We start from the raw sequence: 144179 nt of genomic DNA on the forward strand, positions 1-144179 counted from the left end.
ATATTGCAATTTTATTGGTTATGTATTTTTGTTAATAAATGGCTGCTATGGCCAGAATTATCCAAAGATATTCGGTGTCTGTGTGGTCATTTTAGATAAGAATGGGAATGGAGGGAGGAGATATGAAGGAGACCGGAGTCAACAATTCCAGAGTCATGCATAATAGCCTGTTTCCTGTTCTTTTAGACTCCTGCAATTCTGAGACCTTTGATTACATGAGTGTGATATCATCAAAGGTCCTTAAGCAATCTTAACCTCTGAATACAAACCCTGAGGTCCTTATAAGCGTGAGGGCCCTGAGAAATTGTGCAGTTTGACTCCCCCTAATGCCATGCCAGCACAGATTGTAACTAGGGCTTAATTTTGGAGTAGAGTTTATATTTTAAGCATACTCCAAAAATACTGTAAAGTCATGCTAGGGCCTATTTTCGAGGAAACACGGTACCACCCAACAAGGAATGGCATATAGGAAGTGGGGACCTTTGTTGTAAATTTTGATTTGGTCTCCAAGAGCTTCAAGTTATTCCTCTGGATGGTAGAGTGTTGCTGGAACCCTAAAATAGGCAACATTGTCTAGTTCTTTTAACACGTAAACTTTTCATTAGAGTAGTAAAGTACAGTGACATATATAACATTTATGGATCTTCTTCAGGCAATCACCTATAAAGTGCCCTCTTGTTTGTTACCTCTTTTTCGGTTATGTGTCATATTAGAGCCTGATAGCCTATAGCTATTTTTTGTGCCCTAACATTACGTTGCGATGTTTACTGACATTCAAGACTGAGAATCACGGCTACTGAAGCGTTCACTTAAGTAACAGAGCGCTTGTATTCAGACATAATGGCATATGCTACTTTGTCTTTAGCATAGTTGTTCACCACGTTGGTACCCTGATTATGGTCAATTTAGCAATTATCCAGCTTGTTTTCTGCTTGCCATGCAATAGTGCAAGAACCTTATCAGCGCAGCGGTATAAACTAGGAAACATGTATCACTGGAGTCACATCTACATGTTCGGATGTGCCGATAGCTCGATTTGACTTTTAGTGAATTAACTCTAGCAATTGTGTGTGACTCCATGATGACAGGGATTGATTTAGGTAATTATTGTCATTGTACTGCTCAATGAAGTAAAATGGTATATATAGTTTCTTCTGTATAATTAACAGCGGATATGATTGAGGGTGAACGTAGGACCAATTTACACTAGGAGATAATTGGGAATTCTCAGAAGCGCTGATTACCCGATTATCAACCTGTCTGCACAGTTCACCAACCACCAGATGAACAAGCAAAGCTGATCATAAGGTGAAATGTGAGCTCAAAGCACCACGCCAGCGATTTTATTTCAGCGCTGGAGTGGTTCTTTAGACCTTGGTCCCTGCCCCTAGCATTATACTCACCCTCAGGTCTTTCCCTTTTTTTTTTTTATATATCTCCTGTCCTGCGGTGCCATCCTGTGATGCAATTTCTGACTGGCTGGATGTCAGAAGTTAGGTCAATAAAGTCTATGAGAGCAACAATGTGGCACTCATAGACTTGTATTGAATAATGACCTCTGGCGCCTCTCAGACTCGTATTGAAGAATAACTGCAGAAGGAAGACAGGAGAGGTGCTGATAACACATGAAGACGACACAAGATGAGTATAAGAAAGGCGGTAGGGGAGGTAGAGTTAAAACACCACTCCAACGTTGTTTTTTTTTCAGCGCTGGAGTAGTTCTTTCAACCTTGGTCCCTGCTCCCTGTATTATACTCACCCTCAGGTGTCTTAACCTTTTTTTCATATCGCTTATGTCCTGTAATGCCATCCTGTGACGCAACTTCTGACTGGCAGGAAGTCAAAAGTTATGTCAATAAAGTCTATGAGAGCAAGAACGAGGCACTCATAGACTTATTTTGAAGAATGACCTCCGGCGCCTCTATGGAGCAGCTGGAAGGTCACAAACTGCAGAAGACCAACAGGAGCGGTGCTGATAACATATGAAGACGCCTTAAGGTGAGTATAAAAAAGGTGATAGGGGACTTAGGGGCGCTTTGCACACTACGACATCGCAGGTGCGATGTCGGTGGGGTCAAATCGAAAGTGACGCACTTCCAGCGTCGCTCTCGACATCGTAGTGTGTAAATCGTTTTAACTACGATTACCGAGCGCAAAAGCGTCGGTATCGTATGATTGGTGTAGTGTCGGTCATTTTCCATATTTTGGCTGCTGCGACGGTACGATGTTGTTCCTCGTTCCTGCGGCAGCACACATCGCTGTGTATGAAGTTGCAGGAGTGAGGAACATCTCCTACCTGCGTCCCGTCTGCAATGCGGAAGGAAAGAGGTGGGCGGGATGTTTATGTCCCGCTCATCTCCGCCCCTCCGCTTCTATTAGCCACCTGCCGTGTGATGTCGCTGTGACGCCACACGACCCGCCCCCTTAGGAAGGAGGCGGGTCGCCGGCCAGAGCGACATCTCAGGGCAGCTACGTGCATGTGAAGCTGCCGTAGCGATGATATTCGCTCCAGCAGCTATCACAAAATATCGCAGCTGCGACGGGGGCGGGGACTATCGCGCTCGGCATCGCAGCATCGGCTTGCGATGTCGTAGTGTGCAAAGGGCCCTTTAGAGTTAAACCACCACTCCAATGGGGAAATTAAGAAAAAATGCTGGATCGGTGCTTTACAAATCTTCACTCTTGGCAGCACATCGTGTGCATCAAAGAGTGATCATCCTGCCTACACTGTCTACATAGACTATGGCTATGTAGTGTTTTTGGCTCCCCAAAAAACGCACCCGTGGCAAAATGCATAAAGAAATTGCATGCGTTTTTGCTGAGTTTTTACCGCATTTTGCCCAATGCGTTTTTTAAGTCAAATCTATTGACTGGAAGGGCTCAAACGCAGGAAAAGTGCAAAAAGAATTGACATGCTGCATTTTCAAAAACACAGCCAAGATGCAGACAACAAAAGATGCCCAGTGTGGACAACAAAATAGAAATCTCATAGACTTTGCTGGGGGAAGGAAATGCATGCATATACTGTAGGTGCATCTTTGTAACCTCAAAAACGCACCAGAAAACGCAGTAAAAGATGCCCTGTGTGAACATAGCCTATTAACGAATGTTATCAGCTTACATGTAGCTAATCGGCAGTCATTTAATGACCAAAATCGGGTTGTAAAAATGCTGAGTTAGCAGGGATTTCATTAGATTTATTATCAGATCTGTACATTTAAAGTGATCCTGCACTTCAATATGTTTAGATCATAAAAAAAGATTTTAATTGAATATTAAAGGAGAATGATTCCATAGATGTTTCCTTGAGACCACAGCGCGGCACTAACCCATTCTCTACCATGTTGCACTACATAGTGTTTCAGTTGTAAGAGCCGATTTGGCTGTGCCCTTCATACTCCTACTTCATTCATTTTCTTATACGATATGGTTATATTTGGGAAATGTCTGTGAAATGGGCTAGAAACCTGCTGACTAGTGATGAGCGAGCATGCTTGTTACTACTCGGTACTCGCACGAGTATCACTGTACTCGGGCTACTCGGCGGGTACCGAGTAATTTTGCAATACTCGTGCTTTACTCGTGGTCTTCATTTCTGCATGTTGGCGCTCTTTTGAGAGCCAGCCCTCATGCAGGGATTGGCTGGCAGACCACTGCAATGCCACAGCCCTCTTAGTTGTGGAATTGCAATGATTGGCTGGCCTGCACAGCGTGACCGAGCCTTTATACCGGCCGGCGCGCTGTGCTCTGTACACAGCCATCTCATATTCCCTGCTTTCCACGCCCACAGGCGCCTATGATTGGTTGCAGTGAGACACGCCCCCACGCTGAGTGACAGGTGTCACACTGCACCCAATCACAGCAGCCGGTGGGCGGGTCTATACTGTGCAGTAAAATAAATAAATAAATAATTAAAAAAAACGGCGTGCGGTCCCCCCAATTTTAATACCAGCCAGATAAAGCCATACAGCTGAAGGCTGGTATTCTCAGGATGGGGAGCTCCACGTTATGGGGAGCCCCCCACCCTAACAATATCAGTCAGCAGCTGCCCAGAATTGCCGCATACATTATATGCGACAGTTCTGGGGCTGTACCCGGCTCTTCCCGATTTACCCTAGTGCGTTGGCAAATCGGGGTAATAAGGAGTTAATGGCAGCCCATAGCTGCCACTAAATCCTAGATTAATCATGTCAGGCGTCTCCCCGAGATTCCTTCCATGATTAATCTGTAAATTACAGTTAAAAAACACACACACCCGAAAAATCCTTTATTAGAAATAAAAAACACTAACAAAGTCCCTCATTACCAATTTATTAACCCCGACAAACCCTCCATGTCCGGCGTACTCCACAGTCCTCCAGCGTCGCGTCCAGCTCTGCTGCATGGAAGTGACAGGAGCTGCAGAAGACACCGCCGCTCCGGTCACCTCCACGCAGCTAATGAAGGGAATAGCGCGATCAGCTGCTGTCAGTCAGGTAACTCCCGGCCACTGCTGGATCCAGCGGTGGCCGCGATTAACCTCAGTGACAGCAGCTGATCGCTATACTCACCTCAGTTGGTGCATGGAGCTGACTGGAGCGGTGGTGAGTAGCGCGATCAGCTGAGCTGTCACTGAGGTTACCCGCGGCCACCGCTGCATCCACCGCTGGATCCAGGTAACCTCAGTGACAGCTCAGCTGATTGCTATACTCATCTCATTAGCTGCGTGGAGGTGACCGGAGCGGTGGTGTCTTCTGCTGCTCCTGTCACCTGCATGCAGCAGAGCTGGACGCGACGCTGGAGGACTGTGGAGTACGCCGGACATGGAGGGTTTGTCGGGGTTAATAAATTGGTAATGAGGGACTTTGTTAGTGTTTTTTATTTCTAATAAAGGATTTTTCGGGTGTGTGTGTTTTTTAACTGTAATTTACAGATTAATCATGGAAGAAATCTCGGGGAGACACCTGACATGATTAATCTAGGATTTAGTGGCAGCTATGGGCTGCCATTAACTCCTTATTACCCCGATTTGCCAAAGCACCAGGGTAAATCGGGAAGAGCCGGGTACAGCCCCAGAACTGTCGCATCTAATGTATGCGGCAATTCTGGGCGGCTGCTGACTGATATTGTTAGGGTGGGGGGCTCCCCATAACGTGGAGCTCCCCATCCTGAGAATACCAGCCTTCAGCCGTATGGCTTTATCTGGCTGGTATTAAAATTGGGGGGACCGCACGCCGTTTTTTTTAATTATTTAATTATTTATTTCACTGCACAGTATACACACACCGGCTGCTGTGATTGGGTGCAGTGAGACAGCTGTCACTCAGTGTGGAGGCATGTCTCACTGCAACCAATCATAGGCGCCGAAAAGCAGGACAGCAGGGAATAGGAGATTGATTAATGAGCGGCCGGCTTTTTCAAAAGAGGAAAAGCCACCGGAGTTTGAACAGCTGTGCAGCGCCGCGGCAGTGATCGGGGAACGGTAAGTAAGAGTGAGAGGGGGAGAATGACCGACAGACTGTGAGAGGGGGACAGACAAGACAGAGAGAGACAGACCGACGGACTGAGGGAGATAGAATAAAAAAAAAAAAATGACCGACATCGCTAGTAAAAAGCACAAAACGTGCGTTTTGGACATCGGAGTGCCACACAAGGTTTTCATGTAAAATCTTTCATGTATTAATCTCAAAAAGTAACATACATTAGCTCTATCTCACTATTGGGTATGTGCCCTTAACATTTCCGCCATGAAAATTCATTTTGGTGTCATTTTGGAAGGTTTTCTGGTGAGTCCGTAAAAATGGCGTAAAACTTGGACAAAATTGTTCACAGCTGTGACTTTTGAGTGATAAATGCTTCAAGGGGTCTTCCCCATGCTGATGCCATGTCATTTGAGCACTCTTCTGAGACTTTTGTGACATTTTTAGGGTTTCTACATGCTGCCGGGGGGTCATTTCACAAAAATACTCGGGTCTCCCATAGGATAACATTGGGCTCGGTGCTCGGGCCGAGTACACGAGTATCTTGGGAGGCTCGGCCCGAGCTTCGAGCACCCGAGCTTTTTAGTACTCGCTCATCACTACTGCTGACTTATCAGTCATCAGATTAGCTGATGCTTTTGATGATAGATTGTTTAGAAATCTGCCTACATGATACATAAGCATGAAGGTGGCTGACATCAGAGGAAAAAGTCTGCTTCATTAATTAATAAGTAGCATCTGCACGTCTCCATTATAATGTTGTTGCTGTGATAAAGGGATCTGTGACCTTCTGCATGGCACTGATTTTAGAATACAGATTTTATAAGAAAAAAATACGATAATTATTGCATATTCCATTGGAGGTCTTGCAAAGCCTGGTTCAGATGTCCATATGTCATGGTCCTAACATAAGTTACAAGTAGAGATGAGCAAACCTGCTGTTCGGTTCTTGAACCGAACACCAAATTTAAAAAATTAAGGTTTGGGTTCGGGGCTCGGATGCTTTCTGCGCGAACAAAACTCGTGTGAGCAAGGCTGTGCTTGCGTACACTTGGTGCTCAGCCCAGTGCGAGCCGCTTGCAGTGTTTGAATGGCGCACACTGGGGTAACAACAGCATGATCAGATGTAGTATGTAGTGCACCAAAAAAAAGTTTGAAAAAGCCTGCCCACCTGCCCCGGGAAGTGATCTGCTTATAGTTGGCTGTATTTGGGTGGAGACTCAAACTGCCAATCAGTGACTTGATCTGGGTTTCGGGTCAAGCTCAAGCCTGCGGCGCTAGGCTAGTTTTCTGCCAGCTAACTGAACCTCAACAGAACCGCTCATTTCTAGTTACAAGGCCAAAATTACAGGCTTATAGAGTATATATGACGTGTACATTCTGGTCAGGAGACCCTGGTCAGCCCGGACTTTGTAGTCCGTATTGTGACGTAGCGACCACCAACGTGGTAAATGGTCGCTATATGTCACAGTGGAGAAGGTATCTGCGATATCTAGACGAAAAAGGTTGCTATGGGACTTGCAGTCCACAAAGGCTTCTTGCTACACATAAGGGTCAGGTTCCCTTTAATAATCCCAAGGTGCTCTGCAGGGCTGAGATTCACAGACCTCCACCTGTGGGTGTGGCTCGAGGGGTTAAAGCAATCCAGTCTCAGAACCTGGGTGGAGTGTGTCTAGGGCAGTCTAGATAGAGACTAGCTCCAGACGTCCAGCGTGTGTGCTGGGAGAGAGTGAGAGCAGAGCCGAGAGCTCTGCATGGAGCAGCCTGTGTGGAGGCTGAGCACAGGACTCCGTTATTAAGACTGAGGTGAGTGCAGCCAGACGAGGGCTGTAAGGTCGAGCCTCCCCTGGAGGAGACCCAGACCCAGTGGTCTGCAGAGGGCCCTGGGGCCGCGAGGGAACCTCAGCTAGAGGTGTCTGCTGGCAGGGGCCAGAGAGTAAGGAAAGTGGTTAACTTCCACTATGAACTTGTAATAGAGTCTGCTCTGTAAGCTGCAGAGCCGGAAGCCTGGAAAAGCTCCAAGCCGGCGTGGAGCACTTATAAGTTTGTGGACCCTCCTGGAACAGCCGAACGGGGCATCGTAAGACCGTCTCCTACGGCAAGGGGTGCCTGTGTGACGGGGACCCGTATGGACAGTGCATAACCCGGCTGTGTTCCGGATGAATTTATATGTACAGCAAGGACAATAAAGCTGTTTGGATCGGACTATTTGAGTCACGGCGTCTTTATAGTCTTGGGGGACCCCCACCCCGCTACATTATGGTGGAGAATGCGGGCATGCAGCCTGGTTGCTAGGGGCAACGGCATAGGACATATTCCTGTGGATACGGACTGCTTGCTGTGGATCGGCGGGTCCACGAAAATTTTTTCAAGCGGTTTGCGGTGGATCGGCGGGTCCACGAAAATTGTCTGCGCACTCAAGCAGCTGGCGGTGGATCGGCGGGTCCACGAACAGGGACAGCGTGCTCCAGCTGCTGGCGGTGAATTAGTGGGTCTGCAGTGGCGAGAGACCAGTGACTGGAGGTTCCAGGGCAGCCGGAATTGCGAGGTCCTGCTTGGTGAGCAGTGATACACCACAGGCTGAAGACCCTGGTTGTACGGGCGGTACAACCCGGAAAGGTTAGTGGTTCTCTAACCCCCCCTGTCTTTGACCACCGGGTATTACCCATTGGAGCGCCCCTCCTGTTCCTCTTCTCGTTGCAGCATGGAGGAGCTCCTGAACCAGCTGCTACAGAGTCAGCAGCACCAACAGCATGGGCCAGGAGGTCCAGCGACAGCAGTGGGGGCTGAAAGCCAAAAAGAGGGAATGGTCCCTGCGGACATTGAGGAACAGCAGGAGCTGTCAGAGTGTAGCGATGTCGCAGCCATGAACCAGTTTGAGCGTTCCCTTCGGGGGCCAGTATGGACACTGGGTGCCCAGGGAGATAAGGGCGAACAGTGTGAACTGGGGGCTAAGGACATTGCATGGAAACCCCAAAAGGGGGCGGAGTCCCAAAAAGCGGTGGTGATCCACAAGGGGGTGGAGCATTCAAAATCCGAACAGAGGGACTATAGCAAGGGGCAATGGGATTCGCCTTACCTATGTCCTACCTGCGGTATAGGATATCCATCCGATGTGAGTCCACAGAAGTGCTCCGTGGACTTGAATGGGCTAAGTGTGTCTGATCTGTTAGACCCGGGTAGCCAGTTGACCTTAGTGAGACCCATGTCCGATCTCCATTTTATGGTGGGTAGGACAATAGAAGGACGTTGTGTGCATGGGACCACTAAAGAATATCCTCTGGCCAGGGTGATGATTCAGACGGCCAAGCGTATGGGGCGCCCTGATGTGGGTGTAGCGCCGGATCTGCTATATCCGGTTGTCTTAGGACAGGACTTTGAGTTCTTTTGGGACTTATGGAAGACAGAGGCCGGGACCGATTGCACAGGAATAAGTCGGCTCCCGTCTACGGAAGCCTCTTTTCCGCAAGAGGTGATACAGGTTCCCGGTGGGACATTGAGGTACACTGAGGAGGAGGTACCTCCACGTAAGGATAGTCCTGAGTTAGGGGTGACCAAAGATAATGGGGGACATGCCCAACTTAGCGACATGACCGTTAAAGTAACCAATGGTAGTGTGACCGTTGAAAACGGGAGAGCTCCAGACAAGGGGTCCGACACCTGGTTAAGTGGGGACGTGGTAGTCCAGAACACCAGGGGGAGTGACGATGGCTCCAGAATAGACACTGACGTTACTAAAGTGACAAATGAGTACAGTGACAGACTGATGAGCAAAGAGGGGAAATCCTCCTCCAGTCATCGAAGGCGCAACAAGCGCAGAAGGGCGAAGCAAGCTACAACCTCAGAAAATAAGGACGAGGTAGAGACAGTGTCGTGTATGTCTGCCCACAGTGCGTATTCCCTTCTAGAATCTGAGTGTACAGAGAAGGTTAAGACAGGCACGTTGCCGATAGCAACCGCTAATGTAGAGTCGGACAGCAAAATCATGCAAAAGAAAGATGTGTCTGTGCTGGAACTGACACATTGTAACGACGGAATTCAGCAGGGTGAAATTGCAGGGAAAGAACCGACCAAAGGAGTAATGGCGGTATCTTCTATAATTTCCAAGCATGAATCTGGTGGTCTACCGGATGAAGGCGCTGTAGGAGATGACATACTACAGAGTAATCTAGGAGAAGTAAACCTAGACAGTGTTGACGGAGCACTAATCCATAAAGGTCCTGGTGAGCGGACCGGTAAGCTACCCAGTGGTGAGGTGTTGAATGTTGAAAATGGTGCCAAGATTCTGGGAAGAACAGAGTACCGTGCTGAAGGGCGTGACACCCTGGCAGAGGGTGACACTGCAGAGACCCAAGAGGAAGTTGTAGGGAATGCAGTGAAGTCCCAAGACACGGCTGGTGCTGAAAAAATGGAAAGAGCCTCTGAGGAAGAGGTGAAAATCGGACGTAAGGTCTCATCAGGAGCTGAGAACCTGACTGACTCAGTGGGTAGGACCAAGAATATGGAGGAAGACAAGAGACCTCAGGACCAGTCTAGTGTCCTTAACAGTGAAGGAAGCAAACCGGTCTTCAAGTGCTGGATAGACGTGCCGGAAGACTTAAGAGAAGCCTGTGCCAGTGAGAGGGTGCATGAGAGATTCCAGAAGGCAGTAGGGGCCTGTAAAGCGTACTTTGCCGCAGAGTCTAATCAGCTGGTGGTGTGCTCTTTTAGTGACGTCACAAAGAAGCGAGTGGCCATCCTAAGTGACTTGCACCTCCGGTGTCTTCGTACGAAGTGGCTCATCACTGCCAGGAAGGATGCAGACGCCAGACACTTGGCGCAGCTGACCACAGGGTTTCACGAGGTGGTGGTTGTGAAGACAACATTGATCGGGCTGGCATTGAGAGTGCTAAGAAATAACGTTAAGCAAGCCAGGGAGGTTCCAGGGGTTACAGCTGTACACTTCGAAAAAGACAGCGGAACCTTCCGTATCTATGGAAAAACTGCAGAAGCGGTGAAGACAGCTCGACGGTTATTGGAGTTTGTTGAAGAGAGCATTCAAGTGCCCAAAGAGATGGTTATGAGGCTTATTGGACGACATGGAAGAGCCATGCAGGAGATGGTTGATAAGACCGGCGTGACGAGAGTAAGAATTGATATTCATAATGAAGCCAGGATACCCTGTGAAGTCGGTATGGTTCCCGGTGCCATTGCGGGAACGACAGAGTGTGTTGCAGATATGCAAGTCCTCCTAGAATACCGCCTGGGGTACTTGGATGACTTACAACAGTTGAATTTAGAAAGACAGAGAATTGCGAACCAACTCCGCCAAGTTGGTGTGGGATGGCGACCATATAGGGGCTATGGCCCAGAAGAGAAAGGTAGCCCGCCCGATGAACGGGTTACCTCAGAGGGCGAAAGAAAGTCTGTTGATAAAATGAGCCGGGGTCACAGAGGACCCGGATATTTGTCAGGCTATAGTACGGACTCTCAAATATAACATTGAGATCCAAAGGTTATAGGCAACAACTCAAAAATGCATTTAAAACACAAGACACAAGAGTCTTTAAATTCACCAATAATTGAAAACACCCCATAGACATCATGATGCAAATGTATAAAACATTTTATTAGTAATAGTGCACAGGGTATTACAAAATTACAGAGCAATAATCAAAGAGAACCGGAATGGGTAGTGAAAGAAGAGGGGAGAGCCCCACGTGACCCAGGAAGTCAATTTAATAGAAGCAGGACCTGCCAAACAATCTAATATGAGTAGCAGCCAACTATCCATAGAAGGCCCATATAGGAACCAAATAATCCAAAGTGCCACTAGTCAATAACCCAAAAACATAGACAATAGCCTTATGTTAGGTCATACATCCGTATAACTAAGGCCTGTGTATGGGAACCTGACATGAAGGCCGGGGTATGCCATACAGCAGGGCTATAACCCCAAATGACAAAACAAACAGGGGTGCCCAGGCTGTGTAGCTCAACCGACTAACTATGAGGCAAGGAGGCTTACCCGTAAGGCAGACAGTCCCGGATCCTGAGGCACGTGGGGACCGACGTCCCAACACGTGTTTCGTCCAATACTTCGTCGGGGGACGGTAATTAAAAAGTGTGAGGAGTGGAGTTTAAAAAGGGGAGCCAAATTGTCACTGGCACGCCCCCATTCCCCATGTGTGCTGTGGTGGGTGGCCGCTACGGAGCGCGCCGCGGCACAGTCTCGGCGGCCGGAAACCGGCTAGACGGGAACTTCCGGTGACGTCACCAATAGTACATCCGGTTTCCCTCCGCAACGAGCGTTACCACGGACGCGATCAGGCGGAAGCCACCACAGCACTACATCAGATGGACCAACACCTTGTGGAACCACCGGTTTAGCCACCAAAATCCCATCATCCACCATATGGTATCTAATGCATAGATATGTATTAGGCAAAGAATGGAAAAATCCCCTAGTGACCACTCTAAAAGGATTATATTACAGGGTATATATGCATTATACATTATTCGTATATATACACCACAGGTGATTGCATACAGAAATGAAAATCCCCCAATAATACCTATAGAGGAGATCTATTACAAAACACATACACATATGCATTATTCATATACAAAACACCAGAGATGGTGCCAATGTGGAAGAGAAACAGAGGAAAAAAGGAGAAGAAAGAAGATAGGCAGACGTCTGCAAGGAAGAATAAGTATAGGAACATGGACCAAAAATATACATGCTGGTTTCAACATAAAGACAATTCCAGACAATCCATTTCCATATTGTCTGCCACAATTTCGTGACCTCTCAATCCTCTGTTGTTCTATAGACACATATAGACTTCCATTTCTTCTGGATCGAAATGGATGGCAGGCTCTTGGGGATGGTGGAGGCGGAGGAACAAGTGGGATAGGAGGCGAAGGGAGGGGGGAGGAAGGAGATGCGGGTGGGAGGGGAGGGAAGGGGGGGGGGGGAAGGAGGGTTGATGGGGGGGGGGGGGGGGGGAAGGGGAGGGGAAGGAGGGGACACAAGAGGGGGCCAGAAGGTGGAGGTTCATGACAAAAACAGGTCCCTTAAAATTAAACGAAAGAAAAAGACACACTGTTAAAAGAGTCATAGGACCACCAATAAATACAACAAGAAAGACACATCTAAAAGTATATCTAAAGATGCGCAAGAGGTTTACGCAATTGTTCACACCTCTATTGCGCAGTCATGGAGGACACAGTCACCCAGAGGACCAATTTACGAGTCACTTAAATCCGGCTGGGAGGAGCTCAGCCCCCCACCAGTCGGACTTATTTAGGACATCACCACTGTGGCAGTAAGAATCTCACAACCACTGTGGGGATACGGACAACCGTTATAAATATGAAGCAAAAGAAAGCCGTTCATTTAGTCCGTCCGGAGCCTGAGTACCCAAGACGAAAATCCAACGGCACTCCACTTGTGCCAACCGTTTTTTGAGGTCACCGCCCCGAATACCCAGGTGTATCTTGTCGATACCACGGATCTTCAGGGATGTGGGGTCACAATTATGGACCTCCCTAAAGTGTCTGGGTATCGTTTTAAGGGATTCGGGGTTGGTGGCCTCTTTGGCCGCCAGAACATCACGCACATGTTCCCTTGTGCGGATTCGGAGCTCACGTGAGGTCAGACCGACATATACCTTGTTGCAGCCACATGTGGCGTAGTATATTACGCCAGATGTGCTGCAAGAGATATATGCCCGAATGGAAAATTCCCTCTTTCCGTCCGCTGAGCAAAAAGTTGTAGCTCGGATGATGTTCTGGCAGCCACGGCAGCTACCGCAAGGGTAGCAACCTACACGTTGGGGACCACATCCAAAAAGGGGGGTACTCTTGGCCACATAGTGGCTATGCACTAATGTGTCCCTGAGACTCCTACCCCTCCTTGCCGTCATCAAAGGACGTTCTGGTAAATAACCACGAAGGGAGGGCTCAGTATGGAGAATGGCCCAATGTTTGTTTAATATGCCTCTGATTTGGTCCCACTGTCGACAGTAAGTGGAGATGAATCTCGCCACTGGACTAGATGTAGATTTAGTAATAACATTCCCAGAGAGGAGCTGATCCCGCTGGGAATGTTTGGCACGTTGGTAACCCTTTTTGATGGACCTCTTACTATACCCCCTCAAAAGGAACCTCTCCCTCATATCCCCTGATTCGGATTCAAAACCATGATCCGACGAGCACAGTCTGCGTAACCGCAAAAACTGGCCCGTCGGGATGGCATTCACCGTTGACCTGGGGTGACTCGAGGTGGCATGGAGGAGGGAATTAACCGAAGTAGTCTTCCTAAAGATGGTAGTGGAAACAGCCCCGCTAGACTCCACCGAGATTCGAATGTCCAAAAATTCGATGGTCCTTGGTCCGACCTGATGAGTTAGGTAGATGTTATAGCTGTTGGAGTTGAGGCGACGCACAAAATCCTCCAGCTCAGAACCGGTTCCCCCCCAGACGACCAGGATGTCGTCAATATAGCGCAGCCAGCACTGCGCATGGGAGCTCGCCGGCACGCCGTCCCCGAAAACCTCCCTCTCCCAGTATCCGAGAAAGAGGTTTGCGTAAGACGGCGCACAGGCCGCCCCCATCGCAGTACCGCGCCGCTGGAGGAAGAACCGGTCCCGAAACACAAAGAAGTTGTGCGTCAAAATAAACTCCAACAGCTCCAAAACAAGGGCGGACAAGGACCCATCGAGACTACTCGAATCAAGGTAGAATCGCACGGCGGTCAGCCCATCCTGATGTCCAATACTGGAGTAGAGGGCCTCCACATCCATTGTTACCAAGATAGCCTCCTCCTCCAAGGTAAGACCCTCCACTCTCCTTAGGACGTCAGCAGTGTCTCTGACATAAGAGGGCAACGTCTCCACTAAGGGATGTAAGTAGTATTCAATAAATTTACATGTGACGTCGCACAGCCCTCCCATGCCAGAGACAATGGGACGCCCAGGAGGTGTTTTTGGGTTTTTGTGAATCTTGGGGAGGAGGTAAAAAGTTGGAACAACAGGTGTTTTTACTAGGAGGCCCTCATAGATTTTTTTAGGGATAATTCCCTCCTCGAATGCCTTAAGTAAAATCAACTCCAGGTCATTGGCGAAGCCGCGTATGGGGTTATGATGGAGAGGTTCGTATGCCTCCCGATCCCTCAATTGCCGCCATGCCTCCTTCTCATATAGCTCCACCGGCCAGATTACCACATTCCCGCCCTTGTCGGCAGGTTTAATCACCACCCCGTCCAATGATTCAATCTCGCGTAGTGCCATTTGTTGTTGTCGAGAGAGGTTGTTTTTACCCCCTCTCCGTGGAAGTTGTTGAATATCCTTTGACACTAATTCACAGAAGATCTGAATCGGGGGGCATAAAGACAAGGGCGGAAAAGTGGCAGACCTCGGCATGGTGTGGCGTGGGAAATTACCTGCTTGTTGGTAAGCAGTACGGACTCTGAAGGGTCTCCGTCCTGCGAGACACAATCCGAAGGACTGAATGAAAGGAGTGCTGCATCATTAGCCAAAGACGCTGACAGGAAAGTACGCTATCCAAGACCCAGACGAAGATGCCCGGGAAGAAGAGCCCACGAGAGATCTGTGAACGGCTCATGCGGAGGTCCTAGTTATGGCGTCTCTTCTATCATCTCCCCGCGGAGGCCCCTCAATAGTGAAGCCCCTAGTGGTCAGGTTAGCTCAGGGACTGACAGGACGATGGTGCCAACTAAGGGAGAATCTCCCTCTTGCACTGGCCTTGGGCGACAGCCTTGGTGGGATGGGTCTGGCCGGGGACCGTGTCTGAATAGTGGGTTTCCTGTGCAGGGTTTGGTGACAGACGGTCCGGCGAGACCAGAAGCTCGAGGGGGTCCTGAAGGGCTCTCTTGCCTGTTAGCGCACTGTGGCCTGGATGCCCTGTCTCCGGGCCCCTGTAGGGTATCGAGTGTTCAACCCTACAAGTTTGAACAGAGGGGGGGGGTATGTGACGAAGCAACCACCAACGTGGTAAATGGTCGCTATATGTCACAGTGGAGAAGGTATCTGCGATATCTAGACGAAAAAGGTTGCTATGGGACTTGTAGTCCACAAAGGCTTCTTGCTACACATAAGGGTCAGGTTCCCTTTAATAATCCCAAGGTGCTCTGCAGGGCTGAGATTCACAGACCTCCACCTGTGGGTGTGGCTCGAGGGGTTAAAGCAATCCAGTCTCAGAACCTGGGTGGAGTGTGTCTAGGGCAGTCTAGATAGAGACTAGCTCCAGACGTCCAGCGTGTGTGCTGGGAGAGAGTGAGAGCAGAGCCGAGAACTCTGCAGGGAGCAACCTGTGTGGAGGCTGAGCACAGGACTCCGTTATTAAGACTGAGGTGAGTGCAGCCAGACTAGGGCTGTAAGGTCGAGCCTCTCCTGGAGGAGACCCAGACCCAGTGGTCTGCAGAGGGCCCTGGGGCCGCGAGGGAACCTCAGCTAGAGGTGTCTGCTGGCAGGGGCCAGAGAGTAAGGAAAGTGGTTAACTTCCACTATGAACTTGTAATAGTGTAAGTTTGTAAGCTGCAGAGCAGGAAGCCTGAAAAAGCTCCAGGCCGGCGTGGAGCGCTTATAAGTTTGTGGACCCTCCTGGAACAGCCGAACGGGGCATCGTAAGACCGTCTCCTACGGCAAGGGGTGCCTGTGTGACGGGGACCCGTATGGACGGTGCATGACCCGGCTGTGTTCCGGATGAATTTACATGTACAGCAAGGACAATAAAGCTGTTTGGATCGGACTATTTGAGTCACGGCGTCTTTGTAGTCTTGGGGGACCCCCACCTCGCTACAGTATACAGACTCTGAAATATAGTCTTCTAGACCCGGCCTAACATAAACACTTGCCCCTAAAACAAAAGTATCTGGTGCTTTAGAACATTTCAAGGGGTAAATGTAAAAAACCTGGAACTTTAGGAAAGTGGAATACAACAAATTAAGGGAAGAGCTTAATCATGTAGACTGGGACCATGTCATGGTAACTAGGGATACCGAATATAAATGGGGCATGTTTTAAGGATATACTACTAGAATATTGTAGAAAAATTATACCCTCTGGTAATAAAATGTTCAGGAATAAAAATATATCACTATGGATAAATAAGATAGTAAAAAGTATAATAAGATAAAAACAAAGGGCATTCAAAATCTTGACGGCTGAGAATACAGAAATAGCATTTCAGGAGTAAAAAGGGTTCAATAGGAAATGTAAAAAAAGAAGTCAAGCAAGTAAAATTAGCTACTGAAGCACTAATCACCAACAACATTAAAATAAAACCCCATATACAGTTAGGTCCAGAAATATTTGGACAGTGACACAATTTTCGCGAGTTGGGCTCTGCATGCCACCACATTGGATTTGAAATGAAACCTCTACAACAGAATTCAAGTGCAGATTGTAACGTTTAATTTGAAGGTTTGAACAAAAATATCTGATAGAAATTGTAGGAATTGTACACATTTCTTTACAAACACTCCACATTTTAGGAGGTCAAAAGTAATTGGACAAATAAACCAAACCCAAACAAAATATTTTTATTTTCAATATTTTGTTGCGAATCCTTTGGAGGCAATCACTGCCTTAAGTCTGGAACCCATGGACATCACCAAACGCTGGGTTTCCTCCTTCTTTTTTTTTTAAACTTTGAATTTTTATTGAGATTTTCAATTTACGTTTTTCATACATAAAATAAAACATAAAATTCACAATTCTTATCGAACCTAGACAAACAATGACAGGACAGGTGAGGAGGGTTAGGAGGGGAGAGGAGAAATAGGAGGGAAGAGGGAAGGGTTTCAAGAGTCCATGCTCCTTCCATAGGACCCATAGGCCTCAGTCTCACAGATCCTCCTGTCCCGCAAAGTAGTCCCATGGTGCCCACACGGCCTGGAAACGGTCAACTGTGTCATGCAATAGTGCCGTGAGATGTTCCATGCGTCTAACGTCCAGTAATCTATACTTGAGGCTCTGGAGTGAGGGTGTCCCTGGCTGCCTCCAATTCTTTGCAATTAAGCATCTGGCCGCCGTAAGGATGTGGGACAAAATCTTAGAGGCCGTTTTTCCCAATCCCCCATTCCCAAGACCCAGAACATAGATCAGGGGATCAAGATCAACCTCTATATATAGTACTTTATGGATCAACCCTCTAACCCGCTCCCAGAAGGGGACTATCCCTGGACAGGACCAGAATATGTGCAGAATGGTGCCCCTGCCTCCCCCGCATCTCCAGCAACAAGCCGGTATGGAGGGGTCTATGCCATGAAGGAAATCTGGAGTGTGGTACCAAAATAGCAAAATTTTATAGATATTTTCCTTATATAGTGTGCATATTGACGTCTTGGCGGCATTTCCCCAGATTGCTGCCCATTCCTGAGGAAGTATCCGCCTTCCCAATAGAGACTCCCATTTCCGCATGTATGGAAAACACCCCTCAGGCCCCTCCCGTGTCTCAGAAAGCAAAATGTAAATTTCCGAAATCAGCCCCTTAGTATCAGTGCCCCTTCTGCAAATTTTTTCAAAGTCTGTGGGAATCGAGGCCTCTGCCCTGCCAAACAAGGAGCCAGCCAAGTCTCTGATCTGCAGATATTGGAAAAACTCTCGATTAGAGAGAGAGAATTTATCTCTAAGGTACTCAAAGGAATGGATCTGCCTTGTACTTCCATCTATAATGTCTGCAAATCTGAATAGACCTGCTTTGAGCCAGGGGTGCACCATGTCCGACTCCAGACTGCTTGGGAGCAAGGGTTGGTATATGAAGGACACCAGAGGGGAGCAGGGGGATGCCAAAGGAAATCTTCTAATGCAAAATGCCCAGAGGTCCCTAGTGAACTGCATCGGTCCAAGAAGAGGCGGGGGGGGCGAATCACACCGGGCCGGGGGCCACAGGAGCGCGTTTGGATGTATAGGCGCCAGCCAAAGTTTTTCAATCTCAGTCCACCTGTTGTATGCCCAAAGGGACACCCAACAGGGGATCCTCCTAAGATGGGCCGCCCAATAGTATTTTAGGATGTCCGGGACAGAAAGCCCCCCCCCTGTTTCTCCGAGCCATCAACACCTCCCTGGCCACCCTATGATGTTTGTTACACCAAATAAATCTAAGGATTGCCGCCTGAAGGGACTTCAGCTCCTTTATTGGTACCTTAACTGGGAGGGTTTAAAAGAAATATAATAATTTTGGGAGCAAGCTCATTTTAACCGCCGCAATGCGCCCCATCCACGAAAGAGGGAGGGGCAACCACTTGCTCAAAAGAGTTCTCAGCTCTCGGAAAAGGGGGGGGGAGTTAAGGTTATAGAGGGAATCATAAGTAGATGTGAGGTTAACCCCCAGGTACTTGACCGCATCTGTCTTCCAACGAAACTTAAAATTCAAACGCAGGTAATCCAGGGCCACCGGGTCGAGATTCAAGGGCATTGCCTCCGTTTTGCTAGAGTTGATCTTATACCCCGAAAGGCTCCCGTACCTACCCAAGGTGCACATTAAAATTGGAAGGGATACATGGATGTTAGTAAGTGTAATGAGCACATCGTCGGCAAAAAGCGAGATTTTAAATGGTTTATTCCTGACCAGGACCCCCGAGATGTCTGGGTTGCTCCTGACCGAGGCCGCGAGGGGCTCTATGCATAGCGCAAAAAGGAGGGGGGACAGGGGGCACCCCTGCCTGGTTCCATTGGAGATGAGAAAAGGCTTAGAGATGTGGAGGGGGAGTTTGATAGAGGCCGTAGGAGCGCTATACAGGGACTTCAAGGCCCGCATAAAGCCACCCGAGATCCCAAAGACCTCCATTGTCTTGAAGAGAAAAGGCCACGCAAGGCGGTCAAAAGCCTTCTCTGCATCTAGACTCAACACCAACACCTGTTGCTTCGTCCGATTTGCCACATCCACCAGGTCTATGACCTTCCTGGTGTTGTCTCCCCCCTGACGGCAAGGGACAAAACCCACCTGGTCTTTATACACGAGTTGGGGCAACCATCGATTAAGCCTGGCCGCCAAGAGCTTGGTGAACATCTTCAAATCGGAGTTCAAAAGGGCTATTGGTCTATAATTAGCACAGTCCAATGGGTCCCTGGGTGGCTTGGGCAGGAGGATTAAATGGGAGTGTAGCATGGATGGAGGGATAGGGTCACCCTGAAGGAAAGAGTTAAACAAGGCGGCCATGTGTGGGAGGAGCTCCGCCGCAAACACCTTGTAATAAAAATAAGTAAAGCCATCCGGGCCTGGTGACTTCCCGCCAGGCAGGGCTTCCAGAACTTGCTCCAGTTCCTCTGTAGTAATCTCTTCATTCAAAGCCGCGGCTGCTCTGCAAGGCAGTGAAGGGAGCTCAAGGGCCGAAAAATAGTCCCCAAGTGCCCCAGCCCCGCGCGAAGCCATGCCCGGGGGAACCGGAAGGTTATAAAGCTTGTTGTAGTGATTGAAAAAAATGTCAGCTATTGAAGCGGGGTGATAGTGGATAGTGCCCTTTTCATCGCGCAGAGCCTGAGGGCATGAGGATGTAGCGCGCTCCTTAAGCTGCCTGGCGAGTAAGGTATGAGCCTTATTACTCCTTTCATAGTATCTTTGTTTGGAAAAGGTTAGCAATTTTTCTGCTCTGCCAATTGCCAAGTCTCTCAACTTTTCCCTAAGGCTGATGACTCTCCTAAGAATAGTCAGTGATGGGGCAGCCGCCAGTCTCCCCTCCTGTAGCTTAAGATGGGCCGTTATAGAGTCCCGCTGGCTTGTGGCATTCTTTTTAGCCCTGGCGCCCTCTCTAATGCATAGTCCCCTCATCACTGCCTTTTGAGCTTCCCAGAGTGTTGCCGGCGACGTGACCGTGCCCGTGTTCAACTGAAAGAATTCGACCAGTTGCTTATTTAAAAAGGCCCTAGTGTCGGGATTTTTGATCAGAGATTCATTAAGGCGCCAATGCTGAGGCCTAGGTTGAGGACCATCTTTCTTGAAGTCCATTATGAGTGGGGAATGGTCTGACCACGTAATGGATCCCATTTCCACCCTCTCAAGACGCCCCAGCAGCTGTGAGTCAATGAAAAAATAGTCTATTCTGGTGTGCGTCTGATGCGGATGCGAGTAGAAGGAAAAGGCCTTCTCTCCCGGGTGGTCCACCCTCCAAGCGTCGTATAAAGCCCCTGATCTAATGAGCCTATGAAAGTCCCGGGACAAATCTTTCAAAGCACCCGATGGAGGGTGTCCACCCACAGAGAGTCTGTCGGCCACCTCCGAAAAAGGGATGTTAAAGTCTCCCCCCAACACCGTAGAGGCCGGTGCCAGTCCGCCTATCAGATCGAGTATTTTCTTAAGAAAGCGTATCTGCCCTTCATTAGGTGCATAAATGTTGGCCAGTATGTGCGGGGATCCCCCCAGTTGGCCCTCCAGAATCACATATCTACCCTCTGGATCGCAGTGAGAACCCGTAATTTGTAGAGGACAACTGGAGGATATTAAAATAGCAACTCCCCCCCTCTTGGAGCCCGAGTAAGCCGAGTAATGGATGGGAAAGCGGTGGGACGCAAATTTGAAAGTGTTTGATTCCACAAAATGTGTTTCTTGGATAAAGGCTATGTCTGCACCTGATGTTTTCAGTTCCTGTAGCAGCAATTTCCTCTTATGGGGTGAATTCAGACCTTTTACGTTAAGAGAGATAATGCGGGTCATATCTAAAACTTAGAAGTAAGAAAAAGCTAATGGCACACCTATACCGTCGGGGGCATGACTTCCCCTGTGAAGCCGGCAAGAGGAGACGGTCCATACGACAAAGGGCCGCAGCTCCCAGGGACTCTAGAAGGGGTGGTACCTGAAAGGACACATAAGGAAAAAACATCGGGGAGGGGGGAAGACAAGGACAAACATAGAAATGAACATAGAAATGAACATGAATTAAGAACATTAACCAAAATGCATAAACCTTAGGCATAGATTCCCGGGGGGTCAACCCGGAAGGGAGAGACCTAGAGGGAGGTTCACCAACCCGTCTGGGCTAAGAGAGCCACCCACCTCACTCCCCAGTAGCCCTCCCACGGGGGTCAGTCCAGTGGGCACGGGCCCGTGCCAAAAGGAAACAAGGGAAAAAAAAAAACAAAAAACCTCAACCACTAACTCCAAGTAAGGGGACTGGGCTCCCGCCAACCCCCCTACCCCCCACAGCATCATTGTGGCTACAGCCCCTCCCCCTTATGCAGCTCAACAGACCCAGAGGGCCGCAGATGACACAATGGACAGTCAGAGGCTTGCTGTAGAGAGAGTCACAGTATCACAAAGCATGCTCAGCCACTGGAACTCAGAGGGTATAAGAAATAGGCACCAACCAGGTTAAGGAGTGTCCTCAACGGTGAGCCGGGGAAGGAGCGACCCGCGGCCCCTACTTCCTCTCCCCCCCAAAGCCCCACACCCTCCACCCCTCACCTTGGACCACACGGGAGGGGGCGGCCCTTCCAACCTTTGCAAGTCCCAATCTGGGATACAGACCGCTGGAATGGCCAGTGCTTCACAGAACAGAGTGGTATCTGCTGGAGTGCGAAGGGTCGCCGATTTACCCCCTCTGCGCGCTGTTAGTGCAAACGGGTAACCCCAGCGGTATGGAACCTGGTGCTCCTTCAGGCTCGTGAGGAGGGGTTTGAGGTGCCGCCTTTTCTGGAGTGTGATGCGAGAAAGATCCGGGAAAAGCTGGATTTCCTTGCCATTTAACACAGGTGCCGTGCGCCTCATTCTAGCCTTAGCCATGATCAGTTCTTTGGTGGAGAAGTCGTGAATGCAACAAATGATGTCCCGGGGTTGGGTGGATAAATTCTTCGGCTGTAAAGCCCTGTGTGCCCTGTCCAGCTTGATGATGTTAGAAGGGGGAGCGTACAACACTTCATTAAAGATGGATTGTAGTATCGAGTTTGTGTCCTCGGGCCCATCTGACTCTGGGACCCCCCTCACACGGACATTGCAACGGCGTCCTCTGTTGTCGAGATCCTCTATGTGAGACTGCATATCCTCCATAATTTTTTGTTGCGATGTTGCCAGTTTGTGTAATTCTGATACATGGGATCTGGTGATGTCATGCTCTTCCTCCAGGGATTCAATTCTGCCAGACAATTGCTGCAAATCTCTCCTCACTTCAGCTATTTCTGACCTGCAAGTTGCTTTAACCTCATGGATGAGGCATTGAAAGTCCTCTTTAGAAGGAAGTTTACTTATGAAATCATGCATGTCCTTATAGGAGGTGTCTGGCCCTTTAAGGTGAGCACCTGCAGTAATAGACGCTGGAGTTTTAGTCTGGTGCTGGGGAAGCTGGGAAGGTTTATCTCCACACCGAGGCCCAGAGGGGGGAAGCAGGCTGCTCTGTTCCCTGATATTACCAGCTGTGGTTGCAGTCCCTTCTTCTCCCGGCAGTGGGGAGGGCTGCCCCCCGACCTCCACCTTATCTCCCACCGCCACTATGTGCTCCTGGGCCTGCTGCTGCTGTGCCTGAGGATCCGATGCAGTGCAGGGACTCCTCCACTCCCCCCTGTGTCCCCGCTCACCCACTCCTCCTTCTCTTGCTGCTTAGCAGGCCGGGCCGGTGCCTCCATTTCCCCTCCATGCTCCTGGAAAGATGGCGTCCGGGCCTCCCCTGGACCCTGTTCCAGGCCCAAGAAAGTATCCAGCGCCGTGGTATGCAGCGGGGGGGGGGCACCGATGCCTGCTGCGACGGTTTAATCCTCCGTGGTCCCATCCTGAGAGCCGGTGAGTAGGTTTGTGCTTATGATAAGTGCTGATTTAGCTGAGGGTCAACAGGAGCTCCTCTTCCCCACGTCCACTCAGCTCAGCATCCTGGACACCGGGTTTCCTCCTTCTTAATTCTTTGCCAGGCCTTTACAGCCACAGCCTTCAGGTCTTGCTTGTTTGTGGGTCTTTCCGTCTTAAGTCTGGATTTGAGCAAGTGAAATGCATGCTCAATTGGGTTAAGATCTGGTGATTGACTTGGCCATTGCAGAATGTTCCACTTTTTTGCACTCATGAACTCCTGGGTAGCTTTGGCTGTATGCTTGGGGTCATTGTCCATCTGTACTATGAAGCGCCGTCCGATCAACTTTGCGGCATTTGGCTGAATCTGGGCTGAAAGTATATCCCGGTACACTTCAGAATTCATCCGGCTACTCTTGTCTGCTGTTATGTCATCAATAAACACAAGTGACCCAGTGCCATTGAAAGCCATGCATGCCCATGCCATCACGTTGCCTCCACCATGTTTTACAGAGAATGTGGTGTGCCTTGGATCATGTGCCGTTCCCTTTCTTCTCCAAACTTGTTTCTTCCCATCATTCTGGTACAGGTTTCTCAGAATGTACCCGACTGTTGATTTTGCTACTCCAAGCATGTCTGCTATCTCTCTGATGGATTTTTTCTTTTTTTTCAGCCTCAGGATGTTCTGCTTCACCTCAATTGAGAGTTCCTTAGACCGCATGTTGTCTGGTCACAGCAACAGCTTCCAGATGCAAAACCACACACCTGTAATCAACCCCAGACCTTTTAACTACTTCATTGATTACAGGTTAACGAGGGAGACGCCTTCAGAGTTAATTGCAGCCCTTAGAGTCCCTTGTCCAATTACTTTTGGTCCCTTGAAAAAGAGGAGGCTATGCATTACAGAGCTATGATTCCTAAACCCTTTCTCCGATTTGGATGTGAAAACTCTCATATTGCAGCTGGGAGTGTGCACTTTCAGCCCATATTATATATATAATTGTATTTCTGAACATGTTTTTGTAAACAGCTAAAATAACAAAACTTGTGTCACTGTCCAAATATTTCTGGCCCTGACTGTATGTTATAAATCTATCAATAGTAAATGGAAAACAAAGGATGGTATTGGCCCCTTAAAAGATAATACCAGGATAATTATAGAGGACAAAGAAAAGGCTGAATTATTAAACATGTACTTTTCATCTGTGTTCATCAACAAACTGACTTTTCCAAGGATCATTCATCAAGGCAAAAATCAAAGTTCGCCACTTGATATAACTAATTTAACACAAGAAGAAGTAGGCCTGCATCTGAGTAAATTAAACATTGACAAATTCCCCGGGCCAGATGGCATTTATCCACGAATATTGAGGGAATTGAGCTTAGTAATTGACAGACCGCTGTATTGTATCTTCTTAGACTATCTTGTAACACGGTTTGTTGGAGAATGGCTGAAGTGGTACCGATATTTAAGAAAGGTAACATGGTGGATCCAGGTACCTACCGCTCGGTAAGTCTGATATCAGTGGTTTGCAAGGTTTTTGAGGGCATTAATAAATATGACATTCAACAATATATTAGAGAAAATAATATAACAACTGATAGCCAGCATGGATTCATGAAAAATATGTCGTGTCTAACCAACATGTTGGGTTTCTATGAGGAGGTAAGTGCAAATCTGGATATTGGTAATGTGGCTGATGTGATTTATTTGGACTTTGCAAAGGCATTTGATACTGTACCACATAATAGCCTTATACTATACCATGCTTCCCTACACCTCCACCATCCAGAGTCCCGGGGCCTCCCGCACCAGTGGAGGGAACGTCATCTGGCTGCCCCAATCCATCTCCCCCAGGTACTCCCATCGGCAGCGGCGGTATTCCCTTTACCATGAACCACGAGTGGCGTCACAAACACTAATCCCCTGTAAATAGTCCCCTTTTATTTTCGAGTGGCCGCAAGCCCCTGGGTCCGGAGACCCTCGAGCCACAGCAACCCGGATCCAAGCAGTCCGACTGCTGCAGGGGCAGTACACATCCAGCCTGTATTCCTGGGAGTTACACTCCTACAGGAGGGAGATCTGTCACATGGATCAAGCTGCAATATGCACATCAAGTACTCTAAAAATGAGTGATACGATGAATACTTTTGCAGTCTGAAACTTGGTGCAATCTTATTGACTACTGTAAAAGAAGCCATATGTGTCCATAGAATTTAAAGGGTTATTCTCACAATCATATTATTTTTGCATACTTGTTTTTAATATATACAGTTGAAACCAGAAGTTTGTGCCTCTAATTAACTCAGATGCTGCCAGTAAACCTATCAGAAGCTTCTAAAGACATGACATCATCATATGGGTTGTCTCATATTGTTTAAAGACAGTATTCTTAGTGTATGTAAACTTTTGATGTTTAATACTATCTGTGTCAAAACACGCAAGGAGACTAATTATGTTTTGACATTGCAGAAAGTAATAAAAATGTCTTAATACGTTCTCTCTCTCATTATTCTGGCATTTGGCAAATATAAAGAATTTTGGTTCCTAATTGACCTAAAACTGGAAAGGTTTATTCTGATTTTATGTCAAATGAGAAAAACCTGCAGATGTGTCTTTTTAGAGAGCAGAGGGAAACTTCTGGTTTCAACTGTAGACCAAGCCGAATAGGAATAGCTATGTACTCACATAGTTGTTTTTAATGACCTTGATTAGACCCCATTAACTAAACTCATCAAGATTTTGGGGAGAAATGTCAAAGATGTCAAACTGAAATGTTTCTTATTTGCCCAATTAAATCATCCTAATTCTGGATAACGAGCCCGAAAAGGAATAATAAATTCTCCTTTCAACCAAATCTTACCAATCCATTATCTTATTTTACAATTACCGTATTTTTCGGATAATAAGAGGCACTTTTCCTCCCAAAAATTTAGGAGGAAAGTGAGGGGTGCATTTTATAATCTGAATGTAACTTACCGGGGGTGGTGGAGAGGGGTCGCAAGAATGCAGCAGTGGCTGGGCTAGTGCTGTGGTGGCTGTGCAGGTGCTGTTGCGGCGGCTATGGGGGGACTGCGGCAGCGGCTGTGTGGAGACTGCGGCGGCGGCTATGCGGGGTCTCTGACGGCCGGTGCTGTGTCTGCATTGGCTGTGTGGCGGATGGCGCTGTGTCGGCTGTGTGGCGGCTGGTGGTGTGGTGGTTGTGCAGTGGCTGGTGCTGTGGCGGCTGTGCAGGGTCTGCAGAGGCTGTTGCTGCGTCTGCGGCAGTTGGTGCTGTGGCAGCTGGTGCTGTGGCAGCTGTGCTGCTTCTGCAGAGGCTGGTGCTGAGTCTGTGGCGGCTGAGCTGGTGCTACAGGGCAGACAGTGAGGACTTCAAATAACCCTACCCGGAGTTGGCGTGTGCGTAGATGGAGCTCTCGACTCAAGCGCTCATCTGTGCACGCTCTGCCTCCGACCCATAAATGTCCCAGCAGCAGACTTAAGGAAAATGGCGCCCGGAGGTGGCGCTTGCGAGAGCTCAATCTGCGCTGACTCCGGGCGCCATTTCTTTGAAGCCTGCACCGCTCGCAGCCGTCGCCGCTGCCCCCCGAGCCCCAGCACAATTGCCCTAGCACCAGCACGACTGCCCCAGCACCAGCACAGCTGACAGTTTCTGGGACACCCACCGCCCCTGCCTCCTGTGACCCCATTCCACCACCGCTGCCAGCCCCTCCGGTAAGACACCACCGGATTATAAGAAGGACCCCCTTTTTTTTCACTCTTTTTTTGCTCTGAATTTGGGTTGCGACATATAATCCGATGTGTCATATAAACCGAAAAATACGGTATAATGGTATTTAACAATGTATTTTAGTAAATAAACTAAATTAATTGTGAGAAAATATCATAGAAGTTAAGACAAATCTGTCTTCGAGTTAAAAAGATATTACTGTGCCCTGTATATAGCAACCAAACCGCTCGGATTTTTTTTATTTTTTTTATCTGGTAATAAAAAAATCCAGCATAATGTAAATGTGAAAGCACAGGATACGATCCGGAGATTATAAGAGGTTCTGAATATCTGAATAACATCAGTAAAGAATAAAAGCTTTTATGGCTGGAGAGAAGAGCTGAGGAATTCCACTGTTAACACCCAGGAGAATCCAGTGATGCTGTTCACTGTGAAAACTGCAATAATCTGCTTGTGTCATCAGCCCAGCATCTGAGTTGGTTCGTCCTGAGAGGACGATTCCACTTGAGAAGCCTTTAGCAGAGGCTGGGGCAGGGCAGCAGCAGTCTGCAGCAAATCTACCAAAGAGCTAGAGCTTCACATAGGATCCTACACCACCCAACTCTCCATCCTGCTCTTCCGTAACTCAATACGACCCCTTTCTTCTCCGTCACGTACGCCACATTTGCTACTCAGCATTAGCCTTTTGTCTTCCAGTCTCCATGGGATTTTAGCGGCTCTGAAAGAGAAGTTTTATCACTTTTGTAAATACTGCAATAGACAGTGTTGTGGAGACGACTATCACTGTCATGGCCATTAACACAGATGCCCAGTATGAGAAGACACTGAGTGGCTCAGGTAACCCGTTACCTGCAGATGCTCATGAAACTGAGAAACTCCTAACATCTGCCTCTGAGGCAAAAGAAGAGAATGGGATGAAGAAGTCTTTCTCAGTTACCATGTCGAGCGAAAAGTCTATAGGAGACCTGGACCAGAATGGGCACAGTCTGCCCTACAAGTCAGTTTCTGCAGGACAACTGGAGTCTGCACCACTCTCGCCTTCCAGGGGCAGCCTTGCCAGGGCTTCTTCTACAGCCACCACCACCGCGCAGGAGCAAAACAGGCCCACTGACTATCTGGTCTTGGCCATCTTATCCTGTTTTTGTCCTGTTTGGCCAGTCAACATAGTGGCCTTGGTCTTCTCAATCATGGTGAGTACAGTCCCAACTGCTAGTAGCATGGTGGCCCACTTTGTGGCAGGCTGCACTGCATGGTCTATATGTTTATATATAAAAACATTTTTATCAAAAAAGTAATTACTGCATCTAATTGCATGGGAAGCCCCACCCAACAGTAGGTGGTAATGATACAATACTGTATATGATCTACATAGAGTATAAGCATCTGCATGATGGAAGATGTGTTACATCTCCAGCCATTCTGTTATAATATATAGTTGGTATAGATTAGGTTTGGCAGCATGCCCTCCATGTGCTTTTTACTGTAAAATATTACAAATGCCTTCTCTGTTAATGGGACATAGCGAGATACAGACTCCTCCCTGCTGCTTCCCGCATCCAATATACTTCTGACCATCTCAGCACTTGGAAATTGAGCCTGTTCTTTTAATCAGACTGAAAAGCAAAGGAGGGAGCATGCATGACAAGCGGGGGAAGATTTATGTGTTATTGCTAGCTGATTTTCAGAATTTAACCCTTCCTTGTGTCACACGAGCAAGAACTTCCAATATTGTTTAGTGAAAGGGCAGCAATTTCTGGCCATTGTTAATAATGTTACTTGAATCATTGTATGTTCGTTTTTGCTATTCGTTCAGTAATGGACGATTTTGTCAGCTGCCTGAAATACACCCCGGGGTATATGGCACACAAAGGGTATTGACTATCCTACTGCACAACTCTTCAGCTCGTGAAATGTCTTTTCACCAATGCTAAAATAGAATTAACATAATATATACTTAAAGTGTAACTGCACCTTTAGAACCTCTTTATTTAAATAATAAATGATGGAAAATATTTTTCATTTTTTTTTTTTTTTTGCCAATGACTTCAATTCCATTCAATTAATAGAATTTTCTCAAAATATTGGAGGGTGGCGTTTCCCTTTAAGTAAACTAAGATCTTACGGTTTAATATTGTATCATTCTTTTAGTACATTATTGATGGCAAATATTATCATGTGGTAAATGGTTAAAAATATTATTATGCTCACATCTTGATTTATAGGTGGTTTGTCCTCAGGACCACTAAAGAGTTTTACAGAATTTGGTTGGAATATATTCGATGTAATAGAGAAGGGGATGGGGTGGGGGGAAGCCATGGAATTGACTATTTAACAAATGCAAAGGGTCAGTCCAGCGCCTGCATGGGAGGGGCTCTTTAATGCCCTAATAAAACATTGCTATCGATTCTTAGATAGATGTGAATCAATACTCAGCTCTGGGATTTACATCAGAGCTGCAGACTTGGTTGACTTCAATTTTTTACTTTCATTCATCTTTAATTCAGCTATGTAGGAACCAAAAGATTAAGCTTGGCCAGATACCTAGCCCTGAGGCTGTTTTAGGCATATATCATTTAAATGTAGACAGCTACTGCAGTACGGTGTATAATAAATGTGTGGAATGACGGGTGACTTCTCGCTCTCTGAGTTTATTAGGGAGGAGACTGCAGCATCCCACACACAGATTTATAGTAGATGAGTCTGTATAGGGAGTCTGTAGACCAGCGTTCCCCAACCCCAGTCCTCAGGAGCCACCAACAGTGCATGATTTTAGGATTTCCTTACTATTGCACAGGTAATTATTTAATCACCTGCATGGGTGAGTTTTCCAACACCTGCGCAATACTAAGGAAATCCTGAAAACATGAATGCAGGACTGAAGTTAGGGAACACTGATGAAGAATATAGGACATTCAATATTAGGAGCTGTCCATGGTATTGTAGGACCTAAAGCAAGGAACAATTCACAAGCATGTATTAAAGGCATTGCACTCTTACAAGGTGCAGTAGTAGCGCACCGCACATCCGGTTTGTTATCTATAGATCATTTTGGGAGGGTCTTAACAGCACAAATATATAGTTATGATTATTAATTGGATTATTATGGATTAGGAACTCAAAGAAGTTGTCCGCTACTTTGAAATTGATAGCCCATCATTAGGATAAGTCATCATTGTCTGATTTGTCAGGGTCCGACACCCCACACACCCACCGTTCAGCAGTTCTCGGTGCCGGTGGTGGCAGCAGGTAGCCAAAAATGCTCGATTCTGGCGCTGCTCCATCTTCTGATAGCGGCCGTGGCCAGGTACTGCACATCTGCCTCCTAATGATTAGAATGAGAGGTGGATGTGCACTACCCAACCGCGGACGCTATCAGAAGACGTAGCAACGCCAGAACTGAGCATTTCCTGCTGCCGCCGGAACCGAGAACCGCTGATCGGCGGGGGTGCGGGATGTCGGACCCCAGCCGATCAGACACTGATCACTTATCCTAAGGATAGGCCTTCAATGTAAAAGTAGTGGACAACCCCTTTAATATAATGTTCCTTCTATAATATAGTCATTGCAAAGTACAGCGTTTAACATTACCTTACTTCATAGCTGCCTGATATGATTGTTGATGTGGCTCAATGTTTTACTCTACAGAGAATTACATAATGTTCATTCAATATTAAAATGTTTTGAGAATATTTGATGCAGGATTTACAGGTTTTATACATGTTTTCCCATATAAATGACAACGCTTTTGGCTACTTCACTTTACTACATTTATGTTTACAACTTGACGTTATACAAGAAGAACTATTAACACATTACTATAGGGATAATTTTCCAATAAATAATTAGAATCACATTATTCATTTAGTTTATATTTGTCAGTTCCATAGACATTGAATTGCGCATGCTCATCAACGCTCCATTCATACTTGTATCATGAGACCTGTCCCCACATTCTCATAATCAGGAAAGTCCCAGCAGTGGGACTCCCAGTGATCAGGCACTTATCACCTGTCCTGTGGAGCGGTGATAGTGTTTATTCTAGAAAAGCCAGTTTAATGACCAACACTAATAGTAACGGTTGGGTCCAAACATGTAGAACATCAAGTATTTGCAAGTAACGCCATGCTACTTCCAAGGAAATCTTCCAAGTTTTCTATTGCATAGTATCAGAAGGAACATGACTACTCATTCAGAGTCATTAAACAAGCAGAACACATGCGTTTACACAGTGAACGTGGACAAGAGGTCTATGACTTCCTATTAATACGGTTGTCTGGGATAGGTCATCAATAATAGCTCAGTTTGACACCTGGCATCTCTATCAATCAGCTGAAACCTGCTCTGGCAGTTGTTGGATTTATGCAGTATTTGGGGTGGGACATAGCTTAGTGGCCGCTGTCAAGTACTGCACTTTTTCTACCATTCAGTTGAATGTAAACAGCAGTACTCGGCAGTGGCCACTGAGTAGTGTACAAGCCTGCTGTGTTCTGCCCTGTATACTGCTCATACCTAGGCACTGCCGGAGAAGATTTCAGCTGATAGCTGGGGATGTAAGGTGTCGGAGCCCCTCCGATATTGCATTGATGACCTATCCTATGGACCTGGACCATCTCTTTCCATCAGAGATGTTATCATTTGAGGGCATTAAAACAAAAGAGAAGCAATGGAACCTAATAGATTTTACTATATATATATTACATGCCATTAAGACATATAATAATAAATGGGAATAAATAGTGGTTATAAATCGTTACCCATCCAATTGGAAGAGTGTTTCAAGTGGGGTACCACAAGGCTCTGTCTCGGCCCCAGTGGTGTTCAACATTTTTATAAATGATCTAGATAAGGGAACTGTAAGTAAACTTAACAAATTTGCAGACAATGATGCAACGCTAGGAGGGATAGCTAACACTACAGAAGACAGAGAAAGGATTCAGCTAGAACAATAGGCAGTGACTAACAAAACGGTATTTAACACAGAGATATGCAAATTTCTACATCTGGGCAAGAAAAATGAAAATAACATCTGCAGAATGTGAGGAATAAAACTAAGCAACAGCTTGTGTGAAAAAGACTTGGATATACTAATAGATCACAGACTGCACATGAGTCAACAATGTGATGCAGCAGCAAAAAAGGCAAACACAGTTATGGGATTTATTAAGAGAATCATAATGTCACGCTAGCTACGGGGAAGTACCAAGCGTATGGCGAAAGGGAAAGGAAGGGAAACCCTGTGTCTAGGGAAAGGCAAGATGATGACCACTGACTGAACCTACTGCTGGTCCCTGGGGTCCCTCACCACCCTAGATAGGTTCCTCACCTATGTGCCAAGCCGGATTTTTGACCTTAGGTATCCCTAGTGCTGGGCCCTAAATAAGGAACGGATGGGATGAGCTCTTCGTCAACCTCACTAAACAACTATAGAAGACACAAGGGTGAATCACAGGGGGAAAAGCATGAACTACTTATCATTAGATGACTCAGATAGTTCAGCAGAGCTTTCAGCAACAATACCTTAGAGGACTACAAACCATCTGCTTGCAACCAATGCTTGAAAGAGCTGAAACTATCACCAGCACAAGCAAAGAAAGGAAGGGGTATTTAAACACCCAATAAATACTCATAATCAACATCTGCATGGAAGTCGAGCTCCTGCTGGGTCCAAAAGGCAGAGAGATAAATCCAGCAGGAAAGCTACCTATACCAATGAATACTGACAGCAGGAACAATGGAAAGCCAGGGAGCATTCTGCGTGACGCTGTGACCTACTATGGCCAGAAACCACATAACTGTCTGTCACATGTGACACACCCGTGATACATAAAGTACAGGTCATGTGACGCAATTATCCCCCTCTACTCTTCTTTGGCCAGACCTAATTTGGAATACTGTGTTTAGCTCTTGGCACCACATTTTAAAAAAAAGACATAAAAAAGCTGCAGTAAGTTCAGAGAAGAGCTACCAGGATGGTGAGCGGACTGAAAACTATGTCCTCCGAGGAATGGTTAAAGGATCTGGGAATATTTAGCTTACAAAACAGAAGACTGAGAGGAGACTTAATAGCTGTCTACAAATATCTGAAGGGATGTAAGTGTACAGGGATCATCGTTATTTTCATTTCAACGTGGAAACATGAAAAGCAATGAAATGAAACTGAAAGGGAGAAGATACAGATTAGATATTAGAAATAACTTTTTGACAGTGAGATTCATCAATAAGTGGAACAGACTGCCACAAGAGGTGGTGAGTTCTCCATCATTGGAAATCTTCAACAGAGGCAGGACAGACATCTGTCCGAGATGGTTTAGTGAATCCTGCATTGAGCAGGGGGTTGGACATGATGACCCTGGAGGTCCCTTCCAAATCTAACATTCTATGATTTCTATGATATCATTTGGGATCTCTTTAGATCTACATAGAATACATCTGGCACACTCTTATTATTTCCTTTATAAATGATAGTCATAGTGCTAATGTTAAAAAAAAAGATTCCTTTTAAAAAACCTTTTCGCACAAATGTAATTGTTTCATTACAACCAATTGTTTTGCTCTAGATGAAATTATGTGGGGCTGTACAATTATAATCACTACTTTACAGTGAAGATATGAGCCATGTCTGCTTTATCCCTTTTGTAAGTAATGTAACCCTATGATAAGCTGAAAATGGTGGTCAGCTGATAACCTTACTAGCAACTTTAAAGGGGTGGTTCACTACTTATTTTTCTAAGTCACATTGATATAATGTTGGAAAACAAGGCTTCTCTCAAATACCTTGTGTTGCCAATAGTGCCTGTGAGTGGCGCTATCGCTGTCCGCTCATCCATTTCTCATGACCCCTGAGCTGCGTGACTTCTGGGATCTGGTGATGTCACGCCAACTTCCAGTTGACCTGACATCACCGAGGCCGGCTCCAGTGTCTCTGAGTGACTGAGCTGTGGGCGGCGTTTTACCGCTCATCACAGCCCGGCATCACTCCAATTTGAGGTGCTCTGCAGTGAAGGAGGGAGAAGGAAGATGCTGGGCTGTGATGAGTAGTGTACACCACCCTCAGTCCAGTCACTCAGGAAGACTGGGGCTGGCCACAGTGATGGCAGGTCTGTTGGAAGTTGACGTGACATCACCGAGTCCCAGAGGTCACGGAGCCCGGGGGTCAGGTGATGGGGATGAGCAGACCGCAATAGTGCCACTCAGATGCACAATTGGCAACACAAGGTATTTGAGAGAAGCCTTGTTTCTCAATATTATATTGATGTGGCTTGGGAAAATAAGTAGTGAACTACCCCTTTAATCAGTGGGAGAACATGGCAGCAGATAATCAATATTCCTCCTTAAGTATAGGAGTCATGTCCAAGTATTAGAATACTTTTGACTAAGAAAAATAAAGAAATATTTTTGGTTGTTTCAGAAAATATTACCATTAGTATAGTATTTGATGAAATGAAATACTACAAATGTATTTTAAACCACAAATCTTGATAAATCCTGGTTCCTTTATATCTCATAATAATGTCGAATTTTATAGTTTTTAAGTAAGAAATTCGCGATCATTTTAAACGGATGCGCCCATCTTTCATCAGGAGTGCACCAGTTCCCTGCCTTTCGGCTTCCTACTTGGGTTGGTGCTCTGGTGATGATTCATGGTTTGGGCTGGTGTCAAGGCTGAACTTCTGGGCCAAACTGTGCATTCTCCATTTTGTATGGACAGCTGTGCCACTGCAACATCGAATGAAAGCCGAAACACTGAAGCTAGCCTGATCCAGCAATCTGAACATCTTCAGAGCAGCACTTGCAAGCTGTATAGCAAAAAGCTTTCAACTGCACACTTCCTGTCTGACAAACTGGCCTCCTCTGAGGTGCCTCGTGACCTTGGTAACAATCTGTAAATTAGGAAATAAAAAATCCTTGCATTCTTGAGAACGGAGAGAATTTTCAATAAGATGTAAATTGCAAAGTTATTGTTTTAAAAAGGACTTTGCAATTTTACCTTTTCATGATAATGACACAACTCCTTTAAACCTTCCAAATTATATATATATATATATGTATATATGTATATATATGTATATATATGTATATATATGTATATATATATATATATGTATATATATATATATATGTATATATATGTATATATATATATATATATATATATATATATATATATGTATATATGTATATGTATATATGTGTATATATGTATATGTATATATGTGTATATATGTATATATATATATATGTGTATATATATATGTATATATGTGTATATATATATGTGTATATATATATGTGTATATATATATGTGTATATATATATATGTATGTATATGTATATATATATATATATATGTATATGTATATATATATATATATATATATATATATATATATATGTATATGTATATATATATATATATATATATATATATATATATATATATATATATATATGTAAGTGGGAGAATAGGAGAGTCACTTTTTCTTCCTCTCCTATTCTCCCACTTACCCTCTCCCCCTATCTCCCTCTTGCCCACTCTCCCTCTCTCCCACTCTCACTCTCACCTACTCCTCCCTCTCTCCCACTCTCGCTCTCTTACACTTTCCCATTTTACTTCTCTCTCACTCTCCCTTTCTCCCACACCCCCTCACTTCCACTCCTGCTCTCTCCCACTCAAGTTTCCCCAAGTGCAGTGGCAAAAATCATCAAACGTTATAAAGAAACTGGCTCACATGAGGACCGCCCCAGGAAAGGAAGACCAAGAGTCACCTCTGCTGTGGAGGATAAGTTTATCAGAGTCACCAGCCTCAGAAATTGCAGGTTAACAGCAGCTCAGATTAAAGACCAGGTCAATGCCACACAGAGTTCTAGCAGCAAACACATCTCTAGAACAACTGTTAAGAGGAGAATTTGTGCAGCAGGCCTTCATGGTAAAATAGCTTCTAGGAAACCACTGCTAAGGACAGGCAACAAGCAGAAGAGACTTGTTTGGGATAAAGAACACAAGGAATGGACATTAGACCAGTGGAAATCTGTGCTTTGGTCTGATGAGTCCAAATTTGAGATCTTTGGATCCAACCACCGTGTCTTTGTGCGATGCAGAAAAGGTGAACGTATGGACTCTATATGCCTGGTTCCCACCGTGAAGCATGGAGGAGGAGGTGTGATGGTGTGGGGGTGCTTTGCTGGTGACACTGTTGGGGATTTATACAAAATTGAAGGCATACTGAACCAGCATGGCTACCACAGCACAGAATGAGAAGGTGTGTCCAAACATTTAATCTGTACTATATATATATATATATATATATATATATATTTTTATATATAATATATATATATATATATATATATATATATATATATATATATAGTGAGACTATCCCTTTAATGTAGCTATATGGAAAACCTCTGGGGAATTTAGACATGAATAAATATTTTTCAGGCCCTAATTTAGAAAATACATCCTAATGAACCTGTAAAAGAGTCTTATCATGGCAGTGTACTCCATATCCCTGGAGCCGTAGTTTACATATAATAAGGAAATCAGCTATGCAACTATTACAGGTGACATTCTGATTATATTATCCAAGATCTTTAAAAAAAATCCCCTTAAAATATTTGTGTGTTATCAGGTTAGAAAAGACTATAGCTAACATTTACAACCTTTTATGACAGGTGTATATTAATCATGGCATTAGAAAAATAAAAAAAACAAAACAAACCCAAAACAATTTGTAATGTTAGAGCATTTAAATCCCATCCACAGTTTGTAAAACAGAGTCACTCTGCGGTACCTCAAATTTTAAATTGGGCTTTTCAGGTAAAATATACCTAAATCTGCTATAAATAGTAAACTGTATAACTTATTAATAATACAGTTCTGTTAGACCAGGGTCCTGATTCTCTTCAGCAGCATTTCTATTTCAAAACCTATTCATCTACAGATAAGCGGGTAGGCTTAGCAATAGAAGTTAACAGCTGGACCTTTTCATACTCTGCTATGGTTACCTACGGTACCAATATTGGAAATAATATTTCTATCTCAGTTTACTCTGTCTTTGAATGTATTCTCCACTTATAATCATTTTGAAGAGGACCTGTCACCAGGTTAAAAGTGTCCAGGTTTTGCTCTCATTTTATTCTTGAGTATTCTACTTTTTAGTTTTTTAAATTACGCAATACGGTTCCAGAGATATGCACCTTTTTATTCAGTACTGCTTTCTAAAGTCTTTACAAAGGGGCGTGGTTCAGACATGAGGGCAAAGCAATCAATTTGTATTACATGAGTAAATGATGAACAAGTATATATACGTACAACACTGCAAGGTAAGTATTGTAGTCACAAACCCATAGAAAAATTCTTCTCCTGCTGGAATGGCGTCAACCCTAACGTGTGTTTCACAATGAGCCTTCATCTGGGGTATTTTATGCTGCTTCTGTTCAAAATGGCTTCCAATGGAGGAGCACATGATCAGTCCTGAATATCAGCCTACCTCAGTTGAAAAACAATGTCAATGGGAAAGATGTGTTTCAATTGCTGGAGGTTGATGACTCTATCTGGTCATATGGCCTCTCTACTATCAGACATGTTGAGAACAAGCAGCATGCAATCAATGAAGTACCGTGTTTTTCGGATTATAACACGCATTTTTCTTCCCAAAAATTTGTGTCTTATAATCTGAATGTAGCTTACCAGGAGGTGGTGGAGAATGGTCACAGGAGGTAGGAGCAATTCTGTGGGTGCTGTGCTGCGGGCACTCTGCTGCGGGCACTGTGCTGGTGTTCGCTACAGGTCGTAAGGCAGGGGCCATCCTGACAATGTCGGCAGTGCGGGCGTCAAATAATGGCACCTGGAGTCAGTACATGTGCAGATGGAGCTCTCAGCTCAAGATCTCATCTGCGCATGCACTGCTTCCAGCCCATCGATCTCCCAGCAGCAGACTTAAGGAAAATGGCTCCCGGAGGTAGCGCTGGGGCAGATGAGATCTCGGCTTGTCATTGAGCCGATATCTCAATCTGGGCATGCGTCTACTCTAGACTGCATTTCTTTGAAGCTGACAGTTTCTGGATGTTCCCTACCTCACACCGCCAGCAGCGAGCATCTGGGACATCCTCCGCACCGCCCACAGCATGGCCCTACTCCACCACCTCCCCTGCTTCTTGTGACCTTGCTCCACCACCATTGCCGCTCCCCCCATAAGACACCACCGGATTATAAGATGACCCCATTTTTTTAAACCTGTTTTTCTCTAAATTTGGTGTGCGTCATAATCTGGTGCGTCTTATAAAACAAAAATTACGGTAAGTGCCCTTCCAAGTGGGCACTGATTTAAAAAGGAGGAAATCGTCATGGAACTTGAAGTACTTAATATTATGAATTGACACAATTGATAGTATATTAGTAATTTACACAATTGATAGTATATTAGTATTTAACACAAAATTATGTCCCAAATATATTTATTATATTTATTAAAATGTCCCAAACATATTTTATTAAAATAAAGATAAACAACAGAACTGAATAAAGTGGAAAAATACACAAAACAATATATAAATAGCAAATATAAATTGGAATTGAAGTTTTTATTTTACAAAAAGGTTTATGAGCCATTACTATTGGTGCAGGTTTCACTTTTATATCCTTTTCTTTATGAAAGACCATAAAACCCCCCCTAGACAGCAAGTAGCCGGCTACAGAGAACATGTGAAGCCAAGAAGTAGATTAGATTACTTGCTGAATCCAGTTTGTGTTCTTTGCAAATTAATGCAGTAGAAAACTGCTGGTGCATTGGCAGCGTTTCCTGTGTCTGCAAGTAACTGGCAAAAGTATGCCGAGATTTACAAGTCAGCTCATTTGCGAGCGCCACAACTAATTGTTATTTTATTCATGGCGAGGACTTTATTGACATTGTTGGAATGATTACTTTGATTTAGCTGAGGTGTCATATTTATAATAAATCATGAGCTTTAGAAAACCATCCTAGTATTTCGTATATGTATATAACGGGAAGAGACACAGAAATAAAAGTGGATCTTCACTACTAGTGATGGTTCACGCTATTTTACCCCCTAAAAAAAGAAAACGATTACAGAACAATGTAAATCTAACAGATCAACTTTACTGAACACAGCTGCAGAAATAGTGAAATACAACGTGTTTTGGTAACTATTACTTTAGTTTCATGAAGATTCTATTGAACAGAAGATAAAAGACAACTTTACTATGGCTAAAAGCATGATTTGCCCACATATAGGGCCATATATCAGAAAACTGATGACAAAAAAATGATAGACAGGAGGGAGATATGCCACAAAAGAAAGAGACGCGATCAACCATCTTAGTAAACATATAAAGATTTTATTATTCATAGGTGCAGGGTGAATAAGAGAAAGCATACAAAATGGGTGCACAATCCCGGTGGTGCCTCAATCAATATTGATGTTGTTATTAAATAGAGGGAAATTGGCAGTCATTATAAAACCCAGTACTTGTATATCTATAACAGCACTATATAGGTGATAATTTTCATATCGCACTTTAATATCATACAAAAGGACTGACAAAAAGTATCAGCGGTAAGGTTAATGACAGCATATCCAATCCTAATAATGCACACTGCATCCAGTGTACAGGGATATTGAATCAGGATGGTGAACACTTACAAATGTAGCAAGCACACCGCACACACCGGGATGGCGCCCACCCGACGAACGCTCGTTTTGTCAACTCCCTGCGTCAAACTTTATATATTTACTAAGATGGTTGATCGCGTGTCTTTCTTTTGCGGTGTACGGTTAATGCGATTTGTCTTGAGTCGTCATATATCACACACCTTTTGGGATTAGACTGCTACATACACAAATAATATCATGGTGGTGTGGTTGCTCAAAAGTATTTATAGGAGGGAGATATGGAACAGAAGTCTGATAAAATATTCTATATTATCAATATTTCAATAGTTGAAGATTGGTATGCACATAAGTATTCCAATACAGGTAACAAGGGAAAATAAAGCCTCAATACTAAGGCACCTGCTCCCAAATGGTTCCTGTACAGTCTAGTATCCCCTAGCTGCACAGGCCCTAAAGGCTACTGCACAGGCTGAAATAACACTAGCCACAAAACTAGAAACCCACAACTCAGATCTATCTGACTAAAAGGCCATCAAGTTGTTCCCTGTACCTCCTGAGGAACCAGAGGTGAGGCCGCCAAGCACTATGAACCAAGATAGGAAAAGTGTGAAGAGATAAGTAGGGACCCAAGGTGAGAAAACTTAAAACACGTGCACCAGTGGAAAAGGTGAACAGAAAATGCTTGATAAGATAGCTTCCTTCAACCCAACAGCAATCAGGAGAAAGGTGTAAGTTAGATAAATGAGAAATCACAGAGCACATACCACTCAGGTCTTTATATCACACACAAAAATCCCAGGCAGTAGGGCTGCATCTCCTTAGCAGAATGTATACAGGAATATAGCTTGCAGAGAAGGCTAGTATCAGGAGATTATTAATAGCCTCACTAGCCTCACCCAAGATGTGATAGAACAGAGAAAATGAGCAAGTGAGAACACCTGATAACTGCCAACCAAAAGGGAAGAAGCAAAGGTAAAAGACTATCAGCATTTGGACAGGGACTGACCAGGCTGTGTCTCAGTAGGGGAGAAAACTGACAACGCAGCACAAGGTCAACGGTTTGACTCCCAAACCCAAGGCAAGACAAAGATATAGTATTCAATTTTGGTGAAATGTTGAGTAACAACAGTAAGGACAGATTGCTGTTTAAGAGCCACAGAGTGGATAGTATGAATACAGGACACGGTTTTATACAGGCAACATCATGATAGCATAATCTAGGGTAGGGTTAGAAAGGTGGTCCAGATATTATAAAAATTAAATAATTTGTCAGATCTAGTGGCCTCATTAAACTCAAAGAGAATGATCATTGTTAGGTTGTTTGAACACTTAAAAGTCTAGTGATGGAGATTTCAACCTAGCGGCTCCATGGATCCCAAAATGATGGATGAAGAGATGAGTTCTATTAGTAATATTAAGAGGTTTGTCTCCTAGTAAAATTACCATCAACGAGGAGCAGAGTGTTTGTCTAATGATTGTTGGAATTAGAGAGGCAACTTTTCCCCATAGGACACTCACAATGGGGCAATGTCACCAGGAATGCTACATATTACACGGTTGGTCGCCATATGTGCAGCATCAATCAAAGACTGAAGGATAAAATGTATGCAATGTAAGTGATAACAAGATACACTCAGTGTAAGAAGCTGCGAGATGTTAAAATTGAAGAGTCTTGGTTATTACCCCTAGAGAACATGTCACAGCAGAGTCACCATCTTCCAGGTGATATTTCTCCCAATGGAAATAACATTCAGCCACCATTGGGGGAGAATTAAACTGTGTATACCAGAAGAATATCACACCTTGGCAAAAGGAACAAAAATGTAGATACTTTCAAACTTTGTGGCACTGGCTAAAGAAGGGTTGATAGGAAATCAATTCATACAGTGGTTCATTTGGTTAATATGGAATATTTCGGAAAGTTTCTGATGGAGAGGGTTGGGAGTGTTTGTGGAACTCAGAAATCGTAAATAGTCTGTTTCGAGACTTCAGGGGTCTAAGGGGCACTTTGCACACTACGACATCGCAGGTGCGATGTCGGAGGGGTCATGTCGAAAGTGACACACTTCCGGCGTCGCACTCGACATCGTTGTGTGTAAATCCTAGATGATACGATTAACGAGCGCAAAAGCGTCGTAATCGTATCATAGTTGTAGTGTCATGGAATTCCATAATTACGCGACTGCGACAGGTACGATGTTGTTCCTCGTTCCTGTGGCAGCACACATCGCTGTGTGTGAAGCCACAGGAGCTAGGAACATCGCCTACCTGCGTCCTGCAGCTCACGCCGGCTATGCGGAATGACAGAGGTGGGCGGGATGTTTACGTCCCGCTCATCTCTGCCCCTCCGCTTCTATTAGCCGCCTGCCGTGTGATGTCGCTATGACGCCGCACGACCCGCCCCCTTAGGAAGGAGGCGGGTCGCCAGCCAGATCGACGTCGCAGGGCAGGTAAGTCCATGTGAAGCTGGCGTAGCAATAATGGTCGCTACGGCAGCTATCAGAAGATATACCTGCTGCGACGGGGGGCAGGGACTATCGTGCTCGGCATCGCAAGCATCGGCTTGCGATGTCGTTGTGTGCAAAGTGCCCCTTAGGTTTGTGAGCCTCCATGTTTCCACCAGAAATATTTAGTTATGTTTTGTCCAGGCTTGGGGGGAACATATTATTTTTGAAGAAAGATAAGAGATGTGAGAAGTGAATTTGATTTCCACAAATTGAGAAAATGTTAGGAGCCAAGTGCTTTGTTCGGAATCCCGTCAGGAAGAGGGCCAGTAGCCCTCATTAATCTTTGCACGGTATATGTGGAGGATAACATGGATTTTAAATGTATCCATCATCAGTTGCCATTGTGTGTACATACAGTTGCACAATTTGCACTTCTTTTTAATAGAGAGAGAAATTGAGGATAGGCATCCTTCCAACTCATCTGTGTCTAAACATAGTAGTCTACACAATACTAATGTTAGCTGCACAAATCTGTGAAGAATTTTTTTCATTTGTGCAAACATTCTGGCCTAAATTAAGATAAGGGGGAGCAAAATAGAGAAATTTAGGAAGGGAAAGCATTATCACATGGACTTGAATAGGTCAAGAATGTGATGCGTAAGACCAGTCCGCCATAAGTTTATCAATATACAAAGAGTAGTTCAATTTAAGTAAAGAGTTTTTACTAGTGGCTATGCTGATGCCTAAGTATTTAAGAAAACTGTCTCTTTTTTGGAATCCAAATTGAGAAATATTATTTTCTTGGAAGGTAATGTGTTAAGGAAAGGAGCTTCTGATTTGTCAGCAGTTATCATGAGGCCACAGTTTACATAAGACCCCCCCCAGATAAAACACAACTTTACCACATCAACCATTTTTAGAACAAAATCCACATCATCTTGAATCCTGTCTTCATCACACTTCCAGTATCAGTATATTCATCCACTAATGTAGCTATCAGTTCTGCTGGTAACAGTAGTACCACAAGTGATCACCATCAATGACACTGTCATGAATTTCCCTTAAAGGACAACCGGACATAGAGGAGCACAGACAATTAATTTCCAATAAGGTTTTTATTTATTATACTCACAAGAATAATTCAATTCAAAAGACATAAAAATATATTAAATTCTAAAAGTTGTTTTAATGTTATAAAATCAATAGTACAAATGAAAATAGGCAAGTTTGTTTGACGCCCTGGCCTATCAGGTATTCACAAGGGTGCTGTGCAACCTGCCCTTCTGCATGGTACCCGCTCCTCCTTGGTTACGGTTCCTGTTCATTTGGTGTTGCTAAGAATAGGTATATACAAATCCTGGGGAACACTCTGCACCACACCCACCAAACACCCATTGGGCAGCCTGAGGGGAATAGGGCCACCCAGATGGAGGGATGGTAGAAGCAGGGCCAGAAGAGTCAGTTAGTGAGTAGAGCGTTGAAGTTCAGCAGTGACAGTGAGCTGGGCTCCTGCACCCGTCTCAGGTGCCATACGTTGGCCTGGCCAGAAGGAGCTGGAACCCCGGTCGCAGGGGGTAGTGGCAAGGGGCACGGTACTGCCAAGGAGGGCAGTTCGGCGGCCTTGTGCTACAACTGGGAAGGGGCCAGGGCACGACGGGGTACGCGGACCCTAGGCTGGGAAGTAGCTTCACGCAGCTCAGTAATTCACCCAACGAGGACGGAGTCTTCACGAGCCATTCTCCACCCGCTCTAGAATTGGGGTACTAGCGCAACGAGCGGGATAGGACTTCCCAAAACTGTCCAGAAAATCCCAAGCATGAACTCTACGAGCAAGCTCACCCTGTTAGCCACGCAGGTGAGCGGGACCCAAATAGTCATAGGCAAAAGGGATCCACAAAGAGTTAAACACTGTGCCAAGGGACAAGGCTTCAGACCAACCAGCAACGCCAAAAGGGCACAGACGCAGCGTGCTCCAACAACAGCAGCAGGACATTCCAGGACTTTGGTTTACCGGGTGTCTGTATCAGCGTATCTGGACTGTGTGAGTACGTTGTGCCCCTTTGCCCCAACGGGTCACCAGCCATTCTTATCACCGAGCCCCGGGACACCTTTCCCCTGCCCACGGAGGGGTTAACACCTTAAGCTGCCAGCCCATCGCTCCCGAGCACTCCCTCTCCAAACGCAGCAGCGGTGGTATCCTGCCTAACCACGAACTGTGGGTGGCGTCACGAACAATTTCCAATCCACCATACCCAAAAGAACCCTTTTTATTTCGAGAGGCCGCGTGGCCCCGCCTCGGGTCCAGAGACCCCTCGAGCCACTGCAGATCCGGATCCGAGCAGCCCGTCGGCTGTCGCGGGGGCGGCACATTTGTAATACATCTTATCAGACATATTTGCTTGTTTCTCTGCCAGAATTAATCAGTCATTATCAAATTCTCAATTCTAAGGTAAAATCTGTATTCAGGGAAGACTTTCCCATTACTGAGATAGGAGATGGCAGCTGGTGCTGGTGAGATTCTATGTGGATAGAAATGAGGAGGGACGGAGCTCTGCCTCTAACGCCTCCCTCTGCCTCTAGCTCCTTCCTCCTTCCGTTGTCATAGAATCTCATCAGCACCAGCTGCCATCTCCTATCTCAGTAATGGGAAAGTATTCACTTAAAACAGATTTTACCTCAGAATTGAACAATTTGATAATGACTAGTGATGAGCGAGTGTGCTAGCAACTGTTCAATATGCAATCAAGTATCATGCATGCTCAAGCGCATGTTTTACAGCTGTTACACAGCCAATCAACATGCGGGAATGCCTGCCATACACGGTAATGCCGTAGCCATGTTGGCTACTGGCATTACTGTGATTGGCTGGCTGCATTGTGTCATCTGATCTTATATAAGACCCAGAGGCGTGATCCTCGGCATACTCTCCTCTGGAAGCAGTTCAGGGAGAGTTGATTTGAGGCACCTTTCACACATTTATCTTTCAAGTACCTGTGGTGTCCATTTTCACACATACTGGTGACATGTTCATGCGCTATGCAATAAAATAGGTGTTGATGTTCACACCTTAGTGTTTTCACACGGATCGTGGGTCCCCATACCAGTTCAATACCAGCTACGGTATTCTGGTCAGCCTCCGCACATAAGAACTGACGAGTGGCCATGGATGTCTGACATGTGTGAGGTTTTACAAAACTTTGAAGAATAAAAAATGATTGTCAGAGGCAATGACGCGATAATCAGGGTAACTATCCTGCTTCTGTGTCTGCTCAAATGCTCGCTGCTCACAATTAAAGAAGAAGCTTTGCATGTGGACCAGATGGAGATGAAGGAAGAAAGTACACAGGGTGATACTACTCAACCCAGCCTCATCTCATCTTTTCAGCATGGATTGGGTGATAATGAGGAGGGGGAGGTTGAGGAGGAGGAACAGGAGATGATATCTGCGTTACAGAGGGTACTACGAACACCAGCTTATCCCACCTGTTCAGCATGGATGTGCTAAAGAGGAGAGGGAAGAGGAGGAGTTGGAGACTAATCCTTCTGGTGGGGAAAAGGAAGTTATGCCTGTTGGGGAGTCCGGCACTCACGACTAACTTTTTGTCCAGCTGCCTTTTTCATGACCCTTGCGTTACACGCATTTTGTCCAAGACAGATTACAGGTTGCTCAAAAGTCTTGACCCACGCTACAAGAAGAGTTTTCATTCTCTCCTTCCTGTGACGAAGAGGGATAGTAAAATGGTGCAGTACCAGAAGGCCCTAGTCGAATAATTAGTACAAAACTTTCCTGACAATGTTGGCGGCAGCAATCATAGTTCCCTGGGCACCAAGGAGGAAAGACAAGGGAGACACACACTGAGTCCCACAGAGACAGGGGAACACTATCAAAGGTCAGGGACAGTTTCACTATAACCTGCAGGAGCTCAGGTCCTGATGCGTGGGGTAGTCTGACAAGGAAAGAAAAGTTTTGGAAGATGGTGAAGGAGTACCTAGCTGACCATACTAGCGTCCTCCATGATTCCCCTGTGCCATACAACTATTGGGTATCCAAGCTGGACATGTGGCATGAACTGTTCCTCTAGCGCCAGCCATCACTACAACTCTTATCAACTTCCCGAGGGCCCACTCCACCTGCGGGGAGCAGAACCATCTTTGCTGTGACACCATCATCCCCGGAGGACATCAACCGCAGCGGTGGCTAATTACTGGCCGTGTACCACAGGTGGCATCACGAGACAAACATTCTTCCTTATCATCTCCCCCATTTTATTGTGCGCCTCGGGGCCACAAAGTCGGGCAGGGCCACCCGTGACATCCCCAGCTCCGTGGGTGCTACACATCAAACAAGGAAAAAGAAAAAAAATGTGGGTTAAAAGGCGCTGACTGATCTCCAACCCAATACTGAACACCACTACAAGGTGTATAATTAACTGTTCCTCAGGTGCCAGTACTTTTAATGCTGAGTTGTGAATATAAAAAAAAAATCATATTTTTAGCACAAAAATGCTGCTTTAGTTTCAAATTGTGTCTTTTCTGAAGGGCAACAGGAAAAAATGGATGGTACAATTTGGTGTGCAATCTCTCTTGAGTATTCAGATACCCCATATATAGAGGAAAACTACTGTTTGGGTGTATGACGGGGCTCAGAAGAGAAGGAGCACCATTTGACTTTTGGAGCGCAAAATTGGATAGAGTAGATGGCGGACATCATGTTGCATTTGCAGAGCCCCTGAGGTGCCTAAACAGTGGAAACCTCCACCAGTGGCTCCATTTTGGAAAACTACATCCCTCAGAGAATTTACCTAGAGGTGTGGTGAGCATTTTGAACCCAAAGGTGCTTGACAGAAATTTATAAAGTTGTGCTGTGAAAATAAAAATTCACATTTTTCCCATAACAATTAAGCTTTAGCCAAAATTTGTTCCTTTTTAGAAGGGTAACAGCAGAAAATGTACCATACAATTTGTTTTGTAATTTCTCCCGAGTACACTAATACCCCAAATGTGGGGAAAAACTACTGCTTGGGCACATGGCAGGGCTTGGAAACATGGCAGGGCTTGGAAGGGAAGGTCCACTATTCTAGCAAATATTTGGCAGGAATAGACAACTGACGGTGTCGTGTCGCATTTGAAGAGCCACTTTGGCGCAAGCACAGCAGAAACCGTCCACTTGTGACCCCATTTGGAAAGTACAACTTCTGAGGAATTTTTCTAAAGGTGTAGAGAACATTTTAACCCATAGATGAGCCACAGAATTGTGTAATATTGGACTGCGAACATGAATTTATTTTTTTTTCCACTAAAATATTGTTTTAGCCCCAAGTTTCTAATTTTTAAAAGGGCTATTAAGAGAAAATGGACTACATAATTTGTTATGCAATTTCTTCTGAGTTTGACAATATCCTATATGTGGTTACAAACTACTTTTCAGGCACAGTGCAAAGCTCAAAGTGGAAGGAGCGCCATATTGAAATGCAAATTTTCCTGGAATGGTCATATTACATTGACCCGAACCCTTGAGGTGCCACAACAATAGAACAGTCTATAAGTGACCCCATTTTACAAACTGCATGCCTTAGTGAATACATCTAGTGATGCAGTGAGGATATCGATACTACAGGTGTGTCAAAGAATTTTATACCATTTTGTGGGGAAGAGCTAATAATTGCATTTTTTTCAGTAAAATACCAAGTTTTTTTAATTTTTCTAAGGGGAAATGGCTAAAAATGGCCCCATAACTTCTTATACAATTTCTGCTGAATGTGGCAATACCCCACATGTGAATGTACAGTACTGTTTGGCAACACGGCAGGCCTCAAGAGAGAAGGAGCGCTTTTTAACTTATGCGGCACAGCTTTGTCTAGAATAGTTTGTGAACACCATTTGCAGAGCCCCTGGTGTGCCTAAACAGTGGAATATCCTCCTAAGGGACCATTTATTAGACTTTACACTCCTCTGGGAATTCATCTATGGCTGTAATGTTTATTTTTACTCTATGGGAGATTTACAGGAACAAAAACGCAGTGGAGGTTGCAGAGTGAAAATTGCAAATATGACATTGTAGTGCCCAATACATTGTAGCGCCAAATACATTGTGCCCAACTTGTGGTTCTAGAACCACGCACCTGTAAAATAAGTGGGCTCTCCTCATTATGTTAATGTCAAACATTTGGATCCTAACTGCGGTTTAGGCACATTGTGTGTCTAGGAAGGGAGGGGGCATGCAGATTTAGGAGCGCAGATTTCACTAGATTTCTTTTGGTGTGAGCCATGTTCCCTATTCAGAGCCTTTGTGCTACCAGTAACTTGGACACCCCCTATATTTCCGTTAACATATAATGGATCTGAGTAGGGACTTGTTTTGTTTGTGGGTTAAGTTGAATCTTTTATTGGTGGTATTTTGAGGTACAGAACAATTTGGATCAGTTTAGATGTATCCATTGCTCTTCACTGAATACTTACATTGGGGTTTCCATCTAAATATCTGAAACACCTCATTCAGATGAAGCTCACGCCAGATCCATTCGGTAATGAGGCAGGTGGAGTTACTCCACACTCTATTTAGCCTCTGTGTAGTGAAGTCCGGCTTTTCAGAGGTAACCTGTGGCTTACCGCACTTTTGTACATGCCTAAAAAGAGGAACACCACTCAATCACAGGCCACAGTAACTACCTCATTATAGTGAACCTTCTGTCAGGGCTTCAGCCTCAATCAAGTATTTCATGGATTTACATAGAAACCTTGGTGTAAGCACTCAGCCTAGCACGCAGGATAAATGTGAGGAGAACCTTACTGTGATCTTTGGGAGGAAGAAGGAACAATTCAACAGCAAGGCAAGGTTCGGTTTTTTATTTTGACTCCTTTTTCCATGTGGTATATGTGATTAGATGGCTTCACTCCTCAGGTTGATACAATTACAGCAATACCAGATTTATATTATTTTTTTTATGTTTGGCTGCTATCATGATAAGAATTGCTTCTTTTTTTTAACAAAAAAAAGTTTTTGCATTACCCAATTTTGAGAGTTATTATTTTTCTCTATTTCTGCTGAAAAAGTCATGCAAGGGCTTGATTTTTGAGAGACGAGTTGACATTTTTATTGGTATCATTTTCAGTCACATACAATTTTTGATTGCTCTCTATTCTGATTTTTAAGAGACTTAACAAAAACTAGCAATTCAGAAATTGATTTTGTTTATGCCATTTCACATGTGGTAAAATCTTTTTGACTGCGCTTTATTCAGCTTTTTGTTCAGCAGTTTTATGAAAAAGTATAGTTTTATGCAACTTGTTTGTTTGTTTTTCACTGAAGAGGTAAAATAGTGTGACAGTTTTATAGGTTGGGTAGTTCCGTATGTGGCGATACTGATATGTTTACTTTTGTCCCCATTTTTTTACTTTTAGATAAATATATGTATTTATTTGTATAGTTTATTTTTGATTTATTTGCATTTATTTTGTGGTTGTTTAAAAAAAAAAAAAAATAATTTTATATATATAACAACTTTTTTTTAAATTTTCTTTACTTGGTCCTTCTATGGGACTTTATGTTTCATTACTCTGATCGCTAATATAATGTATTACCTACACCAGCATGACAATGCATGACACCTGTGATACAGTGACCATGTATCCATGGCATGGTCTAAAGGGTTTACCATAGCTGGCTTCACCAGGAAGTCATAGCAATGATTGAGCCCTTGCGATGACATCGCAGGGAAGCGAATTGGATGAGAGAAGGAACTCTCCCAGCCTCCTAAATGCTGCAATCGATATCGTTCACGGCCTGTAGGGGAGTGCAGGCACTGCTCATGGTTGGGGGAGCTGGGTCTTGACTGTCATATCAGATGGGAACAGCTCCTGTGCTCTACAAAATCGCCATGGCTTACCCAGCATATGTTAAAGGTTGAGAAACCCTTCCCAACCATGATGTACGGGTATGTCATAGGTTGTGAAAAGGTTAAAGATGTGGCATGACAGTTTCTACCTGACCCTGAGATTGGCTTGTTGGCTTCTTCCCAGGGCAATTTTGTCAGTGTGTTAAAGGGAAGCTGACAGCTGATACATGCTGTTCAAACCATGGGCAGTATGTATTAGCCATTGACTATATTATACCATTCAGGTATGTTTGAGTTTGTATCAGTGCGGCATTTTAGAGATGAACATACTTTACTAGCCACTGGGGACCAAACTGTGATGGAGACTAGTTGGACAGGAGGGTTCTTTGCTGCTTCTCTCTGCCTGCTCCACTGGACAAGCCTCTGCCTGTATGCGTTAGTAGGCAAAAACTGTCAGTCACTGTCAAATGGTGACCTGACTGTCCAACTAATACACAGCGGGGCTGGCTCCCCAGCAGCTAGTATAGTATGATCATATCTAAACCGCTGCGGCAATTCAGAGTCAAACATACTGTACCTGGCTGGGATAATACAGGTAGTGGCTGATACATGCTATTTGCAGTTTAGGCAGCATGTCTCAGTAGTCTGATGCCTTTAATATAGTAATCGATCAACATCTTGGTATCCAACACCATTTTGCTCCTGATGTGGTGGCAATTCTGATTATCCAGAGCACTCTGCATTCTGTGCAACCTGGAAGTGGCAATTACAATGTAAACCTATAGAGCATCAGAACAAGGTTCCTCAGGCTTACATTGTAATGTAATGACATGCAAAGCTCCTGCACTTTTCTAGGGTTTTCAGGAGTGATAGCAGCACCTGGTTGTACATGAGCGACTATTTATTTAGCAACCCTTAAATAGAATTGGAGCTGTGCCCCTACTCAGCTATTTGTAATGGTGTCTTTTTAAAAATTAAATGCTATTCTAGGCTGCTGCTGCACAGATATAGGGTTATAAATTGTGGTTATCTAAACGTGCCCGCAGTGGTAGCCATGGGCAAGTGCTGTGTTTTCTGCTCCCTGGTACTCAATAGAAAAAAGTGTTGAGTGACTGGAAGTGTAGAGTTGTGCCAATGTCCACCAGCTGGGGGTCCCTTCATCACTAAGGTCCCCTTTCCGCTGGCCAACACTGTCTCTGCACTCTTCACAAGGTTGCCTCTTAGGAGTCCCCTCTGCTTAAGAAGTTTCTGCCTCTGGAGAGATAAATCTGCATGCTGAGCCCGGTCTACTCACAAGCCTTCTTTAATTGTTCTTTCTCTTCTGCTTCCGCCACACAACCACCTCTATACAGGAACAACTCTTTCCCTGAACTCTAGTACTCCTCCACCTGACTGACTTAATATTAACTCTGCCTTCCCTGAACAGCGGGTCCTAAAGCCCAAAGAGAAATTCTAAACATAAGAACGGAGAGACAATGACCTCTTGTGGCCAATATTAGTACTGCAGCCCACATAACTATCCATCTTATACATTACACTATCTACTACAGCTTATATGACAGACTTACATTAAAACCATGGATGTCTTCAGGGCACTGTGCTGTAGGTCCACCCTTTTACAGTTATACTCCTATTAACAATCCGTTTTGGGGTTGTGAGGCCAATCTCAACCACAGGGTGCTAATTTAGTCCCTGGTTACTTTCACTTTTACCTCATAGAGGGAATATGTCATCAGATTTTTGCTATCACATGTGAGACTAGCACAATGAAGGGCAGAGACTCTAATTCCATCGATGTATCCCCTTCTTTGCCTGCTTTCTGCAGTTTATATAAAATTATCTGCGGCAGATCTGCCAGTTCTCTGAATACTGAGCTGTGTATAACCCCACCCACACCACTGATTGACAGTTTTCTACCTATGCATAGTGTACACAGAAAGCGGTTATTCATTGATGGTCGTGGATTCATACAGACCTCATGAATATGGAAGTCTACATGACAGCAGGTCTACTAGTCCTCTAACAATAATCGGATGCTGATAAAACAGTAATTTTATCAAAACTTCAGCAACCAGCGCAGTAAATGACACAATGCTGGAATCAGGGTCTCTGTCTCTACATTATGCTACTCTCAGATTAGGTGGCAAAAACATGGTAACAGATTTCTTTTAAAAAAGGATTATCCCCATCTTAGCTTTCATGGTACCTTCAAACACTAGAATGAGCCAAGAGCAGCTGTGCTTTTCCTTTTTTTTGTAACTCCCTTTCATTTTTATGGGAGTTATTAATTGGGGTAATATAAGGGGTTAATGACAGATGTGATTTGTCAAAAATTGACAGCTGCCATTAAGCCCTGGGTTAGTAATGGATGGCATCTCTGAGACACCCCCATTACTAATCCTGTAAGTGAAAAGAAATAAAACACAAACACAGAAAAATCTTTTATTTGAAATAAAATACACACACCCTCTTTCACCCCTTTATTAACCCCCAAAACACCCTTGCAGATCCAATGTAATCCATACGAAGTTCCACACGCTCCTCAGCTCTGCAACATCCAGAGGCTGCAGAAAGGGAAAACATGTCCACTCTATGCAGGCTCCGGGAATCACTGACAGTTGAGGAGGACCCGGCTGTGAGCAGGTGATGTCACTCAGTTCACTAGAGGTCACATCTGGGTTCCCATGGTGTGACCTCAAGTGACCTGACTGCCAGACAGTCAGAATGCAGGACACGGCATGACATGCAGTCTGACTGTCCGACAGTCAGGTCACCTGAAGTCACAATGGGGGTTCCTTCGCTGCCCTCAGTGAAAGTGCTGCTGGATTGTCAGACTGTGGGACATGGACGTGACTTTTTTATTGAAACATGTCAGGGCTTATTTTTCAAGAACAATCTGTATTTATAAATGGTAACAGTTTGGGTTGCTGCATTCAGAGGCTCATTACATATTAATTTTTCCATTGATGAAGCTGTGAAAGGGCTTGTTTTTTTTGTAGTTTTCATTGGTGCCATTTAGACTTTTACTGCTAATTACACTGGTCAACAACAAAATTGCATTTGGCATATTTTGCCTCCAGATTCCAAATATACCGTCAGAAATGGTGTATCACGTAATATTTTTTAGATATTGCAGATTTTTTAAATGTATTTTGTGTACTTGCTTTGTCACCACAATCCCACTTTTGTTTTTTTTGTTTGAATTGATTGAATTACCGACTAAGCATTTGATAGTATTCATTTTGGTGTAAAAAGCTATAAACAGTCACCAGAGGGTGTTAGAGCCGTCTGCTCTATACCTTCTCAGGTAGATGAAGGATCGGCCGGTTGTGAGAGCAAGCTTAAAACACCATAAAGACAGGAGATTATAGTGAGTCAAATAGCTCTGCGCTTTATTGCAATGAAGGTTTCTTTATACCTTTCAGCTGATTATGCAATATGAGACATGTGATATGATTATACAACTTTAGATTTTACCAAATATAGTCATGAGGAATATAAGCATGATATCATCACATAAGGAAAGGATTAATGTTTCAATGCCAAAGAGATATGTAATAAAAAGTGTTTCAAGAGATGTGATTAAAACTATAAAAACTGATTAAAACTATAAAAACAAGCTCCAGGTCAAGATGACCGTATAAACAAAAAGAATAGCAGATGTGGAATAGAACATCAATTACTCATTCCAAGATTACATAACGGATTGCGTAACTGACTGCATAACTATATTAGAATATAATGAACTTTTGTCTAACTTCTATAAACAGGAAAAAAAGATACAAAATGGCTTCTCTAACAAGGGCAGGCGTCCTATATGATTGATATTGCATAATGCGATTAGCGGGCTTCCGTGGAATTGCTCAATGAAATGGTATTGCGCAATGATATGTAAAGCTTGGGAATGAGTGAAATGTTTGAGCGGTATATAAATATGCAATCATAGAGTTCTGGTGTATTTCTTAGCGTTAGTGAGACCCTTTGAAAATTCTTGTTTTATTTAATTACAGCGAAATAGCAAAATGGCAAGTGCTCAACGTCGCCGTTGTTGCCTAAACCATTTTGATAACTTCTGCTTTGTGTGTGGAAAGTTTACCACAAAAGCAAACAAAAACAAAATTGTGAAATATAAAGATCATGAATGGCAGATTTGTTGTGATTTAAAAGTTAATGCTCTGCTTTTAGGTTTACAGGGTGGTTTTACTAAATTCTGCTGCTTTTTGTGTCTGTGCGACAGCCGAGATACCAAAAACCACTACACAGTCAAAGAACAGCCTGTGAGGAAATTGTACATTCCTGGAAAAGAAAATGTCAAATACATCCCACTGGTAATCCAACAAAATAATTCTGCCACCTCTACATATAAAGCTGGGGTTGATCAAGAACTTTGTAAAAGCTCTTGATAAAGAGAGTCAGGCTTTCAATCATTTGGTTGCTATGTTTCCAAAATTGAGTGCAGCTAAGTTAAAGGAAGGTATATTCATTGGACCTCAAATCAGGAAATTGCTAAAAGATGAAAGGTTTGAGTCAAAACTCAAGAAGCATGAGTCATCTGCTTGGTCCTCCTTCAAAGCAATTGTTGATGGGTTCTTGGGTAACAATACAGATGATGACTATGTTTCCATAGTCAATGAGTTATTGCAAAACTACAAAGAAATGGGTTGTAGGATGTCATTGAAAAATCATTTTTTACATTCGCACCTTGACTTTTTTCCAGAAAACTTGGGTTCTGTTAGTGACGAATAGTGATGGGTGATCCCGAACTGTAAAGATCGGGGATCGTACCGATCACATAGTGATCGTATATACCAGGGGTCAGGAACCTTTTTGGCTAAGAGAGCCGTAAACGCCACATATTTTGAAATATAATTCCGCGAGAGCCGTACAATATGTTTAAAGGGCCATTGACAGATCAATCGCTCCAATGTTCACTTAGTACAGCAAGGAATGCTCCTCCCTGCTGTATAAAGCCACAACTGGACTGAAACAATGGTAATTAGCAGTAAAAAAATCAAATAAATAACTTACATTGTGAATTTGCGATGCATGACATCAGTCCAGCAGTCTGGCTTCTTCTTTTTCCTGCGCATGACTGGAAGCTGGCATTCTTCCCACCTGATGTTGAGAGAATGCCAGCTTTGAGGCATTCGCAGAAGAAAGAAGCTGGAATATTGGACATGTCACACAACGCATTGTCAGTTATGTCAATTATCTATTTTATTATTTTACAGCGAATTATTGTTTAGGTCCAGCGGTGGCTTAGTGCAGCAGAGAGGAACACTCCTTTGTGTACTAAGTGACCGCTGGAGCAATTGTATCTGTCAGTGGCCCAGACACCCTGCTTCCCATACAGCCTGCACCCCCCATATCACACACACACACTGCTCCCCATACAGCCTGCACCCCCCATATCACACACACACACTGCTCCCCATACAGCCTGCACCCCCCATATCACACACACACACTGCTCCCCATACAGCCTGCACCCCCCATATCACACACACACACTGCTCCCCATACAGCCTGCACCCCCCATATCCCACACACTACACCCCCATATGTCGCATACCCTGCTCCCCATACAGCCTGCACCCCCATATCACACACACTACACCCCCATATCTCACACACCCTGCTTCCCATACAGCCTACACCCCCGTATCTCTCACACCCTGCTTCCCATACAGCCTGCACCCCCCATATCACACACACACACACACTGCTCCCCATACGGCCTGCACCCCCCATATCCCACACACACACTGCTTCCCATACAGCCTGCACCCCCCAGATCTCACACACTACACCCCCATATGTCACATACCCTGCTTCCCATACAGCCTGCACCCCCCATATCACACACAATACACCCCCATATCTCACACACCCTGCTCACATATCTCACCCTGCCTGTACCCCAACTTACCCCTCTCAAACACTCTGCACCCCTTCACATGCTTCTGTCACAGTCTGCAGCCCTCATATGCCCCTCACCCTGCAGCCCCCCTCACCCTCATGTCCCCTCTTTTCTTACCAGTCATGTGTCCAAATCTCCTTCAGGATTCAGTTCTCTTGCTTTCTGCCGGCATCCTGTGTCTCCTCCCACACAGTCACATGGGCGTGACATCATCGCAGGTCCTGCAGGATGGAGATTCCGTCTGCTGTGCAGGTCAGGACTAGCACTCCTGCAGCTCAGACATGGCTGGTGGCCTCTCCAGGTCAGGGGCCCCTCTACTGACACTGGGCTCCCCTGACTCACAGTTCGGCCACTACACAGCAGCACTACACATAGACGCAGAGCGGCTGCCGGGCCCCTATGTGTACTAGTGCCGCTGTGTAGTGGCCGGCCTGTGAGTCAGGGGAGCCCAGTGTCAGTAGAGGGGCGGCTCACTTTTCGTTCCCCCGCTGATCCGGTCTCCTCGGCGCATCGTCCATTGCTGTCGCTCGCTGACCTCTCAGCAGGCGCGCAGTGATGACGTCACCGCGCTCGCTGCAGAGCTGTCAGAAGAACGCCGACAGTCACAGCGGGGAGAATGATAAGAGAGGAAGCGCGCCGCTCACTCTCTCATCATTGCTCTCACTTGTATCGGCACCTGCGATGCCGATGCAATTGAAAGCTCGATCCTCGGCGGGGGGCGGTGACAGCGCGGCCACCGGGCCCCCCTGAGTAGCGGTGCGCCACTCCTGCCACCGCGAGTGGGCCCCCCCGGCAGCTGACCAGGTTTGCCGGGTGCTGGCGCCGGCCCTGATCCTTCCCATAGACAGGTAGGAGCCCTGTCTGCGAGCCAGATACGGCCATCAAAAGAGCCATATCTGGCTCGCGAGCCATAGGTTCCCGACCCCTGGTATATACGATCTCGATCATGAGCTTTCCTGGGAAGCTCGTGTTACAGATCGGGTCCAGATTAGGTCCAAGGGCTGTAAAAAACCCCACATTATTAAAAAACATTATGATCATAGTTACAGGTCCCGAGACGTGTCCTGAAGAATCTGTCTCCCAGCCACTACGTCTTCTGAGTCCGATCATAGCTGTGCCCCCGGGTTAAAGGACCTTCTGTGACGTCATAGCCATGTGACCAGTCTGGTGTAACTGTGGCCCCCCTGGGCTTCAGGCACCACAAGGTATTACACCACTATTCAGGGTAATACAGTTAGGTCCAGAAATATTTGGACAGTGACACAAGTTTTGTTATTTTAGCTATTTACAAAAACATGTTCAGAAATACAATTATATATATAATATGGGCTGAAAGTGCACACTCCCAGCTGCAATATGAGAGTTTTCACATCCAAATCGGAGAAAGGGTTTAGGAATCATAGCTCTGTAATGCATAGCCATCTCTTTTTCAAGGGACCAAAAGTAATTGGACAAGGGACTCTAAGGGCTGCAATTAACTCTGAAGGCGTCTCCCTCGTTAACCTGTAATCAATGAAGTAGTTAAAAAGTCTGGGGTTGATTACAGGTGTGTGGTTTTGCATTTGGAAGCTGTTGCTGTGACCAGACAACATGCGGTCTAAGGAACTCTCAATTGAGGTGAAGCAGAACATCCTGAGGCTGAAAAAAAAGAAAAAATCCATCAGAGAGATAGCAGACATGCTTGGAGTAGAAAAATCAACAGTCGGGTACAATCTGAGAAAAAAGGAATTGACTGGTGAGCTTGGGAACTCAAAAAGGCCTGGGCGTCCACGGATGACAACATTGGTGGATGATCGCCGCATACTTTCTTTGGTGAAGAAGAACCCGTTCACAACATCAACTGAAGTCCAGAACACTCTCAGTGAAGTAGGTGTATCTGTCTCTAAGTCAACAGTAAAGAGAAGACTCCATGAAAGTAAATACAAAGGGTTCACATCTAGATGCAAACCATTCATCAATTCCAAAAATAGACAGGCCAGAGTTAAATTTGCTGAAAAACACCTCATGAAGCCAGCTCAGTTCTGTAAAAGTATTCTATGGACAGATGAGACCAAGATCAACCTGTACCAGAATGATGGGAAGAAAAAAGTTTGGAGAAGAAAGGGAACGGCACATGATCCAAGGCACACCACATCCTCTGTAAAACATGGTGGAGGCAACATGATGGCATGGGCATGCATGGCTTTCAATGGCACTGGGTCACTTGTGTTTATTGATGACATAACAGCAGACAAGAGTAGCCGGATGAATTCTGAAGTGTACCGGGATATACTTTCAGCCCAGATTCAGCCAAATGCCGCAAAGTTGATCGGACGGCGCTTCATAGTACAGATGGACAATGACCCCAAGCATACAGCCAAAGCTACCCAGGAGTTCATGAGTGCAAAAAAGTGGAACATTCTGCAATGGCCAAGTCAATCACCAGATCTTAACCCAATTGAGCATGCATTTCACTTGCTCAAATCCAGACTTAAGACGGAAACACCCACAAACAAGCAAGACCTGAAGGCTGCGGCTGTAAAGGCCTGGCAAAGCATTAAGAAGGAGGAAACCCAGCGTTTGGTGATGTCCATGGGTTCCAGACTTAAGGCAGTGATTGCCTCCAAAGGATTTGCAACAAAATATTGAAAATAAAAAAAAATTTTTTGGGTTTGGTTTATTTGTCCAATTACTTTTGACCTCATAAAATGTGGAGTGTTTGTAAAGAAATGTGTACAATTCCTACAATTTCTATCAGATATTTTTGTTCAAACCTTCAAATTAAACGTTACAATCTGCACTTGAATTCTGTTGTAGAGGTTTCATTTCAAATCCAATGTGGTGGCATGCAGAGCCCAACTCGCGAAAATTGTGTCACTGTCCAAATATTTCTGGACCTAACTGTATCTATCCTGGGTTAGGAGGGGGTTAACCTGCTGGTGCCTTCACAAAATACACATATACAACAGCAAGGTGCCTTCCCACAGGGGGTTGGACTAGGGCAGACAGGATAGTTAGCCATCACGAAGCATGGGACTTTCCCCATCACAAGGACAACTGTGACGTCCTGGCCGAGCCAGGTAGTCACAAATAGGCCCCTGCACTACACCTTTCCCTCACAGGTGACATCAGCCAACCTTTAAAACCCTAGTCACCCCCCTCAGGGCTAGATAGACACACCAGGGGGCAGAACTAGGCGGTTGGAAGACGCCCACCAAGGAGTCTGGACAACCCGGGGGCGGGAAAGTAGTGAGTCGAGTATTAGAGTTCAAGTTGGAGAGGAGTGTGGGCTGGAGCTGTGTGCAGCTCCAGCAGAGGCGAATACCCGAAATTGAACAGCGCCAGGGTAGGAGCCCTGGTGCCAGTGGCTAGGAGGCAGACGGCAGGTCTGTCTTCCCGGTCTCCATCTGCAGGAGCGGGAAGACGGCTCGGTGGGTAGTGGCCTACCGGTACCGACCCGGGGCACCAACTCGGAAACCGGAGCACACAGGTGGGTACTCGGACCCTGAAGCTGGGACCAGAAGCGACTGGAACCGGTTAATTTACCGACTGAGGCCAGGACTAGAGGTCCTGTCCCACCCAAAGTCCCTATTAGAAGACAACAGCCCACCGAGGGGGATAGAAGGCCACCGCCATGGCTCAGAGATCCCATGGGCCAGCGTCTGCGGGCAAGGGCTACTTAGGCCACATCCAGCCGGGAGCGGACTCCTGGAGTTGCAAGCGCAGGCAGTCCACCATTATACAAAGGTGCAGGAGAAAGACAGAGACCACCAGCCGGGTGGGGGACCAGAACGCAGCCGGCTGCGGGCACCGACCACGATCACCTTGGTTTACTAGAGACTCGTGTATTTCCTTCAATAGTGAGTACACCAGCACCCTGCGGTCACCCATCTCCCTGCACCAAAAACCCCAACGGTTCCCGGGGCCACCATCCCTGCCCATGGAGGGGTTAACAACTTGCTGCATAACATCTCCCCCGGGTGCCCCGTAACTACAGCGGTGGTGTCCAACCTCACCACACACCGTGGGTGGCGTCACGAACTTAATACGGCTCAGCCCGTACATATACGTCCTACATCCACCACCACTATAACCCCCCTTTTTGATCGAAGTGACCGCGAGACCCCCGGGTCCGGAGACCCTCGAGCCACCCACACAAGGTCCGGATCCGAGCAGCTCGGCTGCTGAGAGCGGGGCGGTACACAACCACTGGGGGCACATGGGGTGGAAGTAGGCGCAACCAACACACTTAGAGCAGAATTTCCTGGGCACAATTTGGGATAACATCTAGCACAGAAAACTAGAGTTTAGTGTTTCTCTCTCTCCGTGGGACCCGCGACTTGATGCTGGAGGCTCGGCCCGGGTTCTGGATAGCAATTGAGGGATACTTCACTAGAAGGACTTTAACGGGCACCGGCGGTGACTGACGACTATCCGGGATAGTCTGGAGCCCATCGTGGCAGAGATCGGTACTATGGGGCAACGCCTGAACTACTTGTAAGTAAAAGACCTGGAACCGCAGCCCCTGCCTCTGCCTGTCATTTGCCGTCGCCCAGTGCTGCAGCGCCAGTGGGGAATACCACCACCCCTGTCCGTACTCCATCATCCTCCCCAGGGTAATCCTGCTCCGCCTGTGGGGAACGACACTATCCCATCTGCGACCCTCACCATCAACCCCGGAGAGCAGCACCCGCAGCGGCTGCCCATCCCTGGCCACGTACCATAGGTGGCGTCACGATCCTAAAAGACTTTCCTAACCGTCACTACCACCCCCATCCTCCATTCTTCCTCCTGTCCACCGCCTTCCCTCCCTCCTGTACGTCTTGGGGTCACGAAACCGGTCCAGGCCAGTCCGTGACAATGCAGAGGATCTGCACCCTCGGCCCGGCGACGTGTCGAGTGAAAACCCCCTTGACCCCGGGAAGCTACATAAATGTTGTACAGACATTGGCTTACAGACTGGTCACATGACTATGATGTCATCGAAGGTCTTCACTGTTAGCCTGCTTCTCGCTCTGTACAGAGTGATGCAGCAGAGCTGACAATGCTTTCTCTGCTTCTCACTTTGTATAGACTGTGTCTGTGCAGAGTGATGACGCTGACATTTTTTACAATAAAGAAAGAGTCTCTAAATGTTTTTTTTCTTTTATTTATAATAAACAAAATGTTTATATATGTTGTGGGTTTTTTATTTACTGTTTATTAGAAATTCATGGTGGCCATGTCTAATTTGGCGTGACACCATGAATTTCGGGCTTAGTACCATCTGATAATACAAAGAATACAAAGCTGGTATTAACCCCTTTATTACCCAGCATGCCACCATCTTCAGGGCTGCTGGACGAGCTGGGTAAAACACCTGGAAATGGCGCTAAGAAACAATGCGCCATTTCTAGGGGCGGCTGAGGGCTGCATAGGATCCCAGCCCCTAGCTGCTTGGCTTTACTTCACTGGCAATCAAAATACGGAGGGAGCCCACGCATTTATTTTATTGTTTTTGTAAAAAAAAATAAAAAAATGGGCTTCCCTGTTTTTTGATTGCCAGCCAATGTAAAGCCAGGCAGAGGGGGTGGCAGCCCGTAGCCGTCCACTTTATCTGCGCTGAGAATCAAAAATACCATGGAGCTCTACGTCATTTTTTTAAAGTATTTATTTATTTTTATACAACTATATATATATATATATATATATATATATATATATATATATATATATATATATATATATATATATATATACACACACAGTGCCTTGCGAAATTATTCAGCTTCTTTGAATTTTTCAACCTTTTCCCACATTTCAGGCTTCAAGTATAAAGATAAAAAATGTGATGTTATGGTAAAGAATCAACACAAGTGGGACACAATTGTGAAGTTAAACGAAATTTATTGCTTATTTTAAACTTTTATAAAAAATAATAAACTGAAAATTGGGGCGCGCAATATTATTCGGCCCCTTTCAGTTAGTACTTTGTAGCGCCACCTTTTGCTGTGATTACAGCTGCAAGTTGCTTGGGGTATGTCTCTATTAGTTTTGCACATCGAGAGACTGAAATTCTTGCCCATTCTTCCTTTGCAAACAGCTCGAACTCAGTGAGGTTGGATGGAGAGCGTTTGTGAACAGCAGTTTTCAGCTCTTTCCACAGATTCTCGATTGGATTCAGGTCTGGACTTTGACTTGGCCATTCTAACACCTGGATACGTTTATTTGTGAACCATTCCATTGTAGATTTTGCTTTATGTTTTGGATCATTGTATTGTTGAAAGACAAATCTCCGTCCCAGTTTCAGGTCTTTTGCAGACTCCAACAGGTTTTCTTCAAAAATGGTCCTGTATTTGGCTCCATCCATCTTCCCATCAATTTTAACCATCTTCCCTGTCCCTCCTGAAGAAAAGCAGGCCCAAACCATGATACTACCACCACCATGTGTTGACAGTGGGGATGGTGTGTTCAGGGTGCAGAGCTGTGTTGCTTTTACGCCAAACATATTGTTTGGCATTGTGCCCAAATAGTTTGATTTTTGTTTCATCTGACCAGAGCACCTTCTTCCACATGTTTGGTGTGTCTCCCAGATGGCTTGTGGCAATCTTTAAACAACACTTTTTATGGATATCTTTGAGAAATGGCTTTCTCCTTGCCACTCTTCTATAAAGGCCAGATTTGTGATGTGTACGACTGATTGTTGTCCTATGGACAGACTCTCCCACCTCAGCTGTAGATCTCTGCAGTTCATCCAGAGTGATCATGGGACTCTTAGCTGCATCTCTGATCAGTCTTCTCCTTGTTTGAGATGAAAATTTTGAGGGACAGCCGGATCTTGGTAGATTTGCAGTGGGATGATACTCCTTCCATTTCCATATGATCGCTTGCACAGTGCTTCTTGGGATGTTTAAAGTTTTGGAAATCTTTTTGCAACCAAATCCGGCTTTAAACGTTTCCACAACAGTATCATAGACCTGCCTGTTGTGTTCCTTGGTCTTCATGATGCTCTCTGTGCTTTAAACAGAACACTGAAACAATCACAGAGCAGGTGCATTTATACGGAGACTTCATTACACACAGGTGGATTATATTTATCATCAACAGTGATTTAGGACAACATTGGATCATTCAGAGATCCTCAATGAACTTCTGGAGTGAGTTTGCTGCACTGAAAGCAAAGGGGCCGAATAATATTGCATGTCCCACTTTTCAGTTATTTTTTACAAAAATTTAAAATAAGCAATAAATATCGTTCAACTTCACAATTGTGTCCCACTTGTTGATTCTTCACCGTAGCATTAATTTTTTTTATCTTTATGTTTAAAGCCTGAAATGTGGGAAAAGGTTGAAAAATTCAAGGGGCCGAATACTTACGCAAGACACTGTATGTATGTATGTATGTATGTGTACATATATATATATATATATATATATATATATATATATATATATGTATATATATATATATATATATATATATATATATATATATATAGATATAATATACAGTGCTGGCCAAAAGTATTGGCACCCCTGCTATTCTGTCAGACAGATAATACTCTTCTTCTTGAAAATGATTGCAATCACAAATTCTTTGGTATTATTATCTTCATTTAATTTGTCTGCAATGAAAAAAAAAAAAATTGTCATAAAGCCAAATTGGATATAATTTCACACCAAAGATAAAAAAGGGGGTGGACAAAAGTATCGGCACTGTTTGAAAAATCATGTGATGCTTCTCTAATTTGTGTAATTAACAGCACCTGTAACTTACCTGTGGCACCTAACAGGTGTTACCAATAACTAAGTCACACTTGCAGCCAGTTGACATGGATTGAAGTTGACTCAACCTCTATCCTGTGTCCTTGTGTGTACCACATTGAGCATGGAGAAAAGAAAGAAGACCAAAGAACTGTCTGAGGACTTGAGAATCCAAATTGTGAGGAAGCATGAGCAATCTCAAGGCTACAAGTTCATCTCCAAAGACCTGAAAGTTCCTGTGTCTACGGTGCATAGTGTCATCAAGAAGTTTAAAGCCCATGGTACTGTGGCTAACCTCCCTAGATGTGGAAGTAAAAGAAAAATTGACAAGAGATTTCAACTCAAGATTTTGCGGATGGTGGATAAAGAACCTCGACTAACATCCAATCCAAACAAGTTCAAGCTGCCCGGTCATGGGTCTTCCAGCAAGTCAATGACCCAAAACACACTTCAAAAAGCACTAGAAAATGGTTTGATAGAAAGCACTGGAGACTACTAAAGTGGCCAGCAATGAGTCCAGACCTGAATCCCATAGAACACCTGTGGAGAGATCTCAAAATGGCAGTTTGGAGAAGGCAGCCTTCAAATCTCAGGAACCTGGAGCAGTTTGCCAATGAAGAATGGTCTAAAATTCCAGCAGAGCATTGTAAGAAACTCATTGATGGTTACCGGAAGTGGTTGTTCGCAGTTTTTTTGGCTAAAGATTGTGCAGCCAAGTATTAGGCTAAGGGTGCCAATACTTTTGTCTGGCCCATTTTTGGAGTTTTGTGTTTTTTCATTGCAAGCAAAATAAATGTAGATAATACCAAAGAATTTGTGATTGCAATCATTTTCAGGAAGAAACTGAGCATTATCTGACAGAATTGCAGGTGTCCCAATACCTTTGGCCAGCACTATATTATGTGTATATATATATACACACACATCCGGCAGCCTCTATAACAAATATATATATATGTGTGCGTCTGTATATATTTATATATATATATATATATATATATATATATATATATACAGACGCACACATATATATATATTTGTTATAGAGGCTGCCGGATGTATGTGTGTGTATATATATATATATATATATATATATATATATATATATATATATATATATACATATACATATATATATATATATATATATATATATATATACACAGTACAGACCAAAAGTTTGGACACACCTCCTCATTCACAGAGTTTTATTTATTTTCATGATTCTACAAATTGTAGTTTCACATTGAAGACATCAAAACTATGAATGAAAACATGTGGAATGAAATACTTAAAAAAGTGTTAAACGACTGAAAATATGTCTTATATTCTAGGTTCTTCAAAGTAGCCACCTTTTGCTTTCATTACTGCTTTGCACATTCTTGGCATTCTCTTGATGAGCTTCAAGAGGTAGTCTCCGGAAATGGTTTTCCAACATTGTTGAAGGAGTTCCCAGAGATGCTTAGCACTTGTTGGCCCTTTTGCCTTCACTCTGCGGTCCAGCTCACCCCAAACCATCTTGATTGGGTTCAGGTTTGGTGAATGTGGAGGCCAGGTCATCTGGCGTAGCATCCAATCACTCTCCTTCTTAGTCAAATAGCCCTTACATAGCTCGGAGGTGTGTTTGGAGTCATTGTCCTGTTGAGAAATAAATGATGGTCCAACTAAACGCAAACCGGATGGAATAGCATGCCGCTGCAAGATGCTGTGGTAGCCATGCTGGTTTAGTATGCCTTCAATTTTGAAAAAATCCCCAACAGTGTCACCAGCAAAGCAACCCCACACCGTCACACCTCCTCCTCCATGCTTCACGGTGGGAACCAGGCATGTAGAGTCCATCCGTTCACCTTTTCTACAAAGACACGGTGGTTGGATCCAAAGATCTCAAATTTGGACTCATCAGACCAAAGCATAGATTTCCACTGGTCTAATGTCCATTCCTTGTGTTCTTTAGCCCAAACAAGTCTCTTCTGCTTGTTGCCCGTCCTTAGCAGTGGTTTCCTAGCAGCTATTTTACCATGAAGGCCTGCTACACAAAATCTCCTCTTAATAGTTGATCTAGAGATGAGAGGGGGTGTCCAAACTTTTGGTCTGTACTATATATATACGGTATATATATATCTATATACGGTGTATATATATATATATATATATATATACATACAAACACACAGTCATGGTTGAAAGTGTTAGCACCCTTGAAGTTGTTCCTGAGAATGAAGTATTTCCCTCAGGAAATTAAGAAAAATACATCCCCTCTCCATAATATCTTCGTAATAACTCCTCTGTATAATATCACCCCCACACACTGCCCCGCTGTATTATATCCCAAACCCACACACTGCCCCTCTGTATAATATCCCCCAACACACTGCTCCTCTGTATTATATCCATCCCACAAACACTGCCCCTCTGTATAATATCCCCCACACACACTGCCTTCTATGAACTCTGTATTATTAGCACAGTACATGGTTTTCCATCAAACATAATTCTTTGGTGTATATTGAATTATGTGCTGTAACTACAATACACAGTGCAATCAATATCTCATTATTTCACCACCTTAAGACTTATAATAGTAATATAAAGTCTACTTCAAAGTCTATTTTTTCTGTTTCACTTATGAAACAATTCCTGAAACATTCATTAGCAAAATTCAGTGCCAAAAGTGTTGGCATCCTTGAAATCATTCCAGAAAAGGAAGTATTGCTTCCAGAAAATTATTGCAATTACACATGTTTTGTTATACATGTGTTTATTTCCTTTGTGTTTATTTCAACAACACAGAAAATACTGAGGAAAAAAAAGGAAAATTGGACATAATTTCACACAAAACCCCCAAAATAGACCCAACAAAATTGTAGGCATCTTTCCAAAATTGTGGGCAAATAACTTTGTTTCAAGCATGTGATGTTCATTCAAACTCACCTGTGGCAAGTAACAGATGTGGGCAATATGAAAATCACACCTGAAACCAGATAAAAAGGGGAGACGTTGACTCAATCTGTGCATTGTGTGTCTGTGTGTGGCACACTAAGCATGGAGAACAAAAAGAGGAGAAGAAAACTGTCTGAGAACTTAAGATCCAAAATTATTGAAAAACCCTCAGTCTGATACAGCGCCGCACGACCAGCTCTACCCTCACCTACTGTATTCTCACTCATCCCTTGTAGACTGTGAGTACCATACTATGAAGAAAAAGACATGGATCGCACATCCCAAAAATACAATGATCTAAAGCCGCTAGGCAAAAAATTAAATAGAACATGAGGTTCTTTTGTTTCCATTCTGATCAGATTGTATTAAGCCCACTGCCACGTCACGGCAAACCTCTTGAGTGGGTCCCTAACCTGACCTTTTTGTGCGGCACCGTGTACTGACCACCGCCGCAGCGACAAAGCGCCAGCAGGGCGGGCGACCTGGTGCCTCACAGCACCCATGCTGCAAGGCAAAGCCCCCAAGGCTCCAGGCCGCGCCACCCCACCGACACCACACCACCACAACAGCAGCCACCACACAGCACCAGCACACAGTGAGAGGAGCTGTGCACTCACCTCCCACTGGCTCCCATATGTGAACTGGGAGCAAAAAGAAGGCTGACCCCTCTTGCAGTCTCCTGCTAATTAAAATCACCTGTGCCAAATGGGGAGAGTGCAGATCCAAGCAAAAAAAGAGGGGGATAGACTGATTCTCTTTTTTTTTTTTTTTTTTGCTTGGATCTGCACTCTTCCCATTTGGCACAGGTGATTTTAATCAGCAGGAGACTGCAAGAGGGGTCAGCCTTCTTTTTGCTCCCAGTCCACATATGGGAGCCAGTGGGAGGTGAGTGCACAGCTCCTCTCACTGTGTGCTGGTGCTGTGTGGTGGCTGCTGTTGTGGTGGTGTCGTGTCAGTGGAGCGGCGCGGCCTGGAGCCTTGGGGGCTTCGCCTTGCAGCATGGGTGCTGTGAGGCACCAGGTCGCCCGCCCTGCTGGCGCTTTGTCGCTGCGGCGGTGGTCAGTGCACAGTGCCGCACATAAAGGTCAGGTTAGGGACCCACTCAAGAGGTTTGCCGTGACGTGGCAGTGGGCTTAATACAATCTGATCAGAATGGTAACAAAAGAACCTCATGTTCTATTTAATTTTTTGCCTAGCGGCTTTAGATCATTGTATTTTTGGGATGTGCGATCCATGTCTTTTTCTTCATAGTGTCTTGTAGACTGTGAGCCCTCACGGGCAAGGACCTCAGTCCTCCTGTACCTGTCTGTGCTTTGTATTGTTTATGATTATTGTACTTGTCCCTATTATGTGTACCCATTTCACATGTAAAGCGCCATGGAACAAATGGCGCTATAATAATAATAATAACATCAACAATCTCAAGGTTACAAATATATTTCCAGAGATCTTGATGTTTCATTGAGCTCTTTGTCAATGGTGCGCAACATAATCAACAAGTTTACACCCTATGGCACTGTAGCTAATGTCACTACACATCAACGGCAGAGAAAAATTGATGAAAGGTTGCAACGCAGGATAGTCCAGATGATGGATAAACAGCCCCAATCAAGTTCCAAAGAAATTCAAGCTGTCCCGCAGGCTCACGGTGCATCATTGTCAGCGCGAACGATCCGCTGCCAATTGAATGAATTGAAACGCTGTGGCCCAGGAGGACCCCACTGCTTACCCAGAGACATAAAAAGCTAGTTACCAGTTTGCTATAATGTACGTGAGTTATGCGGGCGTCAAACGAGACAATATATCGTGCGATATTTTGTCGGGGTCATGGTTTTCGTGACGCACATCCGGCATCGTTTACGTACGTCGTCCCGTATGACACCTACGAGCAACGCAGAATGTTTGCAAATTGTGTATCATTGACACATCTTTTATTTTTAAAAAGTAATTTATTTTTCTTTGCGCCGGTTGTTCATCGTACCCGGGGCAGCACACATCGCTCCGTGTGACACCCCGGGAACGATGAACAGATCTTACCTGCGTCCCGCGGCTCCCGCCGGCTATGCGGAAGGAGGTGGGTGGGATGTTTACGTCCCGCTCATCTCCACCCCTCCGCTTCTATTGGCCGGCCGCTGTGTGACGTCGTTGTGACGCCGAACGTCCCACCCCCTTCAGGAAGTGGATGTTCGGTGCCCACAGTGACGTCGCTCAGCAGGTAAGTACATGTGACAGCGGTTTAACGACTTTGTGCGCCACGGGCAACTAATTGCCCGCGACGCACAAACGACAGGGACGGGTACGATCGTTTGTGCGATCGCACGCTAGATCGTCCCGTGTGACGCCCGCATAAGTAAAAATCCTTCTGGGAAAGCATCTTGTGGATGAGACCAAGATAAAGCTTTTTGGTAATATACAGTACATCATTCTACTGTTTACCAAAAACAGAATGAGGAGTACAAAGAAAAGAACACAGTACCTACAGTCAAATATGGTGAAGGTTAAAAGATGTTTTGGGGTTATCTTGCTGGCTCTGGCACTGGGTGCAAAGCATCATGAAATCTGAAGATTACCAAAGGATTTTGGGTTGCAATATAGTGCCCAGAGTCAGAGAGCTGGGCTTGTGTCATAGCTCATGGTCTTCCAGGAGGACAATGACCCCAAACATACTTAAGGAAACACCCAGAAATTTATGTAAACAAAGCGCTGGAGAGTTCTGAAGTGGCAGCAATGAGTTCATATCTAAATGCCATTGAACACCTGTGAAGAGATCTTAAAATTGTTGTTGGGAGAAGGCGCCTTCCAAATATGAGAGACCTGGAGCAGTTTGCAAAATAAGATTTTAAGTCTTTAAACAGAAAAAAAATCTGGCACTACCTCTGCACTGTCAGTATGGAGGCATAAAATCCATGGCAGACAAAACACAGGATAAGTGATGCTCACTTTAGAAGATAAGAAACATGATCCATCAAGAGCAGAAGAGAAGTCAAAAGGGCACTCACATTCCTTTAAGATTCTTCCTTTATTACTTACATTAAAAGTCCAGGCATGGCTGGGATATGGAGGATCCGGGTGAAAGAACAACAGCCGTTTCACATACTAGCACACTTCTGGTCCTCAGAAGCATGCTAGTGTGGAGCCCCACAGGTGTTATGTCGGTGCATTACCTTCAGGGACTCCACTCGGCTGGATCTGGTCACAGGTAGGAGATCTTCTTCTAGTCGTGACGCCACTCTCAGTATTGCGGCCAGTAGAGACCGCCACTGCAGGTTGAGGGTCGCCTGGGGCTGATGGTATGTGCAGTTAGTTGGAATAGCCTCCTGAGAGTGAGGCAAGCCCCAGGGCCCGGTGTAGGTGCGTAGTACCACAAGTCGCAGAATGACTCACACAGGCAGAAATGTCTTTCAAGGGCTTTACTCACATTTGATGGCAGGGTGAGTGGCCCGGGGGTAGCTGAGATGAACCAGGTGGGAACCAGGTATCCTTCAGGCTGACTTTATGAGGGTGACTACTAACTCGCCTTCCTTAGCCCTTGGTGGTTTGGGGTGACCCCGACTTTGAGTCCCTATGGGGGTCACCCAGGGAAGTTGCTGAAGCCTCACTCCCCTTCGTTCGCCGTGTGCTTGTTGCCTGGGCCAGATCACTCCAGCTTCTTGCCTCCTGTGAGCTATGGGCCCTAACTGTGGCTACGTGGCTGCGGCTTTTGTGGTGTTGTGGCGTGGGCTTTGAGAGCCCCACACCGGCAGGTTTAGCAAAAGAAAGCTGGATCTATCTCCGCTTCGGGATCTGCCGCCCGGTTGGGCCTGGTACTCTCTAGCAGTCTCCTTACTTCCCACTCCGTGCCCTCTCTTTAGCTGAAGATGGATTTCGGGTAGCACTCCTAGTTGACCGTTCTCCCCCGTCAGTAGCCACTGCGCGGGCGCTGTTAGACAGCAACAGCCCCACAGGTCTGCTCCTCACTGAGCCCTATGGAGTTCTGCTCTAACTGACTCACTGCCCCTCCTCTCCTGTTCTTGCCTACGCCACCTAGCAACCAGACTCTCTTACCACACCCCTTGAGAGGAGATGGAGGCTTTTGGCCCCCTCCACTATTCCAGTGAAGGTCAAGGCTTTTCCCCCTCCTGGGATCCCCAGGGGTCCTCTCATGGGTACATGTGTGAGACCTGATCACTATGCGCCTGTGTTCCACACCCCGGTCAGCCTTCTGGATTACCTGTGTTGTACTGTTCCCAGCATGGGTGCAGTACTCAGTGGTGCCTGACCAGGTCAGGGGCGCCACACTAGTCACGCGAAACGGCTGTTGTCCTTTCGCCCAGCTCCTCCATATCCCAGCCATGCCTGGACTTTTAATGTAAGTAATAAAGGAAGAATTTTAAAGGAATGCGAGTGCCCTTTTGAATTCTCTTCTGCTCTTGTTTGCAAAATAAGAGTGGTCCAAAATTCCAGTTAAGAGGTGTAAGAAGCTTGTTTATGGGAAGTGATTGACCTCACACTGGCACCGCCCCTGTAACTGAAATATGAACGCTGTCATGAGGAATAAAGTTAATTTTCTCCCTTTTTTCAGGGATTCAATGTGCGGGTGCCTTGCAGATTTCAAACACTATTAACCAGCAGATTAACCCCATATCAGTAGTATAATAGTGTTTTTACATGTCACAGGTTCCCTTTAAGGGGATTTTCCAGGTTATTGCAGGACTGGATTGAGATTACCAGTGATATACAGAAAATTGCTGCTTTATTTTGCTGTTATTACAGTAGATTGTGTTAATGCTAAACAGTGAAAAGCAAAGGATGACAATAGCATACAGCATTAAGGCCGCTTTACACGCAACGACATCGCTAACAAGATGTCGTTGGGGTTACGGAATTCGTGACGCACATCCGGCCTCGTTAGCGACGTCATTGCGTGTAAAACGCAGGAACGACCGTTAATGATCAAAATTATTCACCTTAGCGTTGATAGTTAACACGTTGTTCCTTTCCCGAATATCGTTGCTGTTGCAGGACGCAGGTTGTTCGTCGCTCCTGCAGCAGCACACATCGCTACATGTGACACTGTAGAAACGAGGAACTGCATCGTATCTGCGGGCGCCGGCAATGAGGAAGGAAGGAGGTGGGCGGGATATTCCGCCCGCTCATCTTCGTTCCTCCACTTCTATTGGACGGCTGCCGTGTGACGTCGCTGTGACGCCGCACGAACCGCCTCCTTAGAAAGGAGGCGGTTCGCCGGCCACAGCGACATCGCAGGGAAGGTAAGTAGTGTGACGGGTGTAAGCGATGTTGTGCGCCACGGGCAGCGATTTGCCCGTGACGCACAACCAACGGGGGCGGGTACACTCGCTAGCGATATCGGTACCGATATCACAGCGTGTAAAGTGGCCTTTAGGCCTCATTCAGACATCCGAGCTGAACATATGTGTTCTGTGTTTTTCACAGATGCAACACTTACCCATTATAATCTATGGGGTTGGTCATATGTCCGTTTTCTTCTGGTAACACAAATGAAAAATACCAATATAAGTCTAGGGGTCCTTGAAAAACAAGTACAGTACTTGGATGGCATCGGTGTGCTGTCAATGTTTAATATTGCAAAATGATGATACCTTTTTTCTCAGCCCTATCCATTTTTTAAAAGTATATATTGTTTAGCACTGAATAAGAGAACTGAATAAGTTTGGGACATCTTAGGGTTTGTTTAGATTGCACGACCTGCAGCAATGTACATGTTTGCGGATAAATGTTTGCCTAATATCCTGCTTATAGAGCCTGCCATGCACACAGAACGAATATTAATTGATTGCTCTGTGTTCACAGACGATCATTGTTCTTCGCAGCACGTGTCCATTTTACACAGGACTGTAAGAAGGTGGACAGGCTGTCACATTTTCCCCTAAAGAAACCAATCATATTTTGTGGAATGTTTGTAGTTCTGCAATGTTTTCCTGTGGAAACAAGTGTTAATTTCCCTGTGGGCTGCAGTACTAACCACTGGCCACAAGAGGTCATTGTTCTCCCTTTTACTCTTACATAGACTCTTGTTTGGAAAGGACAGGGTTATTACCTAGTCAGCCAGGGAGAGAGGGGAGTGATGGAGACAACTGCAATTCAGTTCCTGGTTCAGGGTTGTTGGTGAGCAAGGAAAAAGTGAGGACACCCTCAGAGGAAGGAGAACAACTTTGTGAGTGTGTGTGTGTGTGTGTGTGTTTGTGTGAATGTGTGTGCATGTGTGTGCGTGTGTGTGACAAAAACAGGGGAGCAAGCTTCAGCAAGGGACCTACAGTGGTGGCAGTTCTCTTACAGCAGCGGTAGTGTACTATATTCTGGGGATCAGCCTTGAAAACAAGGTAGATTCGATCAGACTAGTGGTGCGTTTAGTAGGAAGGTACCTAGCAAGAGCTCCCTTATATTAGTTAGACTGTTCATTTGAAACATTCACAAGTATTGTGCCGCCGTCCAGAGCCATTATGCATGTGCGTCTGTATTGTGCAGAAGAAAATTACAGGTGTAATACATGCTACACATAATTAGTTTCCTCATTTTGGGGATAAAGGGGTTTGGCACTACTCAGAGCATGGCAGGGCTGAACCTAGTTATCCACAGCAGCAAAAGTATCATCAAGCGCACACACCCAGAACCCCCATATTTCTGTAGCACAAGAGAAGCTGACCTCACCCATGGCTACCGTAAATGGTGATTTTTAATAAAATTTAAAAAGAGCCTGTCACAGGTCTAAAGTAGCCAGTTTTTGTTATTATGTTATTCTTTACCAAAAGGTCCTGGCTCATAGGGTAATATTGTATTGGGAACAGTTAAGCGAGTTGAAGATTAAATTATCTCTAAAAAGGTAAATATGACACATTTCCTTTGTATTTTAGGCAAAAATAAAAAATATTTTTATCTTTCGCATTTTAAAATTAACAAAAAAGGAAAATAGACCAATGCAAAAGTTTCAACACCCTGCATGATTGGTACCTATTAGCACCCCTTTGGCAAGTATCACAGCTTGTAAACGCTTTGTGTAGCAGCTAAGAGTCTTTCATTTCTTGCTTGAGAGATTTTTATCCATTCTTCCTTGGAAAGTCTTCCAGTTCTGTGAGATTCCTGGCTCGTCTTCATTGTTCTGCTCCTTTGAGGTCTAGCCACAGATTTTCAATGATGTTCAGATCAGGGGTCTATGAGGGCCATTGTAAAACCTTCAGCTTGAGCCTTTTGTAGTAGTTTATTATGGATTTTGATGTGTGTTTACGATTTGCAGAACCAATCCTCTTTTCAACTTCAGCTTTTTTACAGATGGTGTTATGTTTGCATCAAGAATCTGTTAAACTTCCATTGAATCCATTCTTCCCTCTACCTGTGAAATGTTCCTTGTGCCACTGGCTGCACACGACCCCAAAGCATGAATGAACCACCCCCCCTGCTTAATGGTGGAGGTTATGTTCCTTTCCTGAAATTCTGTGCCCTTTATTCTCCACTAATACCTTTGATCATTGTGACCAAAGGCAAAGAGTTCTATTTTAATCTTTTTGTTCCACAGGACTTGTTTCCAAAATGCATCAGGCTTGTTTAGAAGTTCTTTTGCATATTTCTGACGCTGAATTTTATGGTGAAGACGCAGGAGAGGTTTTATTCTTATGACTCTTCCATGAACACCACATTTGTGCACACAACTCCAGAGTCTGCTAAATCTTCCTGAAACTCTTTTGCAGTCAAGAGTTATGATTTGCCTCTCTAGCAATCCTACGAGCAGCTCTCACAGAAATTTTGCTTGATCTTCAAGACCTTATCTTGACCTCCACTGGTCCTGTTAACTCCCATTTCTTAATTACATTTCAATCTAAGGAAAAGACAACCTGAAAATGCTTTACTATCTTCTTATAGCCTTCACCTTCTTTTTGGGCCTCCACCATTTTCATTTTCAAAGTGCTAGGCAGCTGCTTTGAAGAATTCATGGCTGCTGTTTTCTGGCACAAGGCTAAAGGAGGCTGGGTTTTAATAAAGCTGTGAAATTTGCATCATCTGGCCCTTCCTAACGACGATAGTGAACAAGTCATAGCCCTAACAGGCTAAGTAAGGTCTGAAAGCTTGGTCAAAGTTATCTGGAACACATATCTCCAAGGGTGTCCAAACATTTGCATAGCCCATTTTCCTTTTTTGTAAGTTTTTTAATGTAAATATGAAAATAATATTTTTTTTTGCCTTAAATACAAAGGAAATGTGACATTTTTAACTTTATGCCTTTTAGAGATCATTTCATCTCCAATTTGCTTAACTGTTCACAATAACAGTAATTTTGACTAGAGGTGCCAAAACGTTTGCATGCCACTGTATCACCTAGTATACTGGGTGCAGAAGTTATGATAGAATCACAGTTTTCTCTGCTGCAGTGCTAGTAGAGCTCAGTTGTTAAACTGTGTATAACTGTCGTCTCCCTGTTTTTAGAAACTTATGACAGCTTTAGGACTGGAGCCTCTTATCTCCGTCTGGGACTCTACATTTAAATGTTGTTTCGTTTTTCTTGGTGCTAAAACAGTTAATCTCCGTTTTGCTGCTAGAAGCTCCCAGCAGTGCAGGTCAGCTGCAGCTGGTCTGTAGCCACATCCCTTTGTGTTTAAGTAGCAGAGTTTAGCAGCAATCTTTGCTGATTATACAAAACCATTTGTATTCTGGCCGCCTTGGTGGAAGTAGCTGCTGTGGATTCGTCGTATCTTCTCCATTTTGGTTGTTATTCCCCTGTTTTTCTTATCTACCCTCTTGTTGTATTAGTGAAGCAGTGGGCCTAGTGAGCCTTACCTTCCCACCCACTAGCCAGGACTATTGAAGGTCTTTAGGTCCCTGCTCAGCGGCAGGTGTGGGGCCTGTATAGGTTCTGGCTAGGAGTGCAGGGTACAGCAGCAGGTAAAGGCAGGAGGTGTCCCATCTACCCTCCCACTGGCAACAGGGCCCACAATTGTTATTGTTTTGATGGTGTTCCCCTTGTTTGTGGTGTTGTTGTGGGGTGGTTTTTTTGTGCAACAGACATTTGTTAGTCTGAACGCACCCGCCATGTGTAAGAATGTGACAATAACTTGCCCACACCACAGCTTTCTGTGTACTTTGTGTAGTGACAGAGAACGGCTAAACAGTGCTAGGGATGTATTTAGACTCCCCTGCACCTGTCACATTGTCCTGTAGTGATAATCCCCTGCTGATAAAACACTGATGGTATTGAAACCGCAAAATATGGCCTAATAAGTGACAAATCAATGTAATCTAGGACTCTGCTCCTACGTTATGCTGCTCTCAGATTACAAAGCAAAAACCTGGAAACAGATTCCCTTTAAAAAATATTTCAGATGATGAACATGTGCATTTTGCTTGCTCTTTGAATGATCAGCAGCCTGCTTCAACTGCACGATTATCAGGAAATGAGCACTCATAGGATCGTGTAGTTTTAATGCACCCTTACTTCAGCAGGCTTTTTGTTCAAACTGGCGTATGAAACTCTAGTCTTACAAAAATCCCCAAATTGTGTTTTGCCTAGTACAGGGGTAGACACTGGAGGCAAATTGCCCTTGTGCATGACGTTTTACTGGTACCTCTCCCTTTAATGAAAACAAAGTTACACAAATATATATATATATCCCGTATAATACACTAGGCACATAAGATGCATCCACAAGATACATACACAGCATTTAAGCCTGCTTTACACGGTACGATCTATCGTGCAATTTCACGATCAATCGTACCCGCCCCCGTCGTTCGTGCGGCACGGGCAATTAGTTGCCCATGGCGCACAAAGTCGTTAACCCCCGTCACACGCACTTACCTCCCGGGCGACGTCGCTGTGGGCGGTGAACATCCACTTCCTGAAGGGGGAGGGACGTTCGGCGTCACAGCAACGTCACACAGCCGCCGACCAACAGAAGTGGAGGGGCGGAGATGAGCGGGACGTAAACATCCCGCCAACCTCCTTCCTTCCGCATAGCCGGCGGGTGCCGCAGGACGCAGGTGAGCTGCTGGTCATTGTTCCCGGGGTGTCACACGGAGCGACGTGTGCTACCCCGGGAATGATGAGCAACCAGCGCCATTTTAATTAAATGAGATTATGAAACCTAGCGACGAGTACACGACTCACGATTTGTGAGCGATACTGTGTCGCTCGGAGGTGTCACACAGCCCGACGTCGCAAGCAATGCCGGATGTGCGTCACAAAAAACGTTATCCCAACGATCTATCGCACGATAGATCATCTCATGTAAAGCACCCTTTACACAGTTGAAACCTGATGAATACCGTACATGGCACTAATGTGACGCCCTGGGCAAGCCAGGGGTCACAGGTCAAAACACCACCACACCCTACACCCCAGTAGGAACACCAAAGCTAACCGAAAATCCTTGTTGCCTTCCTCCAGGAGCTGGTGTCCACACCAGGGGGTGGGCCAGGCGGTTGGCTCCGCCCACCAAGGAGTTCACAGCCCTGGAGGCGGGAGGAACCAGGCAGTTAAGTGAGGGAAGTGAAAGTAGAAGGAAGTGAAGTAGTAGTGGAGCTAAGGAGAGAAGCTGAAGTGACAGTAGTAAAGCCTGAAGTTGGTCCGGGTGTGTGCCCCGGACTGTGACAGCAAGGTCAGCAGACGGCGATGATAGTTCGCAGGGGTGACTGCTCGGAGGTTGCTGGAAGGACCGCGGACGGGTAGTGACCCGGCGGTCTGGAGCAGTATACAAAGAACAGTCAGCACCAGGGCAGGGGCCTTTCGGATCCCGGCAAGGCTAGGAGTCGCCATAATTTGCCAAATCCGTCAGTGAAGGGGACGTCTGTCTCCCAACAACCATGTCCCGATTGAAGGCAACAGTCCAACCGTAACGGAGAGACACCGCCACCGCCAGGGCACCAGTTTCTCAGGGCCAGCACCTGCGGGCAAAGTAGGGCTCCTCCGGCCCAGCTTGAAGCCGAGGAGTGGGTAACCGGTGGGGACCCATCGCTACCAAAGAGACTTTCATAGGTGCAGGGAAGAGACCGTCACCGAGTTTTACCGAGAACTGTTTCATCGTCTCAGGCTGAGTGAGTACCACAGTGCCGCAAGGCACAGCGCTGCCCCCGCGTCCCTGCGCCCACCAAGCCCTGCATCTCCCACTTCATCACTGGGCCCCGGGATCACCAACCCCTACCCACGGAGGGGCAACACAACAACTGGCTGCTCCATACCATCCCTCCCGGAATCCCCATACAGAGCAGCGGTGGTGTCAACAAATCACCACAACCGTGGGTGGCGTCACGGACAATAACCAATCCCCACACCCAAAACCCCCTTTCACTCACGGGCGAGGAGCGTCGCTAGAGTCCCCGGGATCCGGCTTAAAGCTCGAGCCACCGAGCAGCAGCAGGCCGCAGCAGCCGCGGCAGCCGGACCCGAGTAGTAGGGAGAGCGCGGCGTCCCCTCCTCCGCCCGCGACAACTTGGCGTCACAAACAGGATCTTACCGCTCTGCCGTTGGGCAGAGGTGCGCCTTGTGACCGCCGGAGGTATCCGGCCGGAAAATTTCAGAAGTCGCCATCTTTGGCGCGAAAAGTTCCCGCTCGAGCCTCTTCTCGAGTAGCAGAGGCGCGAAGGCCGAAACCCCGCCCCAATAGAGGAGGGGCCGGAAAGAAGCTAAGGGGGACGCGATGGCGGCTGGCTGCATGTGAGCGCGGCTATAAAAGCAGGGACGCCAGGACTCTGCAGTCACCCTGTTCCTGGAAGGAGTTGCCAGCAGAATGTGGATGCCGTCCCGAAGCACCGTAGCCCCCGCGCCAGGAACCGCGGCGTGGGTGGAAATCCGGACCGCGCAGCTCTACCAGAGGCTGCAGGTCAGAATGCAGCTCCTCATGGAGGAGTGGGAGGCCGACATGGCGGACGTAATTGCGACTGTGCGGAGACGCGAGGAGGAAGCGGAGGAAGGGAGGGTGAGTGACCCACGCCCCGATGCCCTTGAAGGGACGGTCATCGCGGCTGCGGGACCCGGTCCAAACCCTCTCCCCCTGCTGCCTCCCTCGCCACCCGTTCCGGAAGCCGTGACCCCGCCACTAGGCCCGCTACCACCGCAACCGGTAGCGATACCCAGCATGCCCGCCCCGGCGGGCCGACCTGTAGCCGGAGCCCGTAGCAAGACGGAGGTGCTGCCATGGAAGGCCCCGAAGTCTGCACCGGAGGCAGTCCCTGAGAAGTCCCCCGAGCCGGAGCTGATGACCCGTTCCGAGCCGGAGGCCCAGCTGCGGAAAGCCCCTGTGCCCATCCCCCACACCTCGGCTGAGGTAGCGCCGGGTTGTTGCTGTAAGGCAGCGCCCAAGGCCAAGACACCGCGGGACCCGCCGCCCAGATCCCTGACAGTGGGCAGCGTCCAGAATGTCCCGCGGGGCCCGACCCGTGCGCCGGAGCTCGCAGCAGCGCCGTATTGGGATAGGGAGCCGGTACCGCTGGGCCTGGAGATCGGTGAGAGAGAGAGGAAGAAGGCCGACCTGGTGGCCCGAGCCATTAGAGAGAAAGAGAGTCTCCGCCAGGCCACATTCCGTGTCCGGGGCCCGCTGTATGAAGGACAGGTGAGGCGGTTTGATGTCCGCCGGGGCTATGGGTTTATATATGAACCGGGCATGGAGGCCGAAGTGTTTGTAGCCCGGTGGGATGTGAATGCCCACCTGCCCGAGGAGCACCCCGGCCGTAATCCGATGCGGGGTGACATTGTACAGTATACCCGGCACTGTGGAGAGAGGGGGTGGTTCGCCCTAGATGCAAAACTGAGGGGCAGCCAGGAGAGCCGAGTGAGTTCTGCACCCCCTCCCTCGAATGAAGCCGAATACCAGGAGTAAGGGCAGCGGAGCACCGTTGTCCAGTCCCCGTTGGGACCACCACTGAGTTTTGTTTGGAAAAGTTTGAAAGTTGAAAAATGATGAAAGTAATGATTACCGTGAAAATCACCTGATTGTCCTACCGTGATTGAGAGAGAACCGGCCGTTGCCGGCACCGTTGTCCCCGTGGGGACCGTTTAAAAAGTTGCATAAGGAACTCCTTATGGACAAGCCCGTGAACTTGCAGGGCAACCACAAACGTTAGTGGGATGTAAATAAAAATCTTTTTGTTGCCGCTACCGTTACCGCCTCCGGAGAGGCAGGTTGGAGGGAGGGCCCGCAGTAGAGCCGGCTGGGGCCCAGCCACCACAGGGACCGGTGGCTACCCTCTGGAGGGGAAGGACAGATCCCGCTCGGGTAACTTGTGCTGGACTGGGGTCAAGGGGTGCTGCCTGGGCTTTAGGGGCAGCATCAGGGCCAGGTTGCTTGGGTGGGAGAGAGCGGAGCCGCAACCGTTAAAATGTTTGTTACCGTAACGTTTAAGAACTGAACCTCCCGATGTGGGATGATGTTATAATATGTAAATATGTTACCGTTTTACCTTTCTATACATTTGCAGAAAATAAAACCGGTGTTGGACGGGCAGCCCACGGACGGTCTGCATTTTGCTAAGGGGGAATGTGACGCCCTGGGCAAGCCAGGGGTCACAGGTCAAAACACCACCACACCCTACACCCCAGTAGGAACACCAAAGCTAACCGAAAATCCTTGTTGCCTTCCTCCAGGAGCTGGTGTCCACACCAGGGGGTGGGCCAGGCGGTTGGCTCCGCCCACCAAGGAGTTCACAGCCCTGGAGGCGGGAGGAACCAGGCAGTTAAGTGAGGGAAGTGAAAGTAGAAGGAAGTGAAGTAGTAGTGGAGCTAAGGAGAGAAGCAGAAGTGACAGTAGTAAAGCCTGAAGTTGGTCCGGGTGTGTGCCCCGGACTGTGACAGCAAGGTCAGCAGACGGCGGTGATAGTTCGCAGGGGTGACTGCTCGGAGGTTGCTGGAAGGACCGCGGACGGGTAGTGACCCGGCGGTCTGGAGCAGTATACAAAGAACAGTCAGCACCAGGGCAGGGGCCTTTCGGATCCCGGCAAGGCTAGGAGTCGCTATAATTTGCCAAATCCGTAGGCAACAGTCCAACCGTAACGGAGAGACACCGCCACCGCCAGGGCACCAGTTTCTCAGGGCCAGCGCCTGCGGGCAAAGTAGGGCTCCTCCGGCCCATAACCAAGCCGGGGAGCGGCTTACCGGTGGGAACCCATCGCAACCATCATCATCTTAGGTGCAGGACAGAGGGACCGTCACCGTCAACTACTGGGGAAAAGCAAGTGCAGCCGTCCGTGGGAACCGTCTTTCCAGCCGTGTGTTTTACCGAGAACTGTGTCATCGTCTCAGGCTGAGTGAGTACCACAGTGCCGCAAGGCACAGCGCTGCCCCCGCGTCCCTGCGCCCACCAAGCCCTTCATCTCCCACTTCATCACTGGGCCCCGGGATCACCAACCCCTACCCACGGAGGGGCAACACAACAACTGGCTGCTCCATACCATCCCTCCCGGGATCCCCATACAGAGCAGCGGTGGTGTCAACAAATCACCACAACCGTGGGTGGCATCACGGACAATAACCAATCCCCACACCCAAACCCCCTTTCACTCACGGGCGAGGAGCGTCGCTAGAGTCCCCGGGATCCGGCTTATCGCTCGAGCCACCGAGCAGCAGCAGGCCGCAGCAGCCGCGGCAGCCGGACCCGAGTAGTAGGGAGAGCGCGGCGTCTCCTCCTCCGCCCGCGACACTAACATATAAGCAATATGCCAAATACAGTTCACTTAAATTCAATGCATTATGTATTTTCACACTGTTCACATATTGGAGCCACACGTCTTGGAACCAAGATTCCCTCTAAGCTTTGAACTCTTGAAAGTAAACATCTAAACCAACATAGTAATGAGGATTAATCAAACTAATAACTCTATGTATCTGCAGCTTTGGTAATCTGTTTAACTCTATAATTTCCAGAGCACAAAGCTTAAGGCTCCTATTAGAGTAAAGTTGTCTGAACCAGTCAATATCGGTCTTACTGGTTGATAGTCTAAGGTGTACGAGGATCTCCTGACTCTCCCCACCAGATGATATTGGATAAGAGAAGGTTCTGGCATACTGGATTTCCAACTGCCATTTCTTTTGTTCTCTGAAAATAAGAATTTGCTTGCGGAATCTATCAGTGGCTCTCTCATAGAGAACACAGGATCGCTCAGATGTGTATAGTGGAGTTGGGAAAAATAGCTGTCAGTTGAACACTCAATTTTTCCATTGGATAGCTAATGTGTATGGGGATCTTGAGAAAGAACAGTATTTAAAACATATATTATATGGAGAGAAGGTATGCACACCAGTGACTATGTAAGGGGAATATATGAAAAGCAGAAACTGCTGTGTGAATACTGACATGAAAAATCCAATAGCTATATGTAAGAATGAAAATATGAAAAATGGAATCTGCATTACTGCCATGAACATATGAATCAAGAGAAATTTAGCTATTGAATTGATCAATGCAACAGAGCCCCAACACTACGCCAAAGTATTTCTCTACGTTGGGGTCCCTAGTTTGTGTGTCCTCTCATGCAGTTTTTACTTTAGCATAGTGTTCGGGCTCTGTTGTATTGATCAATTCAGTAGCTAAATTTCTCTTTATTCATATGTTCATGGCAGTAATGCAGATTCCATTTTACATATTTTCATTCTTACATATAGCTATTGGATTTTTCATGTCAGAATTCACACAGCAGTTTCTGCTTTTCATATATTCCCCTTACATAGTCACTGGTGTGCATACCTTCTCTCCATATAGTATAGATTTTTTTAGGTTTTTGCACCCAGTTCAGACTCAGAATGGAGTTCCAGACGTTATTTCTTTCTTCAGTATTTAAAACACACTGAAGTCCTGCCACTCACGCATTAGATAAGATATATGCTACATGTAACGCTCGCCGCTGGTGGTGATGAGGCGGTGAGCAGGAGTGGACCCACTGCTGGACCATAAGGAGACCTGAGATTACCTTTTAGTGGGAGGTGATTGACCAAGTAGTTGTGGGTCTGGGGTGGGGGGGGTCAGAAAATTAGTCAGTATCTGGCGTGACCATCATTTGCCTCACACAGTGCAACACATGTCCTTTGCATAGAGTTGATCAGGTTGTTGATTGTGGCCTGTGGAATGTTGCTCCACTCCTCTTCATTGGCTGTGTGAAGTTGCTGGAGATTGGCAGAAACTTGGGTCTGCTGTCATATACGCCAATCCAGAGCACTCCAAACATGCTCACTAACAAAGCTTAAGGGGTACTTTGCATGCTGCGACATCGCTAGCAAATGCTAGCGATGCCGAGCTCAATAGCCCCCGCCCCCGTCGCACATGCAATATGTAGTGCGAGCTGCTGTAGCGAACATTATCGCTACCGCAGCTTCACATGCACATACCTGGTCGGCGATGTCGCTGTGACTGCCAAAGAATCCCTCCTTCAAGGAGGCGGTGCGTTCGGCGTCACAGCGACGTCACCGCGATGTCACTAAGCGGCCGGCCAACAGAAGCGGAGGGGCGGAGATGAGCGGGATGTAAATATCCCGCCCACCTTCTCCCCTCCGCATTGCCGGTGGACACAGGTAAGGAGATGTTTGTTGGTCCTGCGGCTTCACACACAGTGATGTGTGGAGCTGCAGGAACGACAAACAACATCGTACCTGCGGACGCACCGACATTATGAAAATGAACGACGTGACACAGATCAGCGATTTTTGACTGTTTCACGCTCGTTCATCTTCTCTCCTAGGCTTTACACGTTGCGACGTCGTTACCGGCACCGGATGTGCATCTCTTTCGATTTGACCCCGACGAAATCACAGTAGCGATGTCGCAGCGTGCAAAGTACCCCTTAGACAAATTTGTGAACAATACTTGGGGGAAAAAGGTCTTTTGTGTACATAGAAAAAGTCTTAGCTCTTAGAGTTTAACTCCTGAAACATGGGAGCAAAAACAAAAGTGTTGCATCTATATTTTTGTTCAGTGTATACAAGGTGATTTTCTGGATTTGTTTTTTTCATTTTGTCTTTCATAGTTGTGGTCTACCTATAATGTCAATTACAGGCCTCTCTCATCTTTTAAAGTGGGAGAACTTACACAATTGGTGGCTGACTAAATACTTTTTTTGCCCTCTGTATATCTGTTTACGTTTGCAGGTTATGTACACATAAGACTAATGTTGGCTGAATCTTCCAAGATCGATTGTCTCTGGCATGTCTGATTTCGGACTGCTGATCCTTTTTTTTCCTCAGGGATGAGCCGCCACTGGAGATTTGTGGGAATTGCTCAGCAGAGCGAGCGCTCCTGTGTATTGGAGTGCCGAGAAAGATAGCTGTTGGCTGAACCATCATACACAGGACACCTTGTGTATGTATATTCATTCAACCACAACCTAGATAATTTTTTAGGCATGTTTGAAAATGCTAACCTATACTCGCATATGGTGAGGCAGGATTCTGTCTGTATTTCTGTAGTTTTGCCTGTAAATCGGTGTGCAATACTAGAGTATTTGTATTTTTATTGCTGCTGTACTGGTAATACAACACGTTTCGGCATGAAAATGTCTTCTTCAGGTATCAAACATGAAAACATTACATAAAATATGCTGAGTGGTTTTGCATGAAAAACTGAAGTATTAGCAGTAAAATTGTGAAGACTATTTGTAAGCTATCTGAAAAACCTGTTATATTTGGCCATCGTTCCCTTTAAATGCAGTCACCGAACGTGTGAACATCCCCTTGTTTTTAGCGATGACGCTCAGTAGGAAGGCTGGACTGAATCAAACTGAATATCTTGTCATTTGATTATGATGGGGTCTTGTGATTCTCCTATATTCAGTTTGCCACTTGTTTTTTCTCAATAGAAACTACAAATGAACTAAAATACAAGCTATTTCATAATTTCAGAGAACGCTGCAAAAAAAACAAAATAGTAAGAAGTAAATGTTTTAATATATCCCAGAAACGGAACAATCTGCAAAATATAGAACTGTATGTAGATGTATAGTTACCATGATTTATATCAGTTTCTTTATATTAATTTTAGTTTCTCTTGCTTTGTTTTTTTTTTTACATGTCGCTAGTCACGGAACAGCTTGCAACAGGGTGATATGGATGGAGCCCGGAGATTGGGACGCTTGGCCAGACTACTGAGTGTTGTATCTATCTTGCTCGGAATTGTCATCATCATCCTTTTTATCCTCAGTATTACAGGTAAGATGACGTATGAAAAAAAAGGGAAAAGAGAAAGCCACAGATCAGGTCAGCTCTATATACATTCTCGCCCACTTCACCAGGAGGGACATCGTACACTTACATTGACAAAAGTATTTGGACACAGACCTTAATTATTGAATTCAGTTTTTTCCACTCCCATTACCTCAGGTGTGTCAAATTCAGCCCCTCGCCATGGCTTTATTAACATTTGTGAAAGAATGGCTTATTCAAAAAAGCTTAACTGTAATAATAATAAATAATATTAACAAATTCTTCCAATTAGAAATGTAGTATAGCTCTCCTGATATAGTCATGTCTCTTACCTTATGTGCAGGGCACTGCATCTTAGGTATCCATGGTTATAACCAGGACTAACTAACTGGCTAGCTAAATTTCACTATATGAGTGAGTGGACGCAACCATGGATACCTAAGCTGCAATGATCTGCAAATATTATTATTATTATTATTATTATTATTCCTACTACATTTTGGAATAGGATCTTGGAGATGGGAATAACCCAAAATATAACTATTTGGTATCTTGGTTTAGCTTTAGATCACCTTTTTACATATCATTTGAGGGCATATTGGTTTAATAGGTGTTTATACATTTTAAATATAGGCATGTTGGATGACATGAGGGGTAAAGCCTATTAGAGTAGAGGTGCAGTAAACTGGAAGTTAATCCTAAGGGACGTATTAGTCTGCAGAGAACACTCTTGTCTCCGCAGCATAAATTGACATGCTGAGGCTCGAGAAGCTGCACCACACGTCAGTTTATGCTGCGGAGAAAAGAAGCACAGTGGGCACGGGATTTCTAAAATTCCTTCCACTGTGCTTCTACTGCACAACGCAGCGTTATGGACGCAGGGAAAACACTCTGCGCCCATAACGCTGCAAACCCTGATTGTGGGCACACAGCCTAAAATGTGTCAATGGATGTCAAACATATATCTAACGTCCCACCCCCCCCTGCAATTTCTAAGCTGGCGCCCTTTAGTGCCTTTCATGTGGCACTAAAGGGTGCCTAGCCTTGTATTTAGCCCAAAAAAAATAAAATTAAAATAAATGACGTGGGGTCCCCCCTATTTTTGATAGCCAGTCAGGGTAAAGCAGACAGCTGTAGCCTGCAAACCACAGCTGATAGCTTCATCTTGTCTGGTGATCAATTTGGAGGGCTCCCCAAGCTGTTTTTTTTTTAATTTATCAATAATTAAAAAAAAAACGTGGGGTCCCCTCCAAATTAGATCACCAGCCAAGGTGAAGCTGACAGCTGGGGTCTGGTATTCTCAGGATGGGAAGAGCCATGGTTATTGGACTCTTCCCAGCCTAAAAATAGCAGGTCACAGCCGCCCCAGAAGTGGCGCATCCATTAGATGCGCCAATCCTGGCGATTCGCCCCAACTCATCCTGCGCCCTGGTGCGATGGCAAACGGGGTAATATATGGGGTTGATACCAGATGTGTAATGTCACCTGGTATCAAGCCCAGCAATTAGTGATGTCACGGCGTCTATTTGATACCAGACATAACTAATTGACAGTAATAGCAAAAAAAATTGACAACCAAAAAAAAATTTATTTGAAAAAACACTCCCCAAAAACATATCCTCTTTCACCAATTTATTGAAAAGAAAAAAAATTGGGTCCGCAGTATGCATTTTTGACGTCCCACGTCGCCTCTGGACCTTCTAGAATATGAGGGGCACGCTCAGGGAACGTGTCCCCCATTTTCTAGTAGTGCAGACCCTCCATTTGAGGAGAGTGGGTGCAAAGAATCTGCACCCACTCTCCCCGGGTCACAGCTGCACAGTGCCGAGCAGCAGCAGCCAGCGCAGCTCACACTGAACACAGGAAGCCGTCAGCTGCGACAGGTACAGGGGTTACCGGGGGACACCGGAGGACACCGGGGGGAATAGGGGGTGACCTGGCAGGGCCTGGGGAGCAGTTTTCTGTCGCATGTGTTATTGCACATGCGACAGGAGTAGGGCGGCCGGTGCACTGCTGTGCGCGCGGCCATGTTGGATTTTCGGGAGGGGGGTCGGGGGTCGGGGCGGGCACTTTGGCGACACTGGGCGCTTTCCTGAACTTTGCCAGGAAGTGAGGTCAACAGGAAACCTCTTGACCTCACTTCCAGGTAAATGCCTGCGTTCTGTATGCCGATAAAGCATGCAGACCGCAACAAAAATGCTGCGAACTGCGTTGTAGCTGCGTTCTGACCCGCATCATTGATTACAATGGGGGAGAGAACGCAGCCACAACGCACAAAAGAAGTGACATGCTGCTTTTCTTTCCGACCGATTTTTGGCATCAAAAACGCTGCGTTTAGAAACACAGTGTGTGCACTGATTTTTCGGCTTTCCCATACACTTTGCTGGGAAAGCTGAACGCATGCAATTTGCCACTGAAACGCTGCGGTTCTAAATGCAGCGTGTCCGCGGTAAAAAACGCAACGTGTGCACACAGCCTTAGTGTGCCAACATTACGTATCAACATAGTTAATATCACCCAATACCAAATAGTTGCATATAAAAATTTGTTTTTATTAAATATAAGGGATGGGGATGACACATCAAAATGCACTACAACAATTCATATAAATTGCAGGGAATGAGGACAAGGGAAAATTGGCACAATAGACCCTACAAAATGATTAGAGTAGGTGGACCTATAAAAACTAGCCTGACAATTTGCAGTGTATAGCAAATGCTGACATGCCAAAGGGTTCAGTCAAGCATAGAAGTCTAACAGGGGATTAAATGCAATCAGAAAGGACCAAATTGATGTCCATATAGTGATATAAATGAACCCAAACTTAAGTCATAATAATCCATCTGTGTAAATGGGAAAATAGGTCCAAAAGAAAAACAATTAACTTACCCATGTAGAAGGTCACGTCAGTTGGAGTTTTTGTTGAAGCGTACCCCAATATCTAATATGTGGGTCGGGTTTTGCTAGTTCTTCCCGCCCCTGTCTGCCTGGCTATCTTTCCTCCCCCTGTCTCTGTTATTACAGGGGGAGGAAGGAAGGAGGAAGAACAGGCAGACAGACAGGGGCGGGAAGAACTAGCAAAACCCGACCCACCTATTAGATATTCCATTGCACCTATCCATCAAGTAACAGTGAATTTCACAAACTTTACTTGCCTATATGTCAAAAACTATACATCCAATCTCAGAACTAAAGGTATGTATAGAATCAGCCTGATGGCGCCAGTATAGCTCTGGTTTTAGTTTATATAGGAAAATCCTGGTGGTTGGTCCTCTTTAACTAGTTTGGCCACACATATAAATGTTAGACTGGAATATCAAAAACATTAATAGAATACAGGAAGAAGGTTCTAGAGTGTAATATTGATGGATTAGGAGTTTGGGGGGATCTGTTTGGTTACCTTTAAATTGAGGGCTGTAATTGGGAGACTTGTCTATCTGGCACCCCATGCCCACTGGCTTGACTGTTTATGGACTTCGTATAGATAACCTTGTTTGATATATCACTATTTACTCCCAAGACCATGACAATTGTTTCTCAGGTTGCATCACATCATTTCTTATGCCCCAGTAGAAACGATTCACATGTCGATCATGTTTTCCAACCCTTTAGAAGTGAGACTAATGTGTTTAGCCTAATGCTTTCTTCAATCATTTCTCTGCTCTAATTACCATTGCTTACTTCTCTTTCAGTTTTCCACTAAGATTTGCAGATAATCTGGGGCTCAGACGGAGATTCAGAAATGGCCTGCCTTATCGTTTCCTTCAGTTTTTAACCTCTTCATTGCAAAAAGGCCCTTCTATTTTGGAGGCTGGCCGGAGGAAAGAACAGGCCCAACTCTTCCCAAGGTCCAAGGGATTGCATGCAGCACTTTACACACCCTTGGGAATTGAGAGAGATGCAGGAGAACAGCACAAAATGTAAGGGACTTGCAAAAGGGGAAACAGAGAGATGCCTTGAGGTTGCCCTCCTATCATAAAAACCTACCAATGGACATTTTATGGAGAGGCATCTGGGGACTGGCAATCAGGTGATAGCACAACTCCTTTTTTATTTCCAGCTTTTGTATCAAAGGAATGAAAGCTATTGTCTGTATTAAATAATAAAGCTGAAAACTGCCATATATAGGGTTGCGATTAGGAAAGAACTTGACACTGCACCGTGCTGTGTGACCTCCCCCTGTTTTGGATGATGCTGCTTCCTCGCTGACAAAATGGAACAGGACTTTTAATCTCTTTTTTAGCATTTTTCATGGGTTGTCTAAAACTACAACGTATACAGAAAATTTGCAGCTAACCATTTGCATGGTTGCTTGTTCTCTTGATCAAAGCACCTCTTCTCCTTTGCTTGCAGTAGACGGGCGCTGTGACATTCAGACAACTAAGGGGGTTACTGACATGGGTTTGACTTCTACAAAAGTGCGGCCCTTAGCATTTGAAGCTAATGACCCAGATATGTGCAGTGGCTATATATAGCTAGTGCTGCCATTTATTCTTTCTTTATACCTTCAGTCAGATCATAGATACAGAAATACAAGGTCCCAAGAGATGTATCTTTAGAGATAGGGACATGATCACATGTGAGGATAGAGAAAGGCCATGGTTCTTTTTACTGCTCTCTAGTATTCTTAATTCATTTGAATTCTTAAAGGGAACCTGTCATGTTGACAATCGTATCTGATCTGTAGACAGGATGTTATGGAGCAGGAGCAGCTGATCGGATTGATGCAAATGTTTATGTGGGAAAAATTTCTTTAAAACTTGCTTTTTATTTATTGAAATCCCTGAAGTCTGTATATGAGTTCAGTGGGTTGTCCTACTCAGTGATTGACAGTCCTTCCTGTATAACTGCATGCAGAGATAGCTGTCAATCCCTAGTAGGACCGCCCACTGGACTATTCATACAAACACCAAGGATGGCTAAAATACAAGTTATAATAAAACTTTTTCCAACAAAGCTATATATCATTCTGCTCCACTGTCCAGAGAGCGGGATGCATTTACAATATGGCAGGTTCCCTTTATAAATAACTACCCTTGTTAGCTGTTGCTACAAAGAGGAAACAGAAGATAACCTGTTCACTATTCATTACATTTTCCAATTGCAAGTTATAGGAATTGTGCTCTTGGTTTTAGGATCCTTGGGCTCTATCATGGTCCTTCAATGGTAATCTTTGGACATTTAACTAAGAAAATTTGGTATTAGATTCAGTTACTAGATAACGTCTCAAGAATCAGTATTCGTTAACCATCGCCCTTATCTGATATAACCTGGTTTACCTAAAATATGTACGTAATAATAAGATGGCTACATAACTAATAATTCACTGTCGGACAAAAACAGTAGAGGGCCCCTGTGCAAGAACAGAATATGGGCCCATTGCTTATTATTATGCAAGATTCCAACTGATTTGGAATTGGAAATGGCCCCCTTACCCCTTGGGCCCCTGTACAGCTGCAGCAATAATATGTGCACCCCTGACTTATATATCATTGGGGAAACCTGTGCAATCGCAGAGGGGCCCCAGAAGTAAGGGGGCCCATTTCTATCCCCAAAGCAGGTGAAATTGTGCATTATGATAAGTTATTGGACTGCAAATGGCCCATATATTGTTCTTGCATGGGGTCCTTTTCTGTCTGTGTGCGCCATATAGCTGTTGGCTGAATGCTTGCTCCATCATCAGCTATCCTTCCCCTTTATCTACACATGCACACTCAACTTGGCTGAGCATTCATGTGTATTCTCACTGAGGAGAGGGGAATGAGCTGCTGATGGACCACTTTCTTTCTAGAAATGTAACATCAGCCCTTAGGGAAGAGTCAGAACGCCGCCATACACTATGTGTGATCAGGTTGTTTTGCTGAAATTGGAGAGTTTTGAAATGTATCTCATCTTTATGTTCCTTCTCAGTTGCTAATTTTTAAAATGTGAAATATACTTATTTTTCATGTGCTATGTTACCTACAAAAACGACTTTTCATGATTTGGAAATGTTTGTAATACTATTTATCTTGCGTTGCTTCTCCTACTAATTACATCTGAATATCAACTTTGCCAGGAAGGCCGTTAAATCTGCGAGACGCTATAAGTTCTCTTTAATTATTTTTAATAAGCAAACCAGTCATTTCAAATACATTTAATACTAAATGATAACATTTCAAAAAGTTCTAAACATCTAATTGAACGATCACTTACGTTTCTAATGTATCCTGCAGTGTTTTTGCAGATATTCGCACATAAAAGTGGCAGTATTAATGTATTGGGAAGGACATATTCTATCAAAGGGTTGAAGTCACTCAGAATACACATAAATCAATAAACAATTAAGTGGTCTGTATATTTTATATGAAGAAATGAAAACTAGCCCCTGAATAAAAAAAAAACTAAAAAATTCTTCCATGTTCAAATATTGGGCATTCACGTATCAGGTACTATAGTCAGTCGAATCAATATGAGCAATAGTCACGTACCAGTCTATGGTTAAGCACCATTTTTGTCCTCTATAGACATTCTCTCAGTGTAAAATCTACAAGATGCATAATTTATAGTAACATACTCTGTGCTGAAAAACCACTTAAAAGTTCACACAGCCTGGACAAAGCTAAATACTGTAAGTCCTGCAAAAATAATGTATGCCTAATAACATAATCCAATTTGCTAGTTTAACCACAGAGCAATGCGAGCTGAGTCACTCCGACATAACAGCATTTTTCGCATATATTGATCTTTTCAATTTTCACTAGATTTCACACAGCACTGGGTGATCAGGTTCAATAATAGTGATTGACATGTGCTGGTTCGTGACGTCTATTTGGAACTCAGGAGAGAATTATGTTGATGTCTATTTGATAAGCCATGGTGCTAACAGTTGCCAAATAACTTTGTCACTGGCGCAATTTATGTTTTCCGATATTTATATTGTATGATTTGGATATTAATGTGTTCACTATGCAGCATACAGAATTGTCAAGACTGAGTAGGAAATCTTCAGCAAGTACAAAAATGTGAATATATTTCATGTAATTTACCACCACAGATGATCGCAGAGTCAAGGCAAAGTCTGTTAGTAGCACTATCACCAGTCAGTATAATGTTCATGGATGAATAATCAATCATTAATTTATATAAAGAGTCCGTCAGCACAAAATGACTGTTTAGACCAAGCACAGATGTTCAGTTCACCCCTGGCATAGCTCAGCTGTACAGAATACCTTTCAACCTTCTTGTTTTTCATCTATCGCCACCCCCTCTTCCTTGACTGCTAGCACTGGCTTTTTAGGAATTAGACGGTGAGTGTTGATAAATGGAAATCAAGTAGGTTGGGAAGGTACGTGGAACTGTTTGGCCACGCCAATGGTTCACTTAGTGCTTGTGCTTAGTTTGAACAGTCATGTTGTGCTAACAGATTCCCTGTTATACGTTTCCCTATTAGTCTCTAGTGTTCTTATTTAAACATGAAAACACTTACTAGTTTAGAAAAAAAAAACAGCAAAAAATTGCGGAGAATCTCTATAAATTTTCTCCCACACAAGTGACTGCCTATTCCTCGTAACCATAAACACCCTGCCCATTGCCTATGGTGGCATAATTCGGAGTCAACCAATCAGAAATGGGGGGTTATGTTTTTATTTGGTGCTCTGGGAAGAGCTAATTCTTGGATATAAATACTATTGTATATATGTTTATAGACAAGTGTTAATATTTACAAAATAATGTTAACATTTAAAAAACTAATTATTGTAAAATTAGTTTAAAAAAAAAACCAAACAAACAAAAAAAAACAACCTGCTCATGGTGGTATAATTTGAAGTTAACCAATCAGAATTGAGGGAATAATATTTTAATTAGGCTCGTCTCTAATCTTGCATTAATATTTGGAGAAGAGCTAAAATCCTTGGATATATAATATTGTTTACTATTTACAAAACAGTGTTAACATTTAAAAAACTAATTATTATAAAATTAATTTTTAAAAAACAAACCTGCCCATGGTGTTGGAGTTAACCAATCAAAATTGGGGGATTATATTTTTTTTGGTGCTCGTCTCTAATCTAGTAGTAATATTTGGAGAAGAGCTAATCTTTGGATTTTTATAGAGAAGTAACATTTAAAAAACTAATTATTGTAAAATGAGCTTTGAAAAAAAGATTTAATGTTATAGGAATTCTACAGGACAGTACAGGTTGTGTATGGTATTGCAGTGCAGGTCAGCATCAATCACTTCAATGGAGCCGAGCTGCCCGACATAAACCATTTACAGATGTGGCACTGTTTTTGTAAAATACCTTGTTTCCCCAAAAATAAGACCTACCCCGTAAATAAGCCGTAGTATGATTTTTGGGGGGCTTTTTGGAGTATGCTTAACATTAAACGCTACTCCAAAAATAAGCCCTAGATGCGGTTTCATAAGGAAGTGTCCAAACCGTTAAAAAAGTTAAAGAATACAGCAGGACTCGTCATCAAAGAAAGCAGGCATCAACAAAAGAAAACAGACTGTATAAGACATCCCCTGAAAATAAGCCCTAGCACATCTTTAGGAGCAAAAAATAATATAAGACCCTGTCTTGTTTTCTGGTATACATGGTAGTATTCATGACTATCTACTACTGTAAAACCACTTTAACCCGTCTGCATAGTTACATTGCTGTAATGCTGAAGGCTGCCTGCTCTAAGGTTATTTCATATGTATTTTTCCTGCCAATGTTGATGTAATATTTTGCCAAAACGTTAATTCTACAATGTGTTGTCCTATGTGTAATAGATTCTCCATTGTGAAATAGTAAGAGCTCAGACACAAAGTATACAACATACAAGTCAATCATCCCTTTTGTTAGAGACCTGTAGAAGCAATGTCCGTTCAGTAACTCCTATAATCTCAGTAATCAGCAACTTTTTCTTGCTGATTAGATGAGACACTTAATGGAGACATAGCAGGAAAGTATTTATGATGAAATGCGGTGCAATGCAGGTAGGGCATAGTGCCATGAGACTAGAAGCTACGTGGCTGTGCTCCAACCCTTGCTAAGAAGTGGCATGACCATTAAGCATTTGCATACACCCCCACAATTCTCCTCTAGCGAACACAGCTGACCTTCCCTGGATACTGAGGTCCTTTCTAGAGTCTTATATCACTCAATCGACAAACAGTAGCATGCAGGAATCCCACACTGACTTCCTCTTGCCAAAAGACAAGGGCATGTTATTAGGAATATATATAGAGAAATCTAGAGGAGGAGGTGAGGGATTGAATGCATTCCATTTTTGTATTTTTGGCATGAACGAAATAAAGTTTGACAGTGCATGGGCCACTTGTCTTGGGTCTCTCTTTTGCTCGCTTATAGGGTGACAGCAGTAAGGAGGTTGGTTTCGCCTTTACTTACGAGATACTTCTGCAGTACGGTCTTGGCAGCTTCACGAAGGAGAAAATGTGCATCAGGATGGAACACGCTGGATCCTGGCCAGATTTCCAATATATCAATGGTGAAAAATGAGATGAAACAAGAAGCAGGTTGTGCTCGCAGGAGGGGAACATTTATCAAGCTGAGTTTCCTGAGTATTAGTCTTTGCACTTCAGGTAGCTTCCAATTTTACAGAGAACTGTGATCAAACCCAAGGAAGCTTAAATTACAAAATCAAATCATAAAACATTATATATAATCTCAGCGCGGAAATCATTGTTAAAAGATCTAAATCAAACTTCATGAAAGCTAACTCATTTAAGAAGAATAAGAAGTTCTAAAAGCAAATCATAAAATATTCTATAACGTCTTTAAAGATGTGTGCCACATTTTCCGTACAAATTACCGATTTATATAGACGCCATACACAAAAGTAGAGAATGTGTTTCCCATGTAATGTAATTTAAACAACATAAATAGTTATTTGGATCTTTAACTCATTTAATTCAATTGAAATCACCAATTAAATACTGATTTAATTATAAAATTGATACCACTGTTCCAGTTTGAAATCTTTCTCAAAACCTCCCTTCTCATATTAGCTCTAAGACAAGCCCATAGTATGCAGCCTCTGTGGATCAGGCTCAGATTTGTTAAGCCAGACTCTTTTTCATCGAGGCTGATTGTGAGACAGAGAAGAGGGAAGGGTTAAGGTAATAAACAGAGTCTGACAGCCAGCTACTTTTATCACAAAAGATCCATATAACTTTTATGCCCCCTGAAAATACCTTTAACCATTTCATTCCCTAGTTAATAAAACAAATCAACTTTGCGCCAGAATTTGTTCATTGCAGCACTGATTCCTTTTAAAGGGAACCTGTAACCAGATTTGGCCCCAATAAGCTGCGGCCACCACCAATGACCTCTTATATACAGTATTCTAGCATACTGTATATAAGAGCCCAGGCCTCTCTGTATAACGTAAAAAACACGTTTTTTATACTTACCCATGGGGCGGTCCAATCCAATGTGGCTAGTCTTGGGGTGCCGTCTCCTCTCTTCTTCTGATTGTTGTCCTCCTTCCCTGCTTCTGTGGATGATGCGTCCTACGTCATCCACACAAAGTGCTCCATTGCGCTCTTGGGCACGGCACTTCTCTCTGACCTGTTGATGGCAGATCAAAGTATTGTGGTGCGCATACATAGGTGTTCTTTGAGCTTTCCCCACGCCTGCACATTACAATACTTTGCTTTACCCACATCAGGGTGTAGGGAAGTGTGCATGCGCAAGAGAGCATTGACAGACTCTGTGTGGATGACATAGGATGCGTCATCCATACGAAACAAAGCGGGAGAACAGCGATCGCAAGAAGATAGAAGGCGCTGGACTGAGACCAGCGACACCCATCAGATCCGACCGCCCCGCAGGTGAGTATAATGGAATGCTTGGGTACTTATATACAGTATTTTGGTATGCCGCACTGTATATCAAACCTTCTGGTGGTGGTCTCAGTTTATAGGGGCCAATTCTGGTGACAGAATCCCTTTAAGCCTGTCTTTATGCAATATCCAGAAGTGTTCAGAATTACAACAGCAGCTAAGCTGTGCTACACTGTCTCTGTAACTCCCCTTGATGTGAATAGTAGTCATAGAATCAGCACGACAGCCTACTCAGCTGATTCCCTAATCTCGAACACTTTTTGCCAGTGCATATAGACAAGTATTCCTTTATTTTCCAACATTATGATTAGTAATGAAATATAAAGAATATAACTTTAAACTTGTTGAGAACGATGACAATAGGACGTTTTTTTATTGTACATGGATTACCAGTACCCTGAATGCTATGATTGGCTATATACATGCAAGCCGATAAGTACACATATATATGCAGATTATCATCTAGTCAGCGCTGTGGAATTAATAGCGCTATATAAATGAATAAAATTATTATTATTATTATTATTACTTGATACTCAAAAAATGTTATACACGATAAGGCATCTGTTGATGAATTGGGTTATTAAATGGCCTTAGACAATATGCTACAATAAAAATTAAAACGTTTTTTTTTCATCTGTCCAGTGTGGGGGGAAATCCGCACTCGGTACTGTATCCCCCATAGACTCCTTGCATCTAGCTCCTTCAGGGCCCAGGGGGCTTGACATGCAGTCATTCATTTTCATCAGCTGAAGCCTTTAAATTCCTTTATTTTGTTCTGCGGTAATCTGAATGCTGCATCCAGTCAGTAGCCGCTGATTGGTTGCAGCGGTCACATGATGCCTGTTGGAAAAAGTGCTGACATTGGAGTTGTAGACTGGTTGCTTTGCTAAGAGGTGTCTGATGAATGAGCCACGTGTGAGCTGTAATGATCTGGGGCTAATAAAGTTGATGCTATGAGGGATTAAGTTTGGTAATTGGTGAAACACAGCCTAGATGAGAAGCAGTAAGGATGAAAGTAACAAGCTCAAACCTAGGCGAAGATATGGTTGGGTCTTTTAGGTGGTAGAGTGAATCCCTAGAATAGAAGGTAGAGTAAAGCTCTAATTCCTCTGAAGGTCTAAAATTTGATTTGGAGGCACAGCCCTGGATTGTATTGTAACATGAAGAATGGACAGTGTTTAGGGGTAATTATAGTGCTTGAGAAAGTCAGCATCTAAGAAGCGGGCTGTTGGTGTGAGCGAGGAACTTAGGAGTTGTCTGAACTAGTGATGAGCATGCATTAAAATGCTCTAGAGCTCATTACTCAAATTCAGCAGGTCAGATGAGCTTGGATGGGCTAACTCGAGTAATAGTGTATAATGAATGTCAATGGGAAACGCAAGCATTTTTCGGGAAAACCCTAACAGGAGTCCTGTGGGGCAGGAAAATAGCTGAAATTGAAGGAATGGACACTGTCACGCTAAATACAGGAAAGTACCCAGCGAACAGTGAAAGAGAAGGGAGACACTGTGTCTAGAGAAATGAGAGATGGTGACCCCCTGGCCAAGGTTACCGTGTGCCCTTGCTTCCTTCAATGCTCTAGATAGGTTCCGCACCTATGCACCAAGCAGAATACCTAGCCCTAGGGTGACCCTGATCTGGGTCCTAGGTATGGAACAGATGAGATGAACTCTTCGTCAACCCCACTAGGAGCTAAAGGACACACAGGGACAACAAACAAGGGAAAATAACAACATATCTTCTAGAAGATTCAGGGAGAGGGATTGCAAAATACAACAAAGTTACTCTAGACAATTGCAAGCCAACTGTTTGTGCTCAGGATCTGTAAGTAGTTAAAGCTATCACCAGCACAGACCAGAAGGGAATGGGGGAATTTAAGGACTCAAATGGAAGTGATGATAGAAATATCTGAAAGGGTGAGGAACTCCGCAGGGTCCTAAAGTGAAAGGGATGGACCCCTCTCAGGCACAGTAGATACATAAGATACCATATACACCAAGCAGGACTGATAGTAGGTCAGAGAGCAGTTTGAACAGCCCAACGCTGCAGCCTTCTATAACCGGACACTACAGGACTGTCTGTCACCTGTGACACACCAGTGACAGGCACAGCCGGGGAATGACACCTTGATGGATCTCTGACTCCCAGGTAACTGATGGGAACAATGTTATCAGAGTATTACTCCACTTTTACAGACTGACAATAAAAGATACAAAACCGAAGATAAAATGTATTTTACATGAAAAAAATGTTTGGAAACATTCTTTCCTGTAAAATGACTTGCATATAAGGCAAAAATAAAAATAGAAAAAAAGAAACGATTCCTCCACTCCTTCCTAGCCAAGCCATTTCGGCGTCACCTTCGTTATTACATAATAGAGGGAAAAATAAAACTACACCCACTTTTACTCACCTGTAAATATAATTTAAACACTTTACTACTTTTGGTGGACATGTGGTGTGTGACATGGTCAGACACATCATGTCTAATTTATAAAGGAGGCACTCTGTTACTCATAAAGCCTATGCAGACGATGCAAGAACTGCCTAAAATTAGAAGGAAGGGGGTCTCCGATACACTCTGTCTTAGGCCCCCTTCACACGCACGTGAAAAAAACGAACCGTTTTTTCACGGACGTATTAAAGGAGTGGTTTGCTCCCCGTGTGCCGTGTTTGTGGCACATCCGTGTTCTCCGTGTGTTATACGTAATAACACACGGAGAACGGAAAGTCCCGCCTTACCTGTTTCTTCCGGAGCTGTCTGTGGTGCTGAATGACAGTGTCACGAACAGGCCACGTCCCGATGACGCTGCTTCCGGCCCCCAGTGAAGAATATGAGTTGTTCAAATTCACTGGGTGTTGGATGCAGGAGACAGTCGCGGCAGAGACTGCAGGGCTGGTGGAGGTGAGTATGTGTTTTTTTTATTTTTACAATGACATGTGTGTGTTTCTCCGGCGCGTGTCATGTGGGATCGCATCCACACTACATCCGTGCGGTGCGGGCCGCGTGACACCCGTGCTGCCGGAGAAAAACGGACATGCCACGGGCTCATGTTTGCTCCACATGGAGGCACGGGCCAATGGCTGAACACGTGTGTGTGCACATATACCCATTGATTTTAATGGGTATACATGTGCCCGTGTCTCCGGTACATGCGGGAACGGACCTAACACGTACCGGAGGCACGTGCGTGTGAAGGGGGCCTTAGACATAAAGGAGAGACTCATACACATTTGGTTAAAATTGTTAGGTAGTGGGACCCAGCGTCGGTCTGGCGTGGCGGGGTAGCGGGGAAACCCGGTAGGCCCCGACCTTGACTCCACACTAAGCTGTCCCTGGCAGCCTGAAGGGGCCCCCGCCGGGTATATTACAATGACCTGCGGCCACGGCTCCTTAGACCGTCGGATCGCCGCCGCAGGAGATGACACTGTATGCACTGGAGGCAGCCATCAGATTATGACAGCGCCAGTAGCTACACGGGTGGGGCAGAGGGGGCGCTCCTGACCTGGAGGGGAGAACCGGAGTTTATGAGCAGCAGCGCGGCAGGGGCAGAGCACAAGCTGCTTCCCAGAAGAAGAAACTGCATCTAGTGCTAGGACCTGCGATGACTCATGCCCATGTGACCGTGTGGGAGGAGCCGGGCTGGAGATGCTGAGCAGACCGAGCAAGATGTGGTAATGAGAATGTGGGGAGCTTGGGGGGAGGGTGGTGAGTGGCATATGGGGGGTCCACACTGTGACAGAGGGGTGTTAAGTGATACAGGGTGTGTGGGAAATGGCGTTTCACTGTGTTTAAGAGAGGGGTAATTTGGAGTACAGCCTGGCTGTGTGAGATATGCAGGGCAAGAGGGTGCTCAGTGTGTGTGATTTAGGGATGCTGGGTGTGTGTGATTTGGGGGATGCTAGGTGTGTGTGATTTGGGGGTGCAGGGTGTGTGTGATTTGGGGGTGCAGGGTGTGTGTGATTTAGGGGTGCTGGGTGTGTGTGATTCATTTGGGGGTGCAGGGTGTGTGTGATTTGGGGGTGCAGGGTGAGTGATTTGGGGATGCTGGGTGTGTGTGATTTGGGGGTGCAGGGTGAGTGATTTGGGGGATGCTGGGTGTGGGTGATTTGGGGGTGCATGGTGTGTGTGATTTGGGGGTGCAGGTTGTGTGTGATTTGGGGTTGCAGGGTGTGTGTGATTTGGGGGGTGCTGTGTGTGTGTGTGTGTGTGTGTGTGTGATTTGGGGGCTACTGGTTGTGTGTGATTTGGGGGTGCAGGGTGTGTGAGATTTGGGGGGTGCTGGGTGTGTGTGATTTGGGGGGTGCTAGGTGTGTGTGATTTGGGGGGTGCAGAGTGTGTGCACCAGTCCCTACCATGTGACGTTCGTGAAGTCCACACAGTAACCATATATCAGTAGGGATTAGGGAAAGAGGGATAGCAGCAGTCACAGCATGGGATGGGATTGGGAAATCTGGGTGCTGAGCTGATAGAAAGAGGCTCTATTCCTCATCACCCAGCCTTTCTATATTCTCATATTCATCTTGTCCTCAGCTCCCCAGATTCCAGCTTTCCCATTCTCTGTTATCATGGGAGAGCTGGGTGCTGAAGACAAGATGGCTATGAGAACATAGAAAAGCTGGGTGCTGAGTAAAAGAACAGAGTAATTATCCTGTATCCCAAGTGTCTTATCCTGTACCGAGTATCAAGCGTCATTATCCTGTACCCCCAGTGTGTGTCATTATCCTGTACCCCCAGTGTCAGTGTCATTATCATGTACCCGCAGTGTCAGTGACATTATCCTGTACTCCCAGTATCAGTGTCATTATCCTGTACCTCCCATATCAGTGTCATTATAATGTACCCCCAGTGTCATTGTCATTATCCTGTACCCCCAGTGTGATTATCCTGTACCCCCAGTGTCAGTGTCATTATTCTGTACCCCCAGTGTCAGTGTCATTATCCTGTATCACTGTGTCAGTGTCATTATCCTGTACCCCCAGTGTCAGTGTCATTATCCTGTACCCCCAGTGTCAGTGTCATTATCCTGTACCCCCAGTGTCATTATCCTGTACCCCCAGTGTCAGTGTCATTATCCTGTACCCCCAGTGTCAGTGTCATTATCCTGTACCCCCAGTGTCAGTGTCATTATCCTGTACCCCCAGTGTCATTATCCTGTACCCCCAGTGTCATTATCCTGTACCCCCAGTGTCAGTGTCATTATCCTGTACCCCCAGTGTCAGTGTCATTATCCTGTTCCTTGAGTGTCAGTGTTATTATCCTGTTCCCCGAGTATCAGTATCTTAGGCTATATGTAATTACTCATCAGGAGGGTCTCTATACTCTATATGTGATGATAGTACAGGAGAGGCCTCAGTATAAATACTGTATATGTAAAAAAAAATACATGATCTGCCTATAGAGCAGTATTGTCAGAATACACAGGACTAGTGAAGAGTTTATCCAACATGTAACACTAATGTGTAAACCATAGAGCGGCCTTTATGGCCTCTGTTCCCACAGCCCCACAGAATGACTGGCCACATCCAGTACAGACACTGGGGGCCGATCATTACCTGCTAATTTTGTAAAGTGTGAAGGTGGAAAGAGAAAAGAATTCACCAGTCTCCAAATGGAAGAGTATTGGGTGGTAATGCTGCACACCTCCACATACTGACTCTATAGGGGATTTCCCAAGTCAGTTAGGGCAGACCCTATATGGTGGATAGATGGGGGCAGAGGTGGATAAACTTTAGTAATATTTTCCATGTGAAGATAATGGATAACATTTTGCTTCTCTTTGAATATTGTTTGGCTGATGGACTCGGTGGTTTTCCTAGGACAAGGAACATCCGTGTGTAAGGAACACTGCAACTGATTGTAAATAATAGATTCCATTATTAACTGCAATAAATAAGATGCTACAAGAAATCCTGTGATATATGCAGGGCACAATACAGGTCTCTTCAGCGCACTGTAGAATTTGCTAAAGGGCGCATGTTATAGTGAGAGAAGCCAAAAATGATCAAGTAATAAAAACGTTTATGGTAGCCATAGTGTGGGCCCCTAGAGGCAATTTCCCTGATGGGCCCCTCACACCCCAGTCCGATCCTGGTGGGACCCCTAGACTCATAAATCCTATGCACTAAGTGCAAGGGCTGACAAAAATTAGAAGGAGAGACTGCAATAAAGCCTGAAAAGCACGTAGAGGAGGGCCTCAGAAAACATTTTTTTTTACATTCTTAAGGAGCGGGACTCCTGGACTGGTAAAGCCTATGCAATTAAACATATAAACATTTACCCCTGGGGTGTCCATACATTATATATATATATATATATATATATATATACATATATATATATATATATATATATATATATATATACATATATATATATATATATATATATATATACACACATACAGTATATATATGTATAGATATATATATATATATACACACACACAGTATATATATATATATATATATATATATATATATATATATATATACATATATATAAAACAGAGTTTTAGAGATAGCTTCTTACACATTCTGAAAAAAATGATGAAAGATACATATTCTGGAAAAATTAGGAGCAAGAGCCTTGTGATGTGCCTGTTTGCCCTATTAAAATTTGGAGCAAGGGCCACCTGGTAACCGTCTACAAATTTGGAAAGAGCCGCCTGTTTACCCTCTTAAAATTTAGAGCAAGATCTGCCTGATGACCATCTAAAAATTTTGAGTGAGATCTGCCTGATGACCCTCTAAAGTTTTTAAGCGAGGGCCATATGATGACCCTGTTGATATGAAGGAGGATGAGAAGGACAAGAAAAAGAAGAAACCATGAATAGTATTAAATGTTTTGGGTGGGATGGGGTGCATTGGAATACACCAGAAAAAAAGTAACATTTGAATTGGCTTTAAGTTTCGCTGCTGTCATCCGGTGAGGTTTAAACGTCTGGGCCAATCCAGTCTTTGAACATTTTGATAAGAGTCAGCCTGTCAGCATTTTCAGTTGACAGGCGGATGCACCTATCAGTTATTAAGCCCCCGCAGCACAAAAAACACGCTCTAACAAAATGTTAGTGGCAGGGCAGGCAAGCACCTTCAAGGTGTAGCGGGACAGTTCATGCTACGCGTCCACTCAATAGTTGTACAGCATAGAGGAATCAAGGAGGATACTGGTATAGTTGCCTAAGCACTCCTTCACCATCTTCCAAAAATTTTCCTCCCTTGTCAGATAACCCAGCACATGAGGGCCTGAGCGCTGGGAGAGTACAGTAAAACTTTCCCTGATGTTTCATCATAGTGTTCTCCCGCCTCTGTTGAACCTAGTGTGTGTCTCCCTCATCTCTCCGCCTTGGTTTCCCAAGTAACTATGACCTCTGACGGCAATGTTGTCAGATGGGAATATTTCTACTAATTATTCTACTAGGGCCTTCTTATATTGCAGCATTTTACTAGCCTTCCCCGCTGCAGCAATGAGCGATGGAAAGTTTTCCTCCTTCTCCCTCTCCTCTTCAGCCCATCCACGCTGAACAAAGGGCATGAAGCTGGTGTGGGTAGTACCCTGTGTAGCTCAGGTTACCGTCTCCTCTTCTTCCTCAGTGTCCTCCTCTTCTTCCTCAGTGTCCTCCTCTTTATTATCTCCCAATCTACACTGAAAAGATGAGTTGAAGCTGGGTTGGCTAGTATCAACCTATGTACTTTCTTCCTCCATATACACCTGGTCTACATGCAAAGCTTCCTCTTTAATTGTGAACAGTGAGCTTTGGAGTAGACACAGAAGCGGGATGATTACACTGATTATGGCGTCATCACCGCTCACCATCTTGGCTGATTCCTTAAAGTTTTGTAGAACCTCACTGATGTTAGACATCCATGCCCACTCTTTGGTTCTTATGTGCGAAGGCTGACCGGAATACCGAATTACTACCCCTGCCTCAAACCTCCTTACCAATATGTGTAATGTGGAGTTTCAGAGCGTGCTCACATCACACACCAGTCGGTGAGCTGGCACTTGTAAGCACTGCTGCACTACTGCCAGACAAGCGGCAGCTTTAGCTGACTTGCGGAAATGGGCGTACCTTCTTAAATACCTCAGGCAAATCTGTGTAGGTTATCAGAAACCGCTGAACCACTAGGTTGAGCACATGGGCCAGGCATGGTAGGTATGCGAGCTCACCAAGAGTCAAAGACGCCATCAGGTTATGGCCATTATCATACATGACCATGCCTGATTGTAGGTTCAGAAGTAAGAGCCACAGATCATTGGGGTTTGTTATAGCTTTCCACAACTTTGCAGCCGTGTGCTGTTTGTCACCTAAACAAATTCTTTTCAGCAGAGCCTGTTTCTGCTTCACCGAGGCAGTGCTGCAGTGCTTCCAACTTACGAATGATATGGACAACATGCTCCGAGATGACAATTTGGAGATGGAGGATGAGGAGGAAGGGGGGGGGCAGGAACTATTGTAGAGGGTGGAGGAAACCCTGATTGAAGTAGAGCCCACAATCCTTGACATCGGTCACGTGTGCCATCCCAGGGTTTGACTCCTGGCCTCCACAAGGTTAACCCAGTGTGTCGTCAGAGAAATATAGCGTCCCTGGTCACAAACATTTCTCCAAGTGTTTGTTTTTAAGTGGACCTTCCCAGTAACTTCGTTGGTCAGGCAGAGGTGTTGTTATCGGACATATGCTGGTGTATGGTGGGACAGCACAGCAGGAAAAATAGTGTCAGCTAGGGACTGATTACCAAGGGATGGCCGCCGCCATGAATTTGCGGAAAGACTCAGTGTCCACAAGCCTAGATGACAATATTTTCTGGGCAAGCAGTCTGGAAATGTGCCTGTATAGGGTTTGGGTCTGAGGGTGGCTGCCTGGGTATTTATATTTGAGTTCCAAGGCCTGGGGTAGGGACAGCTGAACGCTGTGCTGGGACAAAGAATCAGCTGTGATTGCTGATAGTGCTTGCAACTCTACAACAATAGGTGCAGGGCAGGAGGCATTCACACCTGAGTCCTGGACAGGGGATTGGCAAGTACGTAGCATAGGGGAAGAGGCAGTTGTGTTAGCCACAGACATTGATTGTGGACCCGGGCGTTCAGACCACCTATTCGGGTGCTTTGATGACATGTGCCTGATCATGCTGGTGGTGATCAGGCTGGTAGTGGTCAGGTCCCTGCTGATCTTTTTGCAAATGACCATTCTTTTATAGTCTACACTATAAAAAAGCACCAAGCTGGGGAACACTTAACCCTTGGCCTGGGAACTTGCCACATGGTGTTATAGGGAACAGTTGCCTGCATTATCCCACTGACTACCCCACTGCCTCTTTCTGCCTGTTGTGATTCTTTGGATCCCGTCCCCTCTTTGCTGCTGTCCTTGCTCTGTCTGGCTCCATCTCAGCTTGGGTCAGGCAGATCTTGTCTTCCACTTCCGCACTCTGGTCCTCCTGACTTGTTGACGTAACACCATCACTTGTTGGCAACTGTAGTAGAGGGCAGGGGGCAGGCGGTGGTAGTAGTCATGGTTGCAGGGGGCAACATTCCACAGTGCAGCCGTCCTTTAACCCCTCGCCTCCCCATCGCCGCACCACACACAGGAAAACTCCGTAACCGTTCAGGCGACATCACTCTTTCAGTAAATAAAGTGCCGACAAGGTTTTTTCTCTCAAACATGCAAACTTTATTTTCTTTCAATTTCTGGATTACTTCGGTCTGCGTTTAACCGGCACCGGTACTCATCCCATAGGGGTTCTTTCTACTCCTTCTTCTCAAACACAATTTGGCAGCTGTCCGTATTCTAGGCACCTGGGTTCTGTCTGACACCTGTAGGCCTCTTATTCCTGCACTACACTTCACACTGTCACCGACTGGTTCATTAAGTCCGTTGAGCCACTTCACCCCACGCACAGGGGAAGCTAACGCATGCAAAGGACTGCAACTGGGCTCTCCCATCCGTGCCCAGGCCATGAATCCATACCCTACTACTTGACGGCGCACTGACCTTCAGTCAGTGAGGAAGTCGTTGAGTATTACGAGCCAGACAATATGGACACCAGACCCCCCGACCGTCAGGACTAAAGCCCTCTTCTTGGGGACGCTGTTAAACAATCCGGAACAGATCTCGTGTGTCACGGCCGCAGGAGTGACCCTGAGGGTCAGAATCTTTAGAATGTGCTGTTCACACAATTTCTCCACAGGGACTCTCCTGTCCTCCTTTCCTCTATCTCTCCCTTTAATATCCCCTACTCTCCTCCTGCTACTACTCTCCCCCTGTCCACCCAGGTGCCAGGAAAGCCATGCTACACGTCTGCCACCTGGTGGCGGTTTTACACAATACATTTACATTTTGCCAATTATACATGGACCACAGTGTGCCGGCTACTTCAGCAGGGGTGGACCTAACCCTTACCCCCCTATAACTGTCTCATCATCATCTCTCTTGAGACACTAATTGCAGTTGCACATTGTCTTCTTCTGACCAGGGCTGAACAAATATTTGTACATCACTAAACACACAATCTCATGTCTATCATGAAAAGTGCAGGGCAAGAAACCAGAATAAAAAATGGAAATGTAAAGAGTTCCTCAGAGTGTCTAAATGTAGGATCACTTGTCTCCTAGGACTTGCCAGGGGTGAGGATTATGTAGTCCAGACTCTTTCTCGAGAGAGACTGGACCCTGTGGAAGACAGGGTGGTGCTGGGAACCATGCCTTGAGCATTATCTGCCATTCAACCAGTTGACACTATGCTATCTTCAAGAGCGGTGTCCCGCGCCCCCCTGCAAAATGGGACAGGAAGCTAGATCTCATGGATGTGTGTGATTGTTGTGTTCCAGCAGCGGACACAGTTTTACCTGGCCCACAGCCTCAGTGTGCACCATCAGCAGCACGTCCTCTTCACCGTCCCTTACAGCACATCTTAAACATTTTAAATTAGTTATATAATATATGTCTGCAAACTTTCCTACTAATAGGGAAAAGAAAGTAATAGGAAAAATAAAATATGTAGCCTGAAAAGAACTTTTGTTTTTAGGTTGCAGCAGCAGTATAGCAATAGGAAGACAGTAATGCAAGTAGTCAACGTGGCTACGGCATTACCATGTATGGCAGGCCATCCCAGCATGTTCATTGATTGTGTAACAGCTGCAAATGTTGCACCTCACTGGGCAGTTGCATTTAACCTACTCGTCGACAGGCCGTCGATTGTCGCTGTCACCGGCGGCCTAGCCCGGTTCCGTTGCCCCGAGGTGTATAGTAGATGGCAGGGGATAGGATCATGGGGGTAGTAGTGAGGTGAATGTCGTGACGCCACCTGTGGAATGTGGCCAGGGAATGGGCCGCCGCTGCTGACGCTGTCCTCCGGGGCAGATAGTAGTAGCAGCTATGGATGATATCGCTCCCCACAGGTGGAGCGGGCCCCAGGGAGGATGATGAGGGGAGTAGTAATGGTGGCTCTGAGCGGCAATACCGGTAATAAAGAGTCAGAGTCTATGGCTGCAGTTCCAGGTTGTTTGTTTACTCACTTTTGGTGCTGTGCCACTCACCCGGATAAAACTGGTCACTTGCTATGATGGGCTCCATTGAACCCGAATCCATTAGCGATCAGTCCGGTTTGGTGTTCAGTGGGTTTTCTCCTTGTAATGCCTGTCTTTGGATCCCCTGGCTTGAAGCTACATAGGGACCCGGGTTTTCATGAGATGTACTCTTGTCCCTATTTGCAGGTGCCGCGGTTCCAATATGGGCTCCGGCTTGATGCGAGACCCCAGATCCTCTCTGACACTGTGCTGTCAGGCGCGTGTGGTCAGGGAAGCTTGAAACTTTCCCCGTCCAGGAAGATTCTGGAAAACCAAAGTGAAGTATGATCTTCCCTAGGGTCCTGCCGCCCTGTGTGGCGTTGGTTCCGTGGGGAGCAGAGATCCCTCTCCCACGGCAACTGTTGTGAACTTCTCCTTCCCACCGGAGCACCTGTAGATGCGACTGCTCCGCTGCTCTCCTGCTGGAGAACTCTCTAACTGTTGCGTTGGCTTCTGACTCCCCCTGCTGGCTGCACCTCCCCCCTCCCAGGTCCTAAGCTAGTGGGACTGGGGCCCCTGTTGAGGGCATCCTGTAAATGCCTCTCTGTTGGCGACCCCTTTATTACCCTACCTTAGCCCAGTCCCCAGTGGGAACAGGGCAACCTGATTGTGTATTGCGTGTGTAATGTGGTGAAACCCGGACTGACCTCCTCAGGAACCGGGTTTAGCATTACACCCAATGTTGGGTGCAATACTCTGTGGCGAGTGAAGCCTCAGGGGCGCCACACAAACATGCGGGGCGGGAACTCGAGCATGGCCCTCGAGCACCCACGTTCCTCAGCCATGTAATGAGTGTACCCGAGCACCCCAATGCTTGATCAAGTATCGAGCAGTGCTGAGCATGCTCGCTCATCACAAGTCTAAACATTTAAAGACATCACCTTTGGAAAAGAAACCCGTGAAACACAAGGAGCTGTATCAAACACAGACAGAAGCATACAAGATAAGGCAGAAAAGGGGTTAATGCTGCGCATCAGCCAAATGAAGACGTATAATGTTGATGAAGATGAGTATTCTTTTATTTCATAGGTTGACCTATGAAATAAAAGAATACTCATCTTCATCAACATTATACGTCTTCATTTGGCTGATGCGCAGCATTAACCCCTTTTCTGCCTTATCTTGTATGCTCATCCACGTGGGGCTGCAGCAGACGCCATTATCTCATGCGCACTAGTGGTTGTGACTGTCACAACTGATCAAGGTGAGTGTATATTTTCCAGGTATACCCCACTGATCACTTTGGTGTTACACTATCAGCGCTCCTTATTTTCAGATGTATACAAACACAGACAGAAGAGAGACCCTATGCAGGAACAATATATAAGCCCTTTGCAAACTAAAGAGCTTATCATAATGCACAATTCCACCTTCTTTGGAAGTGTTAGGGGGCCCCTTACATCTTGGTCCCTGTGAAAGTAATTTATACATTATTCCATGATGCTGCTGGATGGTCCAAAATGTAATTTTCAAGCATAATCCCTCCTTTGAGTGCTGAAACCATTACTCATTTTTTATCTTTTACAGTAACAGTAAACATATTTGTGAACCACTGTTACAAGACCTCAAAGGGGGCCGAAAGACCACCAACATTAAAAATGCCACATGGTAAGTGTAGAGTCATGTAGTGCCTAGAAGCTTACTATTGCACTCCAAATATGCAGGTAACACATGTTTCTGTCTAAACTAAATCAGATATACATCAACAGATGCCTAAAGAGGCATGGAGATTAATTTTTGCTTCACTTCATGAACTATCCTCTGACGGTTAGAACAAAATTACAAAAGTCAAACGTATTATTTATACCTGAGCTGTGTATTTATATAGAGCGTGACAAGTCAGTTTCCTCAAACACACCGCATCAAGCTATTTGTCCTGGAAAAATCAAACCTGCATGATATTGAGGGGTTTTCCCAGAAGACAGCTGTCACAATAATGGAGACACATGAATTGTCCTGGTGTTCTTATTGTCGGACTACGGTGGCTGCACAAAGATGTATTATCTCAGCCAGTATTATCAAGAGCCTCCTGGAATCATTCCTCCTATTTGCTTGGGAACGAGCAGAGACAATTACTGTATACAAAAAAAGTCAGTATGCAAACTGTTGTATTCCATTATTGCTTCGTTTTATATACATACACTGGAGATCAAAATTAGAGAACAATGTATGATCACCTGCTTTATTCCGAATTAGTGTAATCTACATTGATCAACATTTTGAACGTTTTTTTGTAAGGGGTGCACCATGCCACTAGAACAGTGTTTTACAAAAGATCCAAAGTTTATCACCATAAACCCTTTATATTGCCCAAACTGTGATGACCATAATTAGAGACCAGCAATGACTGTAGCACAGAGATAGATTATAACTAAATTTTCTGAAGGTAACAACAGTCACCAATCAGTAGTAAGTTTACAGGCCTTTGCTTTGAATGACTTCAACACATCTGCGTCCACAGAACATCACTAGTCTCTCACACTGCTCTGGTGTGATTTTGGTCCACTCTTCTTCCAGTCTCTTCTACAGTTCTTTGACTGTTGTGGGCTTTTTGGCCATAACTTTGTCACCAATAACTTTCCAGAGGTTTTCTATTGGGTTTAGATCAGGACTCTGGGCTGGCCATTTCATTTTTACAATGTTTTCTATTTGAAGCAACTGCTTTAACGTGCTGTGTGACAGGGGGCATTGTCTTGCATGAAAATTGCTGGCTGATTGAGTGTTGATTGCAAGTAAGGAACCATGTGTTGTTGAAGAATTTTCTCATACACCTTACATTCACTCTGCCATGTAGCTATATGTAGAAAACATTCCCCAAACCATGACACTTTCTCCACCACCTTCAACTGACTTCTTCACACACTTTGAGTTCAGTCTTTCCCCAGTTTGTCAACAAACATAATGATGCGCCCACGGGTTCTTGGGGGTTACTCGTCAGAAGGCTGCTGTAGGGAGAAGGTTGTCACAGTGACCAGGCCCAGTTCGTGAAATTGGCGGTGTCAATAACAGAGGGGAAGGGGAGTAGAGTTTGTATTCCTGACGCCACCTGTGGTGTGTGGTTAATATAGGAGCCGCCGCTGTGGGCGGTATCCTCTGGGGTCAGATGGTAACGCAGCTCAGTTGGTACAGCTCTCCACAGGCAGAGCTCAGGCCCCAGGGATGTTGGAAGTAGTAGTTGCCTCTGCCATCATGCAGGAAGGCGAGGATCGGGTGCGGGAAGGATCAGACGACACAGGGGTTGCAGTCGAAGTTCTTGTACTCACTGAAGTGTCACCACCTTTGGAATGCCGACCTCCGCTGTCATGGGCTTCAGCCAATCCCGGATAGTTTGGAGGTCAAAGCCGGTGCTTCTTTCTGTGTGTCCTTCCTATTGGTGTTCCCTCCATCCCAGCGCCTGGTTAGTGGAACGGGTCGCGGGTGCCTGTTGCACTCCCCACGAGCCCTGGGATCCCCCTTCTTCCTAAGAACCGGGGTCGAGCACGTCAGCTCCAGACCACGGGCCCCTTGCTCCTCCGTATCTTCTGTCCGTGTCCGTTGAGATCTCCTGCTGACCTCCTCCTCCAGTGCATGTGTCGCCTAACTCCCCGGAAGGTGCCCCGCCCCCAGGTAAGCTGAACTTGTGGGCAGGAGGTCCCATACCTCATGATGGCCACACTAGCATCCTACTCTAACTCAGTCCCAGTGGAAGGCCAACTGACTGTGTGTTGGATGGATTGTGGTAGTTACTGGTGATGACCTCCTCCATACCCGGGATGAATACTACACCTCGGTTGAGGTGCAATACCCTGTGGCGCCTGAAGTTGCAGGGGCGCCACAATAATGTTTCCCATCAGACCCAAATAAATTAAACTTGCTTTCTTCATTAAAATGAACTGTGGACCACTTGTCCTCTGTCCACACAACATGCTCTTCACCAAAGGTGAGTCTAGCTTTTTGATTCTTTCTGCTAATGAGAGGTTTGATCACTGCAGAGTGGACTTTCAGTCCAAATGCTCTTAAACGTCATGACACTGTATGACAAGACAGATCCTTACCCTGTTTAGTGCTGAACTAGCGAGCAATTCCAGCTGCAGTGTTGAAACAATTACCCATGAAGAGTCTCCGCATTATCCTGTCCTCTCTTGCGTTTGTCTTTCGAGGGTTACCAGTCTTCTTGGGGGACTTGAAAGAGTTTGTGATGTTATAAAGATGCAATATTCTCGAAATCACAGATTTGGAACAACCAACTTCTCTTGCTACGGCTGATAGGGTCACCTGTTGTGATTCAGTGACCGAGGAGAATCAGAAAAAGGACAAAAATCTAGGAAACTCAGAATGTTACCAGAGAGTTTGGAATCTCAGCGAACTGCAGACCTAACACTAACACACAAGTAGAAGTAGCCATGGGACGTGCCTACGATGACCTGGTCGCCTCGACACAGCCGGAAAACTAATTATTCCTACAGAGAGAAATACAGGAAAGGCTAATCTGCCTCGGAGCAGTCCCCAAAGATATAGATAGCCCCCCACATATAAAGATTACGGTGATGTAAGAAAACACAATACACAGGTAGAAAACAGATTCAGCAAAGATGAGGCCCAAACTATCTAAATAGGAAAGGACAGAAAATAGCACTGTCTGCAGCCGTGCAATACCTAGAAAAAGAACTAACACGCCTGATATGGAAAAATACTGAGCCCACACAGACTCTCCCCCATTATATCAGTACTCTGGTATTACTGGGATCCAAACAAAACACTAATATAGTGTAGGGACTGAAATTAGTCCCAAGCATGACATAATAAAATACATAGCAGACTATGGAGCAAGCTACACAGACATTCCCAGCAGGGAATGATCCAACTCCACCCAGAGCTCCACACAGGCAAAATAGTAAATAAGCCTTAGTACCTAAACAGAAAAACAACAACTAGGTGGAAACCACCAGAAGAGGTACAAAGACCAAACTTATCTGAAAGGAGTTCTGGTAGACACAAAAGGAAGGGCTGGCTTCAGAATGTCCTTAGCACACAGGAAACAACATTGAGCACCGGCCAGGAACAAGAAAACACTACTCAGTTATATAGGCCCAGTCAGAATAACCTGATTGCCAATCATCCCCAGCTGTCTGGTTTCTATTCAGCAAGAAAACTTCACTACCAGCACTGACCACAAGAGGGAGCCCCAAACTGGAACCTAGTCCAAATGTATTCACAACACTCACCCCTTTGGCTTTTATCTGGACAACTTGCTGCCGGAGGGTTTCAGTCACTTTGGTATGGCACACCATTTTTGCAAAGTCAGTGCAAAGTGGAAAGTTAGGCTGCCAGTTACATAGGGTTTGCCAGATAATTAAGGAAATTAACACCAGGTGCCAGGTTAACACCAATAACTTACAAGGTGTTTGAACATGTTCTCTAATTTTGATCAGTGTTCTTTTACATTTATCTCATTTACATTTTTATTATGAGCTTTAGAATAAATACAATTTGTGAAATAAGCTTAAAATACTGCAAATTTACTCCTGCTAGGATATAATCACAGAGGACCACACAATGACATAACATTTAGGAATTAGGAAATTGTGTGTGTGTGTATATATATATATATATATATATATATATATTCTGACAAATAGATATTCTAAGACTATATCCAAAATGCTGACAAACCTAAGTATCATAGAACATTCTTAACCCATAATTTAAAAGTAAGGTTAAGGGTAAGCACACACGATAAGAAAAACGAAGCAAGTAGAATGCGATAAAAAAATCACATTCCACCCGCACCCATGTTACTCAAGTCTATGGGTGCGAGAGAAACATCACACTGCACTCGCATTACACTGGTGTAATGTGAGTGCAGTGCGAAAATCGCATCAGCTGACAATGGAGGAGATGGGAAGATTACTCCCTTCCTCTACTCTTCAGCGCCCGCCCCCCTCCTCCGCGGCTGTGCTATGATCTCAGGATCGCATCACAGTGGCATGACAATCACATGACTCTTGGCTTACACTCCAGCAAAGCGGGAGCCGAGTGTCATGCAATTAACTCGAATTAATGCCTGTGTGGCAGCAGCCTAATAATTTAACTTTCATTACAAAATCTTCATTCAGCCATTCAGCTTTACTCAAATTAGTTGATTAATACTCTACACATCAAAATTTACTGTATCTAGTATAAAAATTCAACATGTCACCAATATTCTAAGTAAAAATATTTCTAAAAATGCTATTGAAATGAAATTCTCACCAGACATTGGTAACAACCCATCCAATGCACACAGGTAAAGACATCAAACCATAGATTTCCACAAATTATGTTATATATAATAATGAGAAATGACACACGGAAAAAGTATTGAACACATGAAGAAGGAGAGGTGCAAAAAGCCATGACACCAGGTGAAATCTATCAGTAATTAGAAAGCAATCCTGTCACTTAGTGAAAAATAATATCAACTGGTCAACTGATGGCCTGTAAAAAGGTGTCTCATTACTAAGGTGCCACACAAGAAACATCTCATTTTGGGTAAAACCAGTGAGTTGTCTCAAGACCCTGACAACCTTATTGTTGCAAAACATATTGATGACATTGGTACAACACAAGAGAAAAACTTTCAGCTCACCTGTAATGTGAAGTGTCTGGCCTTCTAATGCAGGATGGTGCACGATACTAGGCTAGACTTCAAACAGAGGAGTGAAAATAATTATCAGAAGAGCTGTGCAAGAGGTAAGAACCATCTGTGGAGATCTACAGAAAAACCTGGAACCAGCAGGTACAATTGTTTCAAAGAAAACAATAAGTAATACATAGTGATGAGCGAGTACTAAAAAGCTCGGGTGCTCGAAGCTCGGGCCGAGCCTCCCAAGATACTCGTGTACTCGGCCCGAGCAACGAGCCCAATGTTATCCTATGGGAGACCCGAGTATTTTTGTGAAATGACCACCGGCAGCATGTAGAAACCCTAAAAATGGCACAAAAGTCTCAGAAGAGTGCTCAAATGACATAGCAACAGCATGGGGAAGACCCCTTGAAGCATTTATCACTCAAAAGTCACAGCTGTGAACAATTTTGTCCGCGTTTTACGCCATTTTTACGGACTCACCAGAAAACCTTCCAAAATGACACCAAAATGAATTTTCATGGCGGAAATGTTAAGGGCACATACCCAATAGTGAGATAGAGCTAATGTATGTTACTTTTTGAGATCAATACATGAAAGATTTTACGTAAAACATTGTGTGGCACTCCGATGTCCCTGAGAAGAGACGTACATAAAGGCCTCTGAGTCTAATGTGCCCATTTTGAGGAACTGAGTCTTTGTAGTATTTTCCTTTGCCAGGGCAGTCCAAAATTTTGAGGTTCACCAATGACCCTGCATACAGACGTGCATGAGGGCCTGTAAACCTGAAGTGCCCATTGGAAGGAAGTGGGTCTATTGTAGTATAGCCCTTAGGCAGGGCAGCCAAAAATTGGGAGGCTCCACGTTGTCCCTGGATAGAGACGTGCATGAGGGCCTGTAAACCTGAAGTGCCCATTGGAAGGAAGTGGGTCTATTGTAGTATAGCCCTTAGGCAGGGCAGCCAAAAATTGGGAGGCTCCACGTTGTCCCTGCATAGAGACGTGCATGAGGGCCTCAAAACATTAAGTGTCCATTGTCAGGAAGTGGGTGTATTATAGTATAGCCCTTTGGCAGGGCAGCCAAAAATTGGGAGGCTCCACGTTGTCCGTGCATGAGGGCCTCAAAACATTAAGTGTCCATTGTCAGGAAGTGGGTGTATTATAGTATAGCCCTTTGGCAGGGCAGCCAAAAATTGGGAGGCTCCACGTTGTCCCTGCATAGAGACGTGCATGAGGGCCTCAAAACATTAAGTGTCCATTGTCATGAAGTGGGTGTATTATAGTATAGCCCTTTGGCAGGGCAGCCAAAAATTAGGAGGCTCCACGTTGTCCCTGCATAGAGACATGCATGAGGGCCTCAAAACATTAAGTGTCCATTGTCAGGAAGTGGGTGTATTATAGTATAGCCCTTTGGCAGGGCAGCCAAAAATTGGGAGGCTCCACGTTGTCCCTGCATAGAGACGTGCATGAGGGCCTCAAAACATTGTTCCCATTGCAAAGGAGCGGGTCTCCTGTCGTTGTAATGTCCATTCTGCAAAGAATGGGCGAAAAAATTTACCACTGGGGGTATACCTGAAACAAAGGCCTAACTCTTGTAACGGTCATCATGGTGGCGCATGAGGAGAAGGAGGAGCAGTCCAGCGATTATCCAAAGTCCAGAAGTGTGTACCCATGGGTGACTGGAGGTACATGGCAAATTCCCGTTACAAACTTTAAATTCCGCTCTCATTTGCTGGTGGTGTGGTGAAGTCTGGCCCAATCCAACCCTTGTTCATCTTGATCAGAGTCAGCCTATCAGCATTTTCAGTTGACAGGCGGGTGCGTTTATCTGTAATGATTCCACCTGCGGCACTAAAAACACGCTCTGACAAAACGCTAGCGGCAGGGCAGGCCAGGACTTCCAAGGCGTAGAGAGCCAATTCATGCCACGTGTCCACCTTGGATACCCAATAATTGTAAGGCACAGAGGAATGTCGGAGTACAGTTGTTCGATCTGCAAGGTACTCCTTGAGCATCTGGGCAAACTTAGGATTTCTTGTGGCACTACCCCGCACCTCAGGGGCTGTGGTACGTGAGGGGCTGAGAAAACTGTCCCACATCTTAAAGACTGTTCCCCTACCTCTGGCAGATTGGACTTGTGCCTCTCTCGGCTGTACGCCTTGGTTGTCCACTGATTCCTGACCTATGCCGCTAGCGTTTTGTGAGGGGAATGCTTTGCCTACTTCCGTGACTATGGCCTTCCGGAACTGCTGCATTTTGGTTGACCTCTCCGCCTCGGGAATAAGAGACATAAAGTTCTCCTTGTAGCGTGGGTCTAACAGTGTTACCAACCAGTAATGATTGTCGGCCAAGATGTTCTTAACGCGAGGGTCACGAGACAGGCAGCTTACCATAAAGTCAGCCATGTGCGCCAGACTCTTAACAGCCAGGACTTCAGTAGCCTGACCAACACGTTGACTGAACATGCTGTCCTCCTCCTCCTCCTCCTCATCTACCCTGTCCTCTGGCCAGCCACGCTGAACCGAGGATATGACTGGTGTGCATGTCATATCCTCAATTTGGCCGGAGATTTGCTCCATGTCTTCATCCTCCTCCTCGTCATAGTCCTCCACTGCACGTTGTGATGAGACGAGGCTGGGCTGTGTGTTATCACCCACACCCACTACTGTTTCTTGCTGCAACTCATCGCGCTCCGCCTGCAATGCATCATGTTTGGTTTTGAGCAGAGACCGTTTTAGAAGGCAGAGTAGCGGTATGGTGACGCTAATAATGGCGTCATCACCACTCACCATCTTGGTGGAGTCCTCAAAGTTTTGGAAGATGGTACATAGGTCGGACATCCATCTCCACTCCTCAGGTGTTATGTGTGGAGTTTGACCCATTTCCCGACGGCTTAGGTGATGCAGGTACTCAACAACTGCCCTCTTCTGCTCACATATCCTGACCAACATGTGCAGAGTTGAATTCCAACGCGTGGGGACATCACACACCAGTCTGTGAGCCGGAAGATGCAAACTGCGCTGAAAGCCGGCAAGGCCGGCTGAAGCAGTAGGTGACTTTCGAAAATGTGCAGACAGGCGGCGAACTTTTACCAGCAGATCAGACAGCTCTGGGTATGACTTTAGAAACCGCTGAACCACGAGGTTGAGCACATGGGCCACGCATGGAACATGTGTCAGCTGGCCTCGCCTCAAAGCCGCCACCAGGTTCCGGCCATTGTCACACACGACCTTTCCTGGCTTTAGGTTCAGAGGTGTGAGCCAGTGATCTGCCTGCTGTTTCAGAGCTGTCCACAGCTCTTCTGCATTGTGGGGTTTGTCACCTATGCAGATTAGCTTCAGCACAGCCTGTTGCCGCTTCGCCGAGGCAGTGCTGCAGTGCTTCCAGCTTGGGACTGGTGTGGAGGGTACAGTGGATGAGGATGCCCAGGAGGAGGAGGAGGCTGAAGAGCATGACATTCCGGAGCTGTAGAGTGTGGGTGAAACACTGACTGAGGTAGGGCCTGCAAACCTTGGTGTAGGAAGGACGTGTTCCGTCCCTCGCTCAGACTGGGTCCCAGCTTCCACAATATTAACCCAGTGTGCCGTCAACGAGATGTAGCGGCCTTGCCCACAAGCACTTGTCCACGTGTCTGTGGTTAGGTGGACTTTGGGTGAAACAGCGTTGTTCAGGGCACGTGTGATGTTTTGTGACACGTGGTTATGCAACGCGGGGACGGCACACCGGGAGAAATAGTGGCGGCTGGGGACCGAGTAACGTGGGACAGCTGCCGCCATCAGGTCGCGGAATGCTTCTGTCTCCACCAGCCTAAAAGGCAACATTTCCAGCGCAAGCAGTCGCGAAATGTTAGCATTTAGAACTGTGGCATGTGGGGTGTTGGCAGTGTATTTGCGCCTGCGTTCAAAGGTTTGCTGAATGGATAACTGAACGCTGCGCTGGGACAAGGACGTGCTTGATGATGGTGTTATTTCTGCGTAGGCAACTGCAGGTGCAGGACCGGAGGAGGCTTGTTCGCAGGCAGCATGGACAGGGGATTGGCTCGCATGCACAACCAGCGAAGACGTAGCAGTGACATTAGCAAGCACTGCTCCTCGACTCTGTTGTACTTCCCACAAAGTCGGGTGCTTGGCTGACATGTGCCTGATCATGCTGGTGGTGGTCAGGCTGCTAGTTTTGGTACCCCTGCTGACACGGCAGGTGTTGCAAATGGCCTTTTTAGAATCATCTGGAGCCAACTTAAAAAACTGCCAGACTCGGGAAGACCTAACATTTGTACAGGCACCTTGTGTCGTGTTGTTGTTCCGGGGAACTGTTGCCTGACTTCTGCCTGGAGCCACCACCCTGCTTCTTACTGCCTGTTGGGATGCTACGCCTCCCTCCCCCTGTGCACTGCTGTCCTCGCTCTGCATATCCTCCTGCTAGGTTGGGTCAGTTAGTGGATCATCCACCACGTCGTCTTCCTCTTCCGCACCCTGCTCCTCCTCCTGACTTCCTGACAATTGTGTCTCATCATCGTCCACCCCTTGTTGAGACACGTTGCCAACTTCGTGAGAACGTGGCTGCTCAAATATTTGGCCATCTGTACATACGATCTCCTCATGACCCACTTCAACATGAGCTGGCGAGAGGCCAGAATGTGCGAATGGAAACCTGAACAGCTCTTCCGAGTGTCCAAGTGTGGGATCATTAATGTCCGAGGACGTGTACTCAGCCTTGTGGTAGGAAGGAGGATCAGGTTCTGAAATGTGCGGTGCAGTATCACGGCTACTGACACTTGACCGTGTGGAAGACAGAGTGTTTGTGGTGGTGCCAATCTGACTGGAAGCATTATCCGCTATCCAACTAACAACCTGTTGACACTGGTCTTGGTTCAAGAGCGGTGTACTGCTGCGGTCCCCAAGAATTTGGGACAGGACGTGCGAGCGACTAGATGTGGCCCTTTGTTGTGGCAAAATTAGAGCTTGCCCACGACCTCGGCCTTTGCCTGCACCACCATCACGTCCACTTCCTTGTTCCTTGCCAACGCCCTTGCGCATTTTGCAATGCTGTGCTGACGTGTATTCACTAGACTTGGGCGTTATATCCAAGTTTGTGCAAATCGTGCACCTGTACGCTGCCACCGACAGGCACACACGTGCGGTTTTTAAATGCAAGCACGGACGCACTAAGAACCTAACAGGTTTTAGGAGCAAAAATTAATGACGAGAACTCTGACACTATCAGCCACTGCTGACTGACGTGTATTATACACTACACTTGTGCGTTATATAATAGTTTGGTAAAAACGCACACAAGTGCACCTGTACGCTGCCACCGACAGGCACACACGTGCGGTTTTTAAATGCAAGCACGGACGCACTAAGAACCTAACAGGTTTTAGGAGCAAAAATTAATGACGAGAACTCTGACACTATCAGCCACTGCTGACTGACGTGTATTATACACTACACTTGTGCGTTATATAATAGTTTGGTAAAAACGCACACAAGTGCACCTGTACGCTGCCACCGACAGGCACACACGTGCGGTTTTTAAATGCAAGCACGGACGCACTAAGAACCTAACAGGTTTTAGGAGCAAAAATTAATGACGAGAACTCTGACACTATCAGCCACTGCTGACTGACGTGTATTATACACTACACTTGTGCGTTATATAATAGTTTGGTAAAAACGCACACAAGTGCACCTGTACGCTGCCACCGACAGGCACACACGTGCGGTTTTTAAATGCAAGCACGGACGCACTAAGAACCTAACAGGTTTTAGGAGCAAAAATTAATGACGAGAACTCTGACACTATCAGCCACTGCTGACTGACGTGTATTATACACTACACTTGTGCGTTATATAATAGTTTGGTAAAAACGCACACAAGTGCACCTGTACGCTGCCACCGACAGGCACACACGTGCGGTTTTTAAATGCAAGCACGGACGCACTAAGAACCTAACAGGTTTTAGGAGCAAAAATTAATGACGAGAACTCTGACACTATGTGGACTGTTTTAGACTGTGTACACCAGCCCCAGATATGATGAAGGCTGGTATACGGTCACCACTAGGAATGGCTATATACCCTGCCTGCCTGCCTGCCTGCCTGCCTGTATACTGCTACAATAGTCCTGACAAGGACTCTTTTGGTCACTAGCCTGTATTCCGACCTGGCTATACCCTGCCTGTATACAGCAACAATAGTCCTGAGAAGGACTCTGCTACTGTACTCCGACCTGGCTATACCCTGCCTGCCTGTATACAACTAGAATAGTCCTGAGAAGGACTTTTGGTCACACTGTTTACAGCCCTGCTACGGAAATAGCTATAAAGGGCCGCAAACCTTTCCCTGAAGCAGCGACCCTCTCCCTGCACTGACTGTCTGGATAGCTGTGAGCAGAGCACAGCGCGCCCGCCGGTATAAAGGCTCGGTCACGCTGTCCAGGCCGGCCAATCACTGCAATTCCACAACTAACAGGGCTGTGGCATTGCAGTGGTCTGCCAGCCAATCCCTGCATGAGGGCTGGCTCTCAAAAGAGCGCCAACATGCAGAAATGAAGACCACGAGTACAGCACGAGTATCGCGAGATTACTCGGTCCCCGCCGAGTAGACCGAGTACAGTGATACTCGTGCGAGTACCGAGTAGTAACAAGCATGCTCGCTCATCACTAGTAATACACTCAACCATGTCCTGTATCACAAAGCAAGACTCCATTGCTGAACAAAAAGCATGTTCAAGAGCATTTAGTTTCCTCAACAATAACGAGACAAGCCTGTGAAATACTGGGAGAATATAGTCTGGTCAGATGGGACTAAAATTGGAATGCCAAAGAGTTCCACTCCAAAACCACCATATCAACAGTGAAGATTGGAGGTGGGAACATCATGTTGCGGTGCTGCATATGGCAGTGGCAAACGTCATATAATTAAAGGATGGATGAATCTACAAATGTACTGAGACATTCTTGATAAAATCTGCTGCCACATACCAGGATGATGAAGATGAAATGAGGGTGGAGGTTTGAGCAAGTCAGTGATCCCAAACACACAGCCAAATAAATTCTCAAATGGTTTCAGAGAAAAAAATAAAGCTGCCAGAATGACCCAGTCAATCACCTGACCTGAAGCCAATAGAAAATGTATGGAATAAACTAAAGCTCAGAGTTCATAGAAGGAGCCCGTGGGACCTTCAGGATTTGAAGAGTGTGTGTGTGTGTGTGTGTGTGTAAGAATGGTCTAAATCACACCTGGCAAATGCATGCGACTAGTTTATCTATACAAGACGAGTTGCGAAGCTGTCATCACTAACAAAGGCTTTTATACAAAGTATTAATTTTCAGTAAGCAAGTTCAACACTTATTCCCTGTGTCTTTTCTCATTGTTACAGATAACTTAATTTATGGGTATTTATTTTTCTCTTCTTGAGGTATTTAGATGACGTGATAGTAATTTGGAATGGAAAAACTGAAAACATAAAACATTTTGTTGCATATTTAAACAATAACTCCTGCAACATACAATTCACTTTCTAATTTAATACAGTAACCATTCCCTTTTTGGATGTTAATCTGAGTGCAGATTTAGAAAATGGAGTAGTGGAGTGTGACATTTATAGGAAATCCACAGCAGGGAATGCGTTACTTTATGCGACTAGTTGCCACCCACAACACGTCATAAACAATATCCCGACAGGAGAATTTATCAGAGCCAAACGTACATGCACATCATCTAGCACATATGAAAATCAGTGTAAAATCATAGATGGACGTTTTAGAAGAATGGGTTATCTGCCCAAAACCATTAATGCAGCAAAAGAAAAAACAGATGAGAAATCCAGGGAACAATATTTGCAAACAAAAAAATCAACTTCAACAGCTTTGAAAGATTGTTCACCTGTGGTTTTCTCTACTGATTATAGTATTGATTTTCACAAAATTGTTAATGTCATTAAAAAATACCTTCCAATTTTGTATGTAGATGACACACTTAGGACCATATTACAAGATGGTGTTAGGTTCGTTTCCAAACTAAATAAAACTATCGCAAACATGGTTGCCCCTAGCGACCACCAAAATAAAAATGCCAAAAATAGAAATAATAAAAATCAACAGAATTGGTTGCCCACTGTTGGCTCCTATAAGTGCGGACAAAAAAACTGTGGACTTTGCAAATTTATGATTAACACAAATAAGATCGTTTCAAGTGTGTCTGAACAGGAGTTTAAAATCCAAACATTAATAAACTGCGGATCCAGTGGCGTGATTTATGTTGTGACCTGCACGCAATGCAAGATTCAGTATGTAGGCAGCACATCACGTCCACTGAGACGCCGCATACGCGAACATGTCTATGATGTCAGTCACACCATTACACGCACTTTATCCGCAGTGTCCAAACATTTTCAGAGCCAACATGGGGGCAATCTGGAATTTTTAAAGGTTAGTGCAGCTGAGAAAATTATCTTACCAAAACGGGGTGGTGACATGGGGGAAATTTTATTACGCAGAGAGGCTAAATGGATGTTTTTACTTAAATCTAGAATGCCGACTGGCATGAATGTCAAAAACGAGATTGCTAATGTCCTCTAATTATTCCACCCTCTCCCCTCTTTGGAACCATGTGAATGTTATGAACTTTGATTGTTTTACCACTTCCTGTTCTTTTCTTTATAGTAACATGTCATTTTGTATAGTGTTATCTAGACTAAGGACGCACACGTCCGAAACACATCTCCAAAAAGACACTGCTATGATGCGTTTTTTAATTTAAATAAGGAACTTGGAATTTTAATGAATTCTTAATAAAAATTAAATTTTTTATGAATACTGGAACTGGATGCTGGATAATTTTTCCCTAGTGAATATAAGAAGTCTACACAACTGTGTTGACATGTCATGTTATTGTTAAGTAAAAAAAAAATCATACCAAGAAAAATAATTTCCAAACTTTTTTCATCTTTAATGTCATCCCTAATCTATATCATTCAATTGAAAAATTATATGAAATCTTTTCGGGTGGAAAAATATAACCAAACAACTAACATCATGCGCTTGCATAAATATGGATACCATTAAGCTAATATTTTTTGAAGAACGCTATAAATTTATGATAGCATTCAGTCTTTTTGGGTAGGAGTCTATGAGCATGGCACATCTAGAACTGGCAATCCACTTTTCCTTGCAAACGATCTGATTCCGAGGACAATTCCTGAGTACTGCATCTTCTTCAGGTCAATCCACAGATTTTCATTAAGATTCAGGTGTGGAGCCTGGGTAATTCCAAAACTCTGATCTTCTGGTGAAGCAATTATTTTGCTGATTTGGACATTTGCTTATGTAGCACCCCACGGGGCAGGCAGTTTCACCTACTCGTCGCCGAGCCGCCGACCATCATGTTCACGGGCAGCCTAGCCCGGCTACGTTGCCCCGAGGCATACAGAAGATGGCTGGGGATAGTAGTGGGGATGATTTGTCGTGACGCCACCTGTGGTATGCGGGCAGGGAATCGGTCGCCACTGCAGTCGCTGTCCTCCGGGGTGGATGGTAGCAGTAGCCAGGGATGGTATTGCTCCCCACAGGTAGAGCGGGCACCGGGGAGAATGATGAGGGGAGTAATAATGGCAGCGTGGAGCGGCAGTACCGGTAATAAAGAGTCAGAGTCTATAGCTGCGGTTCCAGGTTGTTTACTCATTTTTTGGTGTTGCGCCGCTCACCCGGGTAATACCGGTCACTTGCTATGATGGACTTCGCTATACCCGAATCCCTTTAGAGATCAGTCTGGTGTGGTGTTCGGTGGGTTACCTCCTTTATGTGCCTGTCTGTGGATCTCCTGGCTTGAAGCTACACGGGAACCCAGGTTTTCACGAGTAGTACTCTTGTCCCTTATCTGCAGGTGCTGCGGTTCCGATGTGTGGACAGGGGAGCTTGAAACTTTCCCCGTCCAGCCAGATTCTGGAAAACCAACGTGGAGTATGATCTTCCCTACGGTCCTGCTGCCCTGAGTGGCGCTGGCTCCGAGGGAGCAGATTCACTCTCCCTGCAGCAGCCATGTGAACTCTTCCTCTTTTCCACCGGAGCACCCGTGAGACACCTCTGCTCCCTCCTCTCCTGCTGGAGAACTCTTAACTGTTGTGTTGGCTCCTGACTCCCCCCTGCTGGCTGCTCCTGTCCCCATCCAGGTTCTAAGCTAGTGGGACTGGTGCCCCTGTTGGAGGGCATCCTGTAAATGCCACTGTGTCAGCAACCCCTTTATTACCCGACGCTAGCCCAGTCCCCTGTGGGAGCAGGGCAACCTAGTGTGTATTTGAGTGTGTATGTGGTGACACCGGTACTGACCTCCTCAGGAACCAGGTTTAGCATTACACCTAAAATCAGCTGTAATACTCTGTGGTGACCGAAGCCTCAGGGGTGCCATACTTAGTGTTGTTGGCATGCTGAAAGGTGAAATTCATCTTCAACTTTTTACCAGTGATCTGAAGGTTTGTCTGATGTTTGAAACTGTTCATAATTCCCTTCACATTGACTGACACCCCATTTCCAGCTTACAAAAAACGTCCCCAAACCATAACGCTGCCATCACCATTCTTCAATGTGGGCACAGTGTTCTTTGGGAGATGTGCAGGGTAGGCTTTGGGCAAACATACAAGTACAGCTCAATAAATTAGAATATCATCAAAAAGCAAATCACTCACACAACTGCAGAATATGCAATGACAAGGACTAACAGGAGTCAAAAAAGCACCATGAAAATGCAAAGCCAATTTTCTGAAAAATTACAAAAACAACTTTTATTAGTACAAATGTGAACCAAGAGGCGAACAGGAATCTGTGTCAACACCAATAATTAGCGGTCCAAATCTACAATTTTGTACATAAGGCTATACGCCAATTAAATAAACGGACCATCTGATAGTAACTGAAACCCAAGTGGTGAGTAACTAAGGCGGTCTGATTGCTGGTCAGAATATGCTATACAAAAATCGCCTTTACCAACATCAGAAAGGCCTAATAGGGTTGTAAAAAGACAAATGTCTATAAAGGCTTAAAGAAAAGGCATATGCAATGTGCAGACCCCAATGATTACACAGTCTAGGCAAGGTAATGCACCTTAATGTGATATGCAAAACCCAACCAAAATCAGAACAAAATAACCCCAATAATCACACTGTAGGGTAATGGTGAAGGACAAACAGGTTACCCAAAAGCCAAGGAAAGCATGAGACCTAACGTACATTACACATCTTTAAAATCAAACTAGTTGTTCGGCTTCCTCAGAGGTCACGATACCGGGTAGACACCATGGAGTTTTTATAATGCCACTCATAGGCCACGTTACCAGTTTCCAGCTACGTAAACACCTAGGGGCATGCTCATAGACACACTGACATAATGACCGAGTCACATGGAGATGTCCACGCGACCACAAAAGGGTCACATGGAGATGTCCATGTGACCGCGAAACTGACCACATGACCATACCAGTGGCGCATGCGCAGACGTCGCGGGCCCGCAAAGCCCGCAACCCCCGACCGTCAATGCTGGCCGTGCGAGAGCAATCAGCCTATACTCTCGCGCATGCGCACACAGGTGCTATAGACATTGTGAGCCACGGGCCACAGGCTTCGCGGCGGCACACGCGCACTACAGTTATGCAGGCTTAAGTAGATGCAACATCCATGAGGGACAAAATATAAAAAGTACAGCAGAACATCAGTACCGTTACAATCATATACAATCAATAATCAAAATAAACATATAATAGTCTGCAACAGATGATTCATTTAACCGGTCCAGTAGATGGAAGTCCATAAATGGTTCAAAGTGTCAAGAAGAGTCCACTGATTAGTGAGTCAAACATTGCATGCACCCTAAATCCCTGAAGGCAGCAACAGGCGATGGAAACCCGTGTAAGAGGATCTACAAAAACAATTTTTAGAAGACAAAAGTTAAAAACAAGAAAGAAAAGAAAACAAAGTGGGTGAAATGATAAGCAGCCACAGAAATGAGGAGAAACTGAGGGATTCATTCAGACCCCTAGGGACGAGCATGTCTGTGCATGTATGATGTGTGTCTATGTATGTCAGTGTATATGACTGTGTATATTTATGTCTGTTTATCTGTATTTTTGTGAATTTGTCTTCAAATATGTATGTGTACATATGCCTGTATGTGTACGTATCAGTGTATGTGCGTGTCTGTGTGTGCATGGGACCCACTGAGACTCTTTTACCCGGGGTCCACAAAAACCTAGAGCCGGCCCTGTCTGTTGTATCATCAAATAATAAAATAAATGCATAGTATTGGAGCTCTGGTGCTGTGTATTATGTGCTGCTTTTGGGGCACATACTTAGGTTATTTTCATGCAGAGAGCTTCTAAGATGCGGGAGAGTTACAAATCATTCACTCACTGTCAGTAGGAAATTACTCAGCCAGAGAAGTCTGCAAGGGACTACATGTAGCAACTTGCCCCATTGCAACAGTGATGAATGAGATGTCATCGCTAAACAGAAACCCCTTCTCTCTGCAATGCTTGTAGCTGTATAAGGGATAGATAGGGCCAACACACAGGAGGATATTAGGATAGAAAAAGAGAAGGAGGATTGAAGTATGAGCAGTATCCTGGGAGAGAGGAGGGATGGAGTGGACAGCAGTGTAGTGAGAGACAGAGGGGAGACCTAGGGACAGCATAGTGAGGGGGAGAAAGAAGCATAAATGGTTAAAGGGAACCGGTCAAGTGCAATATGTGCCCAGAACCACAGGCAGTTCTGGGTGCCTATTAGTAATCCCTGCCTGTCTCTGAATACAAAAGTATTTCTAAAGATCGCATCTTATATGCTAATGAGGCCACGACTAGTCACAAGGGCGTGAGTTTCCTTGGCTAGCTGGCCCACATAGCATGGAAACTCAAAAAGAACAGAGTCATATTCCAAAATTACGTTTAAAAAAGTACAACTTTATTAAATACAAGGTTTGTTAAAAATAACACACAGTAAGGGGGGAGATAAGGTGCAAAAAGAAGGAGCAGCAACAATACCGTGAAAAACGTAATTGGTGAGCAAGGGTATTCAAAGTGACATACAGTGCAGGATGTACCAGGTGAGCAGTTGGCAAGCAAAAAGTATGTCCCACTTATGATGGAGAAGGTGCTTGTGTAATAATGCCGGTGTCTGAGTCAGCCTAGTCTTCTAAATACGGTAATATACCACCAGTTAGTATGAGGATCAACATACCCCCACCATATAGACAATGATAATAGCATATACTAAAGTCGATACACAAGGCATCACATGTAGCATTATAGTCATATGTCCGTGAGTCTAAGTGCGATGGCAGGGAGGAGAATCCCAATTACCACATGGGGAGAAGTATTCCCGATATAAGGGGAAGCTCAGGCATCCAGATCTCAACACGCATAAGTAGGGACAGTTTAGTCACCCACACCAAGGCTGCGCTGCAGCCTCCAGGTCACTAAAGTATGTAAAGTCAAAAATGCTCACCCATAATGTAAAAGTTGCGGTAGATGCTGTCCAGGGGGCTCCGACGCTGTGTTTCGCATAGGGCTTCCTCAGGGGGCCATCTGCTAGCATGCCCCTGTGGGCGTACTAACATGCTAATGAATGCGCAGCTTCGCCACACATAACTCAGTCTTGATGGCGGCAAGCAAAAGATGGATGCGCTCTGTGCATGATCCTGAGTCCCCTGGACTTCCGATGATGTGCACTACATTGATGCCGGGTGTAAGCTTCCCAGCTTCAGTGAGATACAGTGAGGCTGCGGGCTGCTATTTTTAGGCTGGGGGGTCCAATAACCATGGGTCTCCCCAGCCTGAGAATACTAGCCCCCAGCTGCCGGCTTTATCATGACTGGATAGGGAGGGACCACATGCCGTTTATTAAAATATTTATTTACAATATTTTAAAAAACCCACATGGGTCCCTTGCATTTTGATACACAGTCAAGATAAGCACACGGCTGATGGCTGCAGCCTGTAGCCATATGCTATATCTGTGCTGGGTATCACAATATGGGGAACCCTATGCCAATTTTTTTTATTTTTACTCCACTATAAAGACTCAGACAGCATGTGTGATTCCAACCAATCACAGATGCTGTCACACAGGGTGGGTCATACTGTAACAAATCACACACTGGGACTGAAAGTGGGCAGGGGAATCAGTAAACATGTATGAGGGCTAATGAGTGAACCCAGAAGTAATCTTGCAGCTGCGCGGGACATATAACACTCCTACTTTATTCCTTATTTTCTTTCTTTTTCTTTTTCTTATTTAAATGATCCGGGTGTCCGAATCCAATCAGTTACATGGATTTCCCTGAGAAGTCCGTGTTTGGGGTCTGTGCATAGATATTAGGTATTCTTACAGTTTGGGTTCGCCCATCACTAGTAGTAATAATAGATACTACAAGTGCATCTCAATAAATTAGACTATCATTTACTTCATGAAAACAATTCTCAATAGATGAGCCATATGGTGTGTACGCTGTCGGTATGTATGTACCCCGACAGGGTGCATGCACTACTCGTACAATATACAAGAAACAGGAGATACAACGAGTATGTATGCAATAGAAATATTTTTATTAATATGAAAGAGACATACGCAACATAACATAGATTATTAAAAACAACTACCAATAATCAAGGGGACCACATGATATAATAAATGTAGATTTTAATGAGGGGTTGTCCATGTATAGGCCAGACTCAGGACAGAAGAAAAAGTGTAATAGAACTGAGCCTGAGTGTTCGGTCCATGTATATCAATCTCCAATAGTCGTGAAAGAGGTAAGGCTACAATGTACATATAATCCAGTGCAGAGAAAAATATTTTTCAATAATACACTTGGCCCATATAAGTCTATCACAAATAGCCGTGGCAAGAGTAAGGCCAATCAATTGGAGATGAAGGGACATAACACAAAAACAGAGTTGTACACAGCCTCAGTTAGTACCTATTATTTGCTGAGAATTATACCTATTAAACAGGCACAATAATACACAAAATGACAAGGTTGTGTCTATGTAATTATCAATGTTAGCCGTGGGAGAGGTAAGGCCAGTTGCAAGCTGGATTGGAGAAGACCAAAAAAGTGCCGCAGTCAGAGTACCCAGTCAAAAATAAAGATAAATGTCAGAGTCATAAAGTGCAAGTGCGTACAACTATGCCAGAATCCAAAGGGACTCATGTGCAGCATATTGCGGTCTCATACAATACAGTGCAAAAACTACAAGGACAACACCAATACATTATCAGTTATAAAGTGCACATACCCACAAGGAACAGGATCACCACCAACGCGCGTTTCGAGAAGGTACTATTGCTTTCTCAAGGAGGAAACCCTACTGGCATTGTATACCCGGTGGCTATAAATAGCCCCATGGTGATTAACTAATCAAATCAGGTGCACAGGCACAGGAAGAGGAAGAGGTATAATACAACAGATAGAAACGCCCATGAATGATCCTAATAGGATGTTTAGTATGATGGATAAGATCAGGCACCAATAAAGAATCAGCAAGAGTCGCACAGAGAAGTAATGTACATAAACATTCAGAAAATTAAAGCACATACACTCTATCATAGTATGGTATGATGGTAGTGTTGCATTATATAGTGTAGGAGCTATAAATGTTAACACTGTATAAATCATGACACAGGAAATACCCAGTAACTTAAATGTTCAGCCCTGCGTCTATGCCTGGGAAGGCTGGGACGTCAGGGGCGCGTAACCCCGGCAACAGCAGAACGTAATACCGGAAGTGACCGGGCTTCTGAAAGTCCCGCCCCCAGCTGTGCATGGAAGTAGCGCAGTACGCCGAGGAATTATATTCCCGGTAATAGTACGATCCATCCATGCACAGAACTTAATAGGGCAGGAGTAGTTGTGCAGGACGTGATTCAGGAAGTGTCCTGAAGTCTGGACGTTCCGCCCCCCGCCGCGCGTGGAAGAAGCATGTGACGCCGGGGACGCGTCACCCCGGCAACCACACGATCCAATCCAGAGCACAGCCTGACAGGGCAGAAGACGTCACAGACAGAGGAGGTCCCAGAAAAATTGCCCATGGTTACATAGACTGGGGAGGGTAAGGTAGAAAAAAAGTTTCCCCACAAAGTCCGTGTGCGACTCTTGCTGATTCTTTATTGGTGCCTGATCTTATCCATCATACTAAACATCCTATTAGGATCATTCATGGGCGTTTCTATCTGTTGTATTATACCTCTTCCTCTTCCTGTGCCTGTGCACATGATTTGATTAGTTAATCACCATGGGGCTATTTATAGCCACCGGGTATACAATGCCAGTAGGGTTTCCTCCTTGAGAAAGCAATAGTACCTTCGCGAAACGCGCGTTGGTGGTGATCCTGTTCCTTGTGGGTATGTGCACTTTATAACTGATAATGTATTGGTGTTGTCCTTGTAGTTTTTGCACTGTATTGTATGAGACCGCAATCTGCTGCACATGAGTCCCTTTGGATTCTGGCATAGTTGTACGCACTTGCACTTTATGACTCTGACATTTATCTTTATTTTTGACTGGGTACTCTGACTGCGGCACTTTTTTGGTCTTCTCCAATCCAGCTTGCAACTGGCCTTACCTCTCCCACGGCTAACATTGATAATTACATAGACACAACCTTGTCATTTTGTGTATTATTGTGCCTGTTTAATAGGTATAATTCTCAGCAAATAATAGGTACTAACTGAGGCTGTGTACAACTCTGTTTTTGTGTTATGTCCCTTCATCTCCAATTGATTGGCCTTACTCTTGCCACGGCTATTTGTGATAGACTTATATGGGCCAAGTGTATTATTGAAAAATATTTTTCTCTGCACTGGATTATATGTACATTGTAGCCTTACCTCTTTCACGACTATTGGAGATTGATATACATGGACCGAACACTCAGGCTCAGTTCTATTACACTTTTTCTTCTGTCCTGAGTCTGGCCTATACATGGACAACCCCTCATTAAAATCTACATTTATTATATCATGTGCCCCCCTTGATTATTGGTAGTTGTTTTTAATAATCTATGTTATGTTGCGTATGTCTCTTTCATATTAATAAAAATATTTCTATTGCATACATACTCGTTGTATCTCCTGTTTCTTTTATCATTTACTTCAGTAATTCAATACAAAAACGGAAACACATATATTATAGAGTCATTACACACAGAGTGATCTATTTCAAGTGTTTATTTCTGGTAATGTTGATGACTATGGCGTACACCATGATCTAACATTCATGTTTCCAACTGTTTAATTTGAAAGGAACCTGTCAGCTGATCCATACTGACCAAACTGCGGGCAGCATGAATCAGAGCAAGAAAGTATGATTATAGGCAGGTATGGTTTTAGCCTGCAGTCGTCCAGTGCTTCCCCCAGCTGACTTTTACCAGCACTGCTGTAGGTGATTGAAAGGTCTCTCATTATTTACTCACACGTAGAAGACACTTGTCAGTCACCTCAAGGAGTGATGGGAAGTGCTGAAGAATCTTTGGCTATGGTTCTCAGAGGGATCATTAATGCATGTTCAGTTTTGAAATGCTGGAGCATTTCAGAGAAAAATACACCAGCCTGTGACCTGTGTCTGATTCATGCTGTCCGCAGTTTCGCTAGCATGATCAGATGACAATTTCCCTTTAAAGGGAACCTGTCAGGTGCCCTATGCACCCAGCACCATGAGCAGTTCTGGGTGCAACCGTCCCTGTATACACTAGCAAAGATAAAGAGATCTTTAGAAAAAGTATTTCTAAAGATCTTATATCGTATGTTAATTAGAGCAGGGACTAGTCCCCTGAACGTTAGTTCCCCTGGCTAGTCGGCTCCATTAGCATGTTAGTACGCCCCTGTGGGCGTGCTATCATGCTAATGAATGCGCAGCGTCACAGGATGATCTCACTCACCTCTCCGCTGCCATCGCCGTCCGATGCTGGATTTTTGCTCAGTGCACATGACCCCGGAGTTTCGGTCATGCGCACTATGAAGCCGAGTGTATGCGTCCTGGCTTCAAACAAAGGTAGTGTGCATGACTGAAACTAACGCCCAGGCGACTAGTGCCGTCGCTCATTAACATACCGTAAAAGATCTTTAGAAATACTTTTTCTAAAGATCTCTTTATCTATACTAGTGTATACAGGGACGGTTAGACAGGGATTAGCAATATGCACCCAGAACTGCTCGTGGCTCTGGGTGCATATTGGACCTGACAGGATCACTTTAAAGCAGACAAAGGATCTTCCTTTCAGATGTCCATTCCTATGTTTCCCCTAAAGTCTTTCTCCTATTTACAAAAGACAACGGCCAAATGTAAGATGTATATTAAAATACAATACTTAATTTCTAAGAAACATATATTATAGAGTTATCAGATTTAATTTGTGAGTCACACCTGAAACAGTGTCAAACACACACAATCTAAAATAAAATGCATTTAGGCAAATCAATATTAGATAGCAATTATAAGTAGTATAAACAAAGAGAGCACAGATCAAAATGGAACAATATGGGACCATAGCCTCATATAATGCAGTTCACCCCCAAATGAATGCTTTTTGGCAAAACACACGTCAGGGTGGACAGTAGCCCAGCAGGAGAAGACTTTATGGGTATGTATTCTGTTGTCCTGAAAATAAGCCCTAGGATGATTTTTCATGATTTTTGAGGATCAAAATATAAGCCCTACTCCAAAAATAAGCCCTAGTTTTAGTTAATTTAAAAAAGTCAAAGTAAATAGTGTCCAGGTATCTGTACATGTAAAAAAATAAAATCAATTGACAATACAATGCAGCAGGAAAGAAAGCAGACACCCCAACAGAATCATACTCAAAAGACCCTGGCAAGTGCCAGGCTCTCACACCTAGTCACCCCACTGCACTAGATTGTTTTTCATGGAAAAATAAGACATCCCCTGATAATAAGCCCTAATACATCTTTTGAGTAAAAATTAATACGGTATAAGATCCTGTCTTATTTTCAGAGAAACCCAGTACTTTACTATATACACTGTTACTTTTAATGTTTCATGATACACATTATGAGCTTTTGCTTAGAACAATTTCTCATCAGCACCTTATTATATTTTCATCTACTTGCTTGCTACCATTTTGTGAGCTGCATTATATGATGTTACTCTCTGTAGTACTCAGCATTGCCCGGGATAGTAACTAGGTGTCTCTCTGTCTCACTCCCACTCTCCCTCTTTCCCACTCTCCCTCTCTCTCACTCTCCCTCTCTCCTACTCTGTCTGTCTCCCTCTCTATCTCCCTCTCTGTCTCTCTCTCTGTCTGTCTCTCTTTGTGTCTCTACCTGTCTCTTGGTCTCTTTTTGTCTGTCTCTCTCTATATCCATCTCCCTCTCTCTGTCTGTTTCTCTGTCTGTCTTTCTCTCTATCTCTTTCTGTCTCTCTCTCTGTCTCTTTGTTTGTCTGTCTGTCTCTTTCTGTATGTCTCTTCCAGTGTCTCTTTGTCTGCCTCTCTGTCTGTCTCTTTCTGTCTCTCTCCCTGCCTCTCTCTCCAACTCTGTCTATCTCACTGTCTCTCTCTGTCTCTCTCCCTGTCTGTCTCTCGCTCTCTGTCTGTCTCTCTGTTTCTCTGTCTCTCTCTGTCTGTTTGTCTGTCTGTTTATCTCTCTATTCATATATCTCTGGCTGTTTCTGTCTCTCTGTTTCTCTCTCTGTCACTCTCTCTCTCCCTGTCTGCCTCTTTCTCTGTCTCCCTCCCTGTCTGCCTCTCTCTGTGTTCCTCCCTTTATTTCTGTCTATCTCTCTGTCTGTCTCTCTTTCTGTCTCTCTATCTCTCTTTACATCGAAATCATGTTAACTGACATGTGGCTACCAGCTCCATTGACTTTACTGTAAGCAGGTTTTTTGGTGAATAACTGTAAAGTGCGGGGTTAAATTTTCCCCTCGAAACATAGTCTAAGACGTTACCTGAGTCAAATGAGGGGTCTGTGCAAAACTTCATGATTGTAAGTGCGACAGTGCGGATTCCCTTAGCGGACATACTGTACATACACACATACACACATGCACACATATATATACACACATACACACACATACAAATACACATACACTCAGCTTTATATATTAGTTGGTCCAACATGGCTCCGTTTTTATCTCTGGTCTTTTTCTTTACACTACTTATAATTGCTATCTAATATTGATTTACCAATATGAATCTTATGTTATCTCCTGCTGTTCTTGATGCTGTTTTTTCAGTTAATTTTGATAACTTTTTAATAATATATATTTTTTCATAAATAACATAATGTATTTTTAATGTACATCTTATGGACGGTCATTGTCTTTTGTCGGTCTCCTTTGACTTGACCTCCTCACTATAAGCCTTTTTTTTTTACTGTAATTCTGGGTCTTTGTCTTAATCACATTCCTTCAGCTCACTGGCTCTTCACGCCCTAATGGACATGCAACTTTTCAATTCTGACATGAAAAGCCAGTGAATCTTCATGGTGCTGCTGCCTAACAGCATTCAATTCCCTCTGCCAGCAAAAATATAGCATAGAGTGTTGAAAACTGTAAATATTTGCAGCGGCTCAGTTAACTCTTTACATGCCAAAGTCAATAGCGACCGCTGCATGCAAGGAGCATGACAGAGGCAGATTGTTCTATTTGTCACTCCATCGGCTCCCCACAACACAGTTGCAGGATGACGATCGTTGCTATTGCACCTGGTTGTCTAAAGCCCGCTTTACGCGCTGCAATGTATCTTACAATGTGTCTGCAGGGTCACGTCGTAAGTGACGCACATCCGGCATCGTAAGGTACATTGCAGTGTGTGACAGGTACGTGCGAATGTGATTGAATGGTAAAACGTTCATTGCACGCACATCGTTCATTTCTCTAGAATTGAACGTCAGATTGTTTATCGTACCCGCGGTAGCACACATCGCAGTGTGTGACACCCCGGGAACGGTAAACAGATCTTACCTGCGTCCTGCGGCACCCGGCCAGCAATGTGGAAGGAAGGAGGTGGGCGAGATATTTACGTCCTGCTCAGCTCCGCCCCTCCGCTTCTATTGGCCGGCTGCTGCGTGACGTCGCTGTGACGCCGAACGTCCCTCCCACTCCAGGAAGTGGACGTTCGCCGCCCACATCAAGGTCGTATGGACGGGTAAGTACGTGTGACGGGGGTTAATCGTTTGTGCGGCACATTCAACAAATTGAACGTGCCGCACATACGATGGGGGCGGTTACGATCGCATACGATATCGTATGCTGGATCATAAGGTGTAAAGCAGGCTTTACAATGGCCTCTAGATCTTCCATAGATCATTGTCTAAAAGATTGTGCCAGACGTCGTCTATTAGTAAAATTATAACAGACTAGATAATTCTCTGCACTGCATAAATTGGGGTATTATCAAGGCAATCAATGCGATCAAGAGATTGTGTGTTCAAGTATCCTTGTGTGACTAATACATATTGAAAAAAAAATGTTTTTATGTCTTTAAAAAATGGATAAGGAAAAAGTTCAGAATAAAAAGTTATTTAATGAAATATAAAAACAAACTCCAAAAATAAAATCTGGTATTACTGCATCCAGTACAGTAAAAATACATAATTATTTATCCTACCTTGTGAATGGTGCAAAAAAGTATACAAAATGCTACAACACAATGAACAAAACGTTTCATGGATCCTACAGTGGTATCAATCGAAACTACAGTACAGTTTGACATGAAAAAAAAAACCTTAGAGTTCTATGCTCAGAAAAATTAAAATATGGCTTGTATAAAAGTGATTTTCTTGTGCAAAATTAGTAAACCACTTACTGGTTGGAGAACTTCAGATTCCAGTGACTAGGGATGGGCGAAGCCGAACTGTAAAGTTCGGAGTCCGTACCGAACACATGGTGTTCGTGCACACGACCACGAGCTTTATGGGACGTTTATGTTACAGTTCATGTTACAGTTCAGGTCCAGGGGCTGTTAAAAAAAAAGCACGTTATTAAAAAAAGCCATTATACTCATACTTACAGGTCACACGACGCGTCCTGCAGACTCTGCCTCCCAGCGCTTCTGCTTCCGTGTCCGTCCGATCATTGCAGTTCCCCCCGGTAAGCACCTCTGGCTAAAAGGGCCTGCCGTGACCGTGACGTCATACCCATGTGACCAGTCACGTGTGAATGTTGTATTACCTCATTTGCTACAGACTGGTCACGTGAGTATGATGTCATCAAAGGTTCTGGTGCGCCGTGATGCGAATGTCATCGCATCACAACGAACAATCTCCCGACGGCAGCGGGTCAGCTGCATGTATTTCCACAACTGAGGCGCTGCTGTCGGGAGAGTGGGGTGATGCAATGCAAGACGCAAGTGTAATCACCCCCTCACTGTCAGCGTCTGCTTCATCGCTCTGTCCAGAGCGATGTAGCAGACCTGACATGGCTCTCTGTGCACTGTGTATAGACATTGTCTGCACAGTGATGAAGCAGAGTTGACTTTGCTCTTTGCTTCTCACTGTGTATAGACTGTGTCTGTGCACAGTGATGAAGCTGACATGGCTGTCCCTGTGGATTACGTCGGACTAAGGATTTTTTTCATAATAAAGATGGAGTCTGTAAATGTTTTTTGTTTTATTCCTAATAAAAAAAAATTCTGTGTTGTGTTTTTTTTTTACTGTTTCCTAGAAATTCATGGTGGCCATGTCTATTTTGGCATGACATCATGAATTTCGGGCTCAGTACCATCTGAGAATACAAAGCTGGTATTAACCCCTTTATTACCCAGCGAGCCACCGCCATCACGGCCGCTGGACGAACCGGGTAAAGCACCTGGAAATCGCGCTAAGAAACAATGCGCCATTTACAGGGGTGGCTGCGAGCTGCCGAGAATCGCAGCCTCCAGCTGCCTGGCTTAACCTGACTGGCGATCAAAATACGACGGGAGCCCACGCATTTTTTTTCTTTAATTATTTTTTTAAATACAAAAAAATGAATGGGCTTCCCTGTATTTTGATTGCCAGCCAAGGTAACGCCAGGCAGATGGGGGTGGCATCTGCTTTATCTGCGCTGAGAATCAAAAATACCGCGAAGCGCTATGTCATTTTTTTTTCATGATTTAGTTATTTTTACAGTACTGTGATGTCAGGCAATCAAAATACAGGGAAGCCCATTTTTTTTTTTAAGTTATTTAAATAAATAATTTTAAAAAAAATGCGTGGACTCCCGCTGCATTTTTTTGTATTGCTAGCTTAGGGTAATCCAAGCAGCTACTGGCTGCTATCCCCCACTTGTTTTAATAGAAAAGAGAGACGAATGAGAAAGCGAAAGAGGGAGGAATAATGTAGAAAGCTTAGAAGGTAAGAATGCATGAAAAATAAAAAGAAAAAGAAGAAAGTAAGAGATGCCAAGGGAGATAGAATAGGTCCTGCATAGGGTGCCCGAGCACCAACCCGCCCCCACCCCCACACCGATCCAGCCCAGTTATCCCGTGATCCAGAGTCCCAATACCGAGGAGTCCCTACATAGAACCCAGGGAGTCCACACGTCTAGAACTTTCTCCAAAGTCTCTGTTGCCTGACCTATTTTTCCATCCTGAAAATCTCATTGAGTTCTGCAACAAATTCGGATCTAGAAGGGGTCTTCGCCTGTTTCCATAATCTGGGGATCAGTCTCCGTGCAGCTGCCAAGAAGTGCCTGAGGATGTTCTTCTTGTATTTAGCAATGGAGAAATCACTCAGGGACAAAAGGGCAAGCTCAGGGGAAGGCCAAATTCCCATCCCGGAAACCTTGTTGAAGAGGTTGAACACATCGTCCCAAAACTTCCTTATAGGGTGGCATTGCCACCAGGTGTGTATGTAAGAGCCCCTCTTGCGCGACCATCTCCAACAGGTATCGGGAGCTCCGGGAAACATGGCTCTAATAGTAGTCAGACACTTATTCCATCGTATCAAAATTTTGTAACTTTTCTCCTGGGTCAGAGCACATGTAGAGGAGAGTTTTGTAAATAATAGAATCCTGGCATGGTCCTCCCCAGAAATAGGTCTCCCCAGGTCCTCCTCCCACTTAGAGAAGAAATAAAGCGAAGCCCTGTCTGCCGTTACACTTTCAAGGAACAAGCTGTACAACAGTGAGACCGAATGGGCAGGAGGCACATCCCCTATGCAAAGTTGTTCGAATATCGTGGGGGACCTAAAGATGTTATTACGAGAGAGTAGGGATTTGATATAACGCTTTACCTGTTCATATAAAAACCAGGTCCCTGACGGAATATCAGATGATAGTATGAAAGTGGTCCAATCTCCAAAGTGTTAATATAATCGTTGACTACAGGATGGTCCTATTTTTTCTTGTGTAGTATGATGTGGCTGTGTAGTCCCACTGGAAACCTAGGGTTCCCGCATAAAGGTGTGAGTATGCCTGGGATTGTAGTAAGGTGGAGTTTCTCATGGTTCTGCCTTACCCATTGGGATAGATTCAGAACCAAATACGATGACATCCGAGGGGAGGCCTGGAGGGTGTCTGGGATCCAAATCTCAGTTAAAGGTCCATGTTCTGTCTTGGCATACTCAACTTCTACCTAGCGCTTGCTACCCTTATAGTGGAACGGGTCGAGGATACACGTTCCCAATGAAGTAAAATTATATAGCTGAAAGTCAGGTAAACCTACACCACCACCCCTCCTACGTCTGCGTAGGGTCTGATAGGAAATGCGAGGTTTTTTGTTGGCCCAGATAAATCTGCTCACTAAAGCCTTAAGTCTAGAGAAGAAGGAGGCCGGAAGGCATATAGGAATGGCCTGGAAGAAATATAAGAGGCGTGGTAAAAGATCCATCTTAACCGTGTTCATTCTTCCAACCCATGAAAGATTCAGCTTGTTCCATTTAGTTATGTCTTGTTCAATACACTGCAAGGCTCTGTACAGATTCAAAGTTGGGAGACGGGATGTATCCTCAGATATCCTAATACCCAGATAAGTAAGATATTCTGTGGCCCACTTATAGGGCAAAGAGGAGCGTAGTTGCGTCACCAAATGAGGAGGCAATGAGACATTAAGAATTTCCGACTTATGTGAGTTCCAATCAACTTTTTAATTAAAGTACACTGTTCTTCTGAAGAATGTCTCGAACGACCCATATTTCTCAGGCTTTCAAGGAATAAGAAATAAGAAAAGGCGTTGCTCTTATTGGTTGGCATTCCAATCCGCATAATTCACCTCTGAGTGAAGTAGACAGAGAGGCTGAGGGAATTTACATCAAATTAGCAATACACAACCTCAAACAATGGGAGGCTCGGATGAGTCCAGCGGAAAACAATGACTTAACAAACATGAGTTACCACACAAAAGGGACCCATGTCTCGCCAAATTAAGAACATTAAATGGTGGTTCACTCATATTTTTTGTCTAGATCGATATTATATTGAGACACAATGTTTCTCTCAAATACCTTGTGTTGGCAATAGTGCCTGTGAGAGGCGTTATTGCAGACCACTGTTCCCGCTCCAGTGACGTCTCCGTCAAGTGCTGCACACGTCACATCAAGTTCCGCACACGTCACATCCCTGCGGCCGGCTGCAGTCTTCCTGACTCACTGAGCTGTGGGCGGTTTTTCACGGCTCGTCACAGCACATCTGCTCCCTGCTCCCTCCTCCCTCACAGCAAAACGCTGAAAGCAGGAGACGCACTGTGCTGTGACAAGCGGTGAAACACCGCCCACAGCTCAGTGAGTCAGGAAGGCTGCAGCCGACCGCATGGATGTGACGTGTGCGGAACTTGACGTGACATCACCGGAGTGGGGAACAGCGGTCTGCAATAACGCCTCTCACAGGCACTATTGCCAACACAAGGTATTTGAGAGAAACATTGTTTCTCAATATAATATCGAACTAGACAATAAAAAATATGGGTAAACCACCCCTTTAACTCCTGACAGACATTGAACAGGGCTGTGTCTTCACATTAAGCACTTTCAAATCTGCAATATATCTACTCTTTTTACATTTTTGCAGCTTTTTTTACCCATTCAAATGAATTGGAGAAAAAACATACCAAACGGTTCCCAAAATGCTGCAAAAACACGGGCATTTTCCACAGTGTTTTTCCTGTCCACACTCCAGTATGTGCAACAGAAAAATCTGCTACAAATACTGAAAGTATGTTCATATCCATCCATAGGCTGTTCACAAAAAAAATATAAAAATAAAACAACCTATTTAAAAAAAGCAAAAACCCCATGTGTCAAAACCGCATGTCTGCAGTTTTAGCTGTATCAGAGTCTCGAAATGTGGATATAATTTGACAATTAATTTTAGTATTTTGGATTTTACTAAATGTCATAAGGAAATAACAGATAATATTTTTCCACTTTTCATTTCATATTTTATTCATATGATTCAGTGTTAAAGACCCATATGTAAATGAAAGGCTTTTTTGCAAGAAACATTTATCCAATGATTGAGATGAGGAATTTCCAGGTCAACTATTTTTTAAGCTATTATTTATAGAAAAATTATATCCTGAAGAAATGTTCACTGGTATTTAATAGTTCCAAGACCAGTGATAAATACAACTCTGCTCTATTAATCTAAAGGGTTTTTCCCATCTCCAAGATCCTATCATAATATGTAGTAGGCAAAATAATAGTAATATTATTAAATAACCTCCAATTAGAAATGTAGTATAGTTCTCCTGATAAAGCCATGTCTATTACCTCATGTGCAGGGCATTGCAGCTTAGGTATGCATGACTACATTCACTCACTTAGTGACAGTAGTCATGTCCTTGGTGCTCCCAGCTCGGGAGGTCTGATGCCATTGCCTGCTCATCTTTTCTCTCTCCATCATTCCGGTCCTGCCCCGCAGCCCCCATGTCCCCTCCGCAGCTTCATCGGTGCCCCCAACTCCTCCATGTCAGGAGCGCCAATGAAGGTGCGGGGGAGACCCAGAGGCTGAACGGCAGAACCGGAAGAGGTGAACGGACAATGACGTTGGCGCTCCTGAGCTGGGAGCGCCGATAGCATAACAACTGTCACTTTGTGAGTGGATGTATCCAGTTAGTATCAGTTAGTTAGTTTCTAATGATCGTAACCATGGGTACCTAAGGTGCAATGTCCTGCACATGAGGTAACAGACATGGCTATATCAGTAGAACTGTACTACATCTCTAATTGTAGATATTTGCTAATATTATGTTTACGCCTACTACATATTGGGATAGAATCTTGAAGTTGGGAATACCCCTTTAAGTTCCCACAATGAGTTTTTGATGCTGTGTATTTCCACTGTGCAAAAAAACAGCATTTTACAGTTCCAGCAAAATAGATGGCATTTCTAGAACGCTCATGCCCAATGGCAGTGGCGTATCTAGAGTTTGATGGGCCCCAGTGTAAAGTTCGGACCTGGCACCCCCCTCTACGTACACCGACACTTGGGGTACGGGGCAATGACACTGACACTCGGGGTACGGGATAATGACGCTGACACTTGGCTCTTACCCTCAGCACCCAGATTTCCCATGATCTGAAATCCCTCTATCAGCACCCAGCTTTCCTATATTCTGATATCCACTTTGTCCTCGGCACCCAGCTTCCCCATGCTCTGCTATACATCTTTCCCTCAGCACGTAGATTTCCCATATCAGAGCATGGGAAAGCTGGGTGCTGAGAAAAGATGTAAAGCAGAGCATGGGAAAGCTGCGTGCTGAGGGAAAGAGCCCTTTTTCCTTAGCACAAAACGCTCCCATCCCATGCTTGTATCTTTGTCCCCCCTTGTAAATAGTTCTCCAAATACTATAATGGCCCCCATATAGCCTTCCATGTTGTATAAAGGGTCCCACATAACCCTTCATATATTAGAATGCACTTCCATAGTCCTCCATGTATTATAATGCATTTCCCATAGTTCTCCATGTATTAGAATTCACCCCATAGTACTCCATATATTATATTGCGCCCCATAGTCCTCAATATATTATAATTCACCCCAGGCTTCCATGTATGATGCAGCCAGCCATCCATGTATAATGCAGCCAGCCCTCCATGCTCCATATATAATGCAGGCAGCCCCCCAGGGCCTTCATGTATAATGCAGCCAGCACCCCATGCTCCATGTATAATGCATGCCCCCATGCTCTATGTATAATGCAAGCCTCCCATGCTCCATGTATAATGAAGCCAGTCCCCCATGCTCCATGTGTAATGCAGCCAGACCCCCCATGCTCCATGTGTAATGCAGCCTCCCATGCTCTATGTATAATGCAGCCCCCCATGCTCCATGTATAATGCAGCTAGCCCCCCATGATCCATGTATAATGAAGCCCCCCATGCTCCATGTATAATGCAGCCCCTATGTCTCATGTATAATGCTGGCAGCACTCCATGCCCCATGTATAAAGCATCCAGCCCCCCATGCTCCATGTATAATGCCGCCAGCCCCCTATTCTCTATGTATAATGCAGCCCCCCCATGCTCCATGTATAGTGCAAGCCCCCCCGTACTCCATGTATAATGCTGGCAACTCCCCTCCCAGTCTCTGGCCACCGGTCACCGTGTACGCACTGATCTTTTAAAAAAAACAAACAAAAAAACTAAAACAAACAAGTTCTTACCCCTCTCTTCCTTTCCCCTGCTGCTGCGGTCAGCGTCATCCCGTCCTGCGCTCTGTGCTCTCAGCACATGCTCCATGTATAATGCAGCCCCCCATGCTCCATGTATAATGTAACCAGTGCCCCATGCTCCATGTATAATGCAGCCAGCCCCCCATGCTCCATGCATAATGCATCCCCCCATGCTCCATGTATAATGCAGCCAGCCACCCATGCTCCATATATAAGGAAGCCAGCCCCCCCCATGCTCCATGTGTAATGCAGCCCCCCATGCTCCATGCATAATGCAGCCCCCATACTTCATGTATAATGCAGCCTCCCATGCTCCATGTATAATGCAGCCCCCCAATGCTCTATGTATAATGCAGCCAGACCCCCATGCTCCATGTATAATGCAGCCCCCCATGCTTCATGTATAATGTTGGCAGCACCCCATGCTCCATGTATAATGCAGCCAGCCCCCCATTCTCTATGTATAATGCTGCCCCCCATGCTCCATGTATAGCGCAAGCCCCCCGTGCTCCATGTATAATGCTGGCAACTCCCCCCCCAGCCTCTGGCCACAGGCCACAGTGTACGCACTGATCTTTTTAAAAAAACGAATAAAAAACAGACAAAAACAAACAAGTTCTTACCTCTCTCTTCCTTTCCCCTGCTGCTGCGGTCGGCGTCATCCCGTCCTACGCTCTGCGCTCTCAGCACAGCAGTCGCACAGAAGTGACATCACCGCGCAGGCACAGAGGGAGAATGATGAAGCGTGGAGGTCCGCGCTTCATTGTTAATCTGCATGATGACTGGGGAGGGGGGCCTGATACCGCCACCACCGCTGACAACAGGCAGGGGGGCCCAGTGTCAGCGGCGGTGGTACCTAGTCATATAGCGGCCGCGTGGTCTGCGACAGATCAGCGCCGCTCCTCTCACAGAAATTAGCTGCCTGCTGATCTGCAGACTGGGCCCCTACGCTGCCGGGCCTGGACGCAGTCTCTGCGACTGTGGTGGTTACGCCCCTGCCCACTGGGATTTTTGTTTATGCCACATGAACTGACCTGAAGTGCATTTTTAAAATCTGCAACATGTCAATTTCTCTTGTGAGTTCGCTGAGTTTTATGTTCAGGTTTTCCCCATAGAATTGCATTAGATAAGGAAAACCCACAGATAAACCTATGTAAATCATATACGATTGTATCAATAACGTTTTGTCACAGCCAAAACTTTGTCTATCCATCCATCCGTCCAACTATCTACCCATCCATCAATTTATGTGTCTTTAATCGCCATTGTCACTATTTGGTATACACATAGATTGCTAACTTCCTGCCTGTTCTGCTTGGTGCTGGCTCAGAGCGTTCACAGACTGCTCCTACTGGCAATTCAGCTGCCTTATTTGACCTCACGTTAACAGAGCAGTCATTCAACATGACATCGGTAGACAAGCAGCTGCTCTGTCACCACCGGAAGCCATAGAATCACTGGCAAGAGCGGTCCATCTGCTCTGAGACGGCAGAGATCAGTGGCGAGCAGGACAGGGAGGTAGTTAGTAACTACTTGCCTATAAGTTCTTAGGCCGATAAGGAAAAAATAAAATAGTCCCAAATAACCCCTTTAAGTACTTTGAGGTTTCCAGCCACAATTGTGAGGATTTGTGCTGTGGTCTTTCTTCAGCCATGTATGTTCAATATTTCAGCTTTTCAAACAGTGAGCCTTTCTCAAGCCATGTATAAGCCACTTACATGTCCATGGTTTGAGAAAGGCTTACAGGTTGAAGAGCTGAAACGTTGCACATACATGGTTAAGTTAAAGACCCTCAGTTTTTTCCCTATCTCATGTCTGGAGTGCTGCTTTTCTTGTATGTATTTGGAGGATTGATGTGAAGCTAGCCGGTGTGACATCATTGTGTATGATATCTATGCTTTCATTTTGCTGAGTTGCTAATTTGGAATTGTTTCCTTGCTTTCTTAAAATACATACATATGGGGACCAGGATTGGTGACATACAGGGACCAGGATAGGGAACATATGGGGAACAGGATGGAGGACATATGGGTAACAGAATTGGAGACATA

At 45.1% G+C, this 144179-nt stretch overlaps 1 protein-coding gene across 1 annotated transcript; it reads left to right on the forward strand.

Annotated features, from left to right (window-relative positions):
* The first annotated feature begins 27389 nt into the window (after positions 1-27389).
* On the forward strand, positions 27390-93838 carry TRARG1 (trafficking regulator of GLUT4 (SLC2A4) 1). The gene is made up of 3 exons (XM_075335227.1): positions 27390-28095; positions 84407-84536; positions 88223-93838. The coding sequence occupies exons 1-3, from the start codon at positions 27694-27696 to the stop codon at positions 88231-88233; spliced, it is 543 nt and encodes a 180-aa protein (XP_075191342.1). The 5' UTR covers positions 27390-27693; the 3' UTR covers positions 88234-93838.
* The last annotated feature ends 50341 nt before the right edge of the window (positions 93839-144179 follow it).

This window comes from Anomaloglossus baeobatrachus, chromosome 2, assembly GCF_048569485.1.
Source record: "Anomaloglossus baeobatrachus isolate aAnoBae1 chromosome 2, aAnoBae1.hap1, whole genome shotgun sequence".
Lineage (NCBI taxonomy): Eukaryota > Metazoa > Chordata > Amphibia > Anura > Aromobatidae > Anomaloglossus > Anomaloglossus baeobatrachus.

Coding starts and splice junctions, on each gene's coding strand:
- TRARG1 (XM_075335227.1), top strand. CDS start 27,694: ATGGCCATTAACACAGATGCCCAGTATGAGAAGACACTGAGTGGCTCA. Junction 28,096..84,406: donor CCTTGGTCTTCTCAATCATG/GTGAGTACAGTC, acceptor ACATGTCGCTAG/TCACGGAACAGCTTGCAACA.